The 144,179-nt window shown below is 42.2% G+C and overlaps 2 protein-coding genes across 5 annotated transcripts; both read left to right on the plus strand.

The window, feature by feature from the left end:
- Positions 1–5,839: 5,839 nt before the first annotated feature.
- enah (ENAH actin regulator) lies at positions 5,840–72,035 on the plus strand. Its single transcript, XM_071899270.2, is given in 14 exon segments — positions 5,840–6,001; positions 11,668–11,845; positions 34,610–34,682; positions 50,416–50,750; positions 56,842–56,857; positions 61,853–61,919; positions 61,921–62,166; positions 63,239–63,381; positions 64,098–64,146; positions 64,897–64,948; positions 65,324–65,390; positions 69,347–69,431; positions 70,718–70,775; positions 71,914–72,035. Coding segments are annotated over 14 exon segments (1,539 nt in total). The 5' UTR covers positions 5,840–5,869; the 3' UTR covers positions 71,952–72,035.
- Positions 72,036–79,577: 7,542 nt separating this feature from the next.
- On the plus strand, positions 79,578–98,630 carry lbr (lamin B receptor). 4 transcript variants are annotated; one of them, XM_071899217.2, is made up of 14 exons: positions 79,578–79,704; positions 84,847–85,021; positions 86,505–86,714; positions 87,864–87,947; positions 89,344–89,524; positions 89,729–89,925; positions 91,178–91,232; positions 91,954–92,148; positions 92,548–92,651; positions 93,668–93,793; positions 94,102–94,270; positions 94,790–94,870; positions 95,298–95,420; positions 96,324–98,630. In XM_071899217.2, exons 2-14 carry the CDS (start codon positions 84,851–84,853, stop codon positions 96,482–96,484), a joined length of 1,857 nt encoding a protein of 618 aa, XP_071755318.2. In that variant the 5' UTR covers positions 79,578–79,704; positions 84,847–84,850; the 3' UTR covers positions 96,485–98,630. The 4 variants fall into 4 exon arrangements, with proteins under 4 accessions (XP_071755318.2, XP_071755319.2, XP_071755320.2 ...); XM_071899218.2 differs by having other exon boundaries at positions 87,864–87,938; XM_071899219.2 differs by having other exon boundaries at positions 86,505–86,696.
- Positions 98,631–144,179: the final 45,549 nt, after the last annotated feature.

Consider the following 144,179-nt stretch of genomic DNA (forward strand, 5'->3'; position numbering starts at 1 on the left):
GAGAGAGAGAGAGAGAGGGAGCGAGCGGTGGATGTGTTTAGAGGACGGGTCAACAAGGAGATGAGGAGGGTCAACAGCTAGATTACTCCAGTCAAGTACTTTAAACTATAACATAATTGCCCTGATACTCCTGACAAGTCTGAATTCATATTTCACTGTGTTTGTTTCTGAAATCGTATCCCCGGAGCAGCCAAAACAAAGGGAACGGACACTGTTCTCAATGAGGAATGCTAATGATGCTAACAGGCCATTTTTAAAGTGGATGATGAAGGATAAACAGAGATTCTTTCCTCCATGATGTATCCGGTGCCCGAAGAAAAAATAACTAAACTTTTGTAAATGTCAAAAAGTATCCCTTTGTTAAGAGTGAATGGACCAATGAGGAGAAGCAGCTGTGTCATGTTGGCTTCTCTCTGCGCTACAGAGATTTGTTTTGAGGGGATTTTCCCTTTATGTCTCAAGTTGTTTTTTTTTTTTGTTTTTTTTTTCGCCCCCTTTCCCACACACACACACACTAGGCTTTGGGATGGATTCCTCTGGCTTTTAGCTCGCTGTGGTCACAAAGACGTGGAGGGTTGAGGCCTTTTAGCTGAATCACACACACACACACACATTTACACACACACACTTACACAAAACACATTCATACACATACATATCGCTCAGAGGCACAAATGAACACAAACTGCAGTACATTTGCGATACAAAACAAGTATACACGCACCAAAAAAGCGTGTGCATGCATATGTTTTTTGAAACAAACACACACACACACACACACACACACACACACTGCGGTGAGAGTTTGTCAGTTAAAACACTGGAGGCCGAGGCTGTGGTCGCTCCAGCGGTCTCGAAGCACCAATTCATTCCATGGTATGAGAACAAGGTTTTTCCTCCGACATCCCATCTGACCAAACCAGGCGACCACAATCAACAAAACATGCTGCAATGCAACAAATATTTTCTACCACTTGGATCCGATTGTTCAAATTGGCTTCTTTGATTGGCTGCGTGCAATTAGAAAGACTCTCGGCCACAAATCAGACTGAAGAGGAGGCTTTGGAGTACAAACCCGTTTCATATATGAGATGAAGATTTTGCTCGGTATCTAAACGTGGCTGTTACTGTATTGATCCTAGTGAGGGGATTCTCTTTTAGTTTTGCCCCCCCCCCCTCCTCAATTGAATGACCTATCTCTACCCACCTGGCCTCCCTTCCTCCTCCACTCACCATGTTGGACTCCTCCTAACATTTCATTGGTCGTTGAACCACCTCCATTGCCGAGAGCTTGGTGTTTCTGTGGCACACTGAGCTCAGAGACGGTGGATACTGGTGTCTTCATATTGATGGCAGTAGCATAATGGTTAGTATAAAGCTCAACGGTGACCGGAGCAAAAAAATTTGGAAAACAGAAAAAAAGGCAAAGGTTTTTTTTTTGTGCCTTTTTTTTCGTTTTCCAATTTATTTATTTTTTTGCTCCGAATCAAATGTTTTATGGTCACGATTCATCTCGTAGTTGGTTGGCTTGGTGCCAGGCTTAAAACTCTTTATATAAGGATTTTCTGAAACGTCAATGGAGGAATGAATGGGAAATTCACTTCCTGGAACCGGAGCCGTTCGAAAGTGGGCGATCACTGTTGAGCTCTATTGTCACTAAACTGGTGCCAGGAGCCAAGTATGGAACTGTTTTGGTTACAGAGTCGACAAAAACAGACATCCAACTGACTACAATGCTGTCAAATTGTGTAAACATAACTTTTTAAAAATAAAGCGGTTGTTCACAGTGGTTGGTCTGTGACGGTTTTTTCTTGTTTGCCAAAGTCGGTTATGTAAGTCAAACTTCTGGTATCGTGACAACGCTGCGTTAGAGAAGCCAGTTTCTGACCAAAATGCCGCTGGTTTGAATCCCCTGCTGGGAAAAGTGGGGTTGGGGAAGTGAACAGGAAGCTCTTTCCTCCACAACTATCATTAAAATGCCCTTAAGCAAGGCACTTAACCCTGAGCCAGTGGGGCTGCGTCACTGAAGACTGCGGTTGTACTGGGAAGCTCCCAGGTGTGGAAGTCTGTACGCATGTAACCAGTGATGGAGAGGCATTCATCAACCACCGATACACTGCAAAAACCAACAAACTTGTTGTTATTGTATTTTGTATCCAGACTTATCAAGCTTATTTTAGGATTTTGTTTAGTGAAATCATCTTAATACACTGGCAGATAATTTTACTGGTTTCAACAAATTTGACTATTTTTCAGGATATTGTAACTTGTTTCAGGAATTTACTAAAAGTGAAATTGTCTTGGAGAAAGTTTCTTGCTCCATTGTTTTATGGTGATTTCTTGAAAGAAGTCAAGTTGGCATGTATCAAGTGGAATTTATTGAAATCAGCAAGGTTATCAGTGATGTGAGATAATTTGACTAAAAATATCATGAAAGAAGCTCGATAGGTCTGGAAACTGACTTGACTAACTTTTCATTTTTTGCAGTGTGTAAACAGAAATCAATTTTCAGAAAAGCATGAATCTGTTCTTTGTCCTTAAATGGCAGTTCCTTCATATAACTTGCATTAGTTACTACTTGATGCTACTTATTGTGATGTGTACTAGGGCATAAAGACTTGTGTCAGCCTAAGAAAGCATGTAAACTCTATTCCGCAAATAAGAAATTGAATGAACTGAGTTTTGGGTGGATTTACCCTCCACTACATCCCTGCATGCTCCCACTGTAACTGCTTCCATGGGCCATTGCTAAAAATAAGAATGGTTTCTTAGTCAATTTGCCTGGTTTAATAAAGGTGTAAGAGTTTAATAATTTGGCTGTAGAATATGTTAAAATCCTCAACTGGAGCAGCAGGCCATGAATTAATTATGCTGCCTTTCTTTCTTTTCTCTTCTCCATTACCAGCACCCCGTTTATTTCTAGCTCACAAATTTAGCAAGGTGGATATAAGCGATGGGGCTGATTATTTTGTTTATTAGGTGTTACCTCTTAATGGAGCTTTTCATCTATGAGATTTGTGTTTGAAATATGGAGACTCAGCCACAACGTAGGTCCATCAGCTGTAGTGTTGTAGCACAGTTCAGCTTCTGTTGTCATAAGGGAGCCTATTAGCAGAGGTGTGAAAGTGTTTGAGTGCGTGAAACACATGTATGTGTGAAGGGCTGAGTGTGTGTGTGTGTGTGTGTGTGTCTGTCCTTGAGTCTGTGCAGTGCTTGCTTGTAAGCAGAAGTATACAATCCACATAGGAGCTAAATGTTTCAGAGCTGTTTCAAGAAGATCCGTCGTTTTTTTTGTTTTTTTTTCCCAGAAAGGTTTTTCTATCTGTAGTGGGACGCATGTTAAGTAGCCTTTGCACGTGCAGGAGAGGGGTTTGCAACTGCTGTGTGTGTCTGTGCGCACGTGTGGGAGCCAGCATTCACACTTCAGACTCACCCAAGTGTTTTTGCTCGTCAGTACGGACCCTCCATTTTCAAGTGTTTTCAACCTTGACGCATGAATATTTAAAAACACAAGGTGTCCGTCTCAGTGGAAGCGGATCTGTCTTCGCTTTCATCACCGTCCCCCGGGCGGCGATCACTCGTTTGGGTATCTTTTTCCTCTCCCCAAGCAATTTTATCCTGTCCTTTTTCTATCTCATTTTTACACTCCCTCTCTCTCTCTCTCTGTTTCTCTCTCTCTCCTCCCTCTCTCTCTCCCTGTCTCTACTTCTTTCCCTTTCTGTCTCTTTCTCTCTCTGACTTCAATTCAGGTAGTCAATATTGCAGTGAAATGCAGAAATGCCTATTGCCAAAGTGCTCTCTTCTTGTCTCTTTCCCTCTCTCTGTCCCTCTATATTTGCCTCATATTAGTAATAGTAGGAGAGGAGGTGCTAATGAATAATTTAGAGTTTCCCTCCCTGCAGTCTGTCATTTACTTTTTGCTCTCTTAGAGCATCGCTGGTCTTGCCCAGTGCTTGCATAGCACACACACACACACACACACACACACACACACACACACACACACACACACACTGTTTGTGAACCAGACTAATTTTTCTTATTTAACGCAATAGTAGCAGCTAAAAGTGCTACTTCTTATCAATATTTAAACAATTCTTAAAGAACTTACTAATAGGAAAAGTCATTGTAAGTCACTCCGGATAAGGAGGTCAGCTAAATACCGAAATTGTAACAGAATAGAATTGACTTTACTTAAGTGCATCAACGCTCTGCACAAGCAACCCGATGGGTGTGTGTTTACCCATAGATCCTTTCTGTGTTTCATTATGAGAAGAACATGGCCAATAAGTTTAACTAGATAATTACTCACAGAGAGAGAGAGAGGGAGAGAGGGAGATGGGGAAAGAGAGAAGAGAGTTGGGCAGATGAAGTGACAAAAGAGAAAAGTAATGGAGGGAGAGAGTATGACAGATATGGAGAGGTGATGGAGGGAGTCAGAGAGAAATGAGAAGGCAGCATTAGCTTGGACTGATGTTCTTAGCCCTTCTCCTCTCTGGGACTGAATAAATTAAATTTCTATTATCAGCTGCAATCTTCTGATTACGAGGTCCGAACATGGCTGAGATACAGAGTTCTCCATATTATTTAAAATAGAAAGAGGCAGAAACGAACAGTCTAAAAATAATTTGCACTATACAAGCTGACCGGTGGAAGATTGATCTGCGCGGAAGAGATGTAAACTCAACTAAATGTCACTGGTGTTTCATTTACCAAATTCGATGACCCAAACGCCTTGTTATTTATTTCGTCAAGTACAGAATAATTTTAATATTGAAGGCGATGCGTCTCTTGCTCTTTACTACGCAGGCTTAGACGGTGACTGTTAATTGTTTTGATGCCATGGAACATTAAGCACAAGACACAAAAGTCGAAGCCGGCATCCAATTATCAGTTACTTGGAAATGTCACTGAAGTCCAAGTGAGATCATGAAGTTATTCAGGAGGAGGTGACAGAATAGAGAGGAGCAGGTTGCATTAATTTTGAAGGGGAAAATGCATCATCGTAGTATGAATTTGATTGTTTTCTGATCGATTTGGTTTGTTTTCTGCACATCTGAGCTAAATCTCATATGAACTCACTGTGTAGAAAACATTAGCTAAGAGTAACACGGTTCATTTTGATTTGCAGAAGTGAAGTCATACCTCCCTTTGTCTATCTTGTTACCCCTCCTTGTCTATGTCTGTCTCTTATTCTCTACCTCTCTCTTCATTTTTTCTCTTTGTCTTTCCTTCTTGGTGTGTGTGGTTTTTAAAGGAGTGGTAGTAGGAGTACACGATTTTCAGTATTATCTGTCAGTAAGGGACTTGTAAGGATCTGAGAGGCTGCGGGTTTATGAAGCTGCACTGTGGGGTTATGGAGGGGAACTTATCTTTATAAATGTACTGCAGTGGTTCAATTAATTTTACAATGCCTGGCTGTGTGTAGCAGGGTCATGAAGACCAGACGAAAGATGTAACCATGCCTTCTTTATCACAGCAATAATTCCCAGCGGGGCAATCTGTACTGTTCTGTACTACATACCTGTTGCATCACCATTGTATAATTACAGTAAAGAAGGGTATTACGGCTTTTATGCAACATATACTGTCTGAAAAATGTACTTTAAAGACAAAACAGGAGAAAACAAAGACTCTTAACTCCCTGGTTGCCACAAAAGTTGGGATAACAATCAATAAAGCATCGATAGCTGTGCTTTATGGGAATTATCACTTCAGTTGGAATGCCTGACAATGCTTGACAGTCAAATCCGGTTGTTTGGCTGGAAGTTCCTGGGTTTGTGTTAGAGACTCAAAGCCGTCTTCCTCTCTCTTTGTCTGCCCTTCTCCCTGCAGTGAACAGAGTATCTGCCAGGCGCGAGCCGCTGTCATGGTGTACGACGATGCCAATAAGAAGTGGGTCCCAGCCGGCGGCTCCACGGGCTTCAGCCGAGTCCACATCTACCACCACACGGGCAACAACGCCTTCCGCGTGGTGGGACGCAAGATCCAGGACCATCAGGTCAGTGGACGGGGACGGGAGGGCTCCTAAAGGGCCCAAACGCACTGGAAGCAATACATGATGTTTTCAGAGCATCATATGGTGTAGCTGGTCTACAAGCTGGTCTCCAGATATATTAGTTTTAGTTTAGTTTAGTTTAGTTTATTAAGTTTATTTGTCCGGGACCATGTGCAAAAGAGAACATTGATCTCAGAAAAGCTAATTTGCAAATTTCCATCTGCAGTCCCAGGGCAGGTCGACATAAAATACAACACAAACAATACAATAAATTACAAAGTACATGTTGAAGTACAAAAAATCACATCTAGTCACATCACCACATTTCATACACACACTGCACAATATGTGAGATCACATTATGCTACTTATACTTATATTAACATTGGAAAGGCCAAGCCATGGTCAAATACCTGCTGTTTTGATTTTTCTAACTGAAATATCTCAGCTTTCAAAATGTCCCTCCTTGACATTCCCAAGACGCAGCTTCTGTACAAACCAGTGTTGTTAAATCATGCAAGGAAATAGTATTTACAATTGTATTTACCTCATTTCAATCAACAGCTTGTTGGGCTTCGTCTGCAGAAGCCAGATGGCCTTGTTAAACAGACTGTGTAGTACAAGCCCTAATTGGACACTTTAGGTGCTGTAGGTGGCAGATTTGAAGCGTCAGCAGCACTGTCACCTACATTTCTCCACCACCGCAGGCAACATTACTATATCATATTTTCCATGCCATGACTTGTTCTTTGCAGTCATATTTTACAAGGTGTTTTTGGATTTTGTTAATAACCTTTAGCTTCCTGCAGCTTACTTCTCGACAAAAAGCATCCTGATTGAAATAGATCATGTCCTATTGCCTTGAAATATGTTAACGGTCACTCCTGCTGAAGAAGCTTCACTAAAAACAGCCACTTTTGTCCAATGGTGATGGTCCAAAGTCGCCATTGAGTAAATTTCAGTCACACATCACGATTGAATGCACTATTATGTTGTATGGGGTGGGTGGGGCATATGTTTTATGCTTCTATATGCTTTTATATATGCTTTTTATGGGATGTGCTTGATATTCCTTGTTTGTCTTTGTCATGAGCACACTGCCAAAATCCTAATAACTGAGTTGGTATGGCAGTAAAGTATTGAATCTTGTAAGAAGCAGATGTGTCAAGGTGGTTTGATATGCCGCTTGACACTTCTAATACACATTGGGCCATCGACAACAATTGGCACATTTGAAAACATGCACTAGACAGGCGAAAAAGCCTTCTGTCTTCTTCTGGGGGTTGGGGATTTTTCCAGGCTCGGTAAGAATATAAACAGATTTCTGGATTAGAAATAGATTTCTCGCAGAATTCTTCAATTAAATTAAGCATGAAATTCTTCCCTCGCCAAATGTTTTTAAGGTTAATTTATGATTGCGGGGAAATTGCGAGTTGATGAGGAAAATGATGCTTGACGTCTTACCACCCTAATCTTCTGAAAATATGTGGTAAAGCTTAAGTGGGGTGGAATGTCGATTGGGGCTAAAGGTTAAAAAATAATGTTACGAGATCAGAGAGAAAAAACAAATCATGTCAGGACGGCAAAGCCCCCGTTACTAAATTTGGGTAAATCAATTCTGATTCTGTTTTGCATCAAATGATTAAACATATGTGTAAGTTAGCTGGAGATTCCTGTGGTAAGCATACACAACCACTACACCACATGCTACTGGCTACTCAGCACCGTTCTTCAAATATGCATCAAATATGGTGCTGTAGGTCCAGTAAAATCAAAATTTATAAGCACCTGTAAAAGCTTACTTAAACTAATGTGTATGTAATACAGTTTTAGGAATCTCAAGCTCTCCCCATGTGTGAATGGCTGCACCAGACTGGTCAAAATCAGTTTTTAGGAGCCAGTGGTTTAAGAAATGTTCAGAGAATCTTCTTAGTTTATGATTTGCATTTCATAAATAAATCTGAGACTTTTATCCAGTCACTTACAATGAGCCAAAGAGTGTGATTGAGTCAGTGAGTGTGTATTGTGTATGCCGTCTGCTTGTTAAAGCACCCAGACTTGTGTTTCCTGAACACTCGGTGGCCCACACTGCTGGAAATTTGCCCTCACTCTTAGGCAAAAAACAGACATTTTGGAAGGGAAACTCGCAAGGAAATGAAAACGGATGGAGGCCAGGTCCGAGACTGGACCAAGACCCAAAATTCTTAGAAAACCATGGAGAAACATTACACACACACACACACACACACACACACTAGTTGACCTTGCACTGAACCCTTTCCCCGAGTCTTGAACTGCTTTCTCCTTGGCTCTCCAGCTCCTCTAAATCCAGTGATGTCAGCACATCCCGCTGACTGCCTGCTAACCTCGCTCTCACAAGCACACACACACACAAGCAACATACACCCCAAGGCCTGTCGCACATGCACACACACACTTACTCATACACAAACACACACACTCATTCACACATACACAGCAAAATCATGGAAGAGGATGGAAATAGGAGCAGAAAGAAGAAAGAAGCTAAGATGGCACAGCTTGATTGGCGGTCCTGATCCTCAATGTATATAGGAGCATCTCCTGCAGGACTGATAGAGAAGGGGTGTGTGTGTGTGTGTGTGTGTGTGTGTAGTGTTTCCTTCAGGTTCTTAGGGTGCTGACAGGCCAGCGTGGGTTAGATGCAGGATTGAACAGCAGAAAGGACTGAGCATGGAGCACAAGAGGAGCTTTTGTTTCCTTTGAAGTATCAGGAGAAAAGAAGAAAATTATACTCCTTCTACCACAAGCAACTAGCAACAGACTCTGTGTGTGTGTGTGTGTGTGTGTGTGTGTGTGTGTGTGTGTGTGTGTGTGTGTGCATACATCCATGCAGCTGTATACAACATGCATGTGTGTGGCCAGAGCGTGACTCTGTGTGTATGTTCACTAATGAGCCGATACGGGAACTTTTTCCCCAAAAAAGCAGTGTCTGATGAAGAAAAACAATGAGTAGATGAGGACCACCCGAGGACATGGTGTATGTGTGTGTGTGTGTGTGTGTGTGTGTGTGTGTGTGTGTGTTACGACAGCATGTGAGCGAGAACACGGCCGACCCAGTGATTTCATCCCGTGGGGGGGGGGGGGGGAGCGAGCATCCAGCACGCACCGCCTCGGCGATCCCACAATCCTCTCTGTCTTACTTATGAGCTTTCCCATGTGGCCAGAGGGAGAGGAGGATAAGTCCGTGATGCCTTCGTCGTCTCCTCTCCCCTCTTCTCCTCCTCACTCATCCCCTCCTCCTTATCTTCCTCATCCTTCCGAATGCCCGGCCGAGCGCCGTCGACTCTCACGTTACTCGCTCTGGAATTTTATTATTGTCGAGGCACATTTGATCATGGCGGCACGATGCAAAACTAACAAAAATCTCATCAGATGGTAGAAGTGTGATGTTGATATCTAAGGACCTGGGAAGCAGGAGAAGGAAAGAAAAATAAATGAGTAGAAGCGATGGACTGGCAGTGTTTGTTTTAACGGCATACAGTCCGAGCCCCAGACTGACTGCTGGCACGCTGTGGCGCTGCTATCGTAAGATGCACACTTCCTCTGTTTGTTTTATTCGCTGCCATCTACAATAAGCATCTAGAGTTACACTGGCACAATTCCTCTTCACACTTACTGGCTGCTTGTTTTATTACCCAGTCCATCAGCAATAAAAGAATGATTATGCAAATCCCTTCCCCGCTTGCCAAAGACATTCTAATAACAACAGAAATTGACACTGGATTTTTTTTTCTTACTGGGTCAAAACAAGCCCAGCCGGCGCTGAAGCTAGGCGTTATTTTCCAAACGGGTCGGTTCCAAGTTTCCAGCACTAGCCGAACTGACCCAGGCAGCGGTTGTGCCTCCAGGAGAAAATATTACCTTTCAAGCCCCATCCCAGTGCAATCTGATTGTAACTGTAGCTCTCTGAAATATCCACCACGGGGTTCCTTAAATTGTTTCTTACCAAGGCTCCCCCCCCCCCCACCGCAGATAAGCGTTCGACCAGGGGGCCCCTATCTGGGAATGTTTTGGATCCGTGCTGTTATTAACTTTGGACAACGAGATGACACGGCGATTATGAGATTAAACCGCATTACATTATCTTTTGAGGGTGTTTCGTCAATATCGGATGGAACGGTCGAGAAATTATTGTGCGTTCTGTACACAATCCCCACATTTCACGGTGCCAAAAACAGACAGATGCAGATTAAGATCGCGTGATTAAAAATGCTGTTCAGATGCTGCGGTGCAACAGTGAAGAGAGTCAAATCTCCTTTTCCTCGCGATCTCTTAGGTTCTGGGGGACCCCGGTTTGAGAACCACTTCTGTAACTGTCTCAATAACCCAGAGAGAGAAGTGGATGGAGGAGTTTCTACTTGGCTGTATGCCCAGGACACTGAAAACCCCGGTGTTAGCATCTAAAGCCCCTTAAACGCAGAGTAAATTGATAGTAAAGTCCCTTTACGACCAGGCAGAAAACGACCTTGTACCACTCAACGGACTGCAGCGTCCCAAATGTTGTCCATTTCCGCGTAATTAGATTGAGGGCTTATTACGGGGGACAAGACCGAGGAATTAACATACAGTACGAGTGTGTGTGTGTGCGTTTATGAGGATGAATCATCTTTGTGTGGTGTATTTATCAGCTCTTCACCTCGACTTGTCTGGCAAGTTGGCAGCAAGTGGACGGAGGCAGTTTCCTGACTAGACGGAGACCGCAGGAGTTTTACTGCTTGTGTTTATGTCTGTTAGTGTGCAAGCGAGGGATAAAACGTCAGCTCTCGCTCACCTGTCAGTCACACACGCTCCTTACGTGACTCTTACAAAACGCTTTTTCAGGAACGTAGCCAGCACTTCTCCAAGAAAGGAAGTAGTAGAAGTGTGTTTATTAGCAGTAAACGTGAGCATGTTTTGGCTGTCGATGAGGGCTAAAATCCCATTCACATCTAGAACAATAACTATAAAAATGACTATAACTGTGAAATATTTATATCGTTCTAAATCAGTAGAATGTCTGTATTCCCACTACAACAATAACTATAAAAACATTCAAAACTATAGCTATATTTTTGGATTGATCTTTTTGAATTTTTTGGATGCAGCCACAACGATAAAAAGATTTTCAACCAATCAAATTAAAGTTCAACTAGAAGGGCACTCGGAGAGCGCAGACCTCCGCCAATATTCGTGCTATTATTGCTTGTTCGTGAGTCGGATCCGGATCCGCTCCAAAATTTAATGGGTTCTTCCTTGGCCCATGCTACACCCTTCCACAAAGTTTCATGAAAATCGGGCCAGTAGTTTTTCCGTAATCCTGCTGACAGACAAACAAACAAACAAACAAACGGCACCGAAAACATAACCTCCTTGGCGGAGGTAATTACAGAATGGGGCGGAGAATTCGGTAGATATCGCTGTAGTGTAAATGCTTGAGCAACAATGTATAGTTGTAGTTTATAGTGATCTTTATAGCTATCATTCTAGATGTGAATGGGCCTTAACCAGTATATTGTAGCTTCTGCTCATGCTGACTCCTGAAATAAAGGGTCACGGTAAGCGGGGTTGGGTATGGGTTACTTTAGAAATTGTAATCCGTAACGTAATCTCTTCTCTCCTCCCCTCTCGCCCCTCCTGGACGCCTCCAGGTGGTGATAAACTGTGCCATTCCCAAGGGGCTGAAGTACAACCAGGCCACGCAGACCTTCCACCAGTGGCGTGACGCGCGACAGGTCTACGGCCTCAACTTCGGCAGCAAGGAGGACGCCAACGTATTCGCCAGTGCCATGATGCACGCCCTGGAGGTGCTCAACTCCCAGGACGCAGGCACACCGCCATGTACGTGCTGTTTTTTTTATTCTAATGACTTTATTTATGTAGCGTCTTTCTGCTTCACAAAAGAAATATACACTGCGGGGACAGATCTGTGTTTGCACGTCAGTATCATAGACCGTTCTCTAAGTGCTTTTAAACCTCAGTACTGTATCGTCAAGGCATGTAATTTGTGGGAATCCAACCCTTAACTTTTGCAGGGTGTGTTTGTGTTCCTCCCCGGTCACCTTGGTTGTCATGGCAGTCAACAGGGGGCTTGTTAAGATTCAGGACAAGCAGAGACAATGACAGAGAGGGTTTAACAGCACAAGATCAATTAAAGCCACCAAACGTCCCGGGATTATACACATGCCTAATCTTAGGATAATTGTGGATTAATGTTAACTTCTTGCCATAGTTTGGACTTGGAGCACTGCAGGTAAACTTAACAAGCTTTACAATCGGCTGTGTGTACGAAATGCTCAGTGAGAGTGAGCTGTAACAGAGGGAATAGGATAACTAAAAGCACATAATGAGTGAATCACTAGAATTACTAGGTTTGCATTGCAGAAATATCACCCAAACGTACACAAAGAAAGAATAACTCAGTTGGCACTCGACGGTGGCAGCCTTGACTTTTCTCAGTCAGTACTTCCATCCGAAACTGACACTTGGCAAGCGGCTAATGAGAGACGGCTGCCGTTAACAGCATCAGTAAACGCTGTCATTTATTTTCAGCATCACGGAGCGTGATTGGTGCTCGCATCCACCAATTAGCGATTATTTATAAAACCTCTAATTGGCCTTCCTCGCTAGACTCAGGAGCATGGGATTACCTCGAAAATGGAGGCTGTGGTATTATTAAACTCGTTAAGTAGTATTCCCTTCACACACACACACACACACACACACACACAGCCCCACCTAAGTCTGCCGCAAATATTTCAGGGCTATACCCATTTTTTTTCAGACTTCAGTGGTACACCACGACCTTGGTTTTGTGAAACGTACACTGATTACGTCGCTTTATCCTCTGCCTGTGTATCTACTTTCCCTGCCTGCCTGCCTGCCTGCCGGAGGAGAGATGACATGAGAGCAGGAAGAAGGGAAGGAGAGAGGGAGGGAGGGAGGAAGAAAGAAGGGAGGGGAAAGGATATGGTTTTGGAAAAATGGTTTGGGGGGGGAGAAAGAAGAATGAGCTTGTTCCCCAAATGACTGCGGATCTTCTGTGTGTGTGAGGTGTGTGTGTGTGTATGTGTGCTCATGCGTGTGTTTACGTCTGTTTACACCCGGGTTTACACTCCCAAGGTGTGAGCTAATCTTCAGCTACCATGTTTGAGGCAGAAATTGCGGCTGAATCCTCCCCTCATCTTCCTCCTCTCCCTTCCCCTCTTCTCCTTTCCTCTCTTCTCCTTTTCAGCTGTCAAGCAAACAAAAAAAGATAGGCTGATGCCCTCTGATCCAGAGGTTTTCATTTCAGTCTCCTTTCCCACCTCCTCTCCTCTCCTCTCCTCTCCTCTCCTCTCTCTCTCTTCTCCTCTCCTCTCCTCTCCTCCATTGTTCTAGTGTGTATCTTCTCCTCTCTCCCTAAGCCATGTCTCTCATCACACTCTAATCCCATCCACTAATTAACCTGATAGTGATGCGCCTCATTATGCTAATGGTGCTAATGAGGGGTGAGTGTGTGTGCGTGCGCGTGCGTGTACGAGAAATGAAGAGACTGTAACAAGGAGAGGAGAGACAGAAAAGAAAGACTTGCAGAGGATCAGAAAGAAGGAAAGAGAGGAGTGACAGAAAAAGACGCAGTAAGAGAGTTAAAGGTAACTTATGCCAGGATCATGTCGTCCCAAATTGGACCAAATAAAAGGAAAACGCAGCTCATTAGAGAATTGTTAGTCATGCTTCTTTTTGCTAGCATTGCATTCTGTCATTGCAACAAATTCCAATGATATATTAAGAAGAAAATGGATTGTTACAGAGAAGTGGTGAGAGGAATAGGCTGGTTCTTCCTTTCTCTCCTCCGTCTCATGCCAAACCCTTGTGATTAAATGCAGTTTTAATAATTGAAACGTCTAGATGTCTGAAATACATGGAAATTCAATGAACCAAGCCGGTAACTTTAGCCTAAGCACCATACACAATCTAACTTGCAGTTGAGATGCTTGTCATTGCATATATCATCGAGGAAATTGGGTATAGGTAATCGAATATTATATTTGCGTTGCTGCATTTTTCATTATTTCTTTCTGGTCTGAATTCCTGAGGTTCTTGCTGTAAAGAAGTGGCGAAATGTGAAATGTTGTGTAAGTCGGAGGCCTGTCTGCTTGGCTGCAGAACCTTTTGGACGAAGAGTCTTACTAACAAACAGAATAGCCAAAGACTTCTGCCTCGGGCTCTCTCTCTTCTTCTCTCTCTTTCTCCTCTTAATTTTCTCCTCACTCGCTCCCTCATCCCTCCCTCTCCCTACTTTCTTCTCCAACATTTCCATTTTTTTTTTTTTTTACCTCACTTGATCTTTCCTAGCGCCCTCCCTCGATCACGTCTTCTCACTCGCGCTCTCATCCTTCTCCCTCGTCCCCTCTCTTGGCGGAGCGGCGAACCGCATACAGAAGCCGGGGGAAGGCGACAGGGTTTCCCCTTTCACCCCACTGTTTTGCTACAGTATTTCTGTCCTGACAGCTGCTGCCGGTGGCGCCTATTCTAGTCTCAGTCATCTTCGGACCTGACAATCCCTCCTGACATGCGGGGCTCATCCTCCATCACTCACTCAGTGGGTGTTAAAACCTACTACAAGACAGAGTATAGGAGTCAGAGAAGTCATTTTAGATCTCCACTTGATGTATGTGGCGATACACTACCAGTGAATAGTTTGGACACACGCATTTTTCTTTATTTTTACTATTTTTCGTATTTTAGAATAATAGTAAAGACATCAAAACTATGAAATAACACAAATGGAATTATGCAGTGACGAAAAAACTGTTAAATCAAAACTATCTTATATTTTAGATTCTTCAAAGTAGCCGCCTTTTGCCTTGATGGAAAGGCAAAGGCTTTGGAAAGAAATTCATACATAGGCATCAACTTCACTATTTATATTTGTCTAAGAAACACATTTCAAGCATTTTAAGCATAAGCCTTTAGATCAAAATGGCTTTAAGAGAATGAAAAACATAGTACCTTCAATCAGGTGTGTCTAAACTTTTGTCTGGTAGTGTATGTGCTTTGTGAATATATATATATATATATATATATATATATATATATATATATATGTATATATATGTATATATATATATACATATACATATATAACGAAAGTCTTGTCTTTAAAGCCTGGCCAAATCAGCATGCAGATTGAATAGTTAGTATTAAATTTACTGGTTCCAAAAAAGGAATACTGAGGAGGAAAACACAGAAGCTGTCAGTTGTCTGCCATTTGTTTTGCTGTTGCAGTGCCGAAACTAAATGTTGACTCAAGGTGCTTGAGATGCACTCATTATTTTCAATTGCTGCTGTTCTTTGGCTCGCTAACTATGTGCCATTTGGTGGAAAGCTTTTATCCAAAGTGCCTCACAGTGCCATGAGCGCATAATTTTTTAGCATGGGTGGCCCCAGTGGGAATCAAACCCCCATGCTGTACAGGACCAGCTAGCTAATCGATGGAGATGCAAAGCATGCTGTACCGTACCATGGTTAGCCCCAGCGAGCTTTAACAGGGATAAAGACAAACTGCTGATTTAGCACAGTAATGGCATCCGTCGATTTAAACTAGTTTTCTAATCCAGCATCATCTGTGCAGTCATTTTTCATCTAGTTTTAACCTTTTATCCTAATTTATACTGTGTCGGTGGCCCCTTATTCGCTCTTGGCGAGGCCCCACCTTGGGTTTCTTATCCCTGGCTCGGGTGCAGTTGCAGCCTTAAGGCTTTTGCACATTAAAATACTTGAGCTACTTTATCTGTTTGCTGTAAGGGAGAGAGGAAAGAAGAGGAGAGATGAGAGGATATCCCAATTCCTAATTCCCTACCCTGTTTTTTAATGTCCTTGCTTGGTAGGATTGTGTTGTGTGTGTGCACATGTGTGTGTCTTTTCTTTGTCTAGCTGTTTTTGCCTTTGGGATCTATTTTTTTCCCTTTGTCTCCTTTCCCTGGCTGTAAACAGGAGGTTGGTATACTGCAGTGTTTCACCTATATCGAGCAGTGGGGGGCTACCACAGAGAGAAAGACAATTGCCACCACAGCTAAAGAGACTGTTAGCTAGAAAAATATTCCTCCTAATAAGCACATATAGCGGCAGTGCTGAGAATCAACACTTTTATCACAATACATTATCTAATTAAGAACATTTTTCTCTCTTCTCCCCTCTTTTCCTTCTGTGTAGCATAAACATTTCTGCTGTAGCCAGTTTAATTTTAGCCTTTAGTGTATCGTTAGCTTGGAATCATATAGCAGTGTGTTCAGTGCTGTGGTGCACTGCTGTCACTTCATGTGTAAATCCTGTGTGTGTGTGTGCATGTGTGTGCGTGTGTGTGCGCGTGTGTGCTTGCATATACTGTATGTATATGAGTGTGTGTGTGTTTGGTCCGAGGCTGCGAAGACAAGCCTGCGTGTTGGTCTCTTCTAAAATAAAAACTTGTTGCCTGCAGACGCTCTCAGTGAATATGTGTGTGTGTGTTTGTGTGTCAGGTTAGTGGGTTCAGCTGTCATGTTTGCTGTGTTTGAAGATGGTGTAAAGAAGCGGGGCAGACTGGATAGGCCGACAAACAGGCAGACATGCAGACAATGGCAGATATTAAATGACAGAACAGGTTACAGCAGCCAGATAAGACGCACAGCGCAGCGCAGTGGACCGGTTTCTCCAGCGTTTCTTGAGGCACGCTGAGGAATAACGCAGCAAAAAGAACAACACTCCTCATAAGTTAATGCTGTGTTCATGTGAATTATCCCTGGGATGCACTGCTGGTTCAGTGGGCTGCGGCACATGGCACCTACTCACAATGTTATGGCTGAAAACAAACTTGTGACCTTTGCCCTCTGTGTCCTATTTCCCATTTTCCCGATCACTCTCCACTGTGTTGTATTCAGTAAAGATACGCTGTACAATTAAACTTCAAAAGAGGGACTGCTAGGTAGGTCGACTTGCAGATAAAACTGCCTTTTTTGCCTCAATAAATCTCTCTTTTATCTGGAAATGTGAGTGCTTTGGTATCTCTCTTTTGAAGTTCAGTGCTGACCTGGATAGCCAAAGAGCGCTTCTTGATTATTTATCGTTGCTATAAAAAAAAATCTAGAAGATTCAACTGACCCTAAACTCATAAACTGTATATCTGTTGAAATATTCACACAGGTTGGACAGAATGTCACAGTACAAGTTAGTGTAATATATTTTATTCTTTGTATTCTGTGTATCCGGCTGCTGTCATGTTGGTGTTTAGTTGACATAAAAACCAGCTTGGTGTTGCCGCACCTTGAAAATACTCAGTTGTTTTATTAGATTCCCACATAGCAAGATGAATGAATTGGGGCTGTGCGGGTGTGTGTGTGTGTGTGTGTGTGTGTGTGTGCGCACCTCTACCCATCTCTGGTATGAAAGAATGTGTGAGTAAGCTATTGAACAAAGCGCAGAATAGTTTCCGTCTGAGGAAAGCAAGTGGTTGTGGCCTACTGCCGACATTTGGAAAGTGTGTGTGTATTCGGACTCTTGAGGGCACACACACACACACACACACAGCTTTGTTGACTGGTGTTAGTCAAGCGTCAGAAGAGGTTGTTTCACTTGTGTGTGTTTACTGTATGTGTGAGTTTCTGTCTCTGTGTGTGTGTGTGTGTGTGTGTGTGTGTGATGGCATATGTTTGTTTTTTTTCCCTTTCATCACCTAGTCTTACATCACCTAAACAGGCTGCATCTTCACTTCATTGCTATGTGCCAAGGGAGAGCGGCTTCTTCTTTTAGGGACTTTGTGTTACATGACGTAGATTTAAGACTGTGAACTCACACATGAACGAGTGAAGATCCAGTCACACACCAACACACACACACACACACACACACACACACACACTCGCACACACTGTGTTCATCCGTCTTACTCTTTTCTCCTAAAAAGGCTAAAGCAGACCAGGATGGAGGGATGGGAGGATGGTTCAGGAGGGGAGGAGGGGGGGGGGGGGGGTGGGGGGGTGCTGGGTCACGGGCCGCCGGGCGTCTGTCTGTGTTTTGGTCTGGCCAGTAATCCGCTCCTGTCATCTCACTGCAGGCAGGGAGGGAGAGAAAAGAGTGAGAGGGGAAAGAAATGAGGCGAACAACAGGCGAAGAGAGTCACACAGATAAAGATGGAATGAGACACAGAGGGGGAGACGGGAGGGGAGGGAAAAGGTAGAAGCGGATGGATGGATGACTTGCAACATAGTCAAATCTTTGTGCATGTAACAATTCTGACTAAAACTCCCCCTGGACCCTCTTAAAGGACACTGAATTGTTCCCACTGGTCAACTTCCGTGTTAAGTGATGACAACATTGGCAGAAAAATCATCCATGTGTCCCCGGTAGATCATTCGCTTCAGCGCTCCATGCTTTAATGAACACTATATTGCGACTATCCAAAGTAAGAAGACTGAATTTTCAAGTAATAAAAACAGTTGTTAGTGGTTTATATTATCTGGCCTGTGGAAAAACCCAGTGTGTTCCATTAAACATCATTTTCATCATTGCGTCCCTCTTGTTTGTTCCCCTTCCCAGCAACAAAGTCATTTTTCAATGTGGCCCTGTTGAATGAGGGGTCAGAAAAACAGCAGTGTCCTTGCCTGCCCTGTGCGGTTGTACTGGATGTGTCTGTGTGGGTATAAAAGCACTCTGTTGACAGGAATGTGACCAGTAGCGTGATTACCTCATGTGTTGGCAGGAAAGTGGATCAAATGCAGGACCACTGGAGCTAAATATTTGTCCCTCCTTCTTTGCCTGTTTTTTCTGTCTGTATGCTTCTATTTCTGTGGCTGACTCACACACAAAACACACATCCGGGTGAAACTGTACATCACCAAAGATTTTCCAAACCGTGTGCCCTCAAGAGTCCTAATACACACATACACACACTTTCCACACTTCATATGTTGGCGGTGTGTGTGCATGTGTTTGAACTGGTAACTTTAATATCACTATTGTGTGTCTCTCCATCTGCTAAATGGTGAGGACATCATCTAATACTCTGGAAATCTATAGAGGACAAATGTCCCATTAATCTCGTTTAAGGGGGGTTTGATCAGTGATCAATGCAATAGGGTTCTAAAATTCCCAAACCATCCCTTTAATATTGGAGCAGAATCTGATCGGTGCAACATGAGATCAAAGTTTGATTCCAAACTGAGATGTCAACCGGTGACACTTCAAAAATTGGCACCTTTAAAAATGGTTGCTGGCACAAAAGCAGGACTCATCACGGGATGCTCTTGAAGTTATAAGCCAGCTAGACATTTACTTAGAAATTGGCAAAACCTCTGATGATGAAATCATCCACATTCTTGAAATATTGAGTAATACGTTTCAGGAATGGAATTAAACCCTTCAGGTCCACTTTGCTGGACCGGCACATTGCAGTTGGCTGGAAGACAGGTCTAGCTCTCTAGTGGATTTATCTGGACTCAGGAGCAGTTTGTCTCCACAGGGAAATGTTAAAAGTTGCTAACTGGGGATCATCATATATTTTGGGTCTTTACGGCTCCTGCCAATGGTGTGCCGTGTGGCGCTCGGTCTTGTGTAGGTAACATGAAACGAGAGGGACAGAGATACAGAGAGGTAGATAGACACACAGAGAGACTCTTCATCCCTGTCCCATAGAAACAGCCTGCGTTCCCAAGCCAGAAAAAGTTTGTTTTTGCAGGTCGTAGGGGTGAGGAGGGGGGTGGTAAAAGATTTAGGGGTACAACCTCACTCCCCTACCCCGCCCCTCCTTCACTCATGCACCGCATCAGTCTGGCATGTGTTTGCGCTCCTCAGCTTGTGACAGCGCGTGACCACTCTTGCATCATAGGAACCCCCTCCACCCCCCTCATCTGTCCGCCTGCCCCACTTTTCTTCTTCTTGATGAGCTCATGGTCTGTGGCATCAAACCCCAGGTTGGCCAACTGGCAGACGACACACTGCAGCACAGCTGGAGGAGAAGAGATTTGGAGAGAGACTTGGACTTTAGAAGAACTAGAGAAAGAAAGACCAGCAGCAGAGAACGACTTAGAAAGAAATCTGAGAAAAAGAAGCAAAGAAATGAGAGAAAAATAGAAGTTAAAAAGAGAAATCGAAGTTGGAGAGAATAAGAAAGAATAAGAAAGTTTTGAGAGACGGGATAGAGCAAAGTGAGCGGCTGATTTTGTGTAGTGAAAGTCAGAAAAATCGAAAACGAAAGATCAAACGAAGTAAGGAAGGACAGGTGGACGAGCAGGCAAGGAGAGAGAGGAGATAAAGGTACGCCAGTTTTCCTCCAGTTTTCCGGTAGATTTTCTCTGACTGCTGCTAGTGGTGCGGCGGAGCGAGGACCCCCTAAGGCCCCCTCAACTGAGGCGTCCGCGGACATGCCTGCTGCAGCGAGAGTAAACCGTTTCCCCCAGGGCCAGCAGAGGATCAGCCGCGCTCAAATCATGCTCAGGAGTGAGTAGTAAGACGTTGACATTTATGCTCGAACCTGACTGGGACTGTTTGAGGAGGACGGTTGTGTGCAAATTTGTTCGGGATGTGTGTGTGTGTGTGTGTGTGTGTGTGTGTGCTACTCCAACATTTCACAGTGGTGGTATGCTTCCTAAAGGCTAGTTTTGTTTGTCCTGTTACATATACCATAGTAATCATACTGTACGGCCTGCTGTGCATCTTTGAGCTTTTGAATTATAGTTCTTTAGGCCTTTTGTTTTGGGTAAAGTACTGATATTTTAGTTAAAATAAAAAACAAAAAACGACAGTGGTGAAAGACAGTTGACTCAAAAACATTCGGTGGACAGCAGACAAATATATATGTGAGATTATAGGAGATTAGCTAAATTTCCTCCATTACTTTCCTCACCTGCAACAGTGATTTCAAAATATTGTCCCTATCCTGCAGAAATCTCATTGTCTGTGTAGGAAATGTGTTTCACAACCTGGAAAAAAGATTAGTCATTGATAATGCATTGTAGCATAACATCGAAATACATGGAAATCAATGGAAATCAAATTTTTCTTTGGGTAATAATATATACGGAGCTCTATCAATGCAATGTACTTAAACTGAATATCATAGCTGAATGTTTTTCACTGTTGCTTGCTAGTACAAGTAATTATATAACTAAAAAATCCATTGAGGTATCTCTGTGTGTGTGTGTGTGTGTGTGTGTGTGTGTGTGTGTGTGTGTGTGTGTGTGTGTGGTTAAGTGTTTAACCATTCTGTCCCACGAGCCACAGACACATTTCAGCCGGAAGCGAGGCCTCCATGGAAACTTCCTCTGATTGGCTACTGAGCCGTTCTGTAATTTAACTGGTTGAGCTGTACTCTAGTTGTCATGTAGCAGCAGTGTAGGGAGGCGGGAGGCGGGAGAGGGGATTGACCACAGTTACCATGGTCTCCTGATCTTTGAAAGAGACAAACAAGTTTTCTGTTAGATGCGAGGAACAGTGTGAATATGTTTTTGTTTGTCAACTGCATGTGTGTGTGTGTGTGTGTGTGTGTGTGTGTGTGTCCTTGAAGAGCCAGAACAGCACATGCTTCATTCATTCTGCCAATCCAACTGCTAAAAGACAAACCAACAGAAAATGCTCTCCATCCAAGATTACTAAACTGAGGAGAAAAAACAGAAGAGTAGTACATGCAAATGACATAAACTAAAAAATATAGGACGCTACTGTTGAATTCCACTGGTACATTGGAATTCTGAATAATAAACATGGCTGAAAACAGTATATACATTATGGAGGAAGCCTATCTAACTAGTGAAGTGGTGTAAATTAGTCCACTCTCCACAGTTCAAAACAAAGTTAGAACGCATATTTATTGTCTACAATTAATCACATCTTGGCTAAGCATGATAGTGATAAAAAAAGTTGGTTTCCTGCTTTTGTCTAGAAGTTGGAAGTATGCTGATGGTTGCTAATGAGAAGCAAACCTCCATAATGTGTTTTCTATGTGCAAGGCCAAAGATGAAGTAGTGGCAAGATAATTATCCCCCCTCACCGCAAGAAACGGCTCCCAAGCCCAACATTTCCAGAAATTTAAGAGAGAAAAAATGGAGCAATTTTGTCCGCCTTCATCATCGTCTGGGCTGAGATTGACGTAAACAAAAACATCCACGCCCACCGCAAGACTTACGCTAATAATTCCCATTCTTGAATAGCCGATAACACGTCTGAAATGTGCTAAAATCTCGATCTTGGTAATTGTATCCCAACAAATCAATCATCCTTTCAATTCATGCAATATAAAGTGGTTTCTTCCTCTCACCAAACTGGTGTCGTATAACTGACATTACATGCATGTCATGCCAGCGACCAAAATTGCGCTTTCATGAAGATCAGTAGAAGCCGGGGGCGGGCGTCAAAAATCATAAGGAGAAATTTTTCTAAAACTGATTACATGCTCCAGTAAAACATTTTTTGGTAATGATGATGCATTATGTACTAGAGGCCCGCTTCCTCCTCTCCTTTTTAGATGGTGACATCTAAAATTATCTGCTGCTATCTCTTGTAATTGAGCCCCGAGATAATGGGACTTTTCATCGTTTATTGAGCGTTCGGTCCTAGTTGTAAATGATTTCCTCCAACATTTCCACAAATCGAGGGGGGAAATAAATTAAGACTTTCAAAAGACACTCAACACTGAGCCATTTGTCCGCTTCTTCATCTTTTGGGCTGAGATGGATGTAAACAAAAACAACCGCAACTGGTTCAGCTAATAGTTTCCTGTCTTTCAATAGCCAATAACGGCACTAAAATATGCTAAAATTTCAATCTTTCTAATTGCACGCCTACAAATCAATCATCTATTCAAATCATAGAATATGAAATGATTTCCTCCTCAAACCAAAGTGGTGTTTTTAAAGCCGACATTCTTCCATGCATGTCGTGCCAGTGACCATAATTGCGTATTCATGAAGATCTGTAGAAAGCTGGAGGCGGGCGTCAAAACTCACAAGGGGAATATTTCCTAAAACTGATTACATGCCCCAATAAAACATCTTTTTGGTCATGATGATGCATTATGTACCAGAGGCACGCTTCCTCCCCTCCATCTAGAATCGTCTGCTGCCATCTCCGCTGGTAATTGAGCTCTGACATAATGGCACATCTCGCCGTTTATTGAGCGCTCGGTCCTAGTCGTGAATGATGTGAGAGTCGTCTTCGCCGGAGAAGCTGACTAGGCAGATTCGCGGGCGGCCGCCTCCTCGTCTCCTTCTCTTCTCATTTCCTCCTCCTCCGTCGCTTCGGCTCGGTTCGTCATGTTCTTTTCCGACGTTTCATTGTCTCGATTGTTCGAGGTTTTCGCTGTGAAAAATATATCTGGAGGGAGAGGTGATGGGAAGCCACTTTTCTTGTCTGTCTGTCTGTCTGTCTCACTCTTCTGCTTCAAAGGGATCGGTCTTTCTTTTGTTGTCTTCGGTTTGGCAAGCTAATGATGAGTCATGTAGTAATACATAATGCAAGGCTGTATTGGTTTTGTGTGTCTAGAAGATGCTGAGAGGTGAAGTAGAAGTAGACAGCCATCCCCCCTGCCTCTTCCTCAAGGCCCCAACTCTGTTTCCAGGGAGGAAGACTGTCATCAGTATTTGGTGTGGGGTTCGGGGCAGCAGTGGGAGGCGGTTTCTGCTCCCAGATTTATTCCCAGTATCAGTTTCAGTCACTGCTCTGGTTTTAAAACTGTCTTTGGAAATGTGGATATAACATCATGATATATGAAATGATCGTAACTTTTGTAGCTTTTGTAATTTGATTTGAGTTAAAAACGAGACTCTGTATTTTCCATTGCTTAAAAATGTTCTCTAACTCCCACAATTGAGACTCGAACACCAATAATTTAAGCACATCGCTGACAGTATAAAGAAAAGTAAAATGCTCAGCTTTTTCACACACACAGGGCATGCAGAGTCGTTCTGAAGGATTTAAATAGTCGTAAGCTTTTTTTTATGTTTTGCCAAAACAACCCTTGGCTTTTTATTCTGAAGTCACACCATGCTCTCTTCTTAATTAAGCTTCCTCTTGCATCTGAGAGTAACACCTATGAAACCTCAACTTTAGAAACAAAAAAAACAAATTTCCAACAACTTCTGACAAGCACAATTATCATATCCCTAAGTGGCTGTAGTGTTTTGTTTGCTGGAAACAAAATAAAAAGTTGTAATAATCAGTTACTGTTATCATTACAGTACTACGGATAATATACAGTTTTATTAGCTTTCAAGACACCACCATTTTTTTTTTAATAGCCTGGACTAGTCAGCTGTCTTTCAATCAAAGATGGATCGGCACTGTCCACAGTTGACACAAATTCATCAGACATTGCAACATTTTGTTGTCTTGGACTGATCGCAAAACCTAAGCAGGACGCTGAGTCTTGCACTTCTGGGAATATTTAGAGGAGCATTTCTCTGCATTTATTTGGCTTGGTCCGGGTATGTGTTGACCCAGTAGTTCGTTTGGCCCAAATCCATGATGCTGGTGCCATCTAAACTGGAGTCTTCTGCCTGACCCCTCCCCAAAAATACCCCCGTGTTTACCTTAACCCATCAGCGTGTCAAGGCCAACTGACAGGACAGCCCACTTGTTGCCAGGCAGATCTGACACTATTATAAGTAGATGCTGGTGGGTTGCATCACTCATGTCATATTATCCCCCCCCCCGTCCCGTATGACACTGGTTTCAGCATCGTCCCTCCCCTGTCACTCAGAGATTTGAAGTCGACACACACACACACACACACACACACACACGCAGGGTGGTGGGTTGGAGTCATATGTCCTGTAGTCCTCTATAGGGGGCTGATGGAGGTGCTGGGACAGGAGGGCAACAAGTGTGGAAGTCGGTGTCCTAGTGCCCCAGTCCTTCCAGACTCCCTGTCTCCCTCCGGCCCCAAAATAACCGCTTAACATGGGGAGGAGAGGAAGACTGATGGAGCCTGACATGGACAGAAAAAGACAGACAGGGAGAGAAAAGCCCCATTCACACGGCACTGATATTACCTGGGAACATCCGGTGATTTAGAACATCGGTGATTTTAACCTTGTGCGAATGTCTGTAATTTGTAAAGTAAAAATTCCAGTGCAATTTACCTATCATCATATTTTGGCGAAGATGGAGGTCTAACCCCTCTTTGGCGTGTCTTTTTTTTTTCTTCTTCATCTTCTTCTGGACTCGCAATTTCTGTCTTCCTTCTATCATGAAAAAAGGAGGCAGTAGTGGAATCTGTAGAGGAAGGTTTGGAATTTATTATCAGCTCAAACTTCTAGTTCTAAATCAGGAAGTCACAGATTGCAAGTGATTACAGCGAATTTCATTATGCTGCGGGAATGAAGTTAGGTTCATTCATTAACTAATTAACACAACTCCCACAGGCCCTGAAACTCCTTTAAAGTTTGCAGATTTGAGAAATATAAAATGAGGCCTTAAACGTTTTTTGGAAATGAATGGATGGCCTTGAAAGTACTTTAAAATCCCAATTCATCAATCTGCTTCACTCAACACTTCACATCCTGAGGAAAACCCCATGATGGATGTTTGCATTGAAACAGCTGTAGTGTTCAGCTTAAAAATGAAAGAAGTCACCATGATTTCTTGACTTTTACAGGATCATGAGTAAAGAGTAAAGCCTCCATGATGCCAAGTCATGTCTTACACCAAAACACAGAAATTTTGAGTCCTTGAATTTCACTAAACAAGACCATGGAAGTCATTGAAAGGTCCTTGAATTTGATCCCCAAGTGAGTGTGGGAACCCTGACTTCAGGTCCCCACATAGTACTGGTCTTGTGCGACTAGAGCGAAAGACCAGGTTGGTTTTAAAAAGCAGAGAAGTCGAGAAGGTTAACAGAGGTGAGGGTGGGGACAGAGAGACAAATTGAACAAAGGGAGAGAGATGGGGAGATAGCAATTGAAGTGGAAAGTTGGAAGCCAAATTGAAAATTTGAAGTAGGCCTATGTGTGCCAAACAGCCCATTTTCTTTGGCTATCTGAGATAATGGCTATTGATAAACTGTCCTAATCAGACCTCAAAGAGCCATTATACCTACCAGACTTCCAGAAACACTGACATCAGCAGGAAGCAGGAGAGGGAGAGAGAGCAACACAAGAGCCGTCATGCAGGCACATCCCTAACTCTATTACAAAGGCATCTTTATCTCTTAATACTCTCATAATTCTCCTGGCTGCAATGTGTACAACAAGCTGCAGTCCGTACTGTTCAGTATTTAATCATTTGTAGTTTTTGAGCGTCGGCATAATCGCCGTGGCAGGGACAGTTAATGTAGGTTTAAGTTCAGGTTTTCAAGAAGTTTGTCTCATAACTCAAGCCTATCCAAGAAAAACCCCCAAAAAACATCAAAATCTAATTTCTGTTCTGTTTTCTTGTGCACTTTTGATGTGAAAAGGAGCTGCGTGGGGGTGTAAAATCCAGAAATGTCTGATATCTCTGAAATCTATTTCCATCCTGGCCTGCAGCCAATCGTGTGCAGTTGAGGCTGTAAATTCTACCCGACAACAAGCCTTAAAAGCTATGACATCATGGGCTACATATGATATATATATATATATATATATATATACTGTATGTGTGGACGCTGGCTGCCAAAAAATGCATTTCACCCTGTAATCTTGCTAATGGAGCTTTTTGCCAAGCAGTATAAATAAATCTAGACACGGACACTTGGTTTACAGTGAGGTGAACTTTGACAGCGTGGAGACGGGTTTGGCATCTTCCCTTTTGCATTTTTCATCAGGAGGAGTCTCTTGTCTCGGTGAGATGAGCGGGGCGCTAACGCTGTCAGAGTCGGGGGTTCAGTTCCCACCGGAGCCACTCGTGCTAAAAATGTACGCACTTGTGATACTGTAAGGATGGATGAAAGCGTCCACCGGATAGCATATGTGTGTGTGATATAATATTTATGACCGACTGTGTGGCTTTTTATCTCTCATATAGCATGACGGATGGACACGCACATGTGGACTTAGGAATGCACATACACACACACACACACACACACACACACACAGACACCTTGACCCCATGGCAGGTGACACCTCCTCAGTTCTATAAACATAGCTAGATGGCAGGTTTGATGACAGCTTGTTTTCCTGATGGGGAAACGGATGGGCAGACAGATAAACAGAAGGATAGACCGACCTTGTCCTTTACCCTCCTCCACTCGTCTCCTTCACCCCGCCAAACACACCGTCACTCTCCCCGCTCTTTCTTTCCCCTGTCTCTTTCTCTTTAGATCAACTTTTATCTCTTCTTCTCGTTTTTTTGTGCTTTTTCTTCCTTTGTTCTGCCCTTTTCTTTCTTGATTGTCTTTGTGTTTCATATGGCAACTGATGGAAATTGTAGAAATGAAGCATGCACACGTGCAACTGAAATACACACACACACACACACACACATGCACACACATGCACACACATACACGTAACACCCATTCACATACTCTCATATACACTCTCATACACTCTCATTATACACACATGCAGTGATGTAGTGGTTAATAAAAAAACAAAAATCAATTATACTTTCAGAAAAGCATTCATTTATGTTGTATTTTCCATAAAAGACTCCATAATCATTACATTACATCAATGATTGATACTATTTAGAATGATGTATACTAATAATTTCAGTTATTAGTATAAATTACATCCGCCTCAAAAGGCAGGTAAACTGAATTTCGGTGGGTTTACCTTCCACAACATCCCTACACACACACACACACACACACACACACACACACACACACACACACACACACACACACACACAGGTAATGATATTGAGGCAGCAGTGTTCTGTCCTTCTCTGTCTCCAGTGTATGAATAATAGATTGGATCCAGGAAGTACAACCCGGCTGACCAACCAATCAGCCGGAGCGTCCTACCACATCCTGTACAGCGCTCTCTCCCTCTCTCTTTCCCACTCTTTCTCTTCCTTTCTTGTTTAGTCACTTTCTGTTTTTCCTCCCCAGACTCCAGCTCTCAGTCTCTGTCTGTAGCTCTCTCCGTCTTAATCTCCAGCTCTCTCTCTCTCTCCCTCTCCCTCTCCTATCCCTCCTTCCTCATCCCTCCCTCTCCCACTCTATCCCTCCCTCTCCCTCCGTTTCCATCAATTATAATCCGTATCTATTGAAGAGCCGGCACAAAGGACAACCACACCCGGTGTTTCAGCGTGCCGGGGTCGCCTTAAAAAGGTGTGCCAGACTGGAACAAAACCGCCAAGGCATCGGATCGCTAAGGATAAAGAACTAGACCCGCCGCTGCAAAAAAAAAAAAAAACAAGGCTCAGATTCATTTTTATAATAAAAAAAAACAATCTTTTTAATCGTCTTTTCTCAGTGGAATTCGTAACCGGCTCCCTCAGCTTTACAGAACCTGGAGCGGTCCGGATGACGGGGAACTAAGACGCAGGAAATTTGAAAGCGGGACCTCCGGAGCCTCAGCTATGGTTTTGTATGTGAGCTCCCAGGATTGTTGCACCGGGGCAGGTGGGTTGGGGGGGGCGGGCAGCGGGGGGGCGGTCGGACTGAGGCCTGGCAGCGGGTCAGACGGGGCCACAAACAGACTGTGGCGCTACGTTTGCTGCCAGAAGAGGCCTACACTGATGCTGCCTTCATGTAGGTATACAACGCTGATGGGATACGTTAGGCTGCTTATTTGGGCTGTTTCTGTGCGTGTGTGTGTGTGTGTGTGTGTGTGTGCATGTGTATGTTTTATTGCATTTATCAAAGCCTTCTACAGACTCAACCTGTGTGTTCTGATCTTACCTTACCTTGAGTTTCAGATTTAGGAAACTTTATTGTCCAGTTTTTAAGGCGGGAGGGTCTACCTGTTCATTTCTGTGACACTTGGTTTTCTCTCCTTAGTCCCATGAACTATTATCATTTTCCTCCTGCTGATGGGACGGTATATCGCTAACATCCCCCTTCCCTGAGGTGTATTTTAGTACCAGGCAGTGATCTCATGGTGAGCTAATGTAGCAGAGTTAAACACTCTCTCTCTCTCTTTTCCTCTCTCTCTCTGCTGCTCTTTTTTGATCTCTCTTGTTTTGTCTGTGAAGAGCTGGCTGGCTCACTTTCTCTCTCTGTCTCTCTCTGTCTGTCTCTCTCTCTCTCTCTCTCTCTCTCTGTGTCTCTTTCTCCTCTTTTTCTTGCTTTCCTACATTATTGTATTGTGTCGGATAGTGTTGTTGGATGCAGGCCAAGCCTAAAGTGCTGCTCTCTTACCTCACTGAATCAATTCAGTACTCTAAGACCTTCCATTAAAAAAAAACAAAAAAAAACTGAATGGCTTTGAATGGTTTTCGAGAAATCACCTTGCAAGTTGGGAAATGATATTGGTTCAGAAGTTAAAATTAAGTTTTCAAATGTAGTCACATCACATGTAAGGTGTCACAATTTATCAACTTGAGTAAAGTGTGTTAAATATGATTTAGTTTGTAGCTTGCCTGGTTAAATAAGAATTTGTTCCCAGTCAACTAGTTGAGTGAAGTGAAAGGTGTTCTTCGTTAAGTAGCCTGATTAAATAAAAATGCGCTGTTAGCCAACTTACACGGTTAAATAATAATGCTAAAATAATAAAATGCCTGCGTACATGAGAATATGTTTTAAGGCAGCCTGTTAAATGAGGCTTAAATAAATCTTGGGCCTGCTGATATGATCTTAAGTCTCTTCTCTGGAGCTTTCTGAGCTGCGGTCCTGTTAGTCTGGGTGTCTGTGTTCTGTCATTAGCACATAAACCCTATTAGAGCAGACAGTAACACAATTATACCCATCGGCAGCGGAAGATGGAGACGAGCGCGACCATGTCAGCAATTATGGCCGGTGTTATTCTGGTCGGGTGATATCTGATGATATCGACTGCCTGTGGCCTGCGCTTAATTCAATAATGTTTCAATTCGGCTGGTACAAGAAGGAAACCATCGAGATGATAATCAGATGAGATGGTTTTGGTAATCAGACCAGATACAGACTCAGATGTACAAATGATAGTTCTGCGTTCTCTGGCGATATGGAGAATGCCATACTATATATCTCATTTTGTTTCTGTTATTTTCTTTAATGGAAACATGTGTAAGTTCTTCTCTACCAGAGCTCAGACTTGCCCGCCTGTTTTGGTTCCTGAAGTATCTATATTCATAGCTTCTGATGATAATTAACATTGCTGTAGCCACAGAAGCAGCACTCTGCCACATGGGTATGTTCACACTTCATGCTCAGCTCCAAATTGCTGTTCATCTGATTTTGTATTTTATCGTATCTATTCTAGGATCTAACCCATATCCGATACCGATATGAGCTGAAAGCAATGTCACTTCTCCCTCTCTGTGGGCTGGTCTTCTAGCTATCATGGAAGGGTGTTATGCCAAAATTTGTTTCCCCTGGCGGTGTGTCTTTCCGTCGATTTTACTCCAGGGAAGACAATAACAAAATAATTTCAATATTTGTGGATCGTGTAACCGTCGCTGGCTTTTCAAACGGTAAAACAACATTTTAAAAACATTTCACGGCATTACAGAGAATGAAAGTAGAGTCCATTGATTCTACAAAGAAGTTGTCACGCTAAAAATTAGTCCACTTATCATTTATTAAGCACATTTCCCCCATGATAATTTCCTTGTGCGGTGGCAAAACAACAACACACACCGAGGACCAAACAAGGACACACCGCCAGGGGAAGCACATTTATTTAGGGCATAACAAATTTTGGCACAACACCAGAACGGAAGCCAAGCTGCTGCTGTTGGCAACAAAATTAACATAATTGTCTCAGGTGAATGACATAACATTTACTTATTGTTGTATGCATGTGGTCCAGATCAGATAGGAACTTTTTGCTGTTCTCACTGGTTCAGATCTGTATCACATGTGAGATGAAAAATCTGAATTGGGACACTTTCAGATGCAGTGTGAACGAAGACATATCAGCTGGTGAGATTCTTAAACGGTTGCATTTATTAACATCATGTCCATCGGTTATTCAGGTCTCAACATCTGTTTTGATACATTAAAGTATTGAAATGAAACCCTAATGATCCATGGTCACCACATTGAAAACATGCAACTTAAACCATCTCTGCAAACTTGTGTTTCTGTGTTGGAAAGTAGAGGAGCTCAAAAAATCTCAAAGTGAGATGCAAAAGACTTGAAAGCTGGTAAAAATAGGGCAGCTGTCGTGAAAAATGAGCAAATTTCTCTTTATCCTCCCGAGGTTTTAAGATGAACTTACCAGTCGAGTGTCTGTCAAAGAGGGATTTCTCATGATGTTGGTATTGTTGGGTTATGTGTGTGTATAAATCTACAGCTAGACACCTGTTAGACGTATACTTAGCCAGAGTCAGCGAGTCATACCTTCAAAGAATAGTTTACTGTCAGCACACACACACACACACACACACACACACACACACACACGGCTGTACCTTCTGAATGCTCCATTGATCCACAGCTCTCCCCCAGGATGTTTGCTGCCAGGGGGAAAAAGCTTACATGAATATTGGGCCCACAAGCAGATTTGGGTTTACTAACAGTGCTGAGCAGAGACAGTCCACTGTCTTTACTGAACCATCTGACACTGACTCCTTAATCCTGCCTGGCCTATCCTGCCACTGTAGGCTTCAGTGTTGTTGTGTGTGTTGCACCGAGCCTCATCTTCCATGCACTGACCTCTGTCTGCACTTTGGTTCACTTTGTTTTAGTGTTGTCTGATGCAAAAAAAGACATCTGAAACACAGTAGAGAACTAGAAACACAAGTAGAAATTGTTTCTACATGAAAGTTGTTAGTTGTTGTAGTTAGACTAGACCTAATCCCCACTGCTGAGGTCAATGAAGCCGTAGAAACACAACATTGGAAGCGTGTTTACATCATTTTGGACCCAGAACCACGGTTGGGGAAACCCTGCCATGCTTCACATTGTGCTGCTGGTACTGTTTATGTAGCAGCTCTTTGAAAGCAATAGCTGGCGCCTAATCGATGAGAGTGTGTCCTGTGCTGACTCGACAGATAGAGGATTATCTGTGGTGAGACATTGACGGTAACCAGTGCCAGTAGTCTGGTTTCCACTATAACAGAGCCAGGGCTTGCTCATCAATAGTCTAGGTTGCACTAAAGGACCACACAGGGCATATTTATTGTTCATGACTGTCTGTTTCCTCCCAAGACGACTTTCTGTGTTCGTTTCTGCATCTTCTTTCTATTTTGTCCGGACTGTCAAAGTGTTTTCAGTAATGGCCTTGTCCTGCCTAGATGCTCCCTTGACTTTACAGAATCCTTTTTAATACGCTGTTGTTGTCGTTTGAAAACTCTTAGTTTTGGTGTCCAAAAGAAAATGTAAAAACAAAATCCACTGTGCTTAAAATGAAGAGATCAAGATGTTTGGCGGCTCATCCGAGAGTCTCTGGATGTATTTGGACATCTTACTAGCTGGACTGAAATGAATCTACACAGACGAATCCAGTTTTGCTGATTCTCATGTTTTAACTCCCTTTGAAGGATCACATGGTCTTCTATGGGTTTAGAAAACATGACGAAACCCTTTCAAAACACCACTCAAAAATGAATTGTGCTCAAGCCCGAGACGAGGCTGTTTTTCTTAGTTCCTGAAAGGTTTTCACCCGACAGTGACGATATCAGATATCAACTCCTGAGCCTTTACAAACTCTAGACTGATTTCTTATTGTTACACATAACTATTCTTGTGTGTACTGTGCTCTCATTGGGGATCAATAAAGTATTTAATTGAACAAAGATTATATGTCGGCTGAGATAATGACAAAAGAAATATTGCTGTTGATACAATGCTCTAAATGTTTTGACTCGGCCGTGGCAAAGCCCCGTATTGTTCTACTGAGGAGAAGTGGCTAATGCCAATACCAATGACAGTGTTAAGTGGGGGCAATGTGTTTGAGCAAGTTGGTATTCAGAAGAAGTCCTCACCCTGGCTGCAGCCCCAGTCCTGCCCATTTTATCTCCCTGTGACTGTCTGTCTCTCTCTCTCTCTCTCTCTCTCTCTCTCTCTGTCGCTACAGACAGTCAACGCCAGACTGAATACTAATGGCTGCTGAGGCCACTTCCTTTTCAGCTCTGTCCAAAGGCCTCTGGTGTCTGTGTGTGTGTGTGTGTGTGTGTGTGTGTGACAGAGAGAGAGAGAGAGATGCATGTATGTCCATCTGGCCCTGTTCAGGTTTTACAGAAAAGTTAGCTCATTAGCAAGTGTAAATTAGACAGCGATGTCAATGTGTCTCTTGTTCTCTTGCCAAAGGCTACTGAAGGTGTGTGTGTGTGTGTTCTGTGTTTCAAAGTTTGTGTTTGGCTTTTTTTTTGCCAATGTATCTAGTTGAATTTAGGTAGAAACATTATAAAAATATCACTACATATGGAGTGTATACCAGTGAGAAGGATATGGGAATATGAAGAAGACAGAGATGTAAATTTGCAAAATGTGTCATATTCACATTAAAAAGTGTACAGAAAGCCATACATACAGTATGTGAAGAAAGTGTCTAGATGTATATACATGTATGTGTCAATATATACCTTGTCAATATTTTCACTTTACAGATGCAGATAACATATGTGCAGAATGAGCCGATTTGGATGTGTACACGAAACTCCGGTTGGAGGTCACATATGTACAGAGAAAAATAAAAGCTAGGTGACATGGTGTCTAGTGGTTAGTGAGACGGTTGTGTAACTGAAAGGTCATGGGTTCAATGCCCAGTCTGCGTTCCAATCCAGCACCTACTTAGGGTCCTTAGCAGGGCGAGAAACAGTGTTTCCGATCAGTCGGGTCTGACTTTGATCGCCGCCAAGGAACCGGCAAAGTGGGCGTTCCCAAAATGTACACGGCATGGCAACCAGAGGAAGTGAAGGCAAAAAAAAAACCTCTCCAAAATCCTTTACACCTGAGATCTACAGAAACTGATGAGAGCTAAAAACCCCCAAACCTTTTCCTCATTGCCAAAAACTCTTTGTTGCCATGGCAACCGGCAGTCTGTCCCCTGTTTTCCCGCTGAACTGTTCTGATGTTTTTATTCTACTCTCTGCTACTAACGGCTCTATACAATTTTGTGTTTTAATAGGTTTCAGTGTGTTTAAGCATGTTGTGGCACAGTGTTAAACTCATTTCAAATTCATGACCTTTTTTTTTGTTTTGTTTTGTTTGATGTCAACAGCAAATTTTCTCCACTAACAATTAAGACATTCAAAGAAACACAGATGCTTGGATTGTGGATGTATTTTTAGTTTATTAAAATATCACATTTACTAGGCAGCCAACATAACCGCTAATATTTGCAATTATCAGTGCAAAGAGAGTGTTGTTCACCTTAATTACCTGCAGGGTGAAGCAAGTCACCGGTGCAGCTTTTACTGAGCCTGAAAGTTTAGAAGAGAGGAAGAACATGAAATTTGAGAGTCTCAGTGCCCAGCAGACATCGTGTAACTGAGCAGGGAGTCAGGCTCAGGGAGGAGACACTTGAAATGGGACGCAGCCTCAGTCTGGATGAGCTAAATCAGCTGAATGTCTAACAGCAGCTGTGTGTGTGTGTGTGTGTGTGTGTGTGTCGCCCACTACAGGCCCCACATTGCCGAGGCAGGGCCCCCAGGTGCAGAATGGCCCCACGCCAGAGGAGCTGGACCTGCAGAGAAGGTAAGGACCACACACACACACACACACACACACACACACACACACACACACTGATGTACAGTCGATACGATCTGTCATTTTTTTACATTGAAGCAGTCACTCTGGACTAAGTAAGTAACACAATTGCTTTGTTGATATGAGATAAAAAGGAACCATATCCAAATCTTGAACTGATAAAGACCCATCAGATTATGGTTTGAATTTTTTTTTTGAAGCGAAAGTAACCAGGTAACTGTATTATTTTAGTTAGCTGCTGTTTTAGTTAACTAATTTTCTAGCCAAGTACCCTGCCTTGAGTAAAACTAAAAAAGTAACTGTACTTTTTGAGTAAAATATGTCAATACTCTGGTTTTAAGAATTAAATAAAATTGTTTGAAGACTTCAGAAGACAAAACCAGACAGGACAAAGTAAAGATAAAAGTAATTTTATATCAAAAAACATATGAGCTTGTTCACTCTGCTTTAATATCCCAAACTAATGTAACAAAATTACACACATGCACACAAAACACACACACAGCTTTGGAGTTGTACCTCTTGTCTGTATTTAAATGGAAATGAGTTTACCTTGTCGAGCACCTCTGTCTCTCAACCGTCTCTTCCATCTCTCTTTCTCTGTCTCCTTACAAAATATTGTTTTTCTTTTGCCTAATGCAATAATTCATGCTTTTGTCAGCGTGTGTCTATCACCAACTCATACACACACACACACACACACACACACACGCACGCGCACACACACACGCACGCTCACTGTTGTTTTTCTTCCCCTTACAAGGCCACTTTTTCCCTCAGGTAATACTGACGCTCTGGAACAGCTAGAAAACACATGCACGTACACAAACACACACTTTCTCTTTCTCTCTCTCTCTCTCTCTCACTCACACACACACACACACACACACACTGATACACACACACTCTCACAGCTTTATTAATGAAGGCCAGCTGGATGCTGTTGGCCAAGGTTTAGAACCTGTTCACCAGAAAGCTTGTTCAAGGATTTAATTATATCTGAGTGCCCACACACACACACACACACACACACACACACACACTCACACACACACTCATGCAAACATGCATATGGACACATACCCTCATGCTTACACACACTCATGAATCCCTATATAAACATGTATACACACAGGAAACTACATGATACACAAAAGCAGATTATAGGGCTGATTAGATCCTACTTTGAGTGTTTTAGCGAACTTATGATTCATACAATAACCAGAAAGAAAGGATATCGTTCAGCGCTGTGATGAGTTGATCACATGGGCAGCAGGGTGCTGTAGTGAGGGAGGCACTGACTCCCTGACTCTGACTCTGTACTGACACTCGCTCTAACCTCACTGTGGAGGCAGTGAACAGTGAAGTTATCCTTTCAGGATCAATAGATATCACAAATGATCCGGCAAATGGGCACGATGAGGAGGAAAATGAAGAGAGTTTCATTTCAAAATTTGATATGCAGCATTTGGAAAATCACTAAAGCCTATACTCTTACAAAATAATAGAACAAAATTAAAACAAAATGGTGCGTTTTGAAGGATAGCAGGTAACTCAGCTCCTTGGTTGCAGTAATCATGATCATCAACTTTATCTAGATAGCACTTCACATAAAAGAGAGCTTTACATAAAAACAAAAGACACAGTACAACATATGGAATAAAAATCGGTAAAACAAGGGACCAGAACAAATAAAAAGGACAGGAATTAATAAAAAGAATAAAGGACAGATTAAGATAAATCATTACATATAAGAAAGGCTGGCATATTTTAAATTGATATATAGTGTTTTGGAAATGAACTATTTAAATATTCAGTTTGGTTTTGCATGATTGTAGGAACTTACATTTAATGAGAATAACTGACAATGATGAGCAAATTAGACTGTACAGAGAATTTCAAAATGAGTAAATATGTAAACATTCATTATCAAGGCTGGGCTGTGTGTGTCAGCAGGCTCCTCTGGCTAATTTACTGCAGCGCTGTGTGTGTGTGTGTGTGTGTGTGTGTGTGTGTGTGTGTGTGTGTGTGTGGGAGCACTCACAGTGTTGTGACTTGTTGATATTGGCACCTCATAAAGCGACCCCTAGTCTGCTCTGCCCCGCCCTTGTGAAAGTCATCATCACACTGGTTCACTGCACACTACATGTTTACAATAGGAACACACACACACACACACACACAGATACAAACACACACACACACGAGCGTTCACACAGCTAAGGGCCATCGTACATGCACTGACACACATGCAAGAACACACACAAACAGAAAATTACACTCACTTAAACAGATCTGGCCTTGCTGTTCTCCACTTGACTCTTTTGGTTCGTATTTCCATAATGAGACGAGACCAAGAAGAAGAAGAAGAAGAAGACCGTTGCCTCGTTGCATCACACAAACTTAAGAGGAAGCCTGAGGCGAGCTTTGCCAAGAACACAGTCGAAACAAAATGAAGTGTTGAATACTCTGAAAAGTCCCTTTATCATCATAATGTGTGGAACTAACACTGCCACCACCCGTGCTAAAATGTCTGCACTAATGGCACTGTACGGTTCTTTGGTTTAAAACGTCTGGCTTATGTTATATCCATCAACTGGCTTGAGTCGGTTAGGGCTCAGTTGCTGATAATTACGAGGGTTTGCAATAATAGAGTAGTAATAATAGAGTGTAAATAGAGTGTAACTGTGTAGTGTCGAGTGTTACTGGTGTCAATAAGCTTGAAACTAGTCAAATATTCTCAGTTTGTCCAGAATGTCAGAGGATTATTCTAAAGCTTATGTATTTTTCAAGTACTATGAGCTGATGGTCTGTCTTCAATTGAGCTGTGACACATACGTAGAGACACACACACACACACACACACATACACACCTCACATACAGATATAAATCCAGCTATACACACACAAACATGCATTTGTGTACAGATACACACACAACATGCTCGCTGTTTCTCATTCTCCATCCCTCCCCACACAATCTCTCTCTCCTTTATTTGATCTCTCTCTCTCTCTCTCTCTCTCTCTCTCTCTCTCTCTCTCTCTCACGCACACTCATGCGTTCGAGTAGTAAAGCATTCTTTAAGTGTGAGTCAATGGTTCTTCTAAGTCTGTCTGAGGTGCGCTTGGATCTGCCAGGAATTTTACAGACTCTCTGGGCCCGAGAGTATCTAATGGATCTGGCTGTCAGCCCTCTCTCTGTCTCTCTCTCTCTCTCTCTCTTCTCCAATTCCTCTCCCCTCTTTCACTCTTTCTGTCGGTTTAGCTTCATTTGTCTTTTTGTTTCTTCCCCTCCCTGTCTCACCTTCCCTCCTCCCTCCCTCTCTCCCCCTCCCGGTTCTGGTCATAGTCCATATTTAGCAGTGGATGACAGACAGGCAGTCAATGGATCGCTGGCTGAGGTCATCTGCCGATACAAAGGCCCTTATCAGCCCAGCCGGAGTTGAAGGAGGGAGTGTGTAAAGGGAGGTGAAACAGGGAGGAGGGAAAGATGAGAGGTGGGTGGTGGTGGAAGAGGGAGAGGAGGAGGAGGAGGAACAGAGGGAGTAGTGTAGAAATGAATTGGCAGCACACTCTCATATCAAGCGCTCTGCTTCTTTAAAAGGAAACAGCGGCTCCTGACACACTGTGAGTGAGAGAGCAAGCTTTGGAAAAATGTCTCGGCGGGATCTGAGCAGCGCCGAGACACAAAACAGGAACCAATCAGCTTCCAGTGTGGGCGTTAACTCTATTTATTACACAGCTTTGTTGAATATTCAATTCTGAGTGGCCAATAAACGGATTCTTAGGTCTGTTATTTCTGAATAACTGAATAACAGACTGCCGTTTCACATCTAATCATATCAGTTTGCCATTAACAATTTCGGTTGATTTTGTTTAGTTCTATACAGATTATCAGTGACGCCTAGTGGCAAAAAGATGATTGTCCTGCAGACAAAAACCCAGCTAACTGAGGTTAGACACGGAAAACTTTTCTAATATTACTTTTAATTTATTCAGAGATTTGGTTAGAGGCTAATTTGTTTGCGTGTCTTTGGTTACAGTCCTAATTAACTGTTTTTTGGCCGAAGCTTGTAAATTACTTCAGCTTGTAATAAGATATTTTTTATTCAATATTTTGTGTTCACCTTGCTGGGGCTTATTTTGCGATAATGACCAACTCCTTGTGCATGATTTGTTACTTTTCTGCTCTTTTTCCTAATTTTTTTCATGAGTGTCTAAACCATAATTTGAAAATTCTGAAATATCTTAATTTGGGGGCTTTTCCCAGCAAATATTATATGCGATTATTTGCGATTAATTTGATTAATTAATCAGCATATCATGTAATTAATTCGATTACATTTTTTAATCGATTGACACCCCTACTTTAAATTCATAATAGCATACATTTGGTAGCTTTGGTCTACCTGCAGATTATCCTACTAACCACATGACCAAACCAAAGCAAGCCTACAGGTTTATTAATTGTATTGGGTTTGAGAAAACAGCAAGTAGAAATCCACTTTTCGACCAATAGCTACAGTTTGGAGGCGGGCACACCTGACAAACGTCGCTGACCTATTCAGCCTCACATGGAGACGGACGAAGAGAGCGATAGATAGATAGATAGATAGATAGATAGATAGATAGATAGATAGATAGATAGATAGATAGATAGATAGATAGATAGATAGATAGATAGATAGATAGATAGATAGATATGAAAAGGATGGAGCTGTGGATGAGTGAGTATGAATGGGAGGATGAGTGACTTGCTCCTTCCTCTTTTGAGTGTCTACACCAAGACCCGCATGCCTCATTAAAGAGCATGAACTAACCAATGAAACGCCGGATTCCTCAGTGACACACACACACACACACACTGGTATGTGCGGCCTCCTCTTACTCACTTGTGGCTCTCCGCTCCATGCAAGGAGTAAACATTGAGATCATTCATGTATGGGAAGGTCGGAAAGCCCAAATGACGCTCTGCGGTGGGATTTTCCGCTGGATCGCACGGCGGGAGGAAAGTATGGCGCTCGCCTCCTTTCCTTCTCGATGTCTCTCCTCCGTCTCTCCGTCCTCCACCTCTCTCCATTGTCATCATCCTCCTCTCCTCATCTACCTCCTCTTCCATTTCTCCTCCATCTCTCCCTCCTGTATGTTCTGCCCGGCCAAACCTTTCTCTTTCTCTTTCTCTCTCTCTCTCTCTCTCTCTCTGTCTTTCAGTCTCTCTCTCTTTCCATTTCTCTTCTCCATCTCTCCATATCCTCACCTCTCTAATCTTCCAACTCTCTGGCTCCTTCTGTCTTTCTCTTTTCCCCTCCCTCTTTCCATAGAGACATAGCAGACGTGCTACGGGTGAAGAAGAGATGGAGCAGGATAGCCCCGAAGCCTCCGATATAAGGATGGAAGGATGGATGGATGGATGGATGGACATACATATGCATGGCTGGATTAATGTATGGGTGCGGGAAAGTGTGCGGATGGAACCACCTGTTCAGAAATGCAGGGTGCTACCCTCAGATTAAAAAGACATGAGGTGGAAATAATAGGCTGTGGTATAAATAGCTGCATTGTGCGTGGGAGAGAGGGAGTGTGTGTGTGTCGGCGTGTGCATGTGTGTTTGAGAGGGCGAGATGGAGAGAGAGAGACAGAGTGAGAGGAAATGTGTTGAATCGTCTTGAATGAAAGTGAGAGGAGAAAAAACTGGTAAAGGAAGGGATGGAGGAGTAGGATGTGTTGATATACGTGAAGCTGGTTCTCCCTCCCTCTATTGTAGAAGGTTTCTGTAAGCTGTTGGCGTTTAGCTGCTGGCGTTGAGCGCTCGGGAGATGATAACAGCAGCAGCTGGTAATGACAACATGTGCTCTGTTGCACACATGTAGACATCCAGATATTCTCAAATGATGGTCACAATGTTGAATACACACACACACACACCACTCTAAAACCAATATGTTAGCTTGGCTTCGACAACGCTGTCAGGGTCTTATGTTAGTGGGACACGACACATGGACTGTGTGTGTGTGTGTGTGTGTGTGTGTGTGTGTGTGTGTGTGTGTGTGTGTTGCACACTTGGACTGGAGCCTCACTAGAGTAGGTCCATATGGTCCATCTGGGCTCCTGTCCATTCAGACGGCACTTCCTGGCTCTCTGAGCCAATGAGGCAAGCCGCTGGGTCCAGCTGGCCAATAGACTCCGCCAGGCTTCGGGCGTCTCTGGGGATTTCGCTCGGTCGTCACCTTCAGGCCGAGCTGCAACACCAGAACCTGTCATGACTCTCGCCTAAGAAATCGGAAATCTATCTACAACTGAACACTGCATTCAAATCATATTGATATTGCAATATAATAGAACAAAATATCTCCATTGCTATGTAGGCAGGTGCAGTATAGGTGCTTACACAGTTTATATAATATGAGAAGATTAGTCATCAAAGGGAAGTTCAGTGAGAAATATTTCTGTAATCTACAGTAGGAGTCTGGGGTGACAGAAGCTGAATTGTGACTGAAAGATCGCTGGTTCAAATCACCGGACTGGTTGGGAAAGTGTGCAACTACTGCCATGGTGCCCTTGAGCAAAACACTTAATCCTCAATTCAGCTGTGAATGTGTATAACTGTATGTGGCAATATAGTGAATATTGTCTAGATAAAGCTATTTATATGCACAGCATTTCATATCGCAATTGTAAAATTTAGAGAAGGGGGAAAAAAAAGTGGTTACTGACAGTTTTTCTGTCACTGAAGGCTTAAATCTAAACTCCCAGGTTTCTGGAACTAGAAGTGTCAAAAGGTAATCAAAAAGTAATGTAGACTTTAAACTTTAAACTTGAAAATGTAAAATTTATTGTAATGGGGATGGCCTGTGGGTAAGTGCAGTGTCACTGTACAGTAACACTTAAGAAGAGATGCAGCTTCCCACTGAACAAAGGCCACAGGGCTTTTATTGTAGGGGAATGAACAGAAACATGGGGAAAAAAGAAACAAAATAAAAGCTTTGCTCCCGCCTATCTAGATGTATGAGTATTTCCAGTATCCATGAGGTGTTTCCAACCCTTGGTGTAAACCTTTGTATAACAATAACACTTTCAGATGATAGCATCTTTGCAATGGCTGTACAAGAAAAGCATGAAAACAGGTGCAGTAGTAACAAACATCCACTGAATAAAAGAAATAAGAAAGAGCAGAAATGAAAGAACAAAACTGAAGTGTAGGTAGACCGGCTGGATCAGTAGCGCGGCTTGTATCATGGCGGTGAAGCGACGGGAAGCTTTGGATAAATGCTAGATTGTTGTGGGAAATTGGCTTGTGGAAGCAGTGTGTAGGCCCCCATTGAAAACCTGCGCTGGTGGGTTGATGGTGGAAAAAGGGAGGATGCAGAGCAGCTTCTAAAGGAATGGCTTCAGGCTGCGATGGCAATAAAGACACCTCTCAAACCCACAAGGCAATAATTGAACATAATAGCGTGTTTCAAATTGGCTGTTCACAACCACAGTCTCACTTTCTGTTTGATTTGATTTTCTTGCGTTACAGGTCTGTTTTCATTTCGGTTCATTTTCCTTCACTCACTCCTTTTCCGCTTCGTTCACTCGTTTTCTTCCTTGTTCAACTGTTTTGTCGTCTTTAATTTCTGTTATCCAAGTCGGTCTTTTTCTTATTCGTTTTTTTAGGTCAGATGGTTGGATAAAGCCCTCAGGTTTTCTTTATCTCCCCTGCACAATCTTCCTTTTCTCTCCGTTCTTGCCGCATTTATCGTTTTTCTTGCAAATAAGCTCCAACTCTTAAACCGAATGACTTAAAAACACACATTAAATTCTAATCACCGCCTTTGCAAACCTTTGATCTTCACATCCTTTGAATAAAAATGCTATTGCAATGATATTTGCATTCTGTGTATGCAGCTCTATCCTCATTCCTTCCGTTTCCCGACTCTCAATTTTTGACAATAAGCCATTTGATGCTTCCAATATTACCCAAAATCCCTTCCGACTCTTCCTAACACTATCTTGAAGTCAGTCATAGTAAGTTGTTGCAAAGAAGGAAGGAATATGTGTGTGAATATATATGTGTGTGTGTGTGTGTGTGTGTATGTACGTGCCGGGATTCAGGCCGTGCCGCCGCCCACGCTCCCTTAGCAACGGTTCCCCCGGCAACTCTTGTCAGGAGGCGAGTGAGACGCCAGTTAAACGGGTGCAGGAGGCTTTTCACAGCTTTTGAAGCCTGTGACGCCTCCCTGAGAGGCAGAGAGGGACGTGGAGGAAAGCGGAGCCTGTTTTAGCCCAGTTTGACGAGGATTAGGTTCGCCCGTGAGAGGCAGGCAGGCAGGCAGGCAGGCAGGCAAGACTTCCTGTGTGTAGACCGGCACACGTGGGATTCACTGCAGAAACAGGCCCACCGGAAGTGACGACGTGTGCAGGTTTAAGAGGCACACTGCTCAATTTAAAGAGTTCCTATTCATGTAGTCGGCTCTATATTTGACATCCAAGGGACAAGTCTGAGTTGAAAAGGATTTCATGTTCGCTAGTATTGATTGGGCGGCTCCAGAACCAAGGAATAACCTATATGAATTATTAAATTGAGTGCACTTACCCTTTAAAACACCTATATGTTTGAAATTCCATTTTTTTTTCCTCCTGAGAGAAGAAGCTTTGTTAGATTACTTTGACTTCCTCTCAGTGGAAAGTCAAACAACTTCATAGCTATCACAGACAATAAAAGGAATACATTCTATACAGCATGAAAGCACAGTTTGCATAGTTTTAAGTGAAAATGCTAAATATTCCTTCTCATTTTTATATACTTTTGTTGGGACTTTCTTGGGATAGACCAGCTCATGTGGTAAGAATTGCAGTGAAACGGAGAGTTTTGTAGTTGTTATCAAAATGAATTAGCAGCTATTAAAATGTTACACAACTGGCCCAATCTTTTTTATAATTTAAGTCCAAACAACCCATCGGTTTGCCAGCAAAGCGAAAGTGACTTCATCTGGTTTGACTGTGACCTTATGTTCCGGCTAGAGTGAGCGGCGAAGACGGAGGTTACTCACATAACTGCCATTCTTAATAACGGTATGTTGTACTTGTAAAGTTTTGGCAGTGAGAGGAGCTGCTCTCACCGCACAGGAATGTGTGTGTGTGTGTGTGTGTGTGGAGAAGGTGAACGTTGCTTTCACATGACGTCTGTTGAAAAGTTTACGCTGCGTTGTAAACACATATGTGTCCCCCTGACGAATGGCAGACTCACTGTCCTCGATGAGTCGTCTGCATGTACACACACACACACACACACACACGCAATTTAGCCCTACCCCCTTTCATAACCACCTTTGTCAACAATGTCCCTCGAGACAGGTTATTTTAAGTCTTCATGCACATTGTTTAGGAATGTTATGATCTCCTACTTAAGGGAATGTTGTGTTACATTCATAAATTACACACACAACAGATGTATGTGTGTGTGTGTGTGTGTGTGTGTGTAAGATGCTTGTGCCCGCTCTTAAATCAGTTTATATCGCACATTAGAAACAAGCACCAGTGAACGCTGAACTAGGCTTATCCAAGCAGGAATCCCAAAGCAACCAATTCAATTCAATTCACATCTTTATTGTCCCATCAGGGCAAGTTTGGCCCTCAGTCAGGGTTTAAAAAACCCTCGCAGCTAAAAGACATTCATCAACGCCAACAGAGCCATTTAAATGCAAGAAAGAAAACAACAGCGCAACTAGAGATCGGTTCAGCTGAGGTTGCTGCTCTACTCTAATTAGGACAGATTCAGTAAATGCACTCCCTCACAAATGGGTGTAATGAGGAAAAATGAGGCAATGCAAAAGACAAATAATTCAGTTGGCTGTGCTGGTTCAGATGTCCTTGTCAGTATGTGCTACTACAAGCAATGTCCCCCTTTTTAAATGGACGGCAGGGTGGCCTAGTGGTGAGGGAGACGGTCCTGTAACCGAAAGGTCACAGGTTTGATCCCTGCAACAGCCATGTGTCCAGTCAAAATGTGCACTGAACCACTACCTGCTCCCTTATTGCAGGTGGCATCAGCTGCATTAGAGGCCAAAAAACGTAAAACTAGAAGGCACTTGGAAGATAGCAAACCTCCGCCAATGCTTAACAATTCTCCATCTTGCTGTTATACCCAAACACATCATTCCTATCACTTGAGTTTTAAGATCAATTGATTTCTTGACCCTGTAAACAAACCCTCAGGATTTAGAAGCCAGTGTCTCTCCATAGTTAGAGCTAAAATACAGATATTCATCTAATGGCAGAAATCCCAGATCCAGATCACTATCAAAATCTAATCAATTGTTCTTTGGCCCAAGGCCGATCTACCCACCAAATTTCATGGAAATGCATTCATAAGTTTTTGAGATATCCTGCAAACAACCAGAGGTGAACACATAACCTCCTTGGCAGAGGTAAATATAAATGTAAATGTTGGAGAATTTCCAGAATATGTGAGCGGACACTTTTTCATAGCAGAAACAGGATCATTCTCCGGTCGCAGGGATATTCAGCTTCATCTACTGGGCCGTCGCACTATTACTATACTCTTACTATATTGCTTGTAATGTTGGTGATTTACTGTTGAACTCGTAAGTCACTCTGGATAAATGTAAAATCTACATGGCAGTGATCTTAATATGTTGAGAGGAACGGCAACTGATTTATCATTTATCTCTAGATACAAGTTCAGACTGTTGAAGCCCCCCGGTCATCTGCTGTCAGATTATTCTCTGGTTGAATGAGAGCTGAGACCTGTTGCCTGTTGGTTGCATCACCACCAGCCCTTGTGACCTTCTCTCCCTGTCCTATTTCGAGTGTGTGTGTGTGTGTGAGAGAGAGAGAGAGAGAGAGTGTGTGTGCAGTTATATACTGCCTACCATTTAGCAGGCAAGAGTATACTTGCTCAGAACATTTTGAAGTTTAATGTCTGAATAAAATGAAGCAGATTCAATTTCATACCGTGTTTGACTCCAGATGCTGCATTATTGTGTTGATAGGTTTCTGTATTTGATCTGCATGCTTTTTTTTTAGTACCATGCAATATGAGCCTTCAAACACAACCTGGATGTTTGTGTGTGTGACTTTGCCTTCTGCTCCCCTCATCACTAGACTGCCATATTTAACCACTTGGCATGTTGGTAATATTTTCTATCTTTGATTCCCAGTGGTTAGGTGTGTGTGTGTGTGTGTGTGTGTATGTATGCATGGGTGTGGAGTTGTTCAGCATGCTGCCACTGCCATTTAACCCCAATTAGATGACAATTCAATCACTAACAAGGACAATAAACTCACTTTTTCATCCACCGGCCACTTTTCCCTATTTTACAAACCGAATCTGAATTTAGAGCAGAACAGGCCGTCTAAATGATGGCTGGTTACCTGCCAAAGTGGCTGGTAGACAGACGTACCAGCTGTCTGCCAGCATTTGGCTGGTGGATGGTGTTAATTTAGCCACATTTGGCAAAGCGTGTGTATGATAAAATGCACCAAAAAGTCTAATATGAATGAATACTTTGGGAACCTTCTCATCTAGCCTAGATTTTTCTGCCATCACACCATGACATCTATTTTTAGTCTTGAAGATCAGCTATTATTGTATATATAGAAGAGAATATTGTACAATAGGGAGAACTTGTCCCTTCTAGGCTTCCATTGGCCTCGAATACAGGTTACCCCTGGCTTTCTGTAATTACCTCAATGGACCACTGGGACACCGTGAGAACTGGGACAGCCCTGTGTGTGTGTGTGTGTGTGTGTGTGAGAGAGAGAGAGAGAGTTGAGGGTAGCCATCCATGGGGACTGTTGGATCCTGGTAGGAAAATAAAGTAGGATAATGGGTCAGGAACTCCCATAATGTTTTGGGATTTTTTTCTTCCGTGATTCTTTCTTTTTCATTCTTTCTTTCCTTCATTCTTTCTTTTGCTTTCTGTCTGTCTTTCCATCCATCAGCCTTGGTCTCTCTCTCTGTCAGTGGGGGCTAAACGAGAGAAACAAGAGAGAGATAGATGGGTATTAAGTGAAGAAGTGAGAATGAGCTGTGTCAGACATAAAGAGAGAGAATTTACTTAAATCTTCTTCAGCGCTGTCCTCTGCTACTTCTTATTGGTCAGGATAATCCCATGGTAGATTGGTGGATCTGAGCCCCTGAGCTCCCGGTGGCCGTGTCACGGCTAAGCTCCAGGGTTTTAAGGGAATTAGCTTGAATGCTTATATTCGCTTAAATCACAGTCATAATGCATAATCATTAGTATTTACAGTCGTTATATTTAGCGGTCGTGGGCAACTGTGTGCCACGGAGGGCCGAGAGTCTGCAGGTTTTCATTCCAACCAAACACTACACCGGCTGAGTTCATTGATTGGTTCTTCCGCTCTGAATGAAGGTGTGTTAGTTAGTGAAATCAGCTGGTGTGCCCATCTCTGATATATAGGCAGGTTTAGGTATCAAATATACATGCACACACACACCTGGGAGAAAGGGGAAATGGCGTTTTCCCAATGTTGCACCAAATATGCCATTTGGCCATATGCAATTTTGCTTCTCTCTATTGCCTATTGATATTACACAATGGTGATTCAGCCTGTACCCAGATCATGAAAGTGTCAGGTAGTGGGTATGGGTCATGATTTTCGAATTTTCGAATAGTCATTAAATTATAAAAAATCGAATAGTTTATGCGACTATCGTCTTGTCTTAAAAAGTATATTTTCCCTTGTTTTTACCGGCGCCTCTATCGGGGCTAATCGGACTAGGTAGCTGGCTTAGCTAGCTAGCTCTATGCTAACGTCCGCCTATATAGCTTGCTAGTAGTAAATAGCTATGGCTTGATTAGCCCCGAACCGGTCCTTCTCTCATTTTAACGCTCTCGGTTCGGGGCTAATCAAGTCATTGGGGGGGGCTGATCTTCGAAGAATGGTCGAATAGTTCCCAGTGAATATCGAATAGTATTTTTGCTTGAAATGCCCATCCCTATCAGGTAGGTCTTTCCCAGGAAAAATCCTTTGGCGCACAACAAGTGATACATTTTACGTTTCCAGCAGCAGCAACAGAGATTTGTTGGGAATAAACAAGAAGAAGAACTGGTGTAGTTAGCATGAGCAGCGAGAGCCACCATAGCTGAACAGACAAAGAAAAGAGAAACTCAAACTTCATCAACAGAAAATCCAAGAAAAAAAGATGTCACAGTCCCGCCCACACTGTTTGATTGACAGGTGATCTCAGTGCAGAAACACCACAGCGATGACTGCTTATCTTCAAAGATGTCACCAAAATAAAAAACACAAGGAACCCGCAGATTGATGCTTTAATTTATCCAAACGGGTGAATTGATCCCGTAACCCTGGCGGTGTTGATGCCACGCTGTACATCACTGAAATACAAACTGTGTGAGGCGGTGACGGTGTTTGCGCGAAGTGCAGAAGGTGTCTGACGTGGATATTGTGACGGAGCAAACATGTTTGTTGCCATGTTGTTGAGTGATTCAGAGGAAGTGGGAGGGTTTCACACAACAGCCTGATGCCTGGGAACAGCTATTCTCAAAGCGCCGCCTGGGAAAATGACAGACAAGACCCCCTGACATCACTTCTGTCTGTGTGTTTGTGTGTGTGTACCTGCAGGTCCAAACGTGCCCAGAGACAAATTTGTTTGTCACTGGTGGAGTGACGAGTGTGTGTGTGTGTGTGTGTATGTGTGTGTGTGTCACCGGGGCAGATGGGAGGAGAGGGTGTAAGAGAGTGAGTTAGTTTGCGTTAGGCAACATTTATGCTGATGATTGACTTTTAGCCGTGAGTCAGCTTTCAACAGAACAGGATGAGTGAGGGCAGAGGACCTGACGGGATTTGACTTGATGTGTGTGTGTGTGTGTGTGTGTGTGTGTGTGTGTTTGTCTATGCATGTGTGTATGTGACTGCATGCTGGCACCTCTCTACTTCCCACCACCTCTCTCCTTGCCTGTGTAATTTATGAATGTAACGCATACTAATTTATAGCCAATGCAATTTACAACCAAGTAAATCATGTAATGTGACACGACAGTTGAGGCTTTCCAATTAAATGAAAGATTTCCAGGGCACTGTGCATGTGTGTGTGTGTGTGTGTGTGTGTGTGTGTGAACCTGATGGATTACAAGCTCCCACAACCTGCATCTGGTCTCCCTCCCTCACCCCCTCCCTCACCCCCTCTCTCTCCCTCTCTCTCTCATTCATCTCAAACACACCTCACACACCCTCCTTGTAATATGAGTTGTTAGTAAAAACCCGACTCACTCACAGTCAGTGGAGATAATGTTGTTTTTGTGAAGACCAGCAGAGTGTAGGACTAGTGCAGCAAGATCTGGAAGGTGTATAGTTTCTAATTGCACAGATATTGATGTTTGATATGATTGGCAGCCTGTAGACCTGTTGATGTGAGTATGAGTCCATTTTGTCTTTCTCATACTCTCATTCTCCCCTCATTGTTATATATATATATTGCATATGTATTGATATTCTTTTATAATTCTTCACCCTTTTCCATAAAGCGCATATTTCTGTCTTTCTGTCTCAGTAAGTTCTGCTGCTGCTGATATTGCTGCTGTGATTTTGCAACATCCTGTGAAAGCTACTTTTTTTGCACAGTTTCATAAATACATTTCTACTTAATATGTTGATATTGTCAGTTGTCATGTTTCTGTAAGCCTCCTTTATTCTTATTTATATCCTACTGTTGTTGTATCCTAGTACTAAATGCTGCTACAGCGGCCCAGTTTCCCCACGGAGATCATTTATGTTTAATCTAATAAGATACACAAAGACAGAAATGCTATCTTTTTCTGTCTCTCTCTCTCTTTCTCTCTCTCTCTCCCCCTCTCCCTCTCTCCAAGTATTTCTGCTGCCTTATACTGACACCTAGTGACTATAATTGGATCCACAGAGACAATTTGTGCCAAACACCTTGGGGAAAAAACCTCCCCAAACACACTGTGCTTCTGGTTCAATATTAATTTCACCTTTTACAATTTTACATAAAAACAGGACAAAATCAAATGTGGAGATTTCATCCTTGCCACTCTTTCCTTGTATTGAATTTTCCAGACGCAGAAATGTAATGTCGGTTCTTGGCAGATTCTTTTCTTCTCGCTGCAGCCAACGGAGGCTTTCGCCAAAGGCAGTCTTCACTCACTGTGTGTTTTTTAATGTGCCTAAATTTTAGCAGAGCTGGCCGCGGTTGCATAACAGCGTGGCTATTGTGCCGAAGAGCAATTATTATATAATGACTTACGTCTTATATAATGACAACAATTACTGCCGTCTCTCCCCATGGGTCAGGGGGGTCGAGCCCGGTCCCACACTAATTTACTCCCGTTCACTCTTTGCGCCTGCTGTCGTCTTCCACCTCTCTCTCGCTCTCTTTTTCTTCCTTCACCTCCTCCATTATCGGTTCGCGTCTCTTCTCACATCATTGTCGGTTGTTTTTATTCTGTTTTGGATTGATGAATATCGATTCAAGGCGTGTGCAAATCCTACAGCTTGTGCTTTGGTCAAAGAAAATGTCTAATTGGTGATTTTTCATAATAGAAGGAATATTAGAACTGTTGTGAATTTTACATTGATATGCATTCACTCTCTCCTCTCCTTTCATCTCCTCTCCTCTACTGCTTTCCTCTCCTTTCCTTTCCTCGTTTCCTTTCGTCTCCTCTCCTCCCCTCTTCCCTCTCTCCTCTCCTCTCCTCTCCTCTCCTCCAGGCAGCTTCAGGAGCTGCAGCGGCAGAAGGAGGTGGAGCGGGAGCGCCTGGAGCGGGAGCGTCAGGAGCGGGAGCGCCTGGAGCGAGAGATGCTGGAGCGCGAGCGGGAGCGCGAGCGGCAGGAGTGCGAACGTCAGGAACGCGAGCGCCAGGAGAGGGAGGCGCAGGCGGAGAGGGAGCGCGTCGAGCGGGAGCGCCAGGAGCAGCAGGAGCGCGCCGAGCGAGAGCTGATGGAGAGGGAGAAGGCGGAGAGAGAGCGGCTGGAGAGGGAGCAGCAGGAGCAGTTGGATAGAGAGCAGCAGGACTGGGAGAGAGGGAGACGCATCTCCAACGCCGGTGAGTGATGCACTTGGGTTTTCTACTTATATACACACACACGCACACAGAGCCAAATGTGCACACACACTAGGGTTTGACTCATATGGGTTTTTGAAGGCCGATACCGATCTTCAGTATCTTTAAATTTTGCCATTTTCATTCCAAAAAAAATCCAAGGAGTCAGTGTTTTACCCCAGAATTTTATTCTTGACAGAGTGGAAAAATCTCTGTAATGTAACACTGAAACTCTCCATTGAAACCCATATTCAGTTCTTTTAGGTGGGTGATAACTTGTGATCAGTTCATGTGCCCACTCCATACCTCATGTGGTTAGCCTAAATAGTGAGCATAAGACTTCTAATAATGAGTGGGACCTTTTTTTTTTTTTCTTGGGTAGGAAACTCCATCATATTGTAGGTGGGTCATTCCGTGTCAAATCAACCAAATTTCAGAAACTTCGCCGGCTCGAACTTTTGATTTTGATCATTTTTCTCCTGGTGGAAGATATACATAAATGATGAAGAAAGCCCAAATATTAAAGCTCACTGATCATTATTTACTGATTATTTACTGAGTTATTTACTGAGCTATATTCACAGGTCATTATCTAAGAGAAAAATACACCCAGGGCCTTGCAAATGCATAGACACTGAGATATTTCTATTTTAAACCAGGAAGGAAAAGGATATTGAGGTATCTTTGATACTTTTGGAGTGATTGATATTTAAACTTTCAGAAAAATCACTCACTCGTGTTTTTTCTGTTTTTCGGCTGCTGCCATAGGCACACATCACAAAATCAAGTGCTGAAACTGCCAGAATCTTGTAGTCTACCTCCAGGTCTCTCTGTAAAAGAAAAATAGTGGGGCTGCTACCTTTCTCAGTGTCGCTTTTAGACCCCGAAACTTGCTCCAAATCATAGGCGAAAATTATCGTTTTGACCCTCACTCTACAAAATTGGGGGAAACTCAGTAAATAATGATCAGTGAGCTTTAATATTTGGGCTTTCTTCATCATTTATGCATATCTTCCACCAGGAGAAAAATGATCAAAATCAAAAGTTCGAGCCGCCGAGCTCTGGTTGAGTTGACACGGAATGACTCAGGTAGAAGACGTGATTGGCCGATACGCAATATTTAGTCAAAGGCCAATATCAGCCTGATATACTGGAAAACCAATATGAGTCTAACCTTAATGCACACACACACACACACACACTTGCACAGACTTCCTTCAAATGTTCTTTGCTCACAAACTCAGAAGGCAGAAGGGAGGATGTGCATGTGCTTACACACACCAGGTTATGTGTTATGTGGGCTAGATAGATCATCAAATTCATACAACTGGACAACAGAACAGTGCAGCGCTTCACTTATCAAACTATCACTCTAGTTTGCTAAAATAATGATTATTAGCACTAGTATGTCTGTTTTAAACTGGATCCAACAGCTACAAGAACAGCAGCTTCACTAGTGTGGTTTATAGCAGAGGCACACTGCAAGTTTTCTGTCTGCATAAATCAGTTAATGGAGTGATCCGTTAAACACTGTTCATTAACGTAAATACTTAATTAAGAGATCAATTGCTTCCTTCATTAAAAAGCTGTGAGCTCAGACAAATTTTGAAGCTCGGTAATATCTGGTGTCTAAAAACTATCATGTGAGGGTTTGGAATTAATTGAATTTGTACGGGACGACCAGTTGGGAGTTAAACCTGGTGAAAACTTTAGCGTGTTCTTCCAACCCTTAATTAAAATTGACAGCATGGCTTCTGAATTTGAAGCCGTAATGATTTTCAGAAAGGTGTTACTCGGGGAAGATGAGAAATTCACACCCAGGCAGCTGTAACTTTGAAGTAGCAGATGATGAACACGCTTCCCACAGTTCAGGGTTCACATATTTATTCATAAGCGGGTTTCTGGCACCAAGAGCTTTTTCTTTTGAGCAAGTTGTCCATGGAAAGCGGGCCAAAGCAGGGTGCAGGGGGTGTGGGGGGGGGGGTGTGGGGGGTGGACTCCTTCAGATTGGGAAACAGCTGCTTTGTGTCTCTGTGCCACACTCCAGCTAGTCTTCTTCGCTAGCCTTGTTAACGCTGAGCTGTGGCCCACACTCTGCCTCGCCCTGCCCATCTGCCCATGGGCCGGACAGGCGCTACGAACAGATTGCTAAGGCACTGGGGCATGGGAGAAGGGTGTGTGTGTGTGTGTGTGTGAGGGTGAATGCATGATTTCTCGAAAGAGCCCCCCAACCCCCCACACCACCGACACATTTTATCATCCAAAAGACTAATGAAGATGTTTTTTATACTTTGTTTCTATTTAGAAAAGCAATAGATAAGAACAATTGGCCACCAGGACTAGTACAATCATGGTATGAAATTATTACACATTAAGATTATAAAATGGGTCATACACAGGCCACAAATGAAGATTTAAAACTAGAGCTGGGCAAATGTGTTTTAAGCAGCAGTCGGTACCTTCAAATGATGTAAGAACAGCTTGGTGTGGGAGGAAACTCTGATTTCCAGCAAATTCTCCTTAAATCTTTAGTTTATTATCTTTGAGAGTCGTCTTTGGGCCCCGAGCCCAGAATATGCGGCGCGAAGGGCGTAGAGGCTCAATCGTGCATTTTTCTGAGGATGTGAATTGCGGCTAAACACACCGCTCAGCTCAAGCTCAGTCAGTTTGAAAATGGGAGAGAAAATCGTCTACGGTCCGATGTAATAAACAAACAGAAAGGGAGAAAGTGGAGCCACAGGTGGGACGGCACTCGGAATCCAAATTGGGGGTTTTGATGGATTAGGGTTTGGTCGTGTGGTGGGACGGGAAATTGGCGTCGTTTCAGGACTGGGTCACTAGGGGAGGCAGGGTTGTGTGGCACGCTTCAATGCCAGGCTCGGCGTATCAGCATATGCATCCACACACACACACACACACACACACACACACACACACACACACACACACACAGGCAAGCGCAGTTCCTTCTGTGGCGTTACTCAGAGGCTAAAAATACATCATCAGGGAGAATGTTAGTGAAACCCCCAGGGTGTGTGTGTGTGTGTGTGTGTGTGTGTGCGCAACAGCCCTAGGATGGGGGGGGGAGGGGGTTTCTACACACATGTCAAACAGAATAACATACAGTTGGAGAACAAACGCACAGGAATGCAGGAACACACATGCACACACGCATGTTCTGTATGTTAACATATGGGTCTGTTTCGGGTTTGCTGCAAGGTTTTGATTTAATGTTTAACGCTTCATAGTCCTCTCTTTCTCTCTTTCAGGATAACCGTTTGGTGTGTGTGTGTCTTTTCAGCAGCTATTGCCATTCACAAGTATTGGGAAAGTGTTTGCTAATAACTTCTGGTGATCCTAAAGGAGCTTCAGCTTCAACTGTGTGAAAACTGTATCAGCGTTTTCCTAATCAAACTGAGAAACTCTCCTTGTATGAGCATCATGTCCTCACTCCCTCTGTGCAATTGAAATATCAAGTTGTGCTGCTTTCAGCCTGTCTGGCACTTATCACTTCACTTACATCATCTTAACCAGCTCTTCTTCTCTTGTATTAAATTGGGAAACGCTTGAGCATTTCCACCTTACTGAAAGGGATTCCTTAAACATTTTCAATCTTATTGTAGTTTGCCGTTTTTCTTCACAAGGCACTTTGTGTGGAAAGTTTCCGATTTGCTGCTTCACTTAGCTGAGAGATGGCTAGTTGGAATACCAATTGCCTTCAGTACCAACACTGCTAGCAACCTGCCTTGAGGGAAGCTGAACAATAAAGGCAGAAACCGTTTTCCTCTCTTTGACACAGAAAAATAGGCGATAGGAATTCAAAATGTGAAGGTGTCTTTTTTTTCCCCCCGATTGATTTTCCCTCTGCTTTCTCCAAGCTCTAGCTGTCTGCCTTACTGTGTGTGTGTTTTTTGGCCCATAGCAGCTATGATTAATATCTTGCCTCTCCCGTTTACACACACACACACTTTTACCCCCCTCTCCACAGCAGTGTATAAAGTATTTAAGTAAAAGTAAAGTGGATAAAAGTGAATAGAAGTGTAAAAATTCAGCATGCGTACATTATTTTTGAGCACATGCAGCGTATAACCTGTAAATAAATGTGACTTGGGAGACTTTGCGATAATGGAAATTACTGAAGCTTTTACTGCTTGGCCTTTTTTATATATGCTTTTGTTTAGTCAAATGAAGTTTAGTTGAGTTAGTATGGATGAGCGAGGCTGAATTACGCCTGCGTCGTCTTCCTATGTTAATGTCCTCGTGTGTGTGTATGTGTCCAGTTCGGCGTGTAATCAGTGTGTTCTGGCTGTGTGTCGATTATTGTGGGATGGCAGAGCAAAGCTGGGGCCTTAGTCACATGATCCGCCCAGAGCTAGAGAGAGAGAGAGAGAGAGAGAGGAAAAAGAAGGGGAGGGGTGGTGGAATATTGAGAAGAAATATGGAGACGGATGGAAAAGGTCTAAGTTCAATGGAAAGATGAGAGGAAAGGGAGGTGTAAAATGTTAATGATACAGGACAAGGAAGGAGATACTGGATGGAAATGAAGGGAAAGTATGAAAGGATGGTATGCTACAAAGTTGGGGGGGGGGGGGGTAGATGGAAAGTCAGGTGAAAAAGTTGGCAGGAGCGTAGGAAAGAGAAAGAGAGCGAGAATCAAAGCATGAAGGGGAATTCTGGGTTAATGAAACAGAGAGTGGGGCAAACCGAAGGATAGCAGGAGAGAAAGTGAGTGTGTGTGTGATGGAGTGGGAATCGGGATGAGCATTCATCCCAGTTAGAGGGGGTAAACGGTAAATGCACCATGAGCTTTCAGAACAAGCCAGGGGCTCGGGAGAAGCAAAGGACTGTGAAAAATAACACAGAAGAAGAAGAAGAAGAGAGCTTGGAAATGGGCCAAGAAAAGGGCTCAGAGTCCATCAGTTTATCTGTCTGTCTCATGGCTAGTGGTTAGGTGTTCACATCAATGCCAGTAGTGTTCTCGCTCGGTGTGTGTGTGTGTGTGTGTGTGTGTGTGTGTGTGTGTGTGTGTGTGTGTGTGTGTGTGTCTGGTCCAGCAGGGTCAGATCAAGGTTGTGATATGTGTACGTGAGAGAGAACGAGACAGGGTTTGTGTGTGTAATATGTCTGATTATGTGTGTGTTTGTGTGTGTAGGTTTGTAATATGTCTGTGAGTGTGTGTGTGTGTGTGTGTGAGTGAACAGAGCTGTAGAGAGATAACGTATGCATGTCAAGGCTTCCTATGTAGGTTGGTAGGAAAAGTATCCAAGATGAAGATCTGGTCAAGATGAAAAGATCTGGGGGAAAAGTGTGGAATTACATCACTAGCAAGGGGCAGTGGAGCAGAAGGTGAACCGAGGATTAACAACGTCACCCCCCCAACCCCCTCACACACACACACACACACACACACACACACACAGAAAACATATGGCAGGTCCATGTAACACTGTTCTGGCTACGCTAACTGCTACTCTTGCCACGTAACTAAACACAGCAAAGGCAATTAGCTTGAAACATAATTAGCGAGGGCTAGAATCAAAGGAGACAAAAGGAGAGAATACTTTTTTTTTTTTTTTTTTAGCACAAAATAGTATTCATAAATTCAATCACCAAATTGAGGTTGTAACCCTTCACCCAGCCACCACCCCACCCAATCCCATCTGTGTCACCCCACCACAAGGAAAGAAGGAAAACGTCATTATATATAATAAGGTTCTATAAAGTACAAGGGGGTACAGCTAAATTATACCTTTTAAAAACAGCTTAGGTAATAAGGCAAAGGCTAAAAGCAAGCTATCAGCGCAGCCAAACAGAGCATTAATTATTCAGCCCTTAGTTAGCTGACTCAGGCAACATGAGCACCAAACACTGGTGGCCGACCCGGCACTCCTCGCTTCACTGACGATTTAAAGGATGAGGCCAAGAGGGCATTTAACTCATATTAAGAGACACTGGGATAACAGCTGCCATCTGCTCCCAATTTAAACAGGAGTGATGAGTCTTTCTTCTTGCGGGAGAATAGAGGGTCCGCCCTACTGGAATTACTTTACTGACATGAGATAGGAGGAATGATTAGAGGTTAGAGACACAGGAGAGAAGGGGCACGGTGTATATCAGTGTGTGTTTTAAAGGACTAAACTATTTCACAGCACAAAGAGCGTCCACAATATTTTAAACTGACTTTCATGAAACGGCTCGTCCTGGAATGGTGAATTGCAGTGATGGGAGAACAGAAAACGTATTCACTTTTTTTTTTTATAGTCCAAAATTGTTGCTCCATTTTATTGTAAACTTAAAGTTTAACTCTGACCTGGGCCTTCTTTCCCATCATTTTCCATCATACCAAAATCTCAAAAGACGGGTGAGAGTACCTATGTTTGCAGAACTTCCCTGAAACTGATGTCTTTATGAAACTATATATATATTTTTTTTTACCTTTAATTGCCTTGGGAAGATTGACTGAACACACTTGCTCTTTTTCAGCAACGTCCTGCCACAAACCAGGTTAAAAAAAATATATAACTACACAGGCTGACTAGTGGAAACTGCCCAGTACAACCACAAAGCTCTACTGGAACCCTGTTTGGGGAGTGCCTGGCTCAAAGGCACGTTGGCAGTAGTTGTCCCAGGAGAGGAGGGGGGTTACACACTTGTTTTTCCCACCTAGATTAGTTATCTTACCTGCAGTGCCTGGCTCTGGTATGAATCTGAGCGCCTTTTGTCGGTTGAAGCATGGAATTGGTGTCTTAAGTAGTTTCAAGTGGATGTGTGTCAGTGTTTCCCCTATAATAGTTTTCATTGCTGAGGAGGATTTTGGTTCCATGTTTGTCCCAGTTTTGTTTTTTAGTTAAACCGTTAAAACTTACTTATTTTGATTAAAGCAATAAGCCTAAACATTTGTGTTTTGGTTTAAATTGGGCAAAGTTTGTCCCTTGCTGTTGTGTCCCACTGCTGAATGAATATAGAGGAAACACTGTCTGGTGTGGCTGTTATTAAGTTTGGGGTGACGCAGAGGCTTGATGACGCTGGTGATGAGGTGCATTTACTCGGATCTGATGGGTGTGTTATCCGTCACTTTCCCCCCCCCTCTTATCTGCTCTTATATGCTGTCTGCCTCTGGGTCTGTCCCCTGTGCTAACCCGTGTCCACTAACATAGTAGCTTCATCTCTGCCCAACAAAATACACACAACCAGGAAGAAAACGTTGGTTTAGGTCTGTGCTGGTTTTTCCTGCTTCATCTGCCCCCTTCTCTCTTCTCTCTTTTTCCCTCCCTCCCTCCTTCCTTCTCTCTGTCCTCACCTGTTGTCTTTCCCTCCTGTGTGCGCGGTGGCTGCTTCCTTCCTTCCTTCCTTCTTTCCTTCCTTCCTTACCCTCCTGTCCTGTCTTGTCCTTTTCCTTGTTCTGTCCATTCGCGTTGGCGTTCGTGTAGCCTTTGAAAGCACCCTGTGCACTCCGGCGCCTCCGGAGTACAGCAAGACGTCCTCTACGCCCGTGTCCCCGTCCACCCCCAACTACCCGGCTCCCGGGACGCCCTCGCCCTCCTCCGCCACCCCGCCCACCCCACCGCTCAGGCACTCCGCCTCCCGATTTGCCACCTCGCTCGGCTCCGCCTTCCACCCGGTCCTGCCTCACTACGCCACTGTCCCGAGGAGACAACAAGCCCTGCCCCAAGCCCCGCCTCCCGCTCCTGCTCCAGCCCCCGCCCCGCCCCCCCCGCCCAAGTCCGTGGTGTGGTCAGCCTGCAACTTCACCCCCCTGCCCCCCTCGCCCCCCGTCATGATCAGCAGCCCCCCGGGGAAGGCCACGGGCCCGCGGCCGCTCATCCCCATCCCGGCGCCTTCCCCGCTGACCCAGAAGCCCCCCTCGCCGTCCCCCAACGGCCCGCCCATGTTCCCCGCGCCCTCCCCGGTCACCATCCCGCACAGCCACACCCCCCTCGGCGTCACCTGCCCCACCCCGCCTCCCCCGCCCACCCCGCCTCCCCCGCCCCCGCTGCCCTCCCCCATGGCTCCCCCTTCGTCTTCCTTCTCCGTCTCGTCTCTCCCCTCCTCATCCCAGGCTCCTGGTGTTCCCTTTCCCTCCACAGCGCCCCCTGCTGCTGCCGCCGCCTCCGCTGAGCACCTCTCTCTCCCTGTGGGCCTGGGCCTGCCGGGGCTGGGAGAGCCGGAGACCGCCGCAGGCCCAGAGCCCCTCACACCTCAGGGGGTCTTCTCTCCTCGGCCCCAGCCCCATGGTAAGGCTCTCTCTCTCTCTCTCTCTCTCTCTCTCTCTGCTTCACTCTGGTCCTTTTTCTCTCTCGATCTCTCCGGTCCTCTTGCCCTCCCTCTCTGTCTCTTTTTCTCTCGTATTCTCTCTCCCTTTTCTCTCTCTCTCTCTCTCTTTCCCTCGGTCTTTCTTTCTTTCACTGCTATCTCGACTCACCGACTAACAGCGGGGCTATTGAACAGGGCTGGATATGTTACCTTGCTATTGATCTGGGCCCAGTGCAAAGTGAAGGCTGATCTCAGAGGAGTTTTACCTTCCTTCTGAGGAAAGTGTAGGATTTGACCAGTATAACCTCATTCCAGATCTGATCACCGGTGTTGGGCGCAGCTTTTGGCACCAAAGTGGCTGCTATGGTGACTATATGGGCTAGTGTGGGGTCTGTACTGTCTCTGCGTGGCTGCACCGCCGCTCTTGTTGTCACTTAAATGTGTTGCACAGGCCTTTCTAACCGCTTTGTCAGTCTTTTCATAAACCCTGTGCTATGTCTGTCCATGCGCTTGCTCCTCGAAGGTCTGGCTGGCTGATGGCTCACTGGATGTGAATTGTGTCTGGTCTTTGAGCATGGCATGTCTGTCTCTTCACCACAGTAGGAATCTGTTGTTAAGTGGGTACAGATCACTGACTAAAAGTCTGTAGAGAATCCACTGCTGTCTTCATCTCTAGGTTGATTTTCTTTCTTTCCTCAATTCATTCAAACTTGTTGCTTTTTTCCACCATTGTACTGATCTTATGATTTCACCATGGCTCCTCGTCTGATTCATCACTGTGTGTCCCGTGGTTAATGTGTCGACGATCAAACCTGAGCCTGTGTCCGTTCACAGGACGATGCTCGCTCTCTGCATGAGACATGAGCAGCAAATGGCCGACTGTCCCATCCCAAAACTGGTTGTGGTACAAGATCATAATCGAGTTACCAAATGATGTTCCACTGGGCTTCCATCTCGAGTTTAATTCAGTTGTGGTTAAATAAAAACATCCATGAATTAAAGGTGTTTAGTTTACGGTTACATGGGCATCTTAAAGGGAAGAGGAGGAGGGTTTACTGTTTTTATTGAATTTGTGCCACATTTAAGCTTGCAGTTAGAAACATTGATTAGAAATAAAGTCTCCTGTCAGGTTATTTGCAGAGAAGTTGTAAAAGACCTTTACATTCACAGTAGAGGATATTCATTCATTCATTCATCACTGGTAGACAATTAGTTGCATCACTAAAATGGGAAGCAATGACAAACAATTCACTTTCTGAAGATCCCTTGTATCAACTTTCTGTTAACATTTATTACATTCTTATCAATGTAAATAAGTAACTATCTGTTTTCCATACATTTCAGAAAAAAATGTAGGTAAATGCTAGTTAGTTCAGTCTCTTAATGTTGATAAAATACAACTTTTCAATTGCTTTAACCCAGAAAGGCTGGACTAGGAGGAGCCAGCCTATTCTTTAATAATGCCGTGCAGCATTTATATGCAGATACACCAATACAATACAATACAATGCTCCAGTGACCTTTATCCCTTGGCGATTCTCTCTTATTAGCCAGAGGAGGTGTTCAAATGACCTTTGACCTCTGAATTCCTCTCACCGATTGGTTGGAAGAGACTCGACTGACCGGTTCTCATTGATCATAAACTCGACATGTTCACATTCCCTCATAGAGTATTGATCATAACATTAGATCTGTGACGAGAATTTGGAGTGAACTAATTGTTATGAGAAGTTTCATTCTAAAATGCTTGCAATTATAACCATCTTGAATGGTTATAAGTAAGTCAATAAAGTTCTTATTCTAAGCAAAGAATTTAGAACTAGTTCATAATGATTGGATTAGAAATTAATTATCTTTTGGTAATCTATGAATTAGGGTCTCTATCACATACAGGCAGATAGTATTGACCTAAACACGATTGCTGTCCAAGTTCCTGTGTTAATTGTCTTTTGCTCATTACTTGTGCCTGTGTGTGTGTATGTGCAGTATGTGTGTGTGTGTGTGTGTGTGTGTGCTAAAAAAAAGCGTCACTGTGCCAAAAAGCGTGTTTTGTTTATGTAGTGCTGTATGTTGAAAGGTTTGTCTCCATTCTGTCCATTGGAATGAATACCTTCCAGCCTTAAACCCGGTCACTACTACTCACTAATGCTGCATGTTGAATGAGAAAATAAAATTTGCTGTGATGTAGCATGCTGTCATGCCATAAATACGTCTATTCCATGTTTTATTTTCTTTGAAATGTTTTTTAAAAGCTTACATCCACCTGTCTCACCGGTGCTGACCAAGGATAAAATAGATTTTGAAATTCCTCCCGCACATTCCCTTACTGCTCCACAAAACCTAATTACAATGGTGTGACCTGCTGATACACCCGGGAAAGATTTATTCAGGCTGAAACATTGTTGGTCTGTAATGATATATATAAGAAAAACCTGATTTGATGTGAAGGGATTGGGAGGAAAATAATAAAAAAATCTATTATTTTCTTAGAAAGTCAAGAGTGAAATGTATCATCATGTTCAGCAGTTGTGAATTCTGTGTCTACTTGGAGTGAGCTGGTTTCACAGACATGGATTAAGCCTAATCCAGCCTAACCCCCCCCCCCCCCCCCCCAATTGAGATTAACACTGAACACTAAGACTCTGTCCAGGACTTTTTAATCCACGTCTGTGAAACTGACCTGATATGGTTTTGTCCAAACTGAGTCTGAAGTCGAGAGGCTCTTGCTCTGTCAGATGTTGCCCTGAAAGATTATGACCGTTTCAACTTCATTTTTCTTCCCTGTGTCTTCGCCCCACCCCCTCCTCCTCCCCTCCCCCAGCAGACGTGGTGCAGACGCCGGTGTTGACCACCCCCACCCCTCCCCCGCCGCCCCCCCTGCCACCCGGCTCCACTGTGACCTCCGCGGCCGCCACCCCAGCCGCCACCCCCCACCACCCCAACCCCGGCCGGCCACCCTCCCCCTCCCCCGCCTCCGCCCTTGCCTCCCACGCTGGCTCCCGGCGGGACCCCCCCTCCTCCCCCCGGCCCCCCTCCCCCTCCCGGAGTCCCTCCCCCGCCCCCGGCCCCTCCCCTTCCTGCCGGCCTGTTCTCTCCTGCGGAGGACCGCCCCATGTCGGGCCTGGCCGCCGCCCTCGCCGGAGCCAAGCTGCGCAAAGTGCCAAGGGTGAGCGCTTGATTGGTTATTTGGCCGATCGATGGGTAAAAACACATATATCCATATTCAAATATTTATTCATATCCATATCTGAACTCTGATGATAGTACATTAAAGTATTAGTTATTTCCATTGTGGTCCTTGATTAAATACACACACACATTTTTATCTGTATGTGTGTCGTTTGTTTTCTGTAAAGCACTGACTTGACACACACACACACACACTTGACACACATTTGACACACACTTGACACACATTGTACTCGCACACAAGCTTCATACATAATCACAAAGAATCACTGTCACTGAAACGTTCACACATGCACGCCATGTTCAGGCATGATCACACGCATGATCACACACAGTCACCATCTGTCACATCTCATCTCACACTCAGGAGGAAAGGTTTACATCTACTGCCGACAGTCTCCCGGGAAACATTTCTACTGATAACATGACAAAAATGGAGAATAATCTGCTCTAACTAGGGCACAATTTTGACAAAAATCATATTGTGTTTTTTTATTCTCAATATTGTGATTGCAATATGAATCACGATACATGTGGGCATCAGCGTACATCAGATTTCTTAAAAATTGTTCAAAATAAGTGGAAAATGAGATGCTAGTGCTTAGGAATCCAGTTTGAATCCTACTTTATTTGTTATAATTCAGTATACAATCGATCCACATTATTTGTTTGTAATCCAGCGACAGAACTAGGCAACTGGCCGTACTGATAGGAAATTAACATGAGAAGACCACCAATTATTCAGCAAATAGGGTTCATGTGCGCCACAAACCGTAATTAAATTTTGTTCCAAAAAAGTTAAGGGCTTACTGGTCAGCCATCTCATTCATTAGGATATTTCTTCAAAGAAATACTGTTTTGGGTACAGGACTGTTCATTTGCTAGACTACGTTTCTACATTCGGGATTGCACTTAATTGTATTGCCAACCATTTATAAGAAAACTTCAAATTCTCAATTCCGATTCCCTCTAGATAATTACAGTTATACTCTATTCTATTCATCTAATATTTGGCTAGATCTGACTTGATTTTGCTCGTGTCCCTCCAGAGTGACGATGCAGGGGCGGCTCTGGCAGCAGCCATAGCGGGGGCTGTAGGGGCCTCGGGGGCCAAAGCTGAGACCCGCGGCAACGGCCCTCTGCCTGGGGGAGGGGGGCTGATGGAGGAGATGAGCGCCCTACTGGCCAGGAGGTACAACTGCATCACATCTAACAGTTTTATTTTTAGATTCAGTACATCTCGAGGTATCATATTTAGATGAGCTCCAGACCCGGTTAGACATGTTTGAATATAGTTTCAGATATTTGAACTACTTGACGGACACATCAGTTATTTTTCAGTGACGTATCACTGGCAAAATCAGTTGGATCCCTCTTCTCCTTGCGTGTTTTTTCCTTGTAATCCAAATGAGTCGTACCGCTACTTTGCCTGGGTTTATTTATTGAATGTCAAGCCAGTTTAAAATATAGCAAAGTGATGGAAGTGACAGAAGGGGCAGCCATCATTAATGGAGACAAGAATGACAAGTGTTATTTAAGATGACAGCTCCCGCCCACGTAATTACCATGTGCTTAGACAGTAAGAAAATGTATCAATCAATAGGCCCATCATTCACCTGGTCACAATGTTGGATTTGGTTATACCTTGAAAAAAATAATGTCATGCAAATTGAGGGAGAAGTGGTGGCTGCTCTCCCAGTTTCGCTCAGTATTTTTAGCTTCTGTACAGCAACTTGTAATTTAACTCGATGCATTTTGTTGCTGTCAAAGAACAATAATTGGGGAAATGAGGGAGTTCTAAATTAAAGGCTTCACCCAACATTTAGCGTCTAGGAGGAAATTGTTGTGTGTTTGAGTGGCATTTGTGTCAGTTTGAACATCTCCTTACTGTACTTTGTGTCTCGGCAGGAGAAGAATTGCAGAGAAAGGCTCGTCGCCTGAACCCGAGCAGAGATCAGTGAGTATCGGGGAGGGGAAGACAGGAACGGCTCTCGCATCTACGTCTTGTTTGATCTGGACCCAAAATATCATTACTTTCCCCTCACGGGTCAATCACTCAGTAGGCCCTCTGTGTGATAATCTGCATACTTTCCCCACATTCCTGTGTGTAATCACTCGCTTGTCAATCACTCAGTAGTCTGTGTGATGGTCCACATTCCCCGGTTTTCTCAGTTTGGATGCCACGCTGTACGCGATGTGCTGCATTCCTGTCTGTAATCACTGCTATTAAATGTGCTGCACTGCACTGCATTTCATGAGCATCCAGTACTGACTGTGAAAGGCTATATTTATAAAAGACGTATGTTTATGTTTATGTTTACAGACCTAGACAAAAGAGAGGTGACGTCCATTTTACCGGTTAAATACGTTTGGGGGGGGAAAAGAGGATTTCCACTGTTACTTGTAGTTTCTTTCAAAATACAAAATGTAAACCTTTGAGGGTTTTCAAGTTTTTAGCAAGAAAAATGAAATGGGTCTCGGGTATTTTAAATGAAAACTAAGTAGCTTTGTCTAGATCTCATTGGTGAAACACAGACAAAAGATAAAGGCTTCTTTATTCCCTCCTCAAGGATGTCTGGTCCTGTCTAATAGATTTCCACTGATCCTGTGAAGCCAGTCTCTCTGATTATCGCCCCAAGTCACATTTGTGGCCCAGACGGTTTGACTCAACGTTGACTTTTGAACCCTGTCTGTTTCTGTCCAATAGGAGGAGGGCGAGGTAAACACGACTCCGAAAGTGTCGGCCTGTAGCACACCAGGTGAGTGAGAGAAGCGGAGAACGTTTAGTAGCATTCAGCATCTGAACGCAGGGGGGGAAGCATCAACACCATCAAGAAAAACAACAATATGCATCTTCCGAACACAGGCGACGAAGATCCACGTCAGCATAGATCCAATTACATTTCATCTAATAATGTTATGCACTGACATTACGCTCTGATCTGATGTATCTTACAGTAAATGTGCAGTTCTTGTTGTTCTGTTAAGTGACACTTTCTTGTACTAGAAGCTCACCTGTTTTTTTCCCCGGATGATTACAGAAGAATTTAGATGATTGAGGAACAGCTGTATTTCACATGGTAAGAGATAAGATGAAGAGTTTTCATATTTGTTTTTATTTTGTTTTTCTGCAGACATGCCCAGGAAGCCATGGGAAAGGACTAACACGATGAACGGTAGCAAATCCCCAGTTATCGGAAGGTACCGTATCGCTCTGCTTCTCCTCTGACGGGATAAAAAAAATGGACTTAGGTTTCTCCCTCATCTGTCTTACACTGATGTCATTTGTCATGGACTGTTGCACTGAAAATACATTTAATATCTTCATACTGTTCAAAAGCTAACAATTTGATGTTATTTCACACAAATTCATTCATCATTATTTCTCACATTATGTTCACTGCCTATCTGAATGGCTAGCAGGGATGCTACTAAACGTAATTTTCCCACTGAAAGGAGCCGTGGCAACGTATTAAAGCATTAGCATCGGCTAGCTTTAGCATGATGCACTGCTGGGGCCGTTCAGTGCTGGCTAACATGACTAAAGCTTATGCTGCATTCATGTGCACATCGGACGTACTTTTCTTTCAGAGTCGGACACCCAACTCGAGCATTCGTGTGCTTTTTGGTCAGAAATAAAAAAGAAACACGGAGAGGAGCAGCCATGTTGGCCATGTTGGCAGCTACGTGACAACTTGGCCAATTCGTGTACCATTTTAAAATCCTGATTTCCAGACTTCAGTTCCCCGACTTGGGTGGGTGGGGGTTGGTGGTGGGGGTTGTTCAAGTGATACTTCTGGTGGGAACGTCATGTATCCCATAATCCCGACAGCACATGAATGCACAATTAGCTCAGCTACCTGTCTGCTTGTTGCTAGGGTCAAATGAAGGATGGTATCTGGAGCTTGAGTATTTCTTTGGCTGTACTCATTCACATTTTACATTTTTTGGATAAATAATAAGCAACCAATAGTAAGAAGTGCAAAGGTCAGGGCCTTAGTGCCAATTATAGGGCATCCCTTTTATTGTCTGTCATTTTGAATTACTTTTTTGTATTTTTTAATATAAACAATCGTTGTAGAATAGTTGCCAATAAAACCCCTAGCCCCAAAAAAGTTTCACCTGTAATTATGGCTTTAGATCCCCCTAAGATCCTTCATCTTTTAGAGTGTACTGAAGGTTAATGGCAGTAAATGTGGCCCCCAAAATTCAAGCCCAAACCCCCAATACGTCTCTCTGAACCAGAACAGTGCCAAAGGATCAATAGCTTTCTGTTAGCTCTAATCCTATGAAAGCGTGATAGCATTTTTCAACGGTAGTTTTAAACTCTGACCAAACCTGAACCTAAGTGGGTTTCATGTACAAATACAGTCCGACCCAAACCCGTTGGGTCTCATCGGGTTTGGGGCAGAAACGCCACGCTCTGATTTGTAAAGTCAGTGTCTCTGCTGCTCACACAGACGAGAGTCTCCGTGGAGAAATCCCATGGGAGCAGATTCCTCCAACAGGTAGAGAGAAAAGGGCCTGGAGAGTTTGATAAATCCCCGACTTTTAAAACAATCTCCCTTTTTTTTCATCAAAGTTTGCTGTGCTGGAAGTGGTTTTGTTGGGGGTGGATTTTTATATGCTTGGATGAAACGTTTTGGAATGAATCCTGTCTTGTCCTTGTGTGTGTGTGTGTGTGTGTGTGTGTGTGTGCTCTTTCCCATAATGGCCAAACTGCAGGGGGCAACTCTTAGTCTGCTGTTTGGTATGTGCCATTTGGTACAACATGTCATATGGCATTTTCTAAAACAGAAAATGTTTGTATGATGGATTTATACTACTATTACTACTACTATTGTGTTGCATGCTCTACTACCTTCGCCCCCCTGAACCTCATTTAGCTTGAGTTCTGCCTTTTTCAAAACAGGGAAATCCATATATGTGTGTCACATAGACACACCCGACCATATACAATACACACACACACACAGACACAGACAGTGAAAAATGAGGTGCCGCCCAGTGCTGAGTAGACTTGGCTCAGTATTATCATTTTGGAGCCAGAACAGACCCAGCAGGCACTCGTAGATAAGGCCTGCTGTGTGTGTTGTGTGTGTGTGTGTGCGTGTGTGTGTGAGAGGAGACCAGATGGGCGTTTTTGATTTCAGCTCATTAAAAGTGACTTTAATATCTGACCCATAGCGGTGGCCAGAGCAAGACTTGTCACACCACATAAACTCCCGGCGCTGCATTACAGTGTGTGCATCTGAGCAGGCTTTTTATGTCATTTCCAATTTCGGAAACTCTTCATAAACTTGATTAATTACCAATAAAATCCAAATAAAAATCTAATTAAACACAATATTAGAATTTGTTACCACTCAGCCATCTTGGTAGGAAAAAAATGGTGTTTATTATCAGGCAACAAGTGATGGCAGGAGCAGTCAGTTGGCATTTGTTCAGAATAAATTACAGACACAGCCAACACATTAGCAAGAACAAGCATATTAATCTTTCCCTGTATACAAATAGTAAATCTTACAGGTTGTATAAACAGATTTTATTTTGTTTTAAATGCAATTTCTAGGATACTGTGCCCACCATGCACTTGTGGCACTGCAGCATTTGAGTCCACCTCTCACTCCCATTGTTCCTCTTGCTCTCCATTACATGTATTACATCATGAAAAATGATCTTAAAAAAATAAATACATCATTTCCACGTGCTTGTGCGGTATTTCCAGCCCAAAACTACTAAATGACCCCGGTGCAGAGCTCATTTCCTTTCCTTTCACTTCTCCTTCCTCTTCACACTTCCTCTCTTGAGAATGATTGGCTGCTGTCTCAATTCATTTCCCCGATCATTTACACATCGAGTGAGGGGTTCTCCCAGTAGAGCTTAGCTGGATCTTTGTGGTCCTTTTCCTGGATTGCTTGCATCCTCGTCTTATCTCTTGTCAAACACACGGGAGGAAAAAGGTCCCAGGAAACCGCACTGTTAAAATGTCACACCTAACAAATGATTTCATCCTTTAATTGTGATTTTCTTGAAACAATGGAAAGTGACTTGAAATATAAGTTAGTTCAACTGTTTCCAGATAATGTCACTTCTTTCAGGACGAGTTTTGAAATCGGTTAAAGATGCAGGTTTATCGCCAGCGTAGGATCCTTTCTTCACGTGTGTGTGTGTGGAGGGAGAGAGAGGATGTGGGGAATTACCGGAGGAACTGAGAGATCCGGCCTTCTCTTGATAGGGTTGATTACCTTGTTGGCAACAGTTTGATACATCAGCTGGTCCAGTGGCTGTGTGTGTGTGTGTGCGTGTGTGTGTGCATTTTACACGCATGTCTACGCGAGTGCGCTTGACTCTCGCAACCTGTGTGTGTGCATGCTCTAACCAGGATTTGTTTCTGAACTGCAGTTTTGGCAGTATCCCTAGTCTTTTTATATCCAAGTCTAACTTTAACACAGCGACTGAATGAATGAGTGAATTCAACAGGTTTGCTCCAACAGATGCTAAAGCAACTAACTAAATGAATTGAGAAAAGATATTGCTTTAAATCAACCAATACACTGACAAATCAAAAGATGATCTTGGTGGGAAATTATCACCAGCCACCAGACAAATGCTGTTAATATTCTGCTGTGGCTGGTAAATTTGTTTTCTAATGAATCTAGCAGGTAATCAATGCTCTTTTAGAGGTCATATAAAAAAATTAAAAAAATTTAGAGGTCATATTAGCCAACATTATTTAGTTGGATGGTGAAGTAGTAAAATAGGTAAAGCTGCTGGTGAATTTTGGCATTTACCAGCCACTTATTCAGACTCATAAGGTGTGCGTTGTTGTTCTATTCAGACCTTACTTGATTTCCACCAGTCATGTTGTCAATAGAAATGTTTAGATAATGTTGCGGTCTAATGTTGTATTGTCATGTTAGCTGTAATGACAAATTTTAAATCTCAATGATATTATTCTATGGGGTTTTCAGTGCACTTTCTCTATTTTGAAGTGCTAGTATAAAACCAGAGATGTTGTGGTATCCAAAATGATGCACTTAATTTGACGTACATGAAGAAGATGTAGTGACCGCTGTTGTTTTCCCGCCTCGTTCCTCTTTTTCTTTCTTCTACACTCAGTTGAGTTGACCCTTCTTGCCCCTCTCTCCTCCCAGACCTAAATCCACTCCGACACCCACCGCCTCCCTAAGTGCCAACGGTGTGCCAACAGAAACAGTCGACTACGACAGATTGAAACAGGTGAGCAAACTCTTAAACTTAGACTTTTATGATTTAATCAGGGAATTGCAAACTGTTCTTTTTGTTTCCCGCCACCTTGGTTCATGGTGCAGGACAGTATGTTGCCATGGTGACTGGCTGTGTGTCTCTCTGTCTGTGTGGAGATGCATTCTTGTGAACACAATAACTCAACAATACATGATAGAAACTTCATACTCCCCCCTATAGAGTATGTGATCTGATTAGATTTTGGAGCACCTTGCTGCATAAATTTACATATTAATGAGGAAAATCTGGTTTTCTTGAAACTACTATAACTCCTTAATTCTATCTAGATATGGAATTCATATGATACCATCCATGTGTTATGTGAAGACAAGTAATTAATGCATTTATTAGCTTCATTAATGACCTAGCATAACTGGTTTTGTTTTTAATATATCATGGTGATTATGGCAGGACATTAGGCAGCTCAAGTGCCTCTTGTTTTGTCTTGGGGTCCAGCAACAGCTTCCAAACAGCTTAATTGAAACTAATAGATGAGAGTAGCTCATTTCTATGGCAGACACATATCCCAGTAACTGCAAACAATATCCCAGGAACTTGTATCAGAGGCGGGCTGAAACGCCTTTCCTGCCTTTCCGATATCTTTTTTTTTACTATTAATTATGCAGTCCTAGACCTAGTACTAGCGAGCAGAGCGTGGGTGTGTCCAGTGACCGTGTCCTGCTGTAAGGCAGCTCCTCCCTCTGACCTCTGAATGAGCCCGCTAGATAAGTGGAGAGTCTCCCAAAGCCCTCCCTATCTGCCACCGCAACAGATCACCACAGCAGTGGGACCGGGAGAGGGGCGGCACCCTGCGAGCTGCCCACCCATTCTCTCTTCCTCTCTGTCTCTGTCTCATTCAGTGTGTTTTTGGAGGCGAGATAGCGTGGCTGACACTACAGGCCGCACTCATTTACCCATTTGCTCTCTCTGTCACTGTGTCTCTCGCTCTCCCTGTCATTAAGTAAGTCTGTAGGCTTAACTTGACAGGGATTCACTGCACAGGGAGAGACAGAAGGGGAGAGAGAGAGAGAATATCCGTGTGTAACATCTAGCCTGTTGGCAGTGCCTCACTACCATCCACTAGAAGCCAGAGGAGACCCTGTCAGTCAGCAGCTCATCTCAGTGTCATGTGACTGTCCAGGGGGATTTGAAGGTGGAGAGGAGAGCCGCCAGGTGGAAACACCCTGGTTTCTCTTTCCTGAGCATTTACATTTGCCACATTTGTATGGAAATAATAATGTATGACTGTTTTTTTTCAGGACATTCTGGATGAGATGAGGAAGGAGCTGTCGAAGCTAAAAGAAGAGCTCATTGATGGTAACTTGGACACACACACACACACACACACACAGCTGGGTCATAAAGAAAGAGATAAAAAGAAAGACAAACAAAGAAAATTCTCCTGCACAAACACCAGTGTAGATCTCTTCAGAAGTCTCTCTACCAGTGAATATACACATCAAACACACTGAAACTGCACTGCAACAGTTACAGACGTGACTCTGGATCCAAGTGTGAGTCAGTTCTTACACCACAACATCTTTCTTTCTTTCTTTTTCTGTGTGTGTATCTTTCTTTCTGTCTGTGTGTACTCAGTTGTACTTTAAAAAGCAAAACCCAGAAGCCACGTTGTTACTTTAGATTGTTTAAAATGATGTTCAATCGGTTGCTTCTAGGTACTGTTTTGGCATATATTCTTTATACTTTCAAAGGTATATTCTGCTAAAAATGTGTTATCCACTCCTGCCTTCAGTCAGTATTTCAAAAACACAGATGATTTTGTCATGTTTTGCAGCAGAGCTCTTAAGATGACTCATAATTTTAACAACAACCCAAAATGTGTTTTACTTTGATGCTAACAAACCACAAGCAGCCATATCACCATGCATTATCTAGTTTGAGCTAGACAATTACCAGCTCGAGCGCTAATGTTGCAACAATAGGCAGGATATTCAGTTTTGCAAGGAGCTGCTATAGTTAGTTAGTTAGTTTATTGTCCTCAGAGAGGAAATTCTTTTCACAGTTGATACACACCCGAAAACAGTTCAAAGACATGATACAAAATAACAGAAAAAAAAACCCACAATCAATAAACAGAAACCCAAAAACACATTGACATTGTACAGTGGTACAGAGACAAAAACATACTGACATTGTACAAACAAGTTACAAAAAGTTAATATTCACCGGGACGGGGGAATATTAACTTTTTGTAACTTTTTGTAACAGAACGTCCTTGCTGCAGACTGGCAATGTTACCCAAAAGTAAAACAGCAGCCCACTTCCCTTGCTGACAAATGAGGATACGATGGGGACAAATATCACAATGGCAGGCTTGTCTCAGGTCCTAGAAAAGGAACTGACTTCCAGCAGCTGTTTGCTTGGGGTGTGAACGCATGCTAAGTCAAAAATAAATCAGTTTTCCTAATGTGTGTGTGTTCCTCTGTGTCCTCAGCAATTAGGGAGGAGCTGGGCAAGTCCAACACGGCGTAGAAGAAGATCCCAACTCCCCGTTCACGACATCTACACCCACGTGACCCGACTGACACCCGCGGTCCACTTCAGACATGACAATACAGAAATACAGCAGAAAACAACAAACGACAGCAAAAGAGGCGGCGACGGCGACGATGATGATGACAATAATCATATTAATCCTGAGAGAGGACGTTATTTTGGGGCGGAGCAGCGTCGAGACAGTACAACAGAGGAGATGGGGGGGGGGGGGGCCGACGGGAGGCTTGTAGCTTGGATGGCTGTGACTCACGGGATCCACTTTGTGAAGCCTCGTGTTTCTGCCCCTGCCCCACCCACCCCACCCCCACCCCCACCCCACACACAACCGAGGGCATCGCATCCTGGAGGACAGTGCACGGTCTGAAAGAGAAGCGAATGTCTTTTATGCAAAGATGATTTCTCTCTCTTTGTCCTGTAATAACAAGAAAACATAAACACACACACACAAAAAAAACAATATCGAACTCTACGATGATACTGTATTAACCATTGGCGCATAAGAGAACAGAGAAACGTTCATGAATCAGAACTCTGAGCACGTACTTGTGATTTACTATCAAAGGGGCACGTTTTATTAAGCGAGTGTGGAGACAGGAGGAAGGTGGGGACGGAAAATAAACCTTTTTTTTTCCCATAATGCCATAGGGGTAGCGTGCGTGTGCGTGTGTGTGTGTGTGCGGGCGTGTGCGAGTGTGTGTGTGTGTGTGTGTGTGTGAGTATGTATGGGGGGACTGACACTCTCTGGTGAAGTCCACCACTGCAGGACACTGTAAAGCTTGTCTTCCTCAAATACTATTTTAACCTGAATATGTACAAAAGAGAGAAAAAAAAAGTTATTTAGGAAAAAAAAAAAAAGGTATCTTATCAATCATGTCTGTTTCAGTGTAGATTTATGGCCATATCAAGTAGCTCAATAATCCAATCTTTAAAAACAGGATGCTCTCGTCTGTCTCTTCGTCTGTGGAATCATACTCGTAACTCGTTTTTTTCCCCTCCTGAGATGAGATTTTCTTGTTTCATACTGTTGCGTGGCAGGCGGATGAGACACGGAGGGTTACTGCAGTCATTGTAGCTCTCTACCAAACCTCTTCTGTCAACAAAAAGTGCTGATTTGCTAATATCTATCATGCTAGTTGACCATGGCCGGACGTGTAGATAGAACTGAACTTTACCTGTGTGTACCGTTCTGATTTGACAACTTTTTCCTCCCCCCCTCCTCTCTAGGTCTCATGTCATGTTTGTCATATTTTGGTACGTTTGGTGCATGTAAGGTTGTTTTCTTTTATGCGGTGAGGGTCACAAGTCTGCCACGAAATTCAATTAACTGTCACAAGTTTTATTACAAGCAATAAGTGTAGCATCTATTTTGAGCCCCCCGGCCCCAACCCCACCAAACATTTTTCAATGTCTTTTTCCTTTTTTGGCCCTTATGAGCCGCCTTTGGACAATATTACTGTGTGACAAGTGACACCATGTCAACTTCATCGCAGATTTTCTGTGAATCTGAAAGGCTGAACATGGAAAAAAAAGGTTTTTCAGAGCCACACTGTAAGGAATTACACCATTTCTAATTCACAATACTCTGCTTTTTTATTTTTTTTTTCTATAGAATTCAAGGATACTGTATCTGTAGCCACATTGGAGCTGAACTTTATATATTTTTATTTCTTTGATTCTTGACATTTTTATTTTATCACATTTATAAAGTAAAACTGTTGAAAGGGACACAAGGGACAACCCAAACAAGAGATGGTGTCCGTGTGGACATGAATGTGCCATTTACTCTTTCACCAGTGCTTACTGATGATATGTTTGTTTCATCTTTTCTTTGCCTTTTTCTCCTGTCGCCATCAAATCCTTAAGATGACAGATCTTCCCTGAGAATAGTGTTTTTCACACATTTGGGAACTGTCACTTTATTATTATTCTGAAAATACTTTGGTTTCAACGTTTGGTTTCTTTCAGTTCAGTGCTGAGTTTGCTTCGCTAAAAGCTCGAAGTACAATCAACTTGAGAGGGTCGCGCTGGGAGCTGAGAGACCGATGTTGGAGAAACTAACTATTGCTCCAAGTTTGCATGTCTTGACTTGTCTACAAGGTAACAGACACGATCCATGTATCATTCAATACTCTGTTATTGTCTAAATGAGATCCTTGGGAGGGACAGCTCCACTATTACAGTCCAACCCCATGACTGTCGGTAACAACCTTTTGGCCCTCAAAGGCTTGCAGGGTTCTAGCTCTATAATGATGCATTGTGATTTAATATCTACAGTGTAAACTTTGTGATAAATCGATTATTACACTTCATAATAACAAGCATCTTACTGATACTCAACCTAGGAGGCGATATTTACTCGATGTGCAACTAAATCATGTGCATGCCATTACAGCAGTTCACCCTCAATGCCAACGTTTTGGCACTTTTAAGTGTAAGAGACGGGGGAAAATAATATTTGTAGCTTAAATTATGGTTAGGAGAAGTGGCTGAGGATACGGTTATAGTCAAACCCAGCAGAAGGTTTGCTAATGAGAGGGTGTCTTGTAGAGGCTTCAGCACCTCTGGCTCAGCTGTCATGGGGTCGGGGTACCAGCTAGGTCATCCCATCATGGATCTCACAGAGGCACGACTCTGTTCAAGGGCTTGGCTGTTCTGGCTTTGCTACAAAATATGAGAAATCACACCCAGAGAAGATGATCTATTTCCCCAAGTATGATTTTAATCCCAACACTCAAACAGTTCCGCTCCGTAGAGCCTGACGCTTCTGTCCGAGCCTGACGTGACCCAGCCGTCTGACTTTCTCACCCATTTGCTCGGGTTTGGGACAAATTTAGCGTTCGATAAAATACTGTTGAAAAAATACGGTGTAAAATTTGGGGTTCAAGTCAGGTTGCGGCTCACGAGATGCCATTACCCCCTCGGTTTGAGTGTGGACAGGATTTTTTGGCGTCTGGGTCAGGCCAGAGTCGAATTTTCAGGTCTGATTCACGCTCTGATTCTCTGTTGAAAAAGTCGTTTCATCTTCTCATCCATCTGAAATGGAAACACCCACGAGGCTCCCTGTTCTGACGAGTGTTTACACAGCATTGATTGCACTTTAAGACAAAAAACCCATAGAGCAATCCAAGATACTCTGACAACAGTTGCTTAGAGCCTCTGTCGCCAATAGTGTGGCTATCTCACCAAAGGTTTCAACTCGGCAGTCTCCTGCTAAACATAATCACTCTCAACAAAGTCGCCTTTCTTATTTTTTTTTTTTATCATTTTGTCAAGAGAACCAAGAAAGAGAGATGTCCGTCTATATATTCAGTCCTTTGGACGTGATGGCAGGTGAAATGTTTTGATCAAGAAGAGTATATCAACATGGTTACTTCTGTTTGTGAAGCTACATGGTTTGTGCCTTGTTCTGAAGTTGCATTTAATAATATGTCAAAGATTTAAAGATGACTAGTAATAATATCTAGGGACTGTCATTATTATCACATGCAATTGTTATTTTGTTTGTTTTTTTTCATCCTGGTCAAGTTGATTTAAAGGGATAGTTAATTGACCTTGGTACTGTTTCCCCCCTAAAAAAAAAAAAACAAAACATCTTTGCACCAAGATCATCTTTGGTTTCTACATAATATTTGGTTTCTTTCTGTACAATGCTGAGTTTGCTTTTGCTTACAGCTTGGAAATGCAATCAACCCTCGAGAGATGAGGCTCACAAGGGGTCAAAGGTGATCTTCGCTCTGAGATGGTTTTTACGAAATGAGTTTGGATACAGTGTTCTGTTTTCCCTCATGCCATTTGTATGTTACAGAGACTGTTTGTGTTCAGCAGTTTAGGTTTCTTGACACGCTTGGAAATCTGGAAAGAAAAACGATTTTGTCCTCTGCAGTGAAATCTGCTCCATGTTAATGTCAGATTGCTGAAGGAGACTTTTATCTTTGTGCGTAAACCCAGACATATATCTTATCTTCTGAGGGAACTGAATCTATTGTGGATTTACAAGAAGATTGCGGGGATGAATTTGGCCGAATGGCCCCGGCAATTTTCATGGATGGGTTTCTTATTCTTTTATCATTTGCATTGTACCATACTGTTCTCATGTTAATTAGACTTTTCTTACATGCTAACATATTGTTTTGTTTGAGCAAATTAAATAAAAATTGCAATACATGATCAAAAGTTGTTTCTTTTGAGTGATGCTCAGTAATCGCTATTTTTAACAACTTTGAACAAGTTTTTTTCAGCTTTAGAAATTTTGGCCTCACAGGCAACCAGGCTATAGCTTCTTATTTATCAGACTTTGATGATATATATCAAACATCATCACAACATTTTGACTAATGTCTTAATTAAGGTGGAATGATAAGGATAATCTTTTATCGTAAATGACAGACTGATGGAAACACTGTTTAGTCCAAAAAATCAAATAAGATTAAGAATGACCTGCATTTAATCCAAAGGGTTTTTTAATACGAATAAGACACCAACTTTATGGACACAGTCATAACACCCCAGATGATTTACTTGGGTTATGGGGCAAGGATATGCTTTGGATATGCTTCTGGTTCATACCTGTTAACACCTCAGAGAAACAAACCTTAACATTAAATTAAAAGCTCAAAGGTTTACAGTTTTTGTCTTGATAATATCTAGCTTTTGGAAGAATTGCTTGTGTACTCAAATACTCAGATTTAACTGTCTGAGATCTACTTTATTTTCGGGTGGATTTTGCTTTAAGTGCATAATGACCCCTGGAATTCCCAGCAGGCCTGCTTCGCTCCCTGGTGTGCCCACATCTGTCGTTACACAGGTCAGCCTCTGTTTCACAGCCCATTAACTGTGAATGTGCGTCTGGCCGCTCCGCTCCGCAGCGCCTCGTGCTCTCGCCGCTCCACGCTCTGCTGCAGTTCACTTCAGCCGACGAGAACAGGAAGAGGCGGACTAACTGAAATTGAGGCCAAGGAATCTTTCTGCATGACGGGTACGCCGCTTCTACAGTCCCTCCTACTCTCACTGCTGCTAGTAACCTGAGCCTAACTTCTGCTCCAGCAGTATCTTTGGGTCTGCCTGACGAGGGATTTGTTTTTAGATTATTTTTGAAAGCGTTTCTGATAGACAGTGTGCAGTGGAGAGTGAGGGGGGATGACATGCAACAGAGGTCGAGAGCAAAATTTGAACCCACAACAATGCAAGTAAATGGTTTTCACCTTGGTGTGCTTTGCCAATAGGATTATCTCTCAGGGGATTTTGCAGTGACACTTCTGAGACGGGCACTTGTCAGAGCCGGGAACTGATGAAGGCCAGACTAGGCCGCAATGCGTTGGTGCAATGTTTTAATCTATTCTTGCCATGTAAAATTAAGCTGTTTTACTTTTTGCAATGAAACAGAGTGCCTTGGACATGTTTTATCTTTTTTTTGCAGGGAACTACTGGTTTTGACTGGATCTTAAAAGCATATTTACAAAGACTTTCCATGCATTGGCCTATATTGACTCAGCTGTTATCTGCATCCATAGAGCAGCTTGTCCATCCACTGCAGCGCTCCTTTCCTTCCGTTAGGGACATTTGTCACTCAGTGGAGTCAGCTATGTGTATAATAGGTATGTTGGGGAGAGAGAGACAGAGAGAGACAGCTTGAAGAAAGGGGAGGACCGTGAAAAGAGAAAGAGATGTAGAGGCGGGAAGTGGGGAAAGCACAAGAGGAGGGCAGAGAGAGAGAGAGTCTCTTTGCAGCTATGCTTTACAACACAAGAGCTATACTATATATTGACACTTCCTGTAGGCGGGGGCACAGAGGGGGTTGGTAGTGCATCTGTAGTTCATTTGAGGTTTTTGTTTGACTAAAAGCCAGAGACGGCTGCGTTGTGGCGGAAGCCGCACTAAGACAGGAAGGCAGACTGAGCTGCAGAGAGAGAGAGGAGCGGGCTGAGAAAACATTGATGCTGTAATTGGATTGGAGAGTTTGAATTTTCAAAATCTGCTTTCTTCCCGTTATTGTTTTTATGAGCTTGAGGTATGACGAGCAGGTGTGAGTGATTTGTCAAAACGGTCAGGTCTCGCATGCTCGTAAGTTATGGCATGCAGCTGCAACTGACTTCCTTCTTCTCAAACTTGGAATTTTTTTTTCTGAGTGACTCGGTTTACTGAAGATGAAATCACGTTCAGGTTATGGTGCAATTTCCCACACAGATGCCACATTACAAAATAACCTATTGAATGAAACCAAGATGATAAAGCAGGGGAGTGTGTGGCGAGATTGAAGCATATGGGATATCTTTGCTTCAAATATTACACTTTTTGTTTCCAAGGTCACAAGCACCACTAGAAGGCAGGCCTAATTAAAATTCACTGTACACTTCAAAGACTTGGCCTTGTGTGTAGTTAAGTAGGATTGAGTGCTGCCAGCTGACACAGTGTTGTTATGGTATTTGAGAGAAGGTGGAAATATTCTGACTGCATCCTGGTAAATACAGTGAGATCCATCAGTATTTGGACCATATACAAATTCTTGGATGTATTGGCGTCATACTCTTACTACTTTGTATGTGAGATTAAATAATTAGAAGCTACAGACTGTCAGATGCAATTTGAGTTTATTTGATCTCAGTCTCCCCATTATAGCGTACCAAAAGTATTAGGACAGACGATTGTTTATTATGAAGTTATTGCAATTATAATTATTTTCAATTGTCATTTTTCATATAGTCAACATTTCCTATAATGTGCTTTTGTAAATTCTGTATCACAAGAACATCTAAACACCCAGAAAAAGTCGTAAGTAGCCTACAACACTATTGCCAAATAATGAGATTTTTTGTTTTGTTTTTAATAAGGATGAATCTGTCTCCAGAGCTTGATAACACTGAATGGCAATGGTAGCTCTAAGTAGTAGCTAGTAGCCTATGCTATAGGCCACCATGACAGCACTTGATGAAGAGAAGGAAATGCATAGAACATATCATTTCCTTCTATCCATGTGTACAATTATATTTTACATAAAAGAACTTTGCCTATGAGGTAGACTGAGATGTATCTCAAAATCAATATCTTTCCAGACATTATTTTGCTTTTCTCAATGATATTGCATACATAGTCTTTTCATTTAATTAAAGTAAATCAATAGATTACAATATAATGGTACACTAGTATAATCTGTAGTATTGTAATAATGCATTGGACTGATTTTTATATTATTGATGATTTTATATTACTATAACCCGCTGTTTTATGTTTCACTATTATATTAAACAGTTTCCCCTCGAGGTTCATAGTTCCTCGAGTACTACATTTTAACATATTAGGCCAATCATTAAACATAACATTAAACATATTATCTGTATTTATGGTGTTAATTCTGTGACGCGTGGCTGCAGTGCGCTGCTATAAAATATCAGATTTTACAGCATTGCCATTTTGTCTGACCCTTGTGGCAATTTGACACCAGTAAACAAAGTAGTCGTGACTCCCTTGAAACCAATCTGAACTCAGTTAAAATCCACCGTTAACCAATGAGAAAACAGAACCGTTTAAAATGAACGCTGGACGAGCCAATCAGCAGCCTTCGCGCCATCCTAGACACTGGTAGGTTTTACCCGTAGAGGGAGGGAGAACGCGCTCTACGTCAAACGTTAGCAAAGTCAGTTTTTATGAAATATAGCTTTATTTTTTCCATTCCTCGTTTTTAACGGAATATCAAATCAGGTTTACTCACTGGGATTATAGGCGTACTATTAAGGTAAGTGAATCCGTCCACTGGATATATTTCAAATGCAACATCGCAATTCGTTTTACGTGTCTCTTTGTTGGGAAATTAGGGCTTAGCGGTAGCTAGCTGTCTATCTAACGGGTTTAGACACTGTTGGGCTCCGGCTAGTTCCTGGAATCTGAACTTGCCCCCGTAGGTCTCCCTGTTTCCGATGAATAACGCCAGGTGAACCGTTAACGTTATATAGCTACAGGTAACATTTTCCCTTTTACTAGCTAATGCACATAACATAAGTTTGATGATACAAACTTGACGTTTTGCTAATGCTGCACACCTCGTTAGCTAGATTAACGAGACGCAGCAACAGGGTTTCAGAAAATAGACGGTGAATACTTAGCCAAATAATCGCTTTATCAAATAGAAATGTCAACGTTAGCCCAGTGGACTATTCGTGTACCTGCTAACTTTATGTTTCACAAACCTGCGCGAGGATAGCGTTACTGAATTCAACTTAGTTTAAATTATCCACCTGCCGCTAAAACATGGTTTGACTTTTGGCGGATGCGTTTGGTTTCTACGCCAACAATGTTTGAATGCATGACGTTTTCCCTCCCTTCCTTTCTATCGCTTGAAGATAAGTAGTCACATTTTCGTTAAAGGAGCAGTTACTTTACATTACATTGGTATTGCTGGCATTAAGGACATGCTACTGTCCAAGGAGATGCTCAAAGCTCACATTCTTGTATCAAGCAGTCAAATAATGAGCGCAACGGCCAGGACAGCAACGTTAGAATGAATAAACAAATATGCCTGCTTCAATATTATTCAGCCAAACCCATCACCAACACAATGTAAATAACTTTGACCTAATAAAAACTGCTGGACAACAATACAGATTCGAGCAAAATAAAATCCCTGTTTGGAAGAACAACTCCTTTCCGTTGGTTCCTTTGCGAGCAGAATCTACACGTAGACAGTGTTACCATTTCACTAATCTAACATAATTTAAATCAACTAACGTTAACGTTACCCAATTTATCGTTAACAAACCCAACGTTCGTCACTGGATGTTGCATGTTTGCATTAACATTTTAAGGCACATTAACTTGAGCCATTTTATAAACAGATGTAGTAAAAGTCAACGTCTAACTTAAGGTTACTCAAAAATGTAATGGTCTTGAATTTCCACTGCAAAAGTCAGCGATCATAGGTAGGCTCTTTGTCAAGTTGGCAGCTTCAACTCAAATCGACTGCTTTATGAGTCTCAAACTAGCAAACCTTATCAGCTGACCACCGTCCATATGCCCAGTCGAGCAAGCTAGCAGATGAACTTGGTAAACATTTGATCATATAGGGAGTAAAGTTTGCCTTGCGGTCATGTCTGCTATATTTATTTTGGGGACTATAGGCGAGCGTGCATATATAAACTTGGCATACTGTAAGTTAGATGGTAACAGCTGTTCACCAGTGACACTTCAGTGCTTTGATAACATTACTGGTTATCGCCTCCTTGATGGGATTAACAATTTCATTCACATGTTACATTTCAATGGGCTGCATTCCATCATAGCTAAACAGCAGTTTTCAACACAAAGGGGGGATGCCTGACTTATTTTGAAAGCTCCACCCACGTTACAGCCTGTATCCTTTCATCCACCCAGCCTTGGGTCTGATGGGAGACTGTCAGTCACGATCTAGCCCTAACCCCCACATCCCATATGGAACTGGGCAGGCGAGCCAGGACAGCTACAGAGAGACTTGCTTTGGGTGTGTCACACTGACTTGGTTTTCACTCTGATGTTATGGAATGTTGTGTTTCACTAGATTAGATTAGTGACTACTGTGACCAGTGGATTAGGGGTTGACTATATATGTTTGAGTCTCCCTGCTTCTATTTGTGGTGATCTTGGTGGGCTATTACAGGGGTATGTCGTTTTAATGGACTGTTGGAGCTTTTGCTGTGAATCAGTGTTTTTTGTGGTGTTTAGTTGGTTGTGTATTGTGGCTGTGAGGCTTACAGGAGATTGAAGATGTGTGTATGTTGACTGCAATTACACTGCTGGCTAGTATAGCTGTCATATTCATTCTTTTTTCCATTTGTCAAGTTTAGCATGAAGGGTTTCTAGGATATGAAGTTGAGGACTTCTTGAATGCCTCATAGGTAGATGGAGCATCTAGGACAAAAATTGCATTATCTATAACTAATCCTGATGTTCAAGCAGTTTCTAAATGCTACATGCCCTACACTGAAGCATAGTACTGAGCTAACCACTGGAATTTAAACTACTGTGACTGCTGACAAGGGACTGTCATTAAAGTATGTGATAAAATGTGGTAGAACCTGAACTTGCTTTGCTGATCCTAAAGTCTGCTGTCCTGAAACTGTCGAAAACCTGCAGTTATTCAGTGTTTCCTTCCTTCAAACAACTTAATGATCTTGTTAAAGCAATGCTAGCCAAAAATGATTTGCGTATTGCAGTGTTTCCTGTAGGTGCTTAGGCTGGCTGTAGCAGGCCAAGGCGGGAAAGTGATGCAGAGTATAGTTGCAGAAACATGCCTATGCACTTTTTGGCTAATATTAACTTTATTATTTTTGGGCAATCTGTTTGTGGTAGGCAATTAATTTCCTCCTACAGGGTAGGAGGAAATTAATTATATTTTGTCCACTGGCCACAGTGGGTGGTCAGTTGTAAAATTCACCAGCCATTATCACTATTTTATGAGCCCAACTAATATTTAGAGTAGGAAAGGACCTCAAATTTATGGATACCTCCTGGCAAAGTGGTTGGGACAGTAGGCAAACCTACCGGCCATAACTGAAGTTTACTAGCATCTGTCCAGTGGCTGGTCTAAATTTCCCAGCCTGGTCTGCAGTGACTTGAATGGCAGAACTCTTTCAGATAGACGGCTTTGGGTAAACCTAGTGGGGACGGGCCTGTCAGCAGTTCTACAGTAGTGTGGTGGTTTTCTAGACACTGAGCCTCCCTAGTCACTAATGTTCCATACTGCTGACCTTGCCTGGCCACCTCATTGTGTCCAGTGGTGCACACTACAGTGGGATTTTGCCAATCTGAACTGTTGGCTAATGGAGGTTGTCCATACTATCAAAATGTTTGGATGATTTTGAAATTGTAGGCCAAAACGTATCTAAAATATGCAAGGATGTGTGCATTGCATTTTGATTATAAACGCAAATATAATTTTACACAACTTGAAGATGAGAAGCGAAGATGGTGGTTGATGGAGCTAGTCAAAACATCCTTTTGTATAATATTTAACTTCATATTCTATCAGATTATGAAAGCAAAGCAATCTGCCTGAAAGTAATAATAATGTGATATATTGATCCTCGTAGGAAAATTCTCCTCTCACTTATCCCCCTCCATAGGGAGGTCAGAGGTCAGGGTCAGTTACAGAGTAGCAGCACCACCGGAGCCGGTAGGGATTCGGTGTTTTGCTCAAGGACATTTCAGCAGGGCGGATACTTGCTAATCCACTCTGCTGCCAAGTTAGTTGTGTATCAACAAACAAAATTGAATCAATGGCGCAGGTTCTGTTGTCTTTTCTGTGTTCTTGCTCAGGGATTTCCCCGGGGTTTTTTGGGCTGGGCCGCAGGCACAGCACCATATTTTGCCCTGGGGTTTAACATGTTGATGGTTAACATTTTGAAGTACACATGCCTGGTGGTGTGCCCTGAACAGCCCAGACTTCACTAGGATACCTAGTCTTGTAGCACTGGGGGTTTGGTCTCCGATCTGCTTCAGTCCGTTTTAGTTCTGGAGTTTGTTACAGCTCCAAACTTTCAGCAGAGAAGGACTTGTTGTAACAATTTGCTGTACCATTTGTTTATTAGCCTAGGGGTTGATGAGATGAGATGATGCCCTTATGTTATTTAGGCCTAAATAGCCTACTTTACTAACTGTTGGACACCGCTGACTGAATGTAGGGCAAACACTGTTGCTCATAGGGCTGGACAATACTACTATCACAATAATCATAAGACATTATTTTGATATTGATATAGCCTATAGCCTAATGGTTTGCTAACACATGCAAAATTGCATGTTGTATAATACAATTGATGTTCATTGCATTGAACTACATGGTTTATGCTAACATTTTCAAAGAATATTTCTTAATTTATCTAATTTTGTGAGAGATTTCAATTAGTATTTGCTTTTTATCATTAATTTAGACAACAGAATTGTGAATCATAATAACTCTGCATTAGTATTTTCATCACAATATCACTATCACGAAAGACAATAATATTGAATTACTGCCCAGCCCTAGTAGCACAGTATGTTAATGCAGTGGACAGACAGAGAAAGTTGTATGTCAAGTATGTAAATGCCAGAGCCGTTTGAGTGACAATGAGCCCATTGAGATTTTCAAATGCCAGTATTGCTCTCATTCAAGCAGATTGTCCATGTTCGACTTTGAGCTCATGCTGTGTTTCAGTGGAGTGCAAGGAAACTGAAACGAAAGTGTAATTCAGTGCCTGCCTTTGTATCAAATCATCCTTTTGCACTGTACCTACCAATGGCAAATTATGTCTGCACTTTTTTTCCTGAATAATGCTATTTTAAATTGAGATGCCTATGGATAAAGCTTTTTCTACTTAATTTCTTTTTAACTTAAAATGGCCTAAACAGTGGGATTCTAACTCATGACTTAGTTTCCGTTTCAGATTCAGTTTGAATAAAATACACAAATTCTCATGCAACTCGTTTTGTAGACTCGTTTTGCTCAACACAAGAAAACCTAGTTTTAAGAAGCTGTTTGAAACACCTTTCCTCTCCAGATAAAATTGCAGCCTTGGCAATAGCTTTTTTGTTTGTTTTCTGAAAATTCTGTAGCACTACTGTAAACTGAACTTGGCAACTCCAAGGATATAGCCTAACCTTGCCACAGTACTGCAGTTTAAACACGAGATCTTCTTCACTCCCCCTCTATTTCATATCCTCTCCTCTCATTTCCCATCCCACCTGTTCATTTCCTCTCAATCTCCTCTGCTCTTTCCTCCCTCCTCTATCTCCTGTCCTTCTTTTATCACTTTTTTGTCCTCTCTCTTCTCTCTCCCGTCCCCTCTCTTTATCCTCTCATCCTCTTTTCCCTCTCTCACACTCTCCATCTCTTCTGACTTTCTGTTTGTCTTTCTCTCTCTCTCAGGTCAATGAGGATGCCTAGTGTGAAGTACCAGATTGGGGACACGGTGATGGGCCGCTGGCCCGGCAGCAGCCTGTACTACCAGGTTAAGGTGCTGAGCTTTGATGCCAAGAGTCAGCTCTACACTGTCATCTACAAGGATGGCACTGAGCTGGAGCTCAAGGAGCAAGACATCAAGGTAGGGCCAGAGCTACAGAGTGACATATCTACTGCTCTACACTCTTGTCTTTCCCAAAGTTTTTTTTAAAGTTGCTTGTGGTGAACCAAGAAGTGGAGAGGAGAGCCAACACAACAAGCACTGTTTTTGTGTTGTGTTTCTGTTTGTGTTGGGTATGTCTGATATTGTGGTGTCATGCCACAAATGCATCAAGGACAGCACAGTGAAACTAAATTTGATCGACAAGCCACAGAAGGTGATGGATTTCAAAATCCACCAGGCATTTTTATTATTTTACAAATGTGCCAGTGTGTTGTTTAAAGTAGGACAAGAACTTGTAACAACTCTGTACTCTCAGCATTTGGGCGGTGGCTAGGGCTGAACGATTTTGAAAAAATATCTAATTGTGATTATTTTGACTGATATTGCAATTGCGATATTAGAGGGAATGATAATTTTTACATCATTATTCTCATTTTCATTGAAAAACGTATTAAAATGATTATGGTGTGATTTTTGCGGGGATCTGTACCAAACAAAGATGTTTTCTTAAGTCTGTAGAATATGATGTGTAGGCCAGGACATCTCTGCAGCACAACAATATTTCATTTAAAATGCTATTTTGACACACATTTCGCCTTTAACAAATATTGCGCCTCCTGCGATTTGAAAATTGCAGTAGGCCATATTGCGATTTCGATAAAAATTTGATTAATTTTTCAGCCCTAGCGGTGGCTAGGTTTTTTATTTTCCTAACTTTGAATAGCCTACATCAGTCCATGATGAACAAAGGCTCTTGATCAGATCGTTCATCTGTTAACAGATCAGGGGTTAAATTAGAGCTGTAGGTCGTCAGCTTTAAGAGTAGTGGGGGTCTGAAGCATGTGTGATAGGGATATTCCTCAGTTGATTTAATCAATCAAAGCTTTGGGAGGTGGATTTTAAGGTAGGACCGTTAATCAGTCAAGTGATTAATGGTTCAATCAAGGCTGTAGACATTGAGCCATGGGGTGGGAAATTGACACTGGCCACCAGCCAACCATGCTTCAGCTGGTAAATGTTGCATGTGGCTGTTAAGTTCTCTACTCCACCAGACACTGGCAGCCATCCAACCTTGTGCTTTGATTTTATTACGAAAAACATTTTGGCTGGTAAAATAGCAGTTTTGCAATTTTGGAATCCACCAGCCATGGTGGCCTGTAGATTAAAAAGTTAGTTTCCTGCTATGGTAAGCCAACATGAGAGGCACAAAGCCAGAGAGGAGGGAGACCGTTCAAGGATTCGCCCCAGTGCTGAAGGCTAAAATAATACTCTTTTGAAATGACTATTTCAGTTATCTGTTCTTCATCCCACTGTATATTGCTTCTGCATGAAATTATACTTTATGACCTACAAGTATACCCTGTGACTTATGACTATGTCCTTTTTCAGACACATTCACCTGTGTAATAAAGTATCAGCAATAACGTTACCATTTCTGTTTCTGTTACCATTTTTCCTCCAGAGTGCCTCCGGTTTCCGTTCCCGTTCCCGCTCCCGTTCTCGCTCACCGGCCCGCCGTCGCAGCCGCTCGCGGTCCCCGGCAAGGACCACACGGCGGTCCAGCTCCCGCACAGCAGCAGCCGTCGCTGCCGCGGCCATAACAGAGAGCGCACCAAGCTCCCGCAAGGATTTAAAGCTGAAGGATATGCCAGAGGTCAGGCTCGACCCCCTGGTGAGAGGGAAAACTGCTTTTCCACTCTGACCACATCACTGGGGGGGATGTAGGGGAGAAGGGAGGGAGACGGGGGTATTGTCAGAAAGTGTAGACATTGAATTTCATCATTTCCATGTCTTGGGGGGAGATATTGTTCTGTACTTGCATAACTATACATTTTATGTAGTTATACAGTCACTGTCTTTTCACTTTGTGATATTTGTTGTGAAGGACAGTCTCAGGACATCGAGTGACATGGCATTGTTGACAGTCAAATTGCCCTGCCACAATCAGCATGCATCAAATTTTAGGTCAATCAAAATCTTGGAATCCATTCAAGAAATAGGCCTAATAGTCTGGAAACATTGTGGATTTTTGAAATGGAAAACGGATAGGAGCACATCGGTTGCAAGCAAAGCCATAAATCACAAGCTTGCAACATTAAGGGGACTTTGTTCTCTTTAATCCCCCAGTGGTTCAGTTTTTACTTCCTGGAACTATATTTTGTTGTTAATGTTGCTAGGCAACAAAGACTCATACGCAGAGCTATGGCTGGAATCGCAGAGCCCGCTTTGCAGCACAGTTCAATTCTAGGAAGTGACTTGTAAATGAAATGAATTGTGAAATGTTTGTTTCCCAGGATCCCAAATGAGTTGTTCTGGGCATGGGGTCCTAGAGTGAGGAGGATATTATCAATTGATTGATTTTGGTGATGTGCACTATCAGGGCCTGAAATTGTCACCTATCAGGTGCCAAATGCTGGTACAATTTGGCTGTGGCAGTTAAATCACAAATACAGTCAATCCAGTTTGGTCTTTGCTTGTTCTCAAACTTACCCTGCTGTGGGTGTTTGTAATTCATCATGATATTACACTTCATGATGATTTAAAGTTCTGCCACTAATGGATAAAACTTTGATCTTGCCCAGCATTTTTTTGTTGCTAATTCATCCTCAAATATCCCAACTCTTTGACAGGTACAACTCTGGTGATTACCCCCGTCAGTGTCATTGTGGTACACGTGGAACAGTTTCTGTCTCTCTCTACCCTATTGGCTTTTTACCATAACATCATCACGTTCCCTCTGTCTCCTCCTCACGTTGCTGTTTTGTTTTGTTTTTTTCTTCTTTGTCTCTCTCCATCTATCCCTCCATTGTTTCATGGCCAGAAACCGACAAAGCCAGTTGAGAACAATAGCAACAATAGGCATGAAAGTCAAGAGGAGAATGACACCGCTAACAAGGTAAACGAGGTGAGTTTTTTCTCTTAAATAACTAGTGTTCTTTCATGGGTTTGGAAAAATAAGGATAATTTGATAATTTCTGGGAAAAGTCTGCGAAAAGTATCAAAAATATTGTTGTTCCCTCCCAATGCACATATGTAATCGCACGCCCTCTGACTTGTAATGTAAAAAATAAGTTTCAGCTATAAATTGATGTAGCCTATGTGACAGTCATATTGTTCAGCCACTCTCAGTATACATCATATTGAACACTGACCAAAATCTTTAAATCCAGTCAAGAATTTAAACTGGGAAAAGTATAGCATTTTTTAAAATGGAAAGTGTGTGACAACCCTCTAAATGCCAACCATCTCTCTTTCTGTACTGTTGCACAGAAAGCACCGATGCCAGATATGTTTTGCTCTTATTCCACATGCTTTTTCACTGTTGAAATGAGTTTTGTCAGGTAGACTGTATTACGATAACAACTGATGTTCCAGGCGCTACTCACTGCATGATTGTGAAGGGGCTTTTACGTAGCTAGAGCTAATGGAATGTCATGATGCATGCATGTTGGGGGGCCGTGTGTGTGTGTTTATTTTGCCGGTGTGTGTTATCCAGCTGAGCGAGGCTCCCCTCACAAGATCGTGCTTCGTTTAGCCAGTCACATGGCGTTCCAACACGTGCCGCGTCTTTACTGTCCCTACTTTTAAAACTGTCTGTACAGCTTATCAAGGCCGTGTATGAAAATCTTAGAATAGTAGACAGTGATGTGCTTTTTACAGGGATTTTGGATACAGGAGTCCCATTCAACTATAACGGAAATTCTCCCATTTTTCCCTGCTTTTTTGTTTTATTTTAATCACATCCCTGAGTAGGATTGCTGATCTGATGCCAGCTTGCCTCTAGAGTCACTGTTAAGTCCGTATAGTTATGTGAACTGATCATTATTCCTAGATCGGTATACCCTCTGTAAGAAGCTTTCTGTGCAAAGGACCAGGACCGCAGTCATAGAGGTTTATGCTTAAACAAACAAAGACTCAGAGATGTCTGTGAAACCATAGCTCTGACTGGTAGGTCATGGTCATAAGTGTTTTGTAGTGTAGTGAGAGGGGTTTATAAAGGTTTTTTTTTTTTTTACTTGAAGTTAACTTGAAGTCTACAGTAGGTGTTAACTGAGTGAAGAGCAGAGAGAATGGCTGGCATGTGACTGACGTTAAAGTTTCAGTGACTCTGTTTCCACCATGACAAAAACAGGCTGTGTGAAGGCATACTCATGTTTGTGTTACTGAATTTCCCCCCAGAACAGCATTTCATAGAGTTGCAATATTAATAGAAGAAATGTTTTTTTGAAGTTTGAATGTTTGTTTTGTGTTTCATCAATTTGTATGTGTAAGTAATGAAAACCTAAACCTTTCTCCAAAAGTCTGAGGCTAAGGTGGAGGCGGAGCCTGAGAAGAACCAGGGACGTTACAACCTGCGCCGTCGGAAGGACGATGGAGATGCCAAGGCAGCCGAAGTCAAGCCGCAGCAGCTGGAGGAGGAGGCCAGGCCTGCTGCTCCTGCTGCCGCCTCCACCACCCCCCTGGACTTTGGAGGCAGGCTAGGTAGGTTGTGGGATGGGAAGGAATACTTGTTTTTTCTTTTTTTGTTGTTGTTGTTGTGTGTCTGTATCAAGGTTATGGTAGTCAACTAAAATAAAGGCATAAAGCTAGGCATGCAAAAATGTTTAAGTAAACTGGAATGAAAATTTGAAAAGCCAGCAGAAATGATAATATTAATAACCATGGTGTGCATCTTTCTGCCTCCAGGAGCATACTTTTGGCTGCTCTTCCTGCCTGCCTGGGTTTTCTTCCTGGTGCTCCAGGTCAACCTGGAGGATCCCAGCCTGGCCAACTTCCCCCCTCCGCTGCCCCCACTGGACACCTTCTTTGACGCCCAGGCCCTCGGTGTCGTCCTCCTCTGGATCCTCTTCCAGGCCCTGCTCTATATCCTGCCTGTTGGAAAGGTGAGTGAGAATAGCTGAACTGTACACACACAGATGTGAGTTACTAAAGAACTGTGAATCAGAGGCATGTGGCTGCCTTTTGAGGCACCTATCCAAAATAATGTAAGCACTCACAGTGCTGCAAGGCTTTCTGGCTGAAGGTATTCACCAAATGGCGTATTTGGATAAAAGCCTTGTAGCATAGGTGTCCATCAAATGAGAATTGTTCTCGCAAAGACGCCTCCTCTGCACATACTGTGGCACTTTCTTCTCCCATTTAAACAGAAAGGTCCCTCTTTGTTTTACTGTCATCCATACAGGTAGTTTCTTACTCAGTTTATACACAAGTGCAGTCCTCTACACCCAATGCCTCCTTACTGTAGTGCAAACATCAGTGTCTCCTACCTGAATTTTTTTGTTTGGCGGGGTGAAAAGGTCTCTCACATGGAACAAATGCTGTCAGTATAGCACTCCACTGGACCCAACACAAATATTATAGGTTAGCTGTCTTGCCCTCCGTATTCAGTGGTGTGGGAAAGATACACACACACACACACCTCTACCCGATCATGACCTGCATGCGGCACATGACTTGGTTTTTCTGTTCGTTAGCCGTGGCAGAGGCCAGAAATTGGATTACTCCTCAGGAGTAACGGTTCAGGAGACACAGCTCAGGAGAATGGCAGCTCTTGTTCTCTTTCCTCTACTTCTCTGCCTGTTGATGTCTTACACAGACCACCTGAGGGTATTTTCTGCTCACCTAAATGATAATGTACTACACATCTTTTTTTCCTTCTGCAAGGCAGTAGTGCCTTTTTTCATCCTTCAAGGCTTCTAAGGCTTTGCTTGCCCTTAAAAGGTGATTTGTGTGTTCTTAGGCTTTAATCTTCAGTCTCCTACTCCCCCTCAAAACTCACCACACTGCTGGTGAGATGAGGCCCATAATCACAAATCTCCCCTCAGAGACTTTTACAATAACAATATACTTACATTTTTTGAAGTGGAATGAAACTTTAACTTATCCTAGAAGCAAACTTGTGACCAGAAGGTCATCTGCTTGAATTCCTGAACTAGCTGTAAAAATCAGTGCAGTGAAGTGTATGAAAAGCAGTCTCCTTTCCATGAACACGACCATTGAATTCCCCCTCAGTGAGACTGTGAGTGAGTGAGTGACCGACCCTCCCTGACTGCTCCCCTTACATCAAATAAGAATATGTTCTTCGCAGTCGTGGTTAATATAAACTTTTTTCTCTCTCTGTGCTTCTCTCTCCAGCTGAGTGAGGGCATGCCGCTGAGGTCCGGGGAGAGGCTGAACTACAGAACCAATGGTGAGGCTGCGTGAAGCGAGCGCTCTGTCTCTGATTCCCAGTGGGAGGAAATCAAGCAAATTCCATTACAACCAATTAGTGTCTTGAACTTCCCACTCTAGCCTCAGTTGAATGAATGAATTATTTTTGTTCACTTTCACATGTAATAGGCAGTCTTCATTTTGACATGCATAAGGGATGCATGTTGTCACTACCATTACTAATTCAGAGTACTGATCTTTAAGTGCTGGCCAGACAAACTTGGACCATTATTTTGGGGACATTGAGGGAAAAGGATTGAGACAGATTCTATTTTTTTCTCCATTATAAAGACCTGACATCCTTCTGTTTTAGGCAGAACATTACGTGTTTTTGCTTTTGATTTTTGACATATTATACATGGCTCCCAGTAAATTTTAGGGTGTGGCTTGATACTGGAAACTGATAAATTGAAGCCTGCCTGTTCTCTATGAGAGTAAAGTTTTACAAAATGTCCTAACCTTAAAACATAATTGAACCCCAGAACATAATTGTCTACAACTTCTTTTCTTTGTGGTTTTTATTGAATATTAAGCAGGTTGAAAAATCGTATGCCATTGTGTCGGAGGAGAGACTTCATTTTCCCCCTTTCCTTTCCTCTCTCTTTTGCTCTCTCAATCTTTTTTCCCCTCTCTACATGTCCGTCTATCCAAATCTCTTTCTTTCTCTCTCACTCACTCTTTCTGTCTGTGTCTCCCTCCAGGTTTCTTTGCCATCGTGGTGAGCGGCGTAGCGGTGGCAGCAGCGGTGCACCTGGGCGTCGACCTCGCCTACATCCACAGCCACTTCCTGCAGCTGGCAGTGGCCTCCCTCCTCGTCTCCTTCCTGCTCAGCGTCTATCTGTACGCCCGCTCCCGCTACACTGCTCCGGACCAGCTGGCACTAGGGGGAAACTCCGGTAAGGGGGGAAGAGCGGAGGGTAGGTGTATGAATTTGTGAATGACAAGAGTGTTGATGTGGCTGAAAGTACTGAAATTTGGTGTATTCCAGGCTGGGAAAGTCTGGAAATTTGATTTAAAATTTGAGATTTTGATTTAAGATTTTAAAAATTTGGTTTGAAGTTTCTGTGTCAGGAAGTCAGGAAATATCAGGGAATTTTACAAATCATTCACTTTACAGGAATATAGCAGAATGTATTTTACAACTTGTCTCACATTAGCTGGAGTTTTGGCCTAAGATGTTTTTTCCGCACTCCAATCTGTTGACTGAGCATTTGATACAGGATTGACTATATGTGACAGTTAGTGTATTCTGAGCATGTCAAAGATCTCTCTTCTTTCTCTCTTATTTTCCCCAGGCAATGTGCTTTACGACTTTTTCAAGGGACGTGAGCTCAACCCCCGCATCAAAAACTTTGATCTGAAATTCTTCTGTGAGATGCGCCCTGGTCTGATTGGCTGGGTGAGTTGTCATGGGACACTGAGGCAGACTTTAGACATACAGTATATAGCCTACATATGTGCTAGTCCTTAATTTGTCCTCCTTCACGTTTCATTATTTTCAAAGACCAGAAATTAAACCAATTAAAACAATTTGATATCAAATTATCGTACATAAAGACTTGAAGTAAGATTAAGCCTCTAATTGTGTTTTAAAGACAAAAAATAAAAAAAAACTACATAGCAAAAATATAGTCCTTTGTCAGAAGGGTGGTGTGGCATCAGCTTTTTTCTGTTGCTGGCTGCGTCCCCGGTCGTTTTCAAATTAGAAATTGCTCTCCATCTTGCTGGCTTTCTCCTCATTACTTCTGGCACACCCAGCAAAGAACCCCCAGTCGTAGTCAGAACTGCATTTAGTAAACACTTTGAATATGATGTTTATTGTTGTTCACAAAATGGCTCATCTATATTGGTTGAAAACACTGTCCAAGTCCTTGTCTCTGGCTTTTTAAGCTGCATATTTCTCTGTTAATGGTAGAATTGGTGTAGGTGTTAATCTCCCCAAACATAAAACAGCAGTAGATCTGTGCCAGTAGTGGCTGTCATTATGTACATGCATTGCACTCTCTGGTGGTCAAATGTGGAATTGCATCCATTCGCACTGCAGTTTTAACCGAGGCATTTGGAGTTCACTCGAGTGAGCACCTTTGTAAGTGGACAGTGACACATTGTTTTTGCTCCATACACATACTACTATTGATATAAAATGCCGACTGCCATCTTAACTTTTATTCACTAAAGGTTTCATATTTCATTTTGTCAATTTTGTTTAGTGTGCAATGAATTTTAAGTCTCCAACCCATAAACATAAGCAGGTTCAGTGCCCCTTCTTTTCCCAGTGTTTCTTTAAAAGTGTGATTGATAGTTTGCAGGTAGCTTTTTTCCCCAAATGGTTGTATAGCATTGTGGAATAACCAAAAAAGGCAACTAAGGACTATTCCCAATAATCATGGATTTCTTCTGTCTCTCTCTGTCCAGTGTGTGATCAACTTTGCGATGGCGCTGGCAGAGATGCAGCAGCAGGGTCTGGAGGCTCCGTCCCACGCCATGATCCTGGTCAACCTCTTCCAGCTGCTCTACGTGGTGGACGGCCTGTGGAACGAGGTACGCTCAGCGCAACACAGGACAAAAACAGATGGCTACATGTGCATAACCTGGATACACAAAACTTCATAGCTGAAGGACATAATTCTAGGATAGTAGCTTAAGTATAGCTGGTTAATTTGCACTGTGATTACACTCAAAAGTGACATGATAAGACAAGGAAAGACTTAAAAACCATGTCCAGGTTAGAATAAAAACCTGAAAGATCTTATAGAAACATGTTGCCTGAAAACAAACAAAAAGCACTTTCTGTCATGCTAACCAAATGAATGATGGCTGAATGTGGTTGTGTATTTCTCCCCTCCTAGGAGGCCATCCTGACCACCATGGATTTGATGCACGACGGCTTCGGCTTCATGCTGGCATTTGGCGACCTGGTGTGGGTTCCCTTCACTTACACCCTGCAGGCCTACTACCTGGTCAGCCACCCAAACCCCCTGGGCCTGCCCGCGCTCGTCGCCATCGTTGCAATCAAACGTGAGTAGGAACAGAGCATGTAACTTAACTCACTGATCAACTGGATTCAGGATTTCATCAGTCAGTTTCAAAGTAGTTTGTAGAAAGAAAAGGTTGACCCAGTGCAATGTGGTCATCAGCCAAGTTTAGAGCTTTCAGACTTATTAGCCATAGCCAAAACTGGCCAGCATTTTCCAGTATTTGACTAGTGTTATTTTTTAGCCCTGAGTTGTAGAAAGAGAAACAGTAACCAAAAGATTCATTTGGATTGTTTAGATTAGATAATGGTATTTCTTGAGCATTCTTTTTACTTTTTCTTGATTTCATGCATCGATATTCAATGAGTAATGTCGAGGACATGAAAGAAAAGGACCATCTCTAGACAATTTGAATATTGCCAAAGTGATTAAATAAAGATTTCTTTGGCCAAGCCCTGAATTTGTGAACTAATTTTCCCAGTTTCACAAGTTGAGGGAAGGACTTATACAAGGCTGGCGCCTCTGGGGTCATGTTAAAGGTTTCTGTCAATTTCTTTTTCAGTCCTCGGCTTCTACATCTTCAGGAAATCCAACTCTCAGAAGAACAACTTCAGGAGAAACCCATCAGACCCCAGACTAGCCCGTAAGTTATCCTCCAGGCTGGAGGGCATTATGTCGTGGTTATACAATTACAGTTTCTCCCTACTGGTTTCTCTGTCGCGCTCCAAGGGGAAATTACTGGGGTGGAACAGCCATTATAGTTACTGATGTTTTATCTGTGAGCTCTGTAGATATCTTCGATGCTAGAGTTATTTGTCTTGTATAAATAAAATTGATGACAGATTTCCATAAGTCATCGTCGCAAATGTGCCACGATAGTGTACATAATCTGTGCTTGTTTTTAACATAATACAAGTGTTTGATACATGGTTGCCAGTATAGTTTGATGCTAAAACAGTGTTCAAAGATCAGATTGAAGACACTATATTAAAATGTGTCTTGTTTTTTTTCCCCCTCTCTTGCTCCTTGGTTCTCTTTCTCTCCCTCTCTGTTTTTCTGTGTCTTCCCAGATCTGAAGACGATCCCGACAGCTACAGGGAAGAGTCTGCTGGTGTCCGGCTGGTGGGGCGTCGTTCGCCACCCCAACTACCTGGGAGACCTCACCATGGCTCTGGCCTGGTCCCTACCCTGTGGTGAGTTGTTCTGCTTTCACCCCACAAAGTAACCCAAGTAACCAAAAGTCCATTAAAAGTATAGAAAATGGATTTGATCATTGTCGGGTACGAAGATGCTTGGGAATTTAACAAAAATAATGTTCCATCAGAGGAGGAGGGGGAATAGATTGATTGGTTGAATTTTCAGGTCGTAAAGTTTTGGCATTACACAAATATCTGGAAAAGTTTTAGGGTAAAAATGGTTAAGGTTGGATATAGAACACATTTTCTGTAGTTGTATACCCCTACTGTTGTTTGACATATCGGGAAATTTGTTTTTGTGAAGAATAGTCTTATTCCAGACACATTTCACATCTAACATGTATTTTCTAGCTGTTTAATCTATTTAGCTGCTCTGATTTGGAGAAGGGTCATTCTGTTCTTGAACTACACCCATTTTTTTTAATTTTCCAATAATTGGACAAACGTGATTGGCCAGTTCACACATACTCACAAACTCACCTCACAAAAAACAAGGCAACAGTTGAGTAAACATGTCATTCCTCATGAATGATGCCGTTCCTTTCTGCGCCGATCAGCAAACGGCACCTTGTTTACACCTGTAATTGTAGCGTCCTCCTTTGGCTAATCAGTGCAGTTTTGAAAATGCCTCAACACAGTAGCAAGATGCACCTTTTGCCCCAAGTTTCGGCAAAATCTGATCAATGGTGTCTGAGAAATTGTCCATGACGAACGAACGAATGAATGAATGAACGAAAGGAAGGAGACCGATCCATACCAATTTATTTGTGTGGGGACAAAAAGTGGTACGAGCAGAAGAGAGCAAAGCACATTCCCTTTCCTAATAACTAATAACTCGATAAAAATCAGGTCTTATAAAACTTCTCTTCTGTCCCCCCTTCTCCCCGCCCATGTCTGCAGGTTTCAGCCACCTCCTGCCGTGGTACTACATGATCTACTTCATCATCCTGCTCGTGCACCGAGACTCGCGCGACATGAGCGACTGCAGAAGGAAGTACGGCTCGGCGTGGGACGAGTACTGCCGAACCGTCCGCTACCGGATCATTCCCGGCGTCTACTGAGGAACTCCTACGCCGGACGCTCCCGAGCTGAGGCCTTTCTGTCCCAATATCAGCACATGGCTATAGAGGCTCACTAGAGACAAAAAAAAAAAACCCAAACATGAATGGATTGACTGACTGAATTAGACTTTTTAAATCCTTTTACCTTTTTTTTTTCTTCACGATTTTAAACCAAGAAATTTTTTAAGCTTGATTCTGGAAAGTCTTGAAGGAGCTACAGTACATTTCATGTTTTTTGAAGGAAGAAAAAAAAAAACACTTATTGGTATATGAACTGTTTGAATTATTGCCTTTTTTTACTAGAAAATAATTGTTTAAAAGTTTACAAAATTGAAAAAAAGAAAAGGAAAAAACGCCTCTGCTGGGAAAGTCTTGTTAGGATGTATATTTTTGTATATACACATTTGTTTTTCTACTCCAAAAAGACAACACACCCTTTACGCTCACCAATTGCATAATCTTTTGATAAGTTTCACTCTTTACTCCCATATTGAAAATGTTACAATATCAGCTTGGCTTTTATTTTGAAGTAATTTTGTAAGTACGCCTTCCTAGTATAATTATACTGCTTGTGTATATTGTGAAAGATGGGATTAAAATGCTACTTTTTTACCTGTACAGTGGAACTAGTAGGACTAATGTTCTCTCTCTCAGGACCCAGGACTTTGTCATAAAGTTGCATTAGAAGGTTTTGTCTTAATAATAATTTTGTTGTGTATAATTTTATATAGAGAAATGTAGTGTTAACTTGAGAGTGTAAAATAATTTGGGAGGTTTTAAGAAAAATGCACTAATGTGATAAAAGGCATTTTCTTTTTCATACATTATCAAATCCAAAGTCTTTGATTTGGCTTTGCTACCTCAGGTTCACTCACTGTCAAGTTCCTTCCTCCCCGTTCCCTCTGGGGGGCAGTGTTGTGTAGTTTGGAGCGTGATGTAGTCACCGTTGAAGAGGGGAAAATGAGTTAGACCTGTTTTTTCACCATGCCCCAACAATAATCTCACTGTAGTCGTTTTAAAGTGGCACGAACAGGGATGTGTCATTCATTTTTTTATGGAATTCCCCATTTTCAATCATTTCCTTCTTTTTTTTGTGGTGCTGATCAAACCATCCTCGATTTGTCCTGCTCAACTCTGTTCACATGGTTTCTAGAGCATATATTCCATGTAAAAATGGCTGTAATTTGCCGTCACTGCCACATGAATTTGCTTTTTTATTTGTTTAAGCTTTAACTCGCCAGGTCGTATGACAATGTTTAATGAAGTTTATACTGTGACAACATGCAGCACTGTGCTGTGTAGTGTGGTGGTCACCTGTTGACTGCGTCAGCATCTATATAACCTGCGCATTTGCAAACCCAAAAAAGTATTTTTAACGCCCACGCAGCTGTAGATGAGCAAGTCTTTAGCAATACATTCACTAGACTAGGTAGCATTTTCTATGCCATGCTGACTGAATGCAATGTAAATATTCTAGATTTTTTTTTTTTTTTTTTTTTTTTAAATCATGTTATTTTAAGTAATAGTAGTTATGTTTCTCAGTAGGTATTTAAAGTTGCTTTATTTGGGTTTTAAACCAATTTTTTTTAAGTTAATTGCCTAATTTTGACCACTGTAGCCATCTATGTTTACGGCTAGATCTGCCTACGTGTTTCTGGACAATACTTCAAAACCCCAGCTGTATCACAAATGAAATGTAAAATGGCCGCCTGTTCTATTCCCCTGCTCTGTATCAGGTCTGATATGAAACTGGTCAAGTTAGAGTTGAATCCTAATTGTTCAGCTTGAAGCTTTTACCCTTCATCAGACGAGGGAGAAAATCCAAGTATTAAGAGAGATCATTGAGATGCCACCTTCCACAAGCCCAGCTCCTGATTATAGTGTTGATCATAAGTTTCAGACACTTTGTTTTCACCCCAGATGTCTTTTTCATGAATAGAACTGGTGACAACATTCTCTCCTTGGGTTGGCACTCTGTCAATAGAAAACAATAAGTTGGATGTACTTTGATATGACGACAATGAATGAGAAGTAGACGGGTCCAGCAGCCTGTTGGATGGGACGGATCAAACCTGTGACAGTGGCTGGAAAAAGCTCTTGTACAAATGTTTTGGCATAAAATAAAGATTTACAGTATTTCTCTTTACCCCCTCGGTGTGGATTTTGTTCATTTCCAGGCTTCCCGGTACATATTCAGGGTTGTTGACAGGCTCAGTGGTGGACAATGGTTCTTTTTTTTCTTTTTCCCCCAGGGAGAGGATTTGCAACTCAGCGATTTTGGAGCGGCCTGTCAACCCCAGAGCCTTCTTAAGTTAAAAAAAGAGTGAAATACTATATTCTATATCACATACATATAGGCAGAAATGTAGTCATGATGATCTCACTTTAGTCCAAGACAAAAAAAAAAGCCGGCCTTGCCAAGATATCAAACTGGAGTTCAGTGTTATGTGAGACCAAAACCAAACTTCTAGACAAATCTTTCAAAATTGATATAAATGACATAACTTTATCAGCTGGTATTGGTATTTCAGAGACTGGAGAAATGACAGGAGTGCTATTTTGAGTTTTCAATTTTCGCTTGACCAAGACAAATTAGGTCCGAAACGCATTCAGCGCAGTCTCAAAACGTCTCCACAGAGGACTGGAGTTTTACCAAAGTAATAAAGGAAGTTTGCCAGCTGGGGTCACAACATGTTTCTGCCTCATTCCTTCACTGCTGCCGGTGAACAGACTGAGAAGTATTGAGATTTATGTTGTTTGTTTACTCACCGAGTGGAGCTGGACTCTGTGATGAAGTGTGATGGAGCAGAACAGAGTGGAGCAGTGGAATATTAGGAGAGGATGGAGGCATTTGGAATGAAAACACTTCTGCTGAGAGTTTCTTTTGGTTACACACACACACACACACACACACACAGGAAACAGGCTTTATTGTTATCAGTCGCAGCATGAATCATCATGACCTGCTGGGCTGCTGCAGAGGTGGACTGGACACATACACACACACACACACACACACACACACACACACACACACGGTGAGGGAATCGATTCAACACGGCAGAGCAGAATGTGTCAGTCACACAGCCGTCTCGCCGCTGTAGTGACAGACCGCGGCCCGCTTCAGAAAACACATCTTAATTGATATTGAATATTTTTTCATCCAGGTGCCCAGCCAACATGGACGTATGGAAGACATTCATACATCACACTGCTGTTGTTTATAACAAAATAAACTCAGCTATCATACAAACACAATAAGCTGATGATTTTCCCAGGCTAAATAATACTTCATACCATTACTACTCCTGCTACTGCTATTACTACTATTGCTACTACTGCTACTACTACTATTACAACAACAACTACTACTACTACTACTGCCACTACTGCTACTACTACTATTACAACAACAACTACTACTACTACTACAACAACTAGTACTACTACTACTACTACTACTACAACAACAACAACAACAACAACTAGTACTACTACTACTACAACAACAACAACAACAACAACAACAACAACAACAACAACTAGTACTACTACTACTACTACTACTACAACAACAACTACTACAACAACAACAACAACAATTAGTACTACTACTACTACTACAACAACTACAACAACAACAACAACAACAACTAGTACTACTACTACTACCACTACAACAACAACTAGTACTACTACTACTACTACAACAACAACTACTACTACTACTACTACTACTACTACAACAACAACAACAGCAACAACTAGTACTACTACAACAACAACAACAACAACAACTAGTACTACTACTACTACTACTACTACAACAACAACAACTAGTACTACTACTACTACTACAACAACAACTAGTACTACTACTACTACTACTACTTCAACAACAACTAGTACTACTACTACTACTACTACTACTACTACTACAACAACAACAACAACAACAACAACAACAACAACTAGTACTACTACTACTACCACTACAACAACAACTAGTACTACTACTACTACTACAACAACAACTACTACTACTACTACTACTACTACTACTACAACAACAACAGCAACAACTAGTACTACTACAACAACAACAACAACAACTAGTACTACTACTACTACTACTACTACAACAACAACAACTAGTACTACTACTACTACTACAACAACAACTAGTACTACTACTACTACTACTACTTCAACAACAACTAGTACTACTACTACTACTACTACTACTACTACTACTACTACTACAACAACAACAACAACAACAACAACAACAACTAGTACTACTACTACTACTACTACTACCATAAAGAAAGCCTGGGGACTCATTTAAAACACTAATAAATAAAGTAAATAATCAACAAAAATCAAGATAATGTTTGTACGAGTGTGTGTTAGAAGTCTAGCCATTCACTGGTGATCTTCATTATCGCTCTCCAGGTGAAGAACCTGCACCCTGCAGTGTCCCGTGTTGCCATGGCCACCCTCGGGGACCTGTTCGTTCACCTCCAGAGGGCCGCGGACCGTGAGGCAGAGGAGACGGCCCGCATTCTGCTGCTCAGAGCGGGCGAGTCCAGAGCCTTCATCCAGCAGCGGGCCAGTCTCGCCCCGGATGCCGTGGTGCACAGCTGCAGCCCCGGCCGAGTCATGAATGCTCTGCTGAATGGATGGCTGAGGTAAAGAAGAGAGAACAGGCTGCATTCACTTCATCATCTTCACCAATTTATTAAGAGGAGGAATAGCAGCATCAACAATCAATGAAATGAAACACTAGCTTAGTCACCGGCTTCTGTAAGTCTCACATCCCCGTGTCTTTGTCCTTCATCAGCCATATTGTTACGGTTTGTGGTTTGGGGCGCCACCGTGAAATCATGTTTGTTTGTTTAAACCTTTTAGGAATCTCAGTTACACTTATCTGCACATTGTGCTTCCACTCTAAAGACAAACACTAAATGAGAAATCAATTTCTCCACAGGCAGCATGGGCGAAACATCCTCCAGAAACTTGCCCTCCGTATAGCTAGCTTCCCAAAACTGTGGGCGAAGACGGTCCCTCAAAAAAGACAGAGCTTCCCTGGACACAGTCATCAGAAAGCTGAATGTGAGGTAGAGCGGACATTCCCTCTGGGTTAATAGGAGGAGCAAAAACATGTATTGGATTTCTGAAATATATGAAATGGAAATATGCAACATTGCTACAACAAGGCTTTCTTCTCCTTTTTGACAGAAATTAACTGACACCCAACAACCAGGGAGGAACTTGACATGTTGATTGTGTAAAAGCATATTTTTGTGAATTCCTGAATGACCGGCGCCAGTGGCGATGAACAGAGTGGGTGACTAATATGAGAAGCGTCACAAGGAATAAACACTCACCTGCTGGTCAAACCTCTGGGAGAACAGCCTTGAACCTGGAGACGATGCAGGGCGCCGCCCATAATGCTGCTGCACAATCCTCGGAGAGTGACAGTCCCCTCATTGCTCATTGCTGCCCTGACGGACGTGGCGATGTAGCAGCTCTACACTGCTCTACTGCAGTAACGGCCTCTTTGTCCAGGAGGGAACGAATCCCCCTGGGACAGAATCTGCAATGGAAATTTGGCTCAGATGTGGCCCACACTTCCAGTTGTCTTATGGTCCACAGTCCGCCTGGAATGATGGCATTGACTCAGCATCTCTGGTCCACACAATGCTTGTTGTAGCTCATGTTAAGCCTGGCTTCTTACATTCGGGGCAATCTCTGGCCCACTTACTTTTCGGAACTCATTTTAAGCCCGGTTTAAGGTTAGGAACGTGATTCAGAACATGTATCGGTTGGAAGAACTCAGGAGGAAGAGTCCGGAGAACAGACCCTCGGAGCAATCAACCTGCGGAGTACTCTAACCCAGTGATTCTCAACCTTTTTCATATCAAGGACCCCGTAATCTAGTCCACATCGGGACCACGGACCCCCATTTGATGAGATTTTGTCTCTTGGACCCAAATCTGTGAATATTTTTAATGTTAGATATGATTTTGTCCAGAATCCCATGACTATCTGTATTGTAGGTAGAGAGACAACAGTGAAACTATGATCAAAATAGTCATTCTTCTACATTCTCCAATTGTGTTAAGTTCTTGTAAATGAAATAATGCTGAAGTTTAACCATTCATCAATTTGACTGGGGACCCCCTGGAACCCCCTCAAGGACCCCTGGTGGTCCACGGACCCCACGTTGAGAACCACTGCACTAACCCAACAAGGTGAGAAGATGAGAGGCAGAACGTATCCCATGTGAGAGCGAGCCACTGGCAGTCAGGAAGGAATGAAACTGAACCATAATTTCAGTCTGACTTTAAACAAACATCAACATGCAAACTCCACAGAGGGACTTACATTTATCGGTAAAGTGTCATGAATAACTTTGACTTCACTGACTTTCATTTCAGGTCTTTTCAACTTCATTTCAGTTGTGCAGTAATCCATTTTTTCACTTTTCATTCTGTACTATAGCCTTTACAGGGATTAGTTGTACAGGGGCAGGTGGGGTAATGTCATCATTACTGGGGGCAAGAAACCCACATTCCAATTCCTAATTATTTAATAATAATAATAATAATAATAAACTTTATTTATAGAGCACTTTTTTTTAACACAAGTTACAAAGTGCTTTACAAGATTAAAACAAATTACAATAAAAATGAGAGTAAAAGAGAAACCACACAATTTAGAAGAGCACAGTACCAGAGGGTTAACAAAGTAAAACCATTAAAATAAAAATAATCAACACAATTTAAAAGAGGATTTACAAAATAAAGGCTAAAAATCTAAAACAATATTATAAACAAGTATGTAATCAATGCAGCGGTCCTACCGATATGTCCAGACAATCAATGATACACACTGTAAACATTTCAATTTAAAGAAAACACTGAACACCCAGTTCCCCAGTCATCCATGCCCTGGGGATGTAATGTTTTCAAAAAATATATCCATTTGCATTCCTCTCTCAAATACAAGCTGTCAGCGCCAACCACATAATCCTGGATATTCTTAGATCTATCACAGGAAAATAAAAGCAGATCCTTAAAAATCTTTTCACCCAATGGATCTGTGGGTAATACATACCAATTCCGTTCAATAATATCGAAAATCTGTATACGTAGCAGCACATGGAATAGAAAAAAACATTGAAAAATCTCCTTTTCAAGGTTTTATTAATATACAGTAAATCTAATTATAATTATCTCCATTTTCATTAAAATGTAAGATCTTATTTAAAATAATTCCAAAACCAGTTCACAGAAATTTTGTTTCTATTGGCCCTTTTTTCCAGCCTGCGCAGAATTCTTAACCTTCATTAGGTATTATATAGTGAAAACCATCTAACACCAAATTTTCTTCCATCTATGGGCACAATACTTTTCTCTTTACAACACACACAGTTCAGAAGTTATTGGACAAAATGTAAAGTTGCTTGTTATAGCGCCACCATCTGGTTTCTGAGCTGCAGACACTTACAGCAGAGAAAAAGAAAGAAAGAAAGAAAGAAAGAAAGAAAGAAAGAAAGAAAGAATTCCAGCAAATACAAATATTGTGTTTCTCTCTCTCTCTCTCTCTCTCTCTCTCTCTCTCTCTCTCTCTCTCTCTCTATCTCTCTCTCTATCTTACACACACACACACACACACACACACACACACACACACACACACACACACACACATAATGTCTTTCAATAGGCCTACTTTTCATATCCTGCAGGAATATAGATATGACTACTGTCTTTTGTGGCTGATCTAATCTTGTTTATGTTTGGATCAAATGTCAGTTTCTGTGCTTTTTAGACTCCATTTGTCTTCAAAAGGTCATTTATAGTCGTGGCCAAGATCCAGCAAAGAAGACCCGCCTGCAACAGGTCAGGACAGGAAATGATGTTGGTTTACAGCGTTGGAAATCAGCATCAGCCACTAGCCAAGCACTCAGAATTCTGGTAAATTGGTAAGTCAGCCACTTCGGCCGGTTTGGAGATTCAGTTTTACTCTAAAAATGTATCTGGCAGGTGAAACTGTGAAAGTGGCCGGTGAATTAGTTGTGTCAGCCACTGTGGCAAGCTAAAGAGACATAAATGTACAAAATAATACAAAACTTCTACCAGAGGAAGATATAATTTTAAATATAATCAGAATCAAATTTTCTCACTGTGCACACTGCATATAAAGTAGCCAATCAAGATCAAGAATCGTGTTTTCTGAGGCTGAGTCCTGAGTGAGAAGAAGTGCCCCGAGGCCCGCTATATAAACAAATTAACTATACTGTTCATTTACCTAAGCAGTGGATTTGCTGTCGCTTTATCCTCTTATCTGCCATCTCTCTCAGTAATAATTAGCGGTATGTTTCCATACCGGCTCCTGGGGGAGTCGAGGCTAGGCCACCATGCTATAGTAATGAGCCTATAAATAATGTGAATAAACTGCATGATGATGAAGACAGACAAGGGGGCACAGGCAGACTGTAAAACCACCTGTATTTATCTGACAATACTACTACTAATAATAATGGTATTTATTTATTTCTATTTCCATTTGATGCAGGTATTGTTGTATGTAAAATGTTTTATATTAAGTCTTTTTTTATGGTGAAGCCAAAGGAAAATTTCTACATTGTGGACAATAAAGTTTCGTATTCATATTGTTTTTAATTTCATTACAGTTACTATATGAAAAAAAACCCACGATATGTAAATTACTTTTTAAACTATTTTAATAGTTGACTGTTCTTGGATTACTTAAAACATTGCATTTCAGCTATAAATATTATAGTATATATATAAGTCAAACATCATTTTACACAACTTGAAGAAACAATTATGATGGTTTCTTTCTATACATTTAAATAAACTGTCAATTTAGCATCACAGTGTATAGACTGTGAAAACATCTGAAAGTGATGACTTCAGCAATGATGGACTAAGGATTAAGGAAGCGGTCAGGAGGAATTCGAAGAAGAAACCCTGTCTAGAATGAATTTCCCTCAAGTTTTCCAGTTTTTCTATATACTGTACCAACTAACTGGCTGTCATACATCAGACTTGCTCTGGATATGCCAAGGAAATGGGGCAGTTTGAGGCCCGTATGTAAATGTCTGGGATCATATCAGATTACCTTCTGAGAGCGAGGGAGCTGCCCCGGGTAAACGGTCAATTTGTTACCATGGTGACACACATTTACCATGCCATCTACGAGTCCCTCGGCCTGCATGCAAGGCACACACACACTTAAACACACACACACACACAGGAAAAACCAACTAAACTAGTCTTTGCTGCACAGGACTCATAATTTTGTTCATGAATTAATAAACCTAAATTATTCCACAAAAGGTCAGCGCAGGTCTCATTATGCAGCCCAATAGTCACTTTACTCCAACATCAAAGAGGAGCTGCGCTACCACTGCTGCAGCCGAGTTTGCATCTGACTGTGTTTATGCCTTATCAAAACATTCAGGTTAAGGTCTGCGAATACATTACTAGGCAGCGGGGAGAAAGAGAGAGGTAGAGAGAGCTAGAGAGACAGAGAGAGAGAGGGGGAAAGTGAGAAAAGGCCATGGTTTTGACAAGGCTAATTGATTTTAAAATCCCTTTGAAGTCAGGAGTTGTGTGAAGCATAAAATAGCTCAGCGATTTTTTTTGGTACGCACACACACACACACACACACACACACACACATACATACACACACTCCACCCCCATTCACTCTTTTTCCCTCCCCCTTTTCTCTTCTGTTAGCTCTTCGCTTCGAGGAGCTTCTTGTTGTTTCACTTTAATCTGCCCCGACTTCCTCCTTCTTCCACCAGAGTAAAGTCCTGCACAACTTCCTGTCAAGGCCATGGACTGGACAGTGTGTGTGTGTGTGTGTGTGTGTGTGTGTGTGTGTGTGTATCTAAGTTACCACTGATCTGTCAAAGACTCAACTCATTTAACTACTGTGGTGGAAGTAGAATTCAAATCCTTAACGTAAAAATAGAACTACCATCATACAATATCTGGTTTAAAAAAATTGAGATACTGTTAAGCAAAATACAGGTATCAAAAATTGTCTTGATGAAAATTTCTTGGTGAGTTCTTAAATCAAAGCACTTATCTTTGAATCCAGAAACTTGAGCGTCCATCTGGGCCGTCCAAGTATTTTTCATTTTTGTTGTCAGACAAAGACACTCTAGACAGTCTCTAAAGTGGCTAAATCACTTAGAAGTTCAACTCTCCTCATGTTCTTTTCAAGTATTCAAAAAGTCTATCTCACGCCAGGGCTGAACGATTTTGAAAAAATATCTAATTGCGATTATTTTGACCGATGGGAATGATCATTTTTACATCATTATTCTCATTTTCATTGAAAAACGTATTAAAACGATTATGGTGTGATTTTTGCGGGGATCTGTACCAAACAAAGATGTTTTCTTAAGTCTGTAGAATATGATATGTAGGCCTGGACATCTCTGCAGCACGACAATATGTCATTTAAAATGGAAAATTTCGCCTTTAACAAATATTGCGCCTCTTGTGATTTGAAAATTGCAGTAGGCCATATTGCGATTTCGATAAAATTTCGATTAATTGTTCAGCCCTATCTCACGCCAGTGGTATTGTTAGTGATCGTGTTTCTCAAAAGCCATATTTCCCATCAACCCTGTTGCAAAGAGGATACCGCTGCTCCGCCTGCCTGGTGTTGATTTGTGTGTCTTTCTTTTGAAGAGCAAGAAGAAGGATAGGAACCGATAATTGATAAAGTGACTTTTTCCATCGGCCTTTCGCTTGTTCCACCATCTGCCACTGCCAGAAACTCTAAAAAACTCTGTTTGCTCTGGAAGAACAGCGCCCTCTTCCTGTTTTGCGCTGTACAACAATCCCGCAGATTTCCCACCATATTGGCTCACAATATCAAGTGCAGTGTAGAGGCCGCTAGAGGCTGCCAGTCTCCTCGGTGACGGTCTCGTTTGTTTGCGGCGACTCCGCTAACGTCTCTAAAAGGAATGTGGCAGTGACTTGACGGTGTTAAAATCGCTGCACGTAGCGCCTTTAACGATGAGAATAAGTCGAATAAAAAGGCAAAGACGGCACAAAACTCACAGGAGCGTGTAAGCACAAAATGAAAAAGATTATCTTTTAAATTTGGTTGGCAGTGAGATGAGTCAGGAGGCAGGAGGAGGCAGGGCTGAGCGTTCATCTCATAGATCTGCATATCTGGCTGGCGGAGACGACGCGGTGACAGGCGCTGCGGGCGAACGGCTTAGAGACGACGCAGAAAAGGCCTTCCCTGTTTCTATCACACATGCAGGTATAAAGTACAGTATGTACCAGCACACACCCGCACATACGCACACATACATGCACACACAGACTCACTCTCTCTCTCTCTCTCTCTCTTTCCCCTGCACAGAAACCCATTGACCCATCGACACACACTTACATGCACGTGCACACACACACACACACACACACACACACACACACACACGCAGCAGATGGCACAATCAGGCTGCTTGTCACTTTTGCCTTTTGACAGCTAGATATGTGAGGTGTCAGCATGGTGGATTGAGCTGAATAATTTCACAGAGTATTTGGAATGATTCGTATTATAACGAGGTGTTTGATGGACTCGTTAGTTACATAAGGTACGGAGGCACCTACAGTGTGACCCGATTTCCATCTTTTTGGGACAAAGATCTGTACCAACAGCTGCGTAAAGCAAGACGACACCACATGGAAACTGTTTTTAACCTGATTAGAAAGCTCCGAAAAGATCAGAGAGTAATAATTATAACAATGCGATACTTTATTGATCTCTGTTGGAAGGGCAGTCTCTCCACTCACTGTGCCAGCCTGCTGCCCAAGCAGGCAGACAAGGTTAAATATCACATTTTCTGTCCCTGTATAGCTGTAGTGCAGTGAGAAGTGGAATTATGCAGCGACCAAAAAAGTGTTAAACAAATCAAAACTATCTTATATTTTAGATTCTTTAAAGTAGCCGCCCTTTGCTTTGATGGAAAGGCAAAGGCTTTGGAAAGAAATTCATACATAGGCATCAACTTCACTATTTATATTTGTCTAAGAAACAAATTTCAAGCATTTAAGCATAAGCCTTTAGATCAAAATGGCTTTAAGAGAATGAAAAGCATAGTATATTCAATCAGGTGTGTCCAAACTTTTGACTGGTAGTGTACCTATGCCTCATTTTGCTGGAGACCTCCTGGAACCCCCTCAAGGACCCCCGGAGTATCCCAGGACCCCAGTTTGGAAACCTCTGGCATAGTGTGCAGACATTATGGGGAAGTGCTGAACACTTCTCATCACCGTCTATCAGTAGGTGATGCTAGAGAGCCACGTCAACCACGGTGCTTCCCATTGCCATGGTGACGGTGTGTGTGTTCATTACGGTCTAGCGATGCCCCTGCAGACTCAATCTGCCTACAGTTAACCTGGGAGGACAGAGAGCAGGGGGGTCTAACATGGGATGAGCCATTAGCCTGCAGGAAACAATCAAATCCTTCCTTTAAATAGACAATGGTTGATTTGACTCAGCCGCTTGAAGCGCTGCGTGGGGAATAGGTGCTTGGGCCGGCCACGCTCGCCTGAGCATCATTACAGTCAACATCTGTCTGATAGAAACCCCCACAGAAGGCGCGTCGTTAGCACCCAAACCATCTCATCTCACTTGCCTTTTTAACGGCAGGCTCTGAGAGCTTGGAAGGCGTTCAAGAGCTAACGCTAACGTCGCTGCAGCTGTAAGGCAAAACCCCGTTAGCTCCAGCAAGAACTTGTTGTTGTTGTGGTTTTTTTCCCCTCAAATTAACGCTCTCAAACTGATGAACTGTCTGGTCTGACTAAAATAAAGAAAAGAAATGTACTACCTCTCTTCTCTGCTCTTATTTCATTTCCTAGCACTGATCTGACATAACATGATGATTCCAGGGTTACAGAAATGCTTTGTCAGATCTGTTGGCATAACATTGAGGCTCTGCTCTTGCACTCCTTCTTATTGGCTGCTCGCGATGTTGGCGATGTAGGAATTTAAGCTTATTCTACTGTTGCACTCATTGTCAGTCTCTCTGGATAACAGCATCAGTTTATAACCTCATTATGTTTTTTAAATTAATGATGTGCTGCTTTCAGTGGGTCCTAAGGTCATGAAATATATTCAACACTTAGAGACTCGAAATGGAATTTTGAAGGTCGATACCAATGTTTAAGCATTAACTAATCATATGTTAACATGTTTGTTACTTATTAAGTGTGCTTCAGTCATGGTCAACTAATATGGTTATGATTAGTTATAGTATCAATAAGGTCACAGAGATGCTGCATACTGACATAAGAACTAATATGCAAGTACTGACACAAAACATGACTTAATAACTAACTCACATGTTAACTCATGGTTAGTTCATGCTTAATCGATTAAGCATTAATCAGTGAAAAACAAAGTGCTACCAATATTTTTGTATTGAAGCTGCCGATAGACGATTTGTGCCGATCTTTAATGTTCAAAATCTTTATGCTGAAAAAATAGCCAGAGTCAGAGGCAGGGTGGAAAAGCCTCTGAAACAGCATTTATACCATGTGATATTAAAACTAAAACCCATACCAGTATGTACTAGAGTTTTCATGTAAGTTAATGCATGTAAGTTAATGCAAACCGATAAATCACTCTAAGCCTTTTAGTAAAATTCAAGGCACTACAACTCTGAATGTTGAACTCTTGTTTTATTGATCAAGAATGTATTCGGTACTACTGATTAATAATGTTGTGATTTAGAATCTAAGCTTATTCTACTGTTGCACTCACTGTAAGTCACTCTGGATAACAGTGTCAGTTAAATGCATGTGTTTTTCAAATCAAGGTGTTCTGTGAGTCCACATCAGTCACCCATTCAGCTCCAGATTTGACATCAGACAGTTGTTCAGGTTCATAAATAGTCACTTGGCTGTGCTAGACCACAGAAACAACTGTATATACATTCATTGCTATTACCCTTTACAGCTGACCCCTCTTTACTGACACTGCAAAGCATCATATAACATTAGATCAATAGCTCTCTCTCTTCTTCTGTGTGTGTGTGTGTGTGTGTGCGTGTGAGTGTACATGTGCATGAGTGTGCGGGTGTGCAATTGCATGCATATGTCTGTTTTCTTGTGTTTTGTGTGTATGTGCATGCACTTTTACATGTTTTTGTGTGTGTGAATGTGTGTGTGCGTGTGTATGGTGTCAGCACTGTTTTAACTGTAAGAAGAAGAAATCGGAGCCTGTAAGAGCTGACCGTTCCTGACATCATCTGTCTCTCTCAGCGCAGATCCTGACCTTGTCGCAGTGTCCCTGAAGACTGGACACAATCTTTGTTCTTCTGCCATTTTGAAAAGTAAGATATTCCATAACTCCCTCATGGCAAGAAGGGTGCAAGAATAAGTCAAGAATGTTTCCAATGCGCTTAAAAATATGTTGTTGCAATGGTTGTGTGTGGATTTCATGGTAGAGCTATTGTAAAAGCAGTAACATTTGAGAGAAAGTAGTCTTTCCTCAGCGGAAGTGAAGCTTTTGTAGAAAGTAGAGAATCTGGTGCTAAAATAGGCATTTATACAGTAAAATCTGTTAGAAAATGAAGCCTCTTTCCTCTCAATACATTGGCGTCCAATACCACTCGTCTCTGTCCCAGCATACTGGTCTACCTGTTTCACCTGATACTGCAGTGGGAGGGGGACACAGACTAAGTGGCTATTGTGAGCTGCACAAACAAATTGCGCCCTTCAAGTCATTTTTCTCTTCAGTGAATTCGTCACCTCAGCCTCTCCTCCAGATGTCGCTTGCTCGTTGGAAGATGAGAAACTTCCAATCATTTTAATGTCTGTTGTCTGCTTTCCAGTATCTTACTTCATGACCCTAGGACCCATTTAAAGCACATTATTAAAAGATAATGCGCGGTTATCCCCAGAATATCTCCTTTGGGTGCTCTCATAGTCACCTATACAGTCTCTTTGAACAGCTCTATATATCTTGATGGCATCACAGGTTCAAGTCTTAAATCCTGTGATTGCTCACGTTGGGAGAGAGTCGATCATGTTCAGAAATACGGACCGGACTGTCCTAAACCTGAGGAATAACATCTGAATTTTTAAATTGAGTGCTGTTGTGCCTTTGTCGTGGAGGAGAGCACTCCAGCGCACCAGCGGGCGATTACTTACTGTCGCCATTTGCAGTCTATTGACTCCATGTAAACCCGAGTCTATTCATCAATAAGCACTTCTCCCATCCATTGCTTTTACAGCAGCCATTTATCGACGGTCCGGCTTTTAGGAGACACCGTAAATGAAGGGCTCCTCCATAAAAACGCCATCTGATCACTATTAGCTTTGATCTGGTGGCATCGGGCCATTGTTAGCATACGCCTCGATTGGACGCTTGCCATGCAAAATGAATGGCCATCTGCCTTCGGTAGAGTGGCTGTAAACAGCCTCAGATTGCTGTGTGGAGAGGCTGAGGCATTTATCAGCCAGTCACCATCGGCTCTGTTTGCTGTTCCCTGCTCCTCTCTGGCTCTCTGTCAGCCTCTCTCTCTCTCTCTACTTGTCTCTCTCTCTCTCTCTCTCTCTCTCTCTCTGCTCTTCCCTTTCCCTCTCTTCTCCTCCATCTCTCTTCTGTCCAGGAATGTAGTGGAGGATAAACCAGTCTGCACTCAGTTTACTCTCCTTTTTACACCTTTTTAGGCTAATATAAATCTTTATGATATATGTTTATTGTATACATCATAGTAAATAGTGTCACACTGATGTAAGTTTTACGATGAGTTCATGATTTTCCGAAAATAGAAGTGATTTTTGTTTATATTGCTGGATGCCTTATAAAATCAGCCTTCAGTCACTCCTCTCTGTTCCTTTCTGTATCTGTATCTCTCTCTACTAGCTGTCTTTTCGCCTCTGTTGCACACACACACACACACACACACACACACACACACACACACTCACGCAGCCCTCTCTCCCTTCTCACCTCTCTGCTTCTCTTCCTATCTCTCCGTCTCTCGCCCTATCTCTCTGAAGGCTGGCTAATGACACTCTTCCAGATGGCTTGCCTACTGTGTGTCTGCTGGCCAGGTTTGAAAAGGATCTTTCATCTTCCTCTTCCTCTGACAAAAGAATAAGCCCAGTCAGCACAGCTGTCTATCTGCCGCCTCCTTTCCCCAGCACATGTCTGGATTAATCCCACCGCCGTGCTGTACGGCCCGGTCTCCGCCTGTGCACTCCTCTACCACTCCGTTTTATTCTCCCTTTCTCCATCTCTCCATCTCCTGTCTCATGGTCTTCTTGCGCCGTCTCTTCTTCCTCTGCTACACTTTTTAACCTCTCTCTCCCTCTCTGTAGGAGTCGTGTTGCTCGTTCCATCTCTCACTCTCTTCCTCTCTGATCCTCTCTTTCTCCTCCCACTCCCTCTCTGGCCCGCTGTCTTCCCTCTAAATCTCCACCCTTCTGCTCCATCATTGTTTTCTCCCCGTTTCCTCCCCCTACTCCCTTCTGTTTCTCCTTCTCTCTGTCTTAGTTTCTGCCCCTCCCCTCCCCTCCCCTCCCCTCCCCTCCCTCTCACTCCTCAGTCTTTTCTTTGCTGTGTAACAGAGAGTGACATGTTTGGCAGTTCCTCTGCTCTCTCCTCTCATAAGGAATTACTGTCCTGACCCACTTCTAGATGCAGCGGCTGGCACATCTCCATGGTTGTGGAACAATTTGTGTCACTAAGCACCACAGAGGAAGACTGGCAAACTACCTGACCCACCTCACTGATGGATACAGCTGTATATAATATGACGTGTGTCCAGCCATATAAAATAAGTCCAACTGACTGCTATGTTCGAACAATAATGTGTGTAAAGTCATTCTCAATTTGATCCATAGGAGGCGCCATGAATGCTAAAGATCGATCTGTCTGGATGAATCTGGATGAAGCATCACAATTTGTAAAAGGGAAAGGTAAAGTATTGGCCTCTGAATGATGATTGGTTTTGATTGGAAAAAAATAAGCTAAGCTGTGTACATAATAGGCTACATAAATGTGCAGATTGGAATTTCAATTTCATTTCTCAGAGGCAGAAATAATCTCATTGGTCCAGTTAAATCTCATTGGGCGGAGCCAAAGAACCACAGTTTTTTTGTTAGTTAACTGGCAAACTTGAATGGCAAAGAAGGAACTCTGGTCAAAATGTAAATAAATAATATAAATGGCAATGACTTTGTTAATTCATTCATGACCATGACCATTCATGGTGTTGAAAGGTCAGCAGCTAGCTAACTAGCTTACCTAGATAGCTATTGTGGCTAGTTCAAACTTGGAAAGTCAGCTAGGCTAACTAGCTAACCTAGATAACATAGTATGGCTGGATTGTGTTTTCTCAGTTAGCAAGAATGCTAAGCTTCATTATATCAGCTTCCTCCTCTCTTACCTCTTGCCTTTTTTTTGGGCTTCAGTTTAATGTTACTTAGCCAGAGACACTGTGGTTCTTTGGCTCCGCCCACTGAGGTTTAACTCAACCAATGAGATTATTTCTGCTTCCAGAGCAGCTCTGCCTCCAAGAAAACTAAAACTCCATCTGCCATGACTTGAAACTTGACAGCCAGTCTGGCAACTGTTTCTAAAGCATGCAAATAGGCATGAATGCGGTGGCATAAGCAAATATCAAATTCATAAGGTCAGATCTTCAGACACAGTGGGCCAAATCATCACAAATTTTGGGTTCATATCCAACTATCCCCAGGCTAGGGTTATACTGTTTTGTGTTACACCTTGGTTACTATTACCCAGTGAACTTGAGAAAGTTTTTGGCCCATCGTAAAACTTCTTCCTAGTCATCATAAAACTTATTCAGAATGATAGTTATATTCCAGTATCTAATTTGTAAAGTAACTTTCAAATAGACCAATGCTAAACATTTATTGTCTAAATGCCATGAACTTGTTGCATATGCTCTAGAGCCAAGTGCTAGTTAATGTTGTTCTGACTGATGTATGTGGCTGTGGCCAATTACAATAAAGGCCCTGACACACCAAACCGACGTCAAAGAACCCGCGGCGACGAAGGCCGACTGTTGCGTCACCTCACGTCGCCTGCGTCTGGTCCAAAAAGTTGCACTTGAACACACCGCAAAGACTACAGCCGACGGCCAACTAGCACGTATGTTCTGCGCCTGCGTGAGGGGAAATAACTCTCCATACCTTATGTCTGATAAGAAGTTGCAAATGGCACTGGCGTTGTCAGCCCTTGGTCTTTTGGTTGTGGAAGAAGAAAGGAAGAGGCGGAGGCGAAAAATAAGGAGAAACCGCACTAAATGGGTGAAATCATGGATACTCCAGCAACAGGCTCAAGGGGCTTTCCCGAACCTGTGTCGAGAGCTGGAGATAAATGAAACCTCCGATTTAAAAAATTTCGCTCGGCTCTTTCCTGTTCAGTTCCACATGTTGAAGGAATTTATCAGTCCAATCATCCAGAGGCAAAACACGAACTACCAATCAGAGTGATCTCTCTCACCGACGGGCTCCGCTGCCAATTCAACATGCTCAATCGGCCGAAAAGACGCCGACAGGGTCCGACTAGTGCCGACGGTGCGGGACACACCGCAAAAACTAGGGACACCGGCGCTTACCGACGGCCCGACATTGGCCGGCGGCCCACCGTCGGCCTGGTGTGTCAGGGCCTTAAAGCTTTAACTCAAGTGGAGTTTGCACATTCCCTGAAACTGGGTCTACAGGTCTGGATCCTTTATTCATAACACTGACATCAATTTTCATGCAAAATCAATCTATGAGGGGTCAGAATAGCAGCAACGTTTATCTGTTCCCAGTAATGCTAATACAAAGATGGATTAATACCCGTCATAACTGTCACAGTGTCACTGGATGGATGACCTTGGCACTATGAAACATGCTGTGAATATCCAAAACTGAATCTTTGAATATTTCCATGCAGCGTGTGACAACTGGCAGCATTTCATCTTTAACTATGTTGAAACCCACAAAGGACCCTTGCGGCTACAATTATTAATATCATTACCTTTTCATTACCTTTTTCATTAGTCATACAGTACTTCATTATTCATTCTTCATTATAGTGATCTTGTTACTCATTTACACATTGATGAATGGAACTTAATTAGTTTTTGCTGCTGTCTCATAAGGGTGGATGAATGAATGAATGAATGGATGGATGAGTGAAGGAGGAGAGAGAAATCTCCATGTCTGGACAGTAGCAGGGAGACATTTTCTTGTGAAGTTAATGTCCACACACATGTACAGACGCATATATTTGCTCACACACAAGTACACACACACACACACATACACACGCACACACACACGCACACACACACACAAAATCATCTCCTCTTGTGTATTTCCAACATTCCTGTGTTATCAATCAGAGTGTGGATGACACATCAATCTTCACAGGCAAGCCAAGTGAGTCAAATAGTGTCATCTGTCTTTACACACATTCTATCTCTCTCTCTTTCTCTCTCTCTCTCACACACACACACACACACACACACTCGCATCTCCGCTTAAGCATATGCAATGTCTGGATGCTGATGTGAAGGTACAGCACACATAACACGCTTGCATACACATTGCTGTACTTCTATTCTGAGGAACTTCCATTAACACTACATGCCTAACCTTAACTTTAACCCTGCTCGACTCGAGTCACATGACTTGGGACTTGACTTTGAACTTTGATGACTTGAAAAGGTTTCTAAAGTCTTGATAAAAGATCTTGTGTTTGTGTGAATTACTTGGATTGAAAGTTCAGAATGATTGAATTTATACAGAATTATTTTGTATGGAAAGATTGAATTTTGTGTATATATTTTGTTTTCTTTAAGATATTAAATTGATACTGGACTCATTGCTTTGTTCTGACTTGACTTGGTGTTCCACATTTAGACTTGAGACTTGACATTAATGACATGGACTTGACTTGGACTTGACTTTGTAATCTACATTTTAGACTTGAGACTTGACTTGAGACTTGAAACTGACTCGGGACTCGAGCAATGTCGACTTGGTCACACCTCTGCCCTAAAATAAACCTAATCCTAACCCTAATTCTAATCCTAACCCTAAACCCAAGTCCTAACCCTAAACGAGCCTGTTGAAGAAGTGAAGGAAAATGACCTCACTTCGCAAAACTGTCCTCACTCTGAAGGTCTAAAACTCAAACTGGTTCTCACAAGGATAGAAGTAAAAGTACACACACACACTACTGTACACACACACTCATATGCACGGCCGTTGACCTGGCAGTGCAGCGTGGATCAGCGCCATAATCTGTGGATGCCACTTTTCTCCGGGCTCTGTGACATTGCAGAAGGTGCCGCTCTGGCAGCTTCACACCCTGCAGAGTCTGCTGCGGCTGTATTTCCACACCGCCGCATCGGAAAGTGTTTCTTAAAACTGATTTTAAGGCTATAGGCTTGAGAAAGTACTTCATATACTGCAGTTGCATCTACCTGTTTCAGAGCAAAGTGAGAGAACTGGGTATTTTGATGTGATTCCTCTGAAGTTAAAAGCTATTGAGAGTATAAACGTGTACCTACATTTCACAAGAGTATTTGTGAATCTGCAAAATCCGTTTTTTAACTACAGTGGAAGCAGAGCCTGTAGTTGCTTCTAGCACAGACAGCCGGGCTAATTCTCTCTGACTAGCAGCGGGTACTTACCGCACAGCGTAACGGATGGCTTAAAGGCAAAATCTCTCGCTCTGTTTGAGAGGTAAAAACAAAGTGGACAGGCATCTGGACAATCAAGTGGGGTTTTGAAAGTGTGACGACAACCTGTTCAGGTAAGTGGCACCCAAACTGAGGAAAACAGGATCCGATTAGGCACTTTGACTACTTTAAAATATACACAAAGAGCACTTCATTTATCTTGCCTTGTGATTTTTCCAGTTTGGATCAGCTTTCATGTCTAGTGGGAGAAATCAAACGCACCTCAACCAGTTCAATTATTTGAAACAATAATCAAGCAGTGCTGTTTTTACTCAGCTCTAAGTCGACGAAGATGAAAAACTGCTGATTGTTGTTTCAAAGTGACGCTGGAGAGTGTGGGCACTCAGATTGTTTTTCTGCTTTCCTTTTGATGTTTCAAAGGATTGTGTCTGTAGACGGTGGACTTTAAATACTCACATTTAGCTCAGTAAATGGGATTAACAGCAAATTAATTGAATAATGAAATTAATGGAATGTGAGTAGTCTCAGGTACTCTAGTCATAGTACTTTAGTAACTTTAATAACACTACTTTTCTGCATACTTTTAAAAATCTGAATTTTCAGGTGTACCTGAGTGTACTTTTACTGTGCCAAGTTTTATTTTGAGACATAATCTACAGCCCTATGAGATCAATTTTGTCATGTATTTTGTATTTTTCTTTGCCTGTCATGTTAGCAAAGTTGACTTTTACATATTTAGCTTCCTCAGCTGTCAACAGACTATAAAATAGTGTGAATTAATAATGTTTTAGTGCTAACAGACATAAAAGAGACATTGTTAGCGAGGTATTTGTACCCCTCAAGCATCCGTAGGGCCCATGTGTATCTGTGCAAGGTAATTCTGGGCCAAAATATTATAGAATGAGAGAAAACTCAAACTCAAGCCTTCCCACTAGAATAAACACAACTGCTTTCTCAATGGTAAGTCTATTCAGAGATTCCCAGACAACTTCAATCCCTCCCTCCCATTCCTCTCTCTCTCTCTCTCTCTCTCTCTCTCTCTCTCTCTCCCTCTCTCTCTCTCCACCCTCCATTCTGCAGTGGAGATGCAGTGTGTAGCGTGGTTGATGCTGGCCATGCTGTGGCTGGTGCAGGCTGTGGTGGAGGGCTGTCCTGATGCCTGTAAGTGCTCCAGGAAGTCCAGTCCAGAAAGGTCAGAGGTCAACTGTCATAAGAAGGGGCTCCGGGCCTTTCCCTCCAAACTGCCCTCCGACGCTTGGATCATCAAACTAGGTTCGTAAGTGAGTGTTCGTAAGACACAATATTGGAATAACAGTCTCATGTTCATCTTGGTTAATCAAAGCATCTTCAGAATGTATGTAATCTTCAATAACGTGCAATCTGTAAACATTAGCATTGTGAGAGATAATTTCACAGCTAACTGACTTCCTTACTGCTGCCTACAGGTGAGAACGGTATCACAGACCTCAAGGCCAATTCTCTGAAACCCATCCCCAAGATTGAGAGTATCAATCTGGAGCGAAACGCCATCAAGTCCATCCACCCCCAGGCCTTCTCTGGTGCCAGACAACTGATGCTCCTCAATCTCTACGGCAACCACATCACCAACCTTCCGCCAAAGGGATTCCAGGTAACACTGGATTGCATGTAATGTGATTATAATGACGCAAGAAGGTTACTGTAACCTGTTACAGATACTATAAAATACACAGTGATGAGATAACAGATACTTTTCTTTGTGAAGAAATTCTTCATAATTGATTTACTTTCTCTTCTCCTTGGATTTTCTGTTGATGAAGTTTGAGTTTCTGTAGGTGACAAAATGTAAAAGCTCTCATGAACTGAGTATAGGTTGAATCACTATTGTGTTATATCAATCTGTGATAGAAAAACAGATATTTATTTATAAGAAAATGCAAAAACCTCAATATTTTTATTTAAGTTGTAATTTCAATGCGACACTTTCATTCCTACCCGAGTATTTTATTTGGGTATTTCTACTTGAGTAAAGGATTTGTTTGTCTGTAGGACCTCCTCAACCTGCGCTTCCTCATGCTGGGACAGAACCAGATTGGCATCCTCAAACCCGAGATGTTCGCCGGCATGAGAAACCTGTCGGATCTGGATCTTCCTCTCAACGCGCTGACGGCGCTCCCGTCGAATGCCTTCAAGCCTCTGATCGCCCTCAAAGTGCTGGATCTCGCCTTGAATCGCATCCAGAGGATTTCTGCCAAGGCCTTCACCGGTCTGAAGGAGCTGATGTTCCTCAACTTGGACAACAACAGGTGACGCAGCAGACGCACGTCGGTGGAGGCTTTTATGAAATACGCCTTGCAATGCCAAAAGTGGATCGATTTTCTACTAGGATATCCCCATTGAGGATATTACCCATGCAATATTAGTGCAGCGCTCCAGGCATTTAGCCACAGGAAACACAAAGTCAGAATGTGTTAACTTATTGGGTCTTTAATGTTTTTTTTTATTTTCCTACCAGGAACCACGAAGCACAAAGTTAAGAAAGAAAAAACAACTTGCACTGTAAATGCTTTTCATCTAATCCATTTGGCAATAGCTGCGTTTACATGAGATCAAATAGATTACAGAGTGCAGCTCCACTCCACTTCTATCAGTTATTAAAGGAATACACAAGTTTTTGGGAGGTGGTCGTCTTATCCGTTATGTGATGAGAACATAGACATCAAAATCATCCATGTGTTCCTGGTAGGTCGTTCTGTCTGGTGCTCCATGCTAACACATTAGCATACACTATGTTGAGTGATAGTAGGTGATTAGCATTATCTCAAAAGTGACAAAATGAGAACACGTAGCTTCTCTAAAGCCAAAAAATTACAAAACAGCAAGACTTGGCCGTATATCATTTAACATTATTATTCTTTAACTTTGGTGTCTACACTGAGTGGACAAACCATTACAGCGACCTGCTCTTTCTATTCTGACTCTCCTTCCCACCCAGTCTGAAGACTCTTCCTGCTGGAGCGCTCAGACCGCTGGTCTCTCTGGAGATGCTGGTGCTGGACAACAACCTTCTGTCCACACTGAGCCCCTCGGCGCTGGACGGCCTGGGCAACCTGCAGGTAATACAGTACGTTGCCCTGTATAAGACTAGGTTTGCACAGACACTGAAAATCTGATGTTAACTTCAGAGTCAGAGGCAGTTGTTTTATTTTTATAGCTGTTTTATTGCTGGTTTGATGTGGAAAAACTGTCTGATCTGGTCCACACAGGGTTAAAAATCTTTTTTTCTGTTGCTGTGTAAAACCAGACACTTTTTATTTTTAGCTCAACTGAGAGGCAAATTCCTATTAATTTTTGAAATTCATTGGTATTTGAATGGCCTATAGTCCCATAACCAGAGATCACAGTTTCAATCCCCTCAACAGCGAGAGTGTCCATCAGCAGCCAGCTGTCCTTCCCAGCAAACATTTGACTTTGAATAAATGTTCACTTGACGGCCTGTACCAACATTGAAAACCTGTGTAAATATAGCACCAGAATGAAAGTTTTAACAACATCCATAGTCGTCCATAGCTGTGACGTTTTGTGAAATCGATGAGAGCGTCAGCTAAATGCCTAAAAATGTGTTGAATGTCGAACCAGGAACTCTACCTGAGGAACAACGAGATTGAGCGTCTGCCCCCGGATTTGTTCAGGAACACGCCCAAGCTCTCTCAGCTGGCCCTCAGCGGAAACCGCCTTAAGACGGTGGATGGAAACATGTTCTCCCATATGCCTGGTAAGACCACCAGGCTGCCTTCTCACTGCCCCATTTCCAAAGGAACAGCAAGCACCAGGATGGAAACAAGTCCAGGACCTTTTTATATTATCCTTGTCAATTTTATGTGTTTGTAACATTTGTCAAAGACTTGAAAAGAAATGTTTGCAAACATCAGATGGATAAAAGACAAAAATGACTACTTTCATTTAAGAGGCAGAAATGATCATATCATTTAAATGATGCCAGTATGATACATATTTAATTAAAACCACTTAGGTCCCTCATGCCTCATCATTTCAAACACACATTTCATGGACAAGCTTTGTTCAAACCCACAGAACTTTATTTTAAATTCTAGTCAAGATCCTAAGGTTTCCAAAGATACCAAATATGTCATGCTAAATTACAGGGAAATGTATATAAAATGGTGCACAAACGTCTAGATTTTTTTTCCATTTGTTGAATATTTCACTCAGTATCAGCAGCTATAGCTTCAAAGAAGCGTTGGAACAAACAGATACAGAATATTTATGTGACATTGTTGTACAGTTTTCTAACTTTGAAGCTACTTAAGAGGAAAGTTAAGGGGAAACTCAGGGTGCAAGGGGCTAATGATGATCTTTCTTTCCTGACTCCTCTCAGACCTGAAGAAGCTGTATCTCCATGACAACCCCTGGCAGTGTGACTGTAACATCAGCTCCCTGGTGCGGTGGATGGGACAGACCAAGGCCAGCCTGTCGCCTCTGGAGGCCCTGAGGTGCGTGAGTCCGGCCGAGCTCCGGGACAAGAGCCTCAGCAGCCTCCGAGACAACAACCTGCTCTGCCGGGCCTAGAGCCGCCACAAAACCAGGATGAAAACCGCACTTCCATGACGATTCAGACCTTTCAGATTGTCAACTTTCATTCAAAAACAGATTTTCCTTTTTTGTCAACCGGGCTAGTGTTCATAGAGTGCATTTGTCTCTTTTTCAGCGATGCAAAATGACAAAAACACATAAGGTTTTTTTATATGGCTTCTCAAAGCTGTTTCACTGCAAAGCAATTGATAGACCTATCTATCTATCTGTCTGTTTTTAAAGGATTTTATATAAATATACTACCAGTCAAAAGTTTGGACACACCTGATTGAATGTACTATGTTTTTCATTATCTTAAAGTCATTTTGATCTAAAGGCTTATGCTTAAATGCTTGAAATTTGTTTCTTAGACTAAGCTACTTTAAAGCTACTTTAAAGAATCTAAAATATAAGATAGCTTTGATTTCACAGTTTTGATGTCTTTACTATTATTCTAAAATGTGAAAAATAGTAAAAATAAAGAAAAATGCGTGTTTCCAAACTGTTGACTGGTAGTGTATGAATATATTATAACACATCTCTCAAGACTTAAGTGCTACATATAATGAGGCTGTGTATCACCACTGTATTCTCCACCAACAAAGAACAAGTCCTGTCCCTTATCTCCAAATTCAACACTGAGATTAATATTATAATCTCATACTGCACGTCACATAGTGCCACGCAGGTTTGGAAAGTGACAGATTACATGCAAAGGGATTACAGTAATCCAATTCCAAAAAAAATGGTCCCTGTAATCTTTGACAGTCAATGTAAAAAAATAGAAAAGGCACTTAGATCGTGAGATGATAGACACTGCCATGATTTTGCGTCTCGGAAATGGCTGTAGATAATGATAATCTGATTGAAATTCTAATCTGTGAATTAGATTGAAAGTAAAAGTAGGGTGATGGTACCAAGTTTAAGTATTCCAGTGGATTATGCTGCCAATTACAGCTTCAGGCGGGCCATCAGTAATATATAGGGGATTACATTTTGATAACAAGCTGCCCAGCCCGGTGCTACAGTACATTTTCCCACTTCTCCCCCCCCTCAGTGCGCCTACATACCTTGTGCACATCTCCCATCTCGCTCCATGCTATGATTAGCTATTGTTGTGCTGCACCTCCCCTATACCTGCCACTGTCACAGCCGTGCTCTCGCTCCAGTAACTCATCACTGTACATCCACAGGAGGGGAAACAGAAAGAGAGGGCAGGAGCGGCGATAGGCAGATCGGTTTATGGAGCGGGAGGGTGAGGGGGGGGAAACAAAAAGAGAGGGAGAATGAGGAGGAGGGGAGGGGCGGGGTGGAGTCGGGATCGGAGATGGGCGATGGGAGAGCGTAATATCTCGCCCTAAGCTTTCTGTAATTGACACGGTGTCTCCCATCGACCCGATGCCACAATGACTTTGACATGAAAATGGCAGCGTCTCCCACTCTGGAGGGGGAGATAATCACCGTAATTTTCCACCTGTATTAAACCTGCTATTATAGGAGAGCGCCCAAGAACAATGTAATAGCTAGGCTTTGTTCCGAGCCGCAGCTTCCCTCGCCTCCGCTGGTGCCTTCTCTTTACAATCCTGCATATTTTACAGCAAAGTGAAATTGATTTTTTTTTTTCTTCCTTTTTTCAGCGTTTTGTGTGTTTCCTTTTAATCGGCTGCTGCTAAACCTATCATCTTTAAAGAGAGCTTACTTTGATCATTGAAACCGTACACCAATTTCTCAGCGGTTCACAAAATGTAACCATTTCACGCTGATCAGAATTGTATTTTTGATGATTTGATTTTAGATTTCTATATTTGTGAGTGTGAAATTGCAACAGGAAATAATTGCTGCCTCATTTCCAGTATAGGAAAGTATATTATGGATATATCAGTATAAAAAGAGGCAAAGAAAGGCAAACAAGTAGCATTGCTATTGGATTTATAAATATATATCTTAGTTGTTGGACACTCGCTGCTTCCCTTTCTTTGCGCAGCCTGAAGACGACCTGCTATAATTGAGACCCCTTGTACCATGCACCATGTACCATGCATTCAAAACTGTATTATTACTGTGTACTTCACTAAAGTATCCCATTGCATACTACAAGGATGCTCTCTCTCTGTCATTTGTCATTTGAAATTATTTAAAGTACTGTGTTTTGAAAGGGTTTCATGGAGCACACAGGTGGTGAAACCTGCTTGGCATATAAAGTTGACATGCACATGAAAATCTTAAAAAAACAGAAAAAAACAGAGTTACAGTGTTTTGGAAAAGTCCCTTTTTTTCAATTGTTACAGTTAAGGTTGGCTGGCACTCAGTCTTCCACTGCCACATACCAGGCTTTGACATACAAACTATAGAAACATAGATGTGTAGTACATTGCCAGATATACTTTGTTCACAATTTCCCAGGATATCTTTATATGTTACAAACAAACCATGCTGTGTTATTTCAAAGGATCTTTTCAAACTGCGTAGACAGGCTGCTGCTGCTGAGGCTGCAAAGTCTTATGGGTACTGGATCTCTTCTTGATGTGAGACTGACTGACACTGGGTCCTATTGCATTTCACTCTGCCATTTGGCCTTCTTAAGCAATAAGTAGGCCTATGCTAAGTGTGATTGTGTGTGTGTGTGTGTGTGTGTGTGTGTGTGTGGCAGAGATGAATATCTACTATGGCTGTGGAAGAACAAGTGAGTCTGAGAACGCTTCATGTGGGTGAAGATTAGATTGTGCCACCTCTGTTCTCATATTCAGGACTCATGCAGCACATCCAACCCTCACTTCCTACACCTGACTTCAGATCCTCTTTACAGAGGAGGTAAGCAAAAATTAACCATGCAAAAACCAAGAATTCCGGGAACATGATCAAAATTCATAAAAGTGGCAAATATGAAAATAAATATAAATACTTGTATATGGATAAAAATAAAGTAAGTTAACTTTCCATTTTCTTTGCTGCTTTTAGCTCTGCCTGGCAGATGGTGCTGCCGTTAGCCAACAGATTCAGCCAGATCTTTACAAACTAAGAGTTTGGCAACAGCAAACTTTAGTGGTAGCATCATTAGCTCCATAGGGATCTACAGTATATAAGAATATTGACTCTTGCCAAGTAACTTGTGTTTCAGTATTAGCTGATAGTGAGAATGTTGGACTGTGGCAATTCTGTGGAGGATCTCTATATCTGACCCTGCCGTCACACTGTGAGCAGATGGGTCGCTCTGTACTGATCAATAGGTGTAGGTGGCTATAATTGCATGCAGTAGTCTGCAGCTACAACATTTTGAACAGTCAAATCACATATTTTTTTGCTGCTTTGATATTGCCTTTCATAACATTGTTTTGATGAGTTAACAGCTAATTATCAAGCGCTAATTTGGTAGCACTAATCAAAAAACAGAACAGAAAAAAGCAAAATTCAGAGCTTACCATCGACCACAATAATGGATTCATCCCTTCTCCAAGCATTGTTTTCTGTAGTCTTCCAAGTAAAAGTTGTAGAGACCTGGGAAGCTTTGAATGGCTGTAAATAACTTAACTCTGATTGGCTGTTGACACCTGATGAGCATAAAAATTTCAGCCGTCGACAACACTTTCTCCCAGCTGACAAGCTCGTTGACACATCGGCTGAGTTTCCCTGCTTGTTCAGGACGTCCGGTTACTTGTTGATCCTGTTGCTTGCAGTGTGAATGCGGGGTAAGAGCCAGAGGCAACACTGTGGTGTAGCCAGTGAGGAGACCACCATTCAGCTGGAGGTCCTGGTTCAAAAGATAAGATAAGATAAGATATCACTTTATTAATCCCCTTGGGGAAATTCGGGTGCAAAACCTCAATGGTGGTAAGCGTTTGTCCTGCTGAAGTGCCTTTGAGCAAGACACTGTGGAACGAAGGCAAGCAAAAATAATTTCCCTATGGCGATCTATAAAGTAGGCTATCACATATATTACCAATGTGGGTGATCACTATCCCATGTGAGCTCTTTTGTGTGAACCTGGCTTGGATGTTAGAGGAAATGTTGGGCGAGTGTTGGGTGAAGTTATCAAGTATATTTATGCAACAGAAACAAATTCACAAAAATCTAATCTTTATGTTTCTTTCTCCTTTTGCTTTAGGAAATGGAGTAGACATGCAAGCACTTGAGTCGGTTTATCTGTTATTCCACTGAAGGTGCAGCAAAATTGCACTTCTGTTACAACCTGACCAGTCTTTTACTTTTAATGTGTCTGACAATGGACGATTTGTTCTAATTAAACACGGGGGGGGGGGGGGGGGGGGGGGGGGGGGAGGCGGGTAAATTGTTGTTCTCTCTCACTTTCCACCAAAAACCTATACTAAACCAAGGGGATTCATTTGTTTTGTGTTAACAAGGGAAATGCCTTCCCCCTTCATCCCCCCCGTCAAATTGCTCCCTGGGTACAGCAGTGAAATGCACACTAGAAAGGCCTGGGACTGTTTTGGCGTGGTTAGACTTTTTGTAAGCACAACAGAAAGGAGAGAAAATACCAGACAGCAGAATTCACTGCTTTATACCAAAGACAATTTGCCACTTTTAACTGTTTTTGTGTGCAAAATTTGCGACAAGACTTGATATATTGATATGAATCAGAAATACTCGAGAAGATGACTTGGAATCTGGGTTTAACCACAGGATGTAACACATATTATTCAGCATTTTGTCAAGCTTTGTACCATCCTAACATCCTCTTTGTGTGTGTGTGTGTGTGTCCACTGTGTGTCTACTGTGTCTGTCCACAAAAATATCTCCATAACTGCATAGAGCCATGGAACAAAGAACTAGGACACTCAGTGGGGACTTATTGGGACAAACCAGTTTCCTTCACCTTGACCTAGAAAAAAGCTTACAAGGCTTATTTTCACATTTTCGGCATGGGATTGTCTCTTTTTTTTTTTAAACCTTTATTTATCCGGGGATGGTCGACCGAGCACCTTGCTTCACATTCATAGTTATAAATGGTCAGTGCCGAGTATGACTACGATCTTCCACCATTATGTAACCTTTGTTTAACCTGAGCAGCTCCACATGATTGGGGTTAAGTGCTTCGGCTCGGGGGAAACTTGACAGCGGTTGTTGAGGGAGGAGTGAGTGTTTCTTGCTCATGGGACGTCGTCGTCCTCTGACTGTCCGCTGCAACCTTTATTTAATCAGATCAGTACTGTACCGGCTGTGTCCTGACCCAGAAGCAAGCAGCACAGGAAGATACAGACACCGCTGGTATTTTTTGGTATTACGTAACCTTTATTTAACCAGGTTAGTCCTGTTCCGGACTCCTTCGAAAAATTCAAGGATCTTTTTTCCAAGGGAGAGACCTGGACACGCCAACACACTCACTACCACACAAACACACCATCCCATTCACTTCCTCAGTGAATTCATTTTCCATCAGGGTTATATCCATTTTATTTCCCTTATCATTTTCCAATTCTCCAATTCAGCTGTGCCTTTGTCATCTTTGCGCTGTCGCTTATATTCTGTTTTATCACAAAACTAAACTAAGCCAAGATAAGCTAAGATATGCTAAGTTAAGCTAAACTACACTAAGCATAGCCAAGGCACAGAGCTATCCAATCCAATAAATCTTATCCATTATAAGATGGGAATGAGGGATCACTCTAAAGAAGTAGAAAAATCCATTGCTCATAAGAAGGAGGTTTTACTGCAAATGCCACTGTAATAGCCTATTGGATCCCACAATAGATTGAAAACCAGGGTAAAACTTCACAATGGGTTTATTCCAGTGTATTATCCTCTGTATTAACCTGTGGAAAAGTATTGCGAGTACACAATAGTCCTCTGCAAGCGCTCAATGAAAATCTTTTTAGTACATAATGGGACAAGGGTGTAACAACACAACGCAAGTATAAAGAGAACACAAGTCATATTTTGGACTTACAATATCTGTTGTTTTTTTTACCCTTATAAGGACATTATGTATTAGGGAGATTTTCATTATTGCGTACTTAGAATACTCTTCTTCAAGTTAATAATCGAATTGAATATGCAGCAACGTGTGAGCTGTATCACACTGAGACACATCACACCGTGAAGAGGCGACTACACAGCAGTGAATGTCTGGTCAGGGCTTTCAGCAGTGTGGTTTAGCACCATGCTGCTGCTGTGGCATCGTTACAGTCGAACACTGTAGCCCTCTGTTTGCATTCAGCTCACAGACCCTGTTTGCCTTCGGGTTTACCGTCACAAGAAACACATACAGTTGCACTCACTGGCTGTCACTGTTCTGCACGGTCGCTCTCTGCATGTCCCTCCGGATAAGAGCGTCAGCTAAATGCCAAAAATGTAAATGATTTGTTGAGCTTTAACCACCAGATGCATGTTTAATTCTTGTCTCCTTGTACGATTTTTCTCAAATCTACGAGGGGACGAGGGATGTTATACATGTCCATGTCACGTTGTGTCTCTGTGTCATTTGCTGTCAGTATAGCCTAGCAACAGTGTCATCAAGGAAAAGTCTTGTACGTTTATTGTATTTGACAATTAAAGTGATTCTGATTTTGACTTATGATCAGCTTAAAGCATAATACTGTTTTTTGTTTTTCTGTCATACTGGAGCAGTTGTGAAATGGATTTTAGATTAAGGCGAGGAAAATGGTTATGCCGAAGTCACAATGATCAATTTGAGAGTGCTGTAGCTTTGTTGAGGAGAGTCAGATAAGCTGCTGTGCTATTTTTAGTTTTATTTTAGCTTTACAATTTAAAAACTGTAACCATAACAGTTGCAGTAAAATCATTTTTTATGTGTAACTATTTATACCTTTCATTCAAACGCTTGACTGGGATCTCAATGCAAATTACCAGCAATATAGCCTGAAAGTAACAATGAAGGCATTTGCCTGTGGAAAATGAACATTCATAAAATCCCAGTGATGGATTATGGTTTCAGACTTCAGAGAAGGATGGAAGCAGGATATTTGATGGAGTTTCAAACTGGATAAGGCCCAATGTGGAAGGCAGATTGACTTTTAATGACCGATTTCACCACATATATGCGTTGAATAACATTCTGGTTGGGCTGTAAAGTAGTGGAGGATGATACCTAGCTAAAATGAATGAAAAATTCAATCACAACACATTTCCCCCAAAGCCACGACGAAGAAAAAAAAAGTTTACTGTGTAAGAGAAAGGAATATTCTGAACAAGCCAGCCTGTCATATCAAACATAACCCTCAAGGCTTTACAGGCTGCTTAACAAGGTTTATATATTACTGCTGTCGGACGAAAACCCCATCTCTCCAAAGAGTTACCTATAGTGTAATTAAGAAAAGCAGCTTTATTTCCATGTTGACGACATTACATGATTCGTATACATTGTGTTTCTGATGGAGTTTCATAAGCCCGAGGATCTAACAGAACAGAGGAGAGCATGCAGTGAAATTTTTATCGATTAAAATGAGATAAAAAAAAAAATTGGAGTTACGAGCTTTTCTTTCATTCCCCTCAGCACTCTCTGGTTGTACTGCGTGAGTCCTGTATATGAGAGGAGCGGTGGTGAAATATCTGGTGTTATTCCCCCACATGCAGCGCTCTCACACTGCCTCTCGTCCTTCCACAAAGTCATAGCAGATATTAATCTCTGCTACACACACACACATCCATACATGCACACACCCATATACTGTATGTACACACAAACGGACCCCTACAATCATGACACACACACACATACAGTGTACATATACAACGTGCAGGCACACTTTCTCTTTCTCGCTCTCTCTCTAACACACACACACACACACACACACACTTGCAGAGTATATCCTACAACAAAGTGTAATTGATGATTTCATGTGCGCTCGGCTCCATAACATGCTGCTGGGCTATCTCAACAACACCCCCCCCCCCCCCGCGCCACCTCCTCCCCATCCACCCTTTCCCATTGTTGCCATGGTAACCCTTGCTTATGTTTGCGATGCCCGCAGTTGGGTATATGGTCTCTTTATGCGTCTCCTACCAAGCTGGCTGTCACACGCTTAACCTCCCCGTTAACGCACATAAACAACAAAATCCTTGTTTCTAGGATAAGCGATGCAGCAGTGATATCGCAGGCTGACGGGATACCTTCCTCGTCAAAATAGTTTGGGATTATTGAACATTATTAGCCTGTTGCAGCTTGCAGGCGGCCCTCAGGCTTCCTATTACTGCAGCTGTTTGTGGGTCTCCCTGTATTTGATTATACTGGGCAGCAAGAATAATCAGAATCAGAATCATCTTACTGGCCAAGATTATTTGCACATGCAAGGAATTTAGCATAGTGGTTGCTTGTGTACCATTAAAAACAGTAATATATATAAAAAACAAAACAAAAGAACAAACAGCAACAGTAGAAGAAAAAGATAAGATCAGAATCAAATACAGATTATAGGTATTGCACTGTAGCAGTAGTTTTAATTCACGATACACAGCATTTTCAGTGTCAAAAAACATTTTAAATGTATTATGCGCAGCGAGGTTGCTTTGGAAATGTAATCTATTACAACTTACTGTTACCAATTATTTTTTTATTTTGCTGGTAACGGTGATTTAATATTTAAATTAACACAATAACTCATTACACTCCTTTTGCCTGATGGCACTACTGTAATACATCACTCACTCAAGCTTTACCACACAGCAGCGGAAAGGTGTTATACACACAGCTCACGTATCCCACACACACACACACACACACACACACACACACACAGTGCACAGGTGACTTCCACCTATGCACACACAGCAGTTCACAGTTTTGACACTAACATCATTACACCTGCTGCCAGGGGAGGCTGACAGCGGCTGTGGAGGCTGACAGGAAAACTCATAACAGGGAATAAACAAAGTAACTCGATCAGAGGCGAGCCGCAGATGTCCGGGATTCAATCTGTGGACATCGTTTGAAAGCATGTGGGCACTAACAAGGGCTCGGATGACAGATACACAGGGCGCGATTTCACCGGCGCGATAAGAACCGGTTGGCGAATAATATTGAGGTCAGGGGATTGGAGAATAACGCTGTGCCTTGAGTTTCAGCACTGAAACTCGCTGTGCCTTTGTTGAGGAGATCAGGTAGTTTGCTATGCTGCTTCTTGTGGGTAAATAGGTCGATGATATAAATTGATCTACAACCGTTGCAGTAAAAATAGGTTTTTAAGCTGCAGTGAAAATGAGGTCACAGGCGATGGGAGGGGAAAACCTTTTTTTAGGTAGCTTACGGTAACTCCTCCAATTACAGATCCTCATCCTCACTTTTTAACCTTTATTTATCCAAGGGAAGGTTTGCTGAGCATGCAAGCTCTTCTTCAGCACCGCCCTGCTCGCAGATTGGATTTTTAGTTATGCAAACATTTCTCAGAGGCAGAGCTGCTCTGGAGGCAGAAATAATCTAATTTCTTCAGTTAAATCGTCAATGGGCGGAGCCAAAGAACCACAAGTTTTTGGAATGCAAGTTGGGAAAAGACAAACAACAAAACATATTAATTCATTCATACAATGGCATTCATGATTTTGGAGGTCAGCAGGCTAGGTAACTAGCTAGTTAACTATAGGCTAATATTGCTAGTTTGAATTTGGAAGGTCAGATAGGCTAACTAGCAAACTTTTTGGTTTGGTTGCATTCTTTCAGTTAGTAGCAAGAGTGCTAGGCTTCATAATATTAGCTTCCTCCTCTCTTACCTCTTGCCTTTTTCACTGGGCTTCAGTCTAATGTTACTTAGCCAGAACTGTGGTTCTTTGGCTCCACCCACTGATGTTTAACTCAACCAATGAGATTATTTCTGCCCTCAGAACATCTCAGCCTCTGAGAAATGCTTGTTGAACTAAAACTCCCCTGCTCCCCTCACCCTGCTTCACATTCATAAATTTTCCCCATTTACATCTAGAAGTTACCACAGCTCTACTGGTAGCCACTGAGCTGCTCCGCTGGAACAACTGGGGGTTAATGCCTTGCTCAAGGGAACAGTAATGGTACTCACTGTGAGAGGGCAGAGTGTTACTCACTCACTTTACTTGCCCAGATTTTCCCAGTCAGTGCCGCAGTTCAAATTTGCGACCTTCTGATCACAAGCCTGCTGCTGTCACCTCGAGGCCACTGCCATCTCATTTCAGTAATTATAGGGTAATTAGACCAGCACAAAGCAGTATGGTAAAATATGAGTTGTTATCCAGAAAATATATTGATGGTGCAAGAAAGAGGGAAACGGGAGGTTTTTCTCTGTTTCCAATGACTTATTTTTCCCAAGGTATATCCCAAGCCAACAATTTGACCAGTGAATATTCAATGTCAGGTTATTAGAGTTATAACCTAAAATGTTTTCATGTTTGAATTACTTGTATTTACAATGTTTTAAGAAAACAAAATATTGAGGAATGGTTAAAATGGTTAAAATACATTTTTCAATATTGTGTTAATAGAGATGTATTAAAAGGCTTTAGATACAATTTCATCATACTGTGATTTGTGAACTTTAGTAAAAATGTAAAGGTTATGTAAGACTATTCTCTAGCAGGGAACAAGTTGTAGGCCACAGTCGTATCCGACCTTCTCTCTGTGTCTGTTCATAAATAGTTTCTTTCGTGTTCAGTTAAAATCTGCATTAATACTCAGAAAAACGTTTCCCTTGGGGCTTGGTTTTAATGACCGGAACAGCAAAAACATGAATTAATGATCTTTAATGAGGTTGTCCAAGGGCATGCCATGACAACAAGTTGTAGTTTGTTGGGAAGATAATGAACTCCTGTCGCGAAGCACCCTCGCTCAAACCGCAATGCCCCGCACCATGCTGATATGTTCCTGCCTTAGGTATCTGAAACCATATGTTCCAGTTTGTTTTGAATGGTAAAAGTAGACTGATTCAATTTTCAGTGACTTTCTCATTCAGTTCATCACAGGCTGAGAAAAGACTGGTGACCTTTAGGTCTCAAGCTCACTTTTCTAACCCACTTCCCATTAAGTTTGCTTACTATGAATGAAGCTGAGGTGTGATCTACACTACCAGTCAAAAGTTTGGACACACCTGATTGAATGTACTATGTTTTTCATGATCTTAAAGCCATTTTGATCTAAAGGCTTATGCTTAAATGCTTGAAATTTGTTTTTTTTAGACAAATATAAATAGTGAAGTTGATGCCTATGTATATGTCTTTCCAAAGCTTTTGCCTTTCCATCAAGGCAAAGGGTGGCTACTTTAAAAAAGAAAAAAGCCTGCGTCCAGACTTTTGACTGGTAGTGTACATCTGTTTACCAATTATTACAAAACCCTAAAAAACAAAACAAAAACAAAACAAAAACAAATCAACCCAAGAAGAAATGAAGAAGAAACAGATCCTATTTCTGATTTTTGTGTTTTGGGGTGCCAAATCTCCTAATGTCTCAGCCCCATGTGCTCAAATTTGGATTTATTTGAAGGATTATTTTTCTTTCTTTTAAAGAGGTTTCTTGTGGTCCTTTTCATAATCTTACAAGAAGCAAAGGAACCATAAATCACAATGTTCTCAGCTTTTTGAGAAAAATCCCAAATCTGACATTTAAATTGAGCTTTAATCAATTGTCCATATTACTCAGGCCATGACGAGGAAGTGTTTGCCGTACTCGACCGAACTTCACACAGCAGAACACTGACTTGTTAGTGTTGCATTCCCTCCGTTTGGGGAACCAGTTGAGCTTGAACAAATGCAAGGCGATCGCTCTAGTTGTGATATGCCAAAACACGGGCCTTAAAGGAATAGTTCACCCAAAAATGAAAATTCTGTCATCATCTACTCACCCTCATGCCCAAATAAAACACAGGTGAAATGTGTTAGTCCATATAACACACAGGGAGGCTGCCAGCACAACTTGGTAGCAGCCTTCTCCAAAACAACTGAAGTCAATGGGGACCGGTTCTTTAGAGTTCCAAAACAAAAACAGCCAAACAATCACACTGTGAATAGAAAGACCTACACACCATTATTTGTTGCAAATCAATCAGCTGTAGTTAAGATTTGCACTAAATTATGGTGTAAATATACTGTAGGTCTTTTTGGAACTCTGAAGAACTGGTCCCCACTGACTTCAGTTGTTTTGGAGAAGGCTGCTATGGAGTTGTGCTGGCAACCTCCCTGTGTGTTATATGGACAAACTTCACCTGTGTTTCAACTGGCATGAGGGTGAGTAGATGATGACAGAATTTTCATTTTTGGGTGAACTATTCCTTTAAACGCAGGCCTACAGCGAGAAACATCTTGCTTGTCATTCTGATTTGGAACATGCAACCAGCACACTGCATCCAGCAGGTTCATTACAGATTGAGCACGGCTTTATAATTCAAGGGGGCATAATAGTTCAGACTGAAGGAGACAGCAGCGAGGTTGAGGGTTAAAGGCCTTCAGCTGTGCAGCGGCTGTCTGGATTTCAGGAAACTCTGCATACATACAGACATGGGACAGTTTGAAAGGAATCATTTCCCTCTTGTTAATACAAATTAGACCATGTTTCTTGTCAAGGGGACTGGTGAGGAGACTAAAAAAAAACCCCACTATGTAAGCCGGTCACAGCTTGCACAGGTTCCTCTTGTTGCTTTTCTAATTTTAATGATGAGCTAAAAGAAACAAATGGATGACCTACCCACCATTTTCCTTGTTAAATATGAACAAATGCACCACTGGCTTCAAAATGTGTTAACAGACACAAACCAAAAGGCTACAGCAGAGTCCATTTGCCCTTTAACACAAAATAAAATTTCAACAGGAACATTTTTGGAGGTTTAATTTATTCTTCTGTGACTTTATTTGTGTGATAAAAGGATTTAGAAAACAAAATACAAGCTCAACAAACAGTGGTGATGCTGCGGCCCCCTGGACACCAGATTGGAGTTTTGTCTCTGAGCTTGGCTTCTAGATGAATAATGGAACATTTTTGCTCCCACACAAAAGCATTAAATATTAAAATGAACAAAAAGAAGTTGTTAAATGGGACTGTGATGTTGCACATTCGAGCGCCGCGCCTACAGCAGCGAGGACACACCACCACCATCAGAGAGAGAGAGGAATCATTACAAAACCTGACAGTCAACATCTGAACTGAAACACTGCGTTTCATTCAGACATGCAAGCCAAAATGCTGGGAGACAGTCACAGCTACCAATTAGTAAGCTACCCTTCTCAAAACTGACTATAAAGGGTTTTGTTCCAAAAATGATAAAACCATTTTGGAAAAAATCCTCCTGAAATTCATCAATCTTTCAAAACCCCAGATGATCTTATCCTCAAAAAACATTCATTCATTCTCTATTCCCGGTTATTCCTATTCAGGGTCATGGGGTTCAGCTGGAGCTTATGTATCCCAGCATGCATTAGGCGGAAGGTAGGGAAACCCCCAGGACAGGTCGGCAGTCCATCACAGCCTGAAAAACTAGTATTTGGGAAAGTTACTTGTTACATTTTATTAAAAGTAACCCACTTTATTACCCCCAAAAATTACCCACTTCCAAAACATACCATAGAAATATGGCTAGTGCTGCCAAGTGTGCCGTCAATGATTGTTTTAAAATGCAATAAAAGACTAGTTCTTAGTATTTTTCAACTGCCAGTATGTTGTCTGCACAAGATGCTGCAGGAATTGAATCTTTTTTCTTATTTTATTTATTTATTTTTTTAATTGCGCTAACAAAAATGAAACAATATTAAAGAAAAATAAAAGTAATTCCCTTCTAATTTTAAAAAGTTACCAATAAGATATTAAGAATCAAGTATTGAAAAACTAACGTAAGTTACTAGTTACCACAAAAAAGTAATCTGAGTACTCTAAAACTTAAGTATTTCGTAAGCAAATGCCATAAGATAACTCTATAACAGTGATGTGCATGATGTGCTTTAATTTAAAGAGTAACTAAACCCCACCCAGATTTGTGGTGGTCATCTGCTATTGGCTGATCTTTGGTGCCAGGTGATGTCACCACCTGTTGTACTCTATAGAAGGTGACATCACCTGGCACCAAAGACCAGCCAATAGCAGATGGCCAGTGCAGTACCCTACTTTTCACCATTAGATGTCAGGCTTCACCACAGATTTTGGATTTGGGTTCAGTTACTCTTTAATGCCAGCAATCATTTTGTAAAAGTAGCTGTGATTTTCTTTTTTTTCCCAGATGATTAGTATCTCATTTTAGAATGAAACTTCGATAACTCAACTGTTTTATTACACCAATAGAAAGCTAATTTGTTAATTCTTTCCATATGTCAGTGAGACAGACTCAGACTTCAGAGGACTGGACACCATCAGAGAGGTCAGAGCTCAGTCTCTGCCACTCAGGAGCCTTTTTCCACACTGCACTCAACGCAGGGCGAACTGCATTCAAGAACCTTTTTAACCCCACACAAAATGGGCTTTTATCCCTCTGGCTAACATACATTTCAAAAACTTGAAACCTGCCGGGATGGATACTGGAGGACTGAGAGTAATCAAGCGTACAATTTTTGGTAACCAGCTTTTCTCTCAACCAGGCATGACATTCTGGTGATGCGTACATTGATGCACAAGCCAGCAGAAAGTGCTACTTGAGTGTTTCATCATCTTTGGGCTTCAGAAATAGCCATTCGATTAGAATAGCAGAACAAGACAGCTGTCCATTTGCCCATTTAGGAACTAGAAGTTTTACAAAATGCAGTCACACCTCTTCATTCTTAAGTCAGCAGTTGTTAGCTTAACCTAACCTAACCTAACCTTCTCCACCTTTAATCCTTACATGAACTGCAGTTTTTGGCCTAAAGCTAAAAAATCGACTTCTTCTCATTAATACTTGGCAAATCCATGTGCATACATTTCTGTAAGCTTTCTACAAACAATAATGAGGCTGCGTTGGCACACCGCACTCTTGAGAAAAGTTGGCCATTATCAGAGACTTATTCACCCTGACTTTCACCCACTCTGTCTGGCTTTCCAGTGACTTGTGTCCATTTATTTGGCTGGAGAGCTACTGTCTGCTCGCCATGTGGTCGGGCTGCACAGCAGACTGGGCCAGAGGAAGACAGATCAGGCCATGGGATCTGGGCTGGGGATGCACTGTTGAACCAATTCCATAATCAATACTCTGAGCACCAATAATGAGCTTCTGAAGGCACCGGGGATTTCTGCTAATGAGAGAGAGGGGGATACTGAGCCTGAGGATGAGAGTTTGCTAGCAAAGTTTTGGACTCTAACCTAAGACATATGGGTCATCTAAACTTGTTTAACTACAAACAGTAACTTTGGTAACTTGCAGGCAAAATAGTTTAACACACACACGATGGAATTACTGTACTTGTGAGGATGACTTGTTTTGTTGACTGCATCCAATTATTCCTAACAAACAGTTTCACAGGGAAATGAACGCAAACTCTGGGGGCGCAGATTATGTGTTGTGGACGCACATAATTTGAAGTTCCTCCATCATGAAAGGATTATGTGACAATAACACAAATTGGACACACCGTTTTTGTGTTTGTCAGTTATTTGTCATGTAAAAAGGTTAGCTAATGGTTAAGTTTAGACAAGTATTGATCAGGGTTAAAAAGTAACTAAATCACAAATCTGTAAAGCCTGACATCTAATGGTAAAAAGCATGCTACTGAAATTGCCACCTGCTATTGGCTGACCCTTGGTGCCAGGTGATGTCATCACCTGTTGTACTCTATGGAAGGTGACATCACCTGGCACCAAAGATCAGCCAATAGCAGAGGGAAATTTCAGTAGCATGCTTTTTACCATTAGATGTCAGGCGTTACACACATTTGGGTTTGGGGTTCAGTTACTCTTTAACTGGGTTATGACGCTTAGATGTCGCTGTAAATGACTCACTGTAGAAGACGTATTCACAAGTTGAGAATTGAACCCAGATCATCTGAGTTAAAGGCAAATGTTTAAGATATCATGCTCAATTCACAATTTTCTGAGACCAGGATGCTCTAATCCTAACCCTATAGCTCCACCAATTCAGCTAGGGCACTAAAACGTAACCTAAACCTGATCTTAACAAACCTAAACTCAAGCCCTAACTGTCACGATCCAGCCTCCGTGACACCTGTCTGCTGATGTGGGTGTGTTTTTGGTTTTGTCTGTCTGGCTGTTCATTTCCATTTTCCCTTGCCCGCTCTCTCTCCACACCTGGTCATCATCTACAATCAGCGCACCTGTCCCGGATCAAGCCATCACCACTCCTCTTCACTCCAGTATAAAAACGTTGCAGAGAGAGCCAGTCACTGCCGGATCGTTGGGCCATACACGGTTTGTTGTTGTGCACACTTCCAGCTCTCTAAAGTTATCTGTTGCCTCTTCACAAAAATCTATCTTCTGAAGGTCTAAAACTTGGTTTTCAGAAGGAAAGCAAAACAAGTACACACACACACACACACACCTAATATTTTCAACGATGTGAAATCGTATTTTTGCAGGGATCCATTAACGTATTGTCTTCTAAGGGTCTGCAGGCTATTTACTATTAGGCTACTAAGTGGCGCAATCTATTTTCCCCACAAATTTGTCTTCGTAGACTGGAAAAACTACTGAAACGGCATTCAGACCATGTGATGCTGAAAGCTCCACTGAAGCCAGTACTGACTCCTTCGGGTCGGGTCACAGCTCTTCTCTGCAGGGCGGGAAACCCTGATTATTCAGTGGAAGAGAAAACACAGACACATTCAGTGAGGGACCTTTGGTAATGAGAATAGTGGATGATTCATCTGTTGTTGTGTTGCCAAAACCTGATTATTTCACCGCATCCCCACAGATGTGTCACCGCATCCTGAAAATGATTTGACATGGATTGAATTAGCTTTGAGTGATTAGATACAGTTAGATAACCTCAGTTGGAACATCAAATAAATCTTGTTAATGAGAAATACTAACAGAATTCTGTGCCAGTCACGTGGCAGGATGGTGCGTGTCGGTGTTAATTATTACCAGTAAAGGTGCTATCCACAGAATTTAAATTGGGTCTGCATCATCCGGAAGAACTAATGTCATGTTATCACCTCAAATGTCACGGAGTTACTAACTCGACAGTTGAACTCAATATTCCTGCTGCCCCAGCTGATACCAAATCACACAAATCACATCTCCTCTGCCTCTCCTTGGCATTCATTTGTTGTGAACTAATATTTAATTTAGGAAATGTTCTCGTAAAACTGGGGCTTTTGAGGGAAAACTGGAAAGGAATGATAATGAGGCAGGGAGGATTTTGGTCTCAAAGCTAACTATTAACCATATCAGCCTGTGTCAGCAGTTTCAGCCCCTTATCTTTCGCTAGTTTTTCTGGAGCAAAACTAAAGTAATTAACACAATCTGGAGGTTATCCACAGAGGAGGAACAGGAGGAACAGGAGGAGGAGGCACAAAGAAAAAAGGAGACAAACAACTTTCCGAGTTCACCGTTACTATGCCTCATTAAATAAACCTTTTTACTGGAGCAGAAACATTAACAATACCAGTTTGATTGGGCCTACGCATAGTCATCCACCCCTCAAAGCGGATGACGTGGTTATCATGATGATGAGAGTGTTTGTTTAGGAAAGCATGGACTCTAAGTTTTGATGTAACAATATTTATATTTTGTTTGATTAGTATCTTCAACAAAAATGTTTTAAATATAAGCCAACCTATAAAAAGATAATAGTAAAAGAGAGAAAAACATAGGATGGATTAAATGCTTGCATCCAAACAGACCCATGCAGTGCTCAAAAACATGGACCTTGCTCCCTCTCTTAAATGCTCTTCAAGGCTATTTTGATCCATTAGACTCCCAGCCTGCATGCTTGTCTTGATTTCTTCAGGTTCATTTGTGGGACAGTTCACAGAGGCCTCGATTCCACAGCAGGGCCTAACAAGGCCAAACAGGGCTAAACAGGGCTTACTCCATACCACGCTCCTGAAATTCACCCTAAAAAACGATATTTAAAGCTGCACTGGGTATGTTGGTGTAAAAAATACACCTGCTTTATCAGGCTAAATCACAAATAGAGGCGGCAATAAAGAAGAGGGTACCACTTTATTCAGGATTATTCAGTGTGCCTTGCCTATTTGAAACATCTCTACTACTTTTCACACTATTATGAGTATCACCTGAAACTCAGTGGACATTTTAGTTCCACACTTTAGTCACTTGATAGCAAGTTGAGTATCAGAATTGGTCTATCTGAATAAAGTGTGGCCAAGTAGAGCATCCCATCCCACTAACTGAGACCCACAGATTTGCCCAAATGAATTTCAGTGTGTTGGTTGAGATCACTGGCGGGAAATCTCAGTGCAGAGTAAGTGTCAAATCAAAATGTAAGTGTCAAATTGAAGACTTTCTCTATAACTTTCTCTCCAATATTTTTTTTCACCATTTCCATCCCAACTAACCACTAAGAAGAAGAAATTTAGGTTAGAGGCATGGGTAATTTACTGATGTAACTTTACTTGATTTCTGTGTAAATCCTTCAAACTTTCAAAAGTCACCTCTTCCTGCCACTTGCTAAAGTGCAAAGTTGCCTGGTGCAGCTTTAAGCAATTTTTAAGCAATTTTTTTCATCTTGTTGTCAAAAGAGATGATTCCTCAAAAGGTCAGGTTATGGTTATCGGATCCTAACGTATAAAAGGCCCGTCTCCTCACCAAACAACTGTCTGGAAAAATGGCATCACGGTTCCTACAGGATCCCGTCGACTTGGGTGCACAGGTTGTACGAAAGGCTCTTTGCAGGTCAAGGACGTTTCGAGACCGCAGAACCCCTTTACTTTCCTTGACAAGTTATTATATCGGTGATGTATATTCTCTGCAGAGGGAATGGCCTACCTTTGCAATCTTCTGGAGCCTCATAACGCTAATGCAACTCGTCAAAGCCATGCCATCACTCTCCTGCAGACTTTATGTATTGCCTTGCGTTGTTTTTGCTACCGGCACATATCTGTATGCCGTTGGAGATGCAGTTGGTGATGTTATTTGCAAGGTGGTTCTCTGGCTATTAAAGACAGCTTCTATCAAATCGCAGGTATGCTATGTTAGTTGACTATATTTATCAAATCATCAATGAAATTGAATATTGCTTTTTAAATGCGCTGAAATTCTTTCATAGGATTCCTGAGAGTGATCGGTGCGATAGATTGCCCCATATTCCCATCACCGCAGTCCTGGGGGAACATGAGGCAGACTCTGTGAATAAAAAAATCTTCTCACAGCCTCAATGTGCAGGTATTGATAGGATGTTCATATTTTCAGTGATTTATGCTATGGTGGAGCAGAACATACACAGTAGCCATACTTTAGATGCTGAAGTAGAGATTTAACACATGGAGAGATCTGAACATTTTTTTCCAGCAGACTTTGGCAGAAACCTCTTTCCACTCAACTCTCTGCCTACTTGTAATAAACACAGTGGGTTCCCCTATGCCCCCCTTCCCCCCCAACACAGTGTTGTGAAATTGACCTACAGTAATGCTTTTGCAGATGACTTATGACCATCAATGCGTGGTCAAAACCTTTTGACGCCAAATGGCCTGAGTCTGTGCATGACTCCCGAATGCACATAGAAAAATACTATAAAATGATGCGTTTACCCCTAAAATACTGTTCTTGTACTTTTTCCATGAATTATTTTTCTATGGTGGTTTTCTATGTTGACCATTTCTAGGATGTTTTCTATATTGTATACATCTACATTGAATACCTTTTGCAATCATGATAATTGTCGACACCTGGCATGACCTGTATAAAAAGAAGCTCGAGTGTGCAGCAATATCATTTAATGCTGTTTCAGTTCCCAACTGTCAGCACCTCATCAACATAGGTGTGCGTTTTCGACACTTATGCCTTTCTCTATCTTTCCCTTCTTTGACAGGACTCTGATGGCATGCTGGTCGGAGACGGAGGTTATGGCTGCCAGCGGTATTTGATGACCCTCTGTCCTGACCCTCAGAAAGGGCCACAAAACGGCTTCAGTGTGACCCTCAGTAAAAACCAGGGTCAGGATAGAGATGATCTTTGGGGTCATCAAAGCCCACATCAACTGTCTCCGAGGCCTGAGGGAGTCCCCAGAGAGTGTGTGTGTGTGAGATGGTGTCGGCATGTGCGGTGCTCCATAATATAGCCAAGATAGGAAGGAGAGAGCCACTCATGCAGCCCTTCACCCTCTCTGATGTTATGGACCCAATCACCCTTGACCGCCCCTCTGGCAGGGCCATGAGAGAGGCCATCACAGCACAATTTTTCACATGAAAATGTAAATAAAGAGGCAGTTTACTCAACACTTCATTGATTCTCTTGTTGCTATAGGAAAAGAAAAAGAGTGTGCATTGATACAGTTCTTCTAATCTAATAGCCCTACCTTCTTTTGGTGTTCCAGGTTCTCCATTTCCAATTATATTTTTTGGATTTGCAGCACTTTGAGCTGACAGTCCAGCTCACAAAGCCCATAAAGAGTGTTTCAACATGCTAAAATAAAGTGGCTAAAGTGACATTGTGGCATGCTTTATTAGTGAGACTTAAAATTAGATAGGCTTTAGGTAACACAAGGATGGCATTTTCTAACTTGTAGCATGGTGCGTTCTGGATGATGCTCACTTAAAGATGAAAATGTCAATGTGACTATCCGGTTTAGGTTAGTATTTTACCGTATTGGCTTGTCTCTTAAATCTGGAGGATTTACATATTCCTATGAAACGGTTCACATCAGAGCAAGGGAAGCAATTACTTTTTTTTTTTTTCATAGAGAATCACTTGAAGCAGTCACGTCTATAGACCACCACTGTTCAATTATTATGGAGGCATTGGCCGATGAATAATTAGTTGCTCCTTCATTGCCTGCATGTCCAAACTCATCATCTCAGCTGTGACAACTACAAAATGACATATTTACCCCTAAAGGTGTCTCTGAGCACACAGATAAGATTTCCTCTTCATCAAGTGCCTCCACCTGAGAAAAGATGCAAGTGGAATTTACATGAAGTATATTCACTTGCTTGCTCTGTGTGATTCTAGTGCTCCCAACAGCTTTAAAGGTTATCTCTGCCTCTGTAAGTATAGTGTGTGTTGGCGGCTCCAACAGCACCACAGTCCCTCCCCTCATCTGTAAATGAAAGATGAGCACTACTATTTTGTACTTGCATCCCAGTTAAGCACAAAGCCATTTATACACACCCTGTATGAAAGGTGACAGGAGTCTTTTTTTTTTTTTAATGTTAGCTGCAAGCAATATCAGATCTTATTTTACAAAATGTATATTATTTGACACAATGCATGTTATCAAAACGCAACGAATGAGAGTACTGCAGCTCTTACCACTCTGCATGATGTTTTTATATTTAGTTTTGACTTCCTGCCAAGTCTGCTTTACACCGCTGGGGTTGCAACTACAAATTTGACTGCAAACCATTTGTTAGAGGAAATGCACTTAAAAGGTTAATCAAAATACAACAAAATACTGTATCAACAAACCATAAGCCCACTGTGCCTTAATGACGGGGCAGTGATAAGCCTATTTACTTACGCATTTACACCATCTGCAATGTTCCTCCGGCAATCCTCTTTAGTCTTGGCAGCAGCAACTGTGTTACTTTCTGCTGTTACAATCATTTTATATTGTTTATATTTTTCCATAATAATAGTTCTTTATGAGTAAAATACACTGCTCTGTATACACTGACAGACTTATTAATTTATTTTGTGTTGTATCCAGACTTATCAAGCTTATTTTAGCTTTATTTTTATTTATCATCTTACTACACTGGCAGATAATTTTACCGGTTTCAACAAATTTGACATTTTTTTCCCAGGATAATGTAACTTGTTTCAGGACATTTACTTGGTAAAAGTGAAATTGTCTTGGAGAAAGTTTCTTGTTTCAAGATTTTCTTCATTGTTTTATGATGATTTCTTGAAAGAAAAATATCATGAAATAAGCTTGATAGGTCTGGAAACAAGTTAAAATCACATGACAACTTGTGATTTTTTGCAGTGCTGTTATTGGCTATTTGTTACCAACACTGCCCCTTTATGTGAACATGCTTATAGCTAGACTGGAGAAACCTGGGTTGACAGAGCCAGTTGATAGCCACCTTCCTGAGACCGGTTATCTGGGATCGCTGTTGTAAGCTTTTGTGAAGCCAGCTATCGCACAGATAGCCGACTGTGCTGAACTGGCTTCGTGACACAGGCTCCTGTAAGCCCCATGTGGCCCAGCAGTGGAAAAGAGGCCGCTGATAGTGCCTCTCCTCTGGAACCCAGTGGGCCTCGAGTAGGATGGAGTGAGCTGGTCTGCTGGATGGATAAACAATCTTTATCACCACTTAAGGTACATGCAATTCCACTACAAGCTCTGGTGGTCCTTGAATTTTATTTTATTTTTTTTTACCTAGGAGCTGATTCCATGCTACGAGAGCACAGA

Source organism: Centroberyx gerrardi, chromosome 18 (genome assembly GCF_048128805.1).
Source record: "Centroberyx gerrardi isolate f3 chromosome 18, fCenGer3.hap1.cur.20231027, whole genome shotgun sequence".
NCBI classification, from domain to species: Eukaryota; Metazoa; Chordata; class Actinopteri; order Beryciformes; family Berycidae; genus Centroberyx; species Centroberyx gerrardi.

Coding starts and splice junctions, on each gene's coding strand:
- lbr (XM_071899217.2), top strand. CDS start 84,851: ATGAGGATGCCTAGTGTGAAGTACCAGATTGGGGACACGGTGATGGGC. Junction 89,525..89,728: donor GGACTTTGGAGGCAGGCTAG/GTAGGTTGTGGG, acceptor TTCTGCCTCCAG/GAGCATACTTTTGGCTGCTC. Junction 92,149..92,547: donor GGCACTAGGGGGAAACTCCG/GTAAGGGGGGAA, acceptor TATTTTCCCCAG/GCAATGTGCTTTACGACTTT.